The sequence below is a fragment of the Anthonomus grandis genome, chromosome 5 (genome assembly GCF_022605725.1).
Source record: "Anthonomus grandis grandis chromosome 5, icAntGran1.3, whole genome shotgun sequence".
NCBI classification, from domain to species: Eukaryota; Metazoa; Arthropoda; class Insecta; order Coleoptera; family Curculionidae; genus Anthonomus; species Anthonomus grandis.
In genome coordinates, this window is record NC_065550.1 from 7,266,849 (window position 1) to 7,380,465 (window position 113,617).

At 33.3% G+C, this 113,617-nt stretch overlaps 2 protein-coding genes across 5 annotated transcripts; one reads left to right on the forward strand and one right to left on the reverse strand.

Annotated features, from left to right (window-relative positions):
- Positions 1–1,843: 1,843 nt before the first annotated feature.
- Positions 1,844–111,040, reverse strand: LOC126736529 (uncharacterized). Of its 3 annotated transcripts, none has more exons than XM_050440920.1 (12): positions 110,784–111,040; positions 91,665–91,811; positions 17,526–17,691; positions 10,167–10,322; positions 9,901–10,100; positions 9,769–9,846; positions 9,445–9,717; positions 9,210–9,379; positions 3,046–3,304; positions 2,818–2,980; positions 2,557–2,742; positions 1,844–2,035 (listed from the first exon to the last, which is right to left on the reverse strand). In XM_050440920.1, exons 2-12 carry the CDS (start codon positions 91,806–91,808, stop codon positions 1,938–1,940), a joined length of 1,893 nt encoding a protein of 630 aa, XP_050296877.1. In that variant the 5' UTR covers positions 91,809–91,811; positions 110,784–111,040; the 3' UTR covers positions 1,844–1,937. The 3 variants fall into 3 exon arrangements, with proteins under 3 accessions (XP_050296877.1, XP_050296878.1, XP_050296876.1); XM_050440921.1 differs by lacking the exon at positions 110,784–111,040 and adding an exon at positions 110,317–110,567 and having other exon boundaries at positions 9,210–9,376; XM_050440919.1 differs by lacking the exon at positions 110,784–111,040 and adding an exon at positions 110,317–110,567.
- Positions 51,249–70,157, forward strand: LOC126736527 (uncharacterized). 2 transcript variants are annotated; one of them, XM_050440916.1, is made up of 9 exons: positions 51,267–51,655; positions 66,479–66,550; positions 66,626–66,709; positions 66,771–66,857; positions 66,910–67,008; positions 67,065–67,309; positions 67,364–67,695; positions 67,778–68,842; positions 68,903–70,157. In XM_050440916.1, exons 1-9 carry the CDS (start codon positions 51,291–51,293, stop codon positions 69,002–69,004), a joined length of 2,451 nt encoding a protein of 816 aa, XP_050296873.1. In that variant the 5' UTR covers positions 51,267–51,290; the 3' UTR covers positions 69,005–70,157. The 2 variants fall into 2 exon arrangements, with proteins under 2 accessions (XP_050296874.1, XP_050296873.1); XM_050440917.1 differs by lacking the exons at positions 67,778–68,842; positions 68,903–70,157 and having other exon boundaries at positions 51,249–51,655; positions 67,065–67,506.
- Positions 111,041–113,617: the final 2,577 nt, after the last annotated feature.

A 113,617-nucleotide genomic window follows, 5' to 3' on the forward strand; every position in this document is an offset into this window, starting at 1 on the left:
CGGATTAGACGTCGGAAAAGCGGCAAATGAGCAGGACTACGCCGCCTTAGGACCCAAGTTTATATGAACTTTTCGACTTAAAATCGGTCCAGGAATGTCCATTTTAAATTATGACATACCTTTAAGTAACACCCTGTATATTATATATTCTAATTTTTTTGCAAAAAACAATGAATTCCATGAACTGATGAAGTCAAATAGAAGATAAGAAGCGTAAAAGTTTGAGCAAAATTCTTTATTTTATGTTAGGCAACATGACTTTAGTCATCAACAGTTAACGGATTCAGCGGTCAGGAACTTTGTGTAACAGGATTCTGGAGAATTTTGAGTATAGTATACTTCTTCAGAAGCTCGTCTACTGTAGATTTGACAAATCAAGTATTAACTTACTTCAGTCCTATTTTACTATATTTAACAAGGAATCAATATGTTCATTTTGAGAGGTCAAATTATGTTCATTTTTGGCAGGTCACAGATTTTGCTGAGTGTGCCGCAGAGCTCTGTTCTTGGACCCATTCTGTTTTTGGTCAATGATCTTCTCAGCTGTGATCCTAACTCTGTATTTTATCTTTATACTGATGACACAATCTCCTTGATTGCCGATAGCAGCATATCCAGCTTGGATATTACAGCTTATCAGTCAAGCAGTGACCTGAGAGAGTGGGCGCTATTAAATCGATTAGTTCTAAATGAAAATCACAACCAAAAAGATAATTTTTAGAGATTATAGTCATGGTCAGCAGACTCTGGATGAAGTTGCAACTTTCCTTGGTGTCATTTTGAATTCGAGCTTGACCTGGCGGTTCCACGGAAATTTCGTATAAGTTATCAAGATGTATTCTGGTATCTGGTTCGGCTGCATATTTTGGAGACTTTCACTCCGTATGACTATACTGAAATGTGTAAATCTTTTTAAACTTTTAATGTGTGACTTATTTATAATTATATTTTGTAACATATTTTTGAACTATATAAATAATGTTGGTGACTCCTTTTTTAAGATAATTTTAATATTTGTATTAACTTTTTGTTTTTTCAATATTAATTTAATGTTTAATCAAGCATTAAAAAATAAAATAATTTTAAGCCACAATTTATAGGATTAAAAAAGTATGTATTAATTAACATAAGAATCAATTAATCTTTGCTGTTTTGACACTATTAATTTTTTTAATTAGAGTCAATCTACCCATATATTCAAAATATTTGCCATTCAACTATAGAGAGTAGACTATAGAGAGATCTATAGACAGCATACTATAGAGAGTGTTGCAGTCAAAAAACTGAGTATTCTTATCCCCTGCCTTGTGACATATTCTTCTATATGTCTCGTATTTGTTAGAAAGAATCTTGAAAAATTCATGCTGATATTGACTCACACTATAGCAGAAACAATGGCTTCTTGGTACCACGGTAACAGAGACTTTACAGATCCCGTAATGGCACATCTTCTCAATATGTGTCTCTGTTAAGAATCTGCCCCTTACTGCATTTAAGGCCGAGATTATGAAGTGCCTAGTTAAAAATGCCTTTTACTCCTTTGAGGAATACCCCCGGACCAGCTTTATTAACCTCCTGTAACCTAATTGTTGTATGACTTATGTTGTGTGTAGTTGCAGTGGTAGTTCCATTTAGTTTTGAGTAATTTTAGTGTGTTTGCATTTTTTGATTTGTGTAAGAGTGCTTATTGACACTAATAGATGAATAATAGGTAATAATAATGGATAACCGTCTGCATATCATAAGTTCGTTATCAAATTATGCTGATTTTTAGACCAATCGCACAACTTTTGACTATAATATATATTAACAGTTTGGATAATTAAAGGAAACTTTAAATACATAGGATAATAAACCAATTTATTAATTATATTAATAATACAATATTTGAAAAATAATACTTACAGATTTATTAAATATAAAAGCAATTATCTATACTATCTCAGTCTCTTGTATATGTAGTTACCTAACCACAGACACCCAGTGAAAAATTTAAGAACTGCCATTAGCCGAAATACTGTCTTTATTGGTACATCTAAAAAAATGTTCTATATGAGTATATCCTCTTAATATGAACCAAATCTTTAAAATCTCGCTTTCTATATTACTCACATATGGCGATAACTTCTCACAACACTTTATGGTTATTGAAACAATTTTTTTAAATAATTTTAAGCAAAAAAAGTATTAATTTCATTTAAATGTTATTATTAAGCACGTTAAAATAGATTTCTTATTAAATGTTTTAACCGTTTAGTTTTCTAATGTTGATCAACAAAATGGCTATTCAGTGTTGTAAAACTGAAATCGAAAGTACGCATAGTACGGCATATAAGAAGCACGAACTTAACTTAATTAATTTACTCGACCTAAATAAAGAATGCAAGCTATAATTTTATTAGACTTAATAAATAACATATTTTCAAATGTAGGCATTATGGAGATTTTTAGCTAACATCTTGCTTTATGGGAAAAGTTTTTAATATTTTTACCTAAAGATTTTTCATATAAATTTAGTGAAGTACGGATATATTTTCATATTTATTATTAACTTACGGATACAAGAAAAAAGTCCAAATGACAGCCCAGTCAAAATACAGATCAGCGTGTATTCAGTGGTTGCTTCGCCTTTCACTGTTAATCCTAACAGTGGAGTAGCAATATGCTGTAGGGCAGCTATACTAAGCACTATCTGAACTGCTCCAAATATCAGCAGTCCTTCAGTGAAATAATCGGATATCACTGCAAAAAGGCAGGTAATATTTAAATCAGTAATGATCTAAATTACCAAAACGTATAACTTAAAAAATAACTTACTAAAGTATCCTAGAGCACCTATCCAGCTCAAGAACCAGATAACTTTAGGCCTCCATCTTTTCTCAATATTTATCCAAAATGATGCCCCAGTAAATATTAACGTGGCTAAAGATATGGTTCCAACTAAATTGCACAAGTGGCGTAGCCGAACTTCTTCTACTTCCTGTGAATATTTTCAAAATATTACATACAAGATGAATACATAGGTGTAGTGGAATATTGATTTACCTCAAATAAGAAGGTTGGATATAAAGCAAAAAACACAAAGAGCGACCATTTGGTAGTAATTACTGTAAAAAGAGACTTGTAAAACGTGGGGGTCTGTAACAGTTCCAGGGAAGTCCGGGAAAACGCAGAAACATGATTTGAAGAGACTGTTGTTGGCATAAATACTGATGATCGTGGTTCCTCGTTTGTATCTAGCATATCATAAGAATAGGTAGTGTTGTTGTTTACTGGCATATCGGAAAAAAGTGGAATTGGGAACCTAGAAAAAAGATGAAAAAAAGTAAAGAACTTTTTCTCATTTGTTTAAATTAAAAACTACGTATCTAAGTAGTATTATCTATCCCAGTATTATACGAAAAGTGCTCAACATGTATTTAGGATGCAGTGGTCGTTAAGGTAAAAGTTAAAAATTCAATATACCACTGAGTACCCAAACTACAGGTGTCTTCTGGTATCCTTGCGTACCAATATTCCGCTATCAGAACCTTAAAACAGATTTTTATAGAACAGCAATTTAGGAAACAATTCTTAAACTCGTCCGGCTGTAGCGGGAACTAAAATTCCAGAAGCAAACGCATAATATACATACAGGGTGTTCATTTGAAAACTTCCCACCACGGATTTATCGAAAACCACTGTTTAAAAAAAACGCCGAAATACGTCAAAAGGTTTGTCAAGGGGGACAACTTTCTAACCTAAAATTACTTCACCCCCTTTCACCCTCTGCCCCCCAGGGTCAACCCCTTAAAAATTTTAAATGGCAAGGGGTATCGAGTAATAGCTTGTTTAAAAGGTCTTTTGAAGTCTTTTATTTTGACGTTTGATTTTTTGAAATAGGTCGATTCGTTTTCGAGAAAATTAGAAAAATATTTGTTTATCTTCATTTGTTCAGATAGAAAACAAAAACATGAAAATATCAGTTTTTATTTCAATAAGTGTTCAAAATGTTGCCCGTTAGGGTTTGCCAAATCTACAATTCGTTTATAATTTAAAACGGAAACTATCAACATAAACAGCAATTCCGAAGATTAGACGTGGAAAAAACGAAATAACAACCTGAATATTTTTCCGCATTCTTTTCATCAACACAGATATCCTGGGATCCTGGGCGAACTGTACCTATTTATTGTTATAACTGCTTAGTTATTTATAGTTGCTAAGGAAAATAAAAAAAATATTTTACCGTCAGTCTGTCTCAAAAAGGAAGACAGCCTTGGAATAGTGAAAATTTATTTGTTGAATTGAAGATTTTACTTCCAAAATGGTTTACACGCTAGCCGAAAGAGTGGAAATTATTCTAATTTAAGGTGCCCAAAATCAATGTGCTCGGCAAACTGCCGTCACATTTAACGCCAGACATCCGGAGAAGATAACTTCGCATAGGTATGTTTTGAACCTTGTTACTAAATTTACTGAAACTAGATCTGTTGCAAATAAAGAACGTGATCATCGACGAATTTTGGATGAAGCCGCTCAAGTTGAAATTTTGGGTCATTTTGGAATAAATCCTAATACTTCATTATGCAAAATTATTGCTGCCACTGGTATTTCATTAGGGTCTATTCACACAGTTACCAAACTTCATAAATTCCATTTATTCAAAATGAAAATATTGCAAGAGTTCTAATTTACATAAAAAAGAAGAAAACTTAAAATAAAACATTAAATAAATTAACAATAATTATTAAGGAAATGCCACTACATATATAAAATTAGAAACATTGCTCAAATTGTAACCCATTTTCTCTAATACACAACCGGCATAGCTTTTAGATTCTTTCCAAGGCTTTCAGAATAATCATAGAGCGACTTCTCAATTCTCTATAGGCATCTTCTATAGCGCCACGCATATTTTGAATTGAATCATATCGCCTTTTGTAAATCTTATTTTGAAGATAGCCCATAAAAAAAAATCCAAAATCGAAAGGTCAGGGGACCTTGGTAGCCACCGAACAGGTTCATTTGTCCTGATCCAATGATTGGGGAAATGTTCATCCAGCCAGTTTGTCACAGCTCGCGGATTATGCGCCGGAGCTCCATCTTGCTGGAAATATATATTTTGAACTTAAGCTAGACGAACATCATCCAAGAGTTCGAATAGGTTGGCGTGAAGAATTTCCAAGAAGCGATTAGCTGTTAAGCTACCTTTTTTTACCATTTTTTTTTTCTAAAAGTAAAACATATAAGACACTTATCTCAAATCTGCCCTGACGTTCTCTTGGAAAAATGTTATGCAGATTTTCTTGCGCCCAGTTTCGTAAATTATGTCTATTTAAAATTTCACTACTTGAGAAAAATGCTTCGTACGACCATATAACTTTCTCTAATTCTAACTCTCAAAATTTCTGATACGGCACCGGTCTACGAACCAATGACAAAATATAAGGCATCTTTGCACATCGCCAGGGCGTAACTTGTGAACGAGCTTAAACTTATATGGTTTAAATTTATTTGTTTTGAGTATTCTTTGCAATCTCGATTTCGAAATTCCTACATCACGCTCTATTTTTCTACAAGAGTTTTCCGGATCTACAGCAACACTTGCTAGCACGTTAATAGTGTCTTCTTCAATTTGTAGGTTATAATTTTTTGGTCTTGGTTTTTTAAATGAATCATATTGTATTAAATTGATTTTAATTTGGTTAAATAATCTTATATTAGGCTGAGGCCTTATATATATCTATATTAGCTAAATATCTATATTATAAAAAATAATAGAATTAGAATTACTTCACAAAATTCTAAATTAAAAAATAAAACTTACTTCTGGAAGTTAAGTTCAGCTGCTTCATCTGCGTTGTCATTACATTGGATATAGCAAGAAATCATAAATCATACTTATGACGATTTTCAAATCTATTTTGCATAGCCATTATTTTATTGCTTAAAAAATGATAAACACAAATTTAAATTTTTTTAATAATTTTGAGTCTTGCGGCAGAAAGTTTAAATTATTGATTGAAGTGTCAATCATCTCCATGGTTACCGGTATTTTGTTTAGCCCTTCGCAACAGCTAACTAGAAAAATCTTTTTTCGGATCTATTTTCGATCTTCTGAGTTAAACATTTACAAATATTTATTGCAATGTCTTTGGACTCGAATTTATTAACAATAGGTTTAATGGTTGAAATGGACCAGATAGGCTTGATGGGAAAATAAATTAAAAATATTTCAGATACTGCTATTGGTTTAATTAAATTCTAAGTATGATAAAATTATTTTTTAAATAATCGATAATAATAATTGTTATTGGTTTAACTTTATCGTTATATTAAATAAAAGTTTAGATAAAAAAGTAATGTTAACGTGCCTTACTTTGAATGTATGGTTGTGAGATTGATAAAACGAATAAAAAACATTTCTTGTATTTGGCTGTACGTCAGATTTGACAAAGCCTTATAACAAATTGTTTGCTGGTGTCTGGTGTTTCACCTGAACCCAAAATTTAATAATTTTGCAATTACATTTAATTGAATAATTCAAGATTCGCTTACTTTTAGTTTTTTACTTTTTACTTTACTTTTTAGTTTTTTTTTGTAACTTTGCACGAGGGTTTGCCAGATTGGTCTCTTCAAAAAGTTATCTTACATTTTTTCTGTAAAATGTACAGGGAAGCCAATAATTGACCCCCTTAAAATTTTCTCTCTCCACGCATAAGCGAGATACCTCATAAAACGCATGAAAATGGGAAACCCTGTACATCGCTCGATGCATGTACTGTATGGCTAATTTGGAAACCAGGATTTACGATATTTCAGATTATGAGTGTAATTTTTTTTTTCCAAAGTTTTTTGGTAAAAAAACTGATATTCTATCGTAAAATTCTTCTAATAAAATTAAACATAATTCCTTGCCTTATTGCGCATGTTACCCTAGAAGAGTACGTTCAAATTGGTAGAAATTGATTACATGTATTTCCTATGGTGCTTTAATTTCCATACCGGTATAATTTTAAGTAGAGGATAAGAATTGTCATTTATCTATTCTTTATCTGTTGCTTATATGTCTGCAACAAAAATTAAAACGCACTGCGGTCTGTAATTAATAAAGCTATTGGATAAGTCACAATTTGCTTATTATTTAATCAGGACGTTGTGTATTAATTTCTATGGATCAATTATATTTATTAAAATTTAAATTTTTTTAGGAAAATAATATGTTTTCAAATTGTATTTTATAGACACATTCGACTGTTCGATAGATAATGTTGCTCATTTAATTTTCATAATATATTTAATTAAGACCATTTACGTGTGGATTGTGGCACAAAAGGACACTGGGTGGCAAAGACATGCTGAGAAATCGAACAACTACAGCAAAAACACGACCTACTAAAAAGATCAAAGAGATGACAGTGATCGCAAAAAAAACAGCGGAATACTGAGACACTCTAATAACTTAATACTCATAGGACTTAACGAAAAATTGCAGTGCTGGAACGAATATGTTACAAAAGTATCTAATGATGAACGACCAAAACAACCTCTCCAAGTAAGTGAGGTCAATGACCTTAACCCCAACATCACTAAAGAGGTAAATGCCATCCGAATACAGAAAGATGGAAAAGCTGTGGGACCCGATAAGGTACACGCTGAAACCTTAAAAGTATTAACACCACCATACTATGGAGCCATAAAAATTCTGATTATATTAAGACTGGTATCCTTGAAGACCTTCAGATTTTATCAGGGTGGTGTGCTTCCAACAGGCTCGTGTTTAATGTAAGAAAGACGTCTATTATGGGGTTTAAGTGCGATGTTCAGGGTCTGATGTTTGACGAAAATTCCCTCTTGCAGAATAAAGAGTGCTGCAAGTTCCTAGGAATTACCATTGATGGTCGCCTTCGGTTTGAAGATCATATTTTACATTTAGCTGGGAAATTATCTTCTGGATGTTTTGCAATAAGAATGGCAAAACAAGAGCTGGGAGGGGTGGTTGCACGTTCAGTGTACTTTTCACTTATTGAATCTCATATTCGGTATAGCTTGCCTTTTTGGGGTTTAACCAATAAGGGGCTACTTAACATTGTCTTTGTTATTCAAAAAAAAGCAGTTAGATACCTGTGTTCTGCTAAGTTAAGAGATTCTTGCAAACTCCTCTTCATTTCTGAAAAAATCCTAACTCTTTTTTCACTCTTTATCTTAGAAACAGCTGCTCTTATTCACAAAATTCCCAAACTACCCTCTGATACTGGCCATTTGACTCGTCATGTAAATGATGTTCCCCTACCTATTCCTACGTCTTCCCTTACCAAAAACTCATTAATTTACATAAGTAAAAAAATTTACAATGTTGGAAAGTTTTTTTTTTCCTTTTTCCTTCTCTAGTTTTGTCAAAAAGTTTACCTTTATTTAGTAATTGATTGTTTTATTTAGTTATCTTTAATTCAAGTATGTTCAAAAAGTTTTGTCTTCTTGTGTTTAAATTTGTTCATTGTTTTGTCAATTTTTGAAATTGTATTTTTGTTTTGTTTTTTTAGCTTATAGGACGCTTGTACACAAGATTATTCTTACGTAATATAGCACATTTTCTTTCTTTCTTTCTTTCTTTCTTTCTTAATAGATGAAAACGGTCTAGGGTTAAGCCGTTTCTACGAAGTGGAGATCAACGTATCGGAGGAGAAAGCTACAAGAAAAGGAGTAGGACAAGGATGCATATTATCCCCGCTACTCTTTAATTACTATTCGGAACACATTTTTGGAGAATCTCATAAAAACACTAGCGCTGAAATCAAAATCGATGACAAAATAATTAACAAATGCAATGATACAGTCGTTAATACGAGCAAACTACCTGAACTCCAGCAACTTGTAGACTTATTAAGTACAATGAGCGTTACGGCCTACGTATAAACATCCTTTAAACGAAACTTACGATTTTCTCGAAAGTGCAAGCACAAGCTGCCTTCCCAATACACAACAAAATCGTTGAACAAGTATCATTCTTCAAATATTTAGGAGCACTAATGAGTATTAGTTGCGATTCGACTAGAGAAGAAATAATTCTTTACCTGGCGTGACCCAGATCTAAGTCTTAGAGCTACTAGTCACCATAAATTTACAGTTATTATTTTGAATTAAGAATTCAAAAACCGATTTAAAATTATGCCTAATAAGAACTCCCTGATTTGTTGTGAGTTAAAAAAATAATTTCTGCTACTTACCCATTTATAGTTCTAGTAGAGGGTCTTTCGTGATTAATACTACTGGTGGGCTCATTTATATTTCCAAAAGACATTTCCAAGTGAAGATTCTTATGATTTCGTGGTTCTTGTGGGTTTTCTGGATCGTCTTCAAATTTCTCCCAGTTCTTTTTTGGATCCGTTACAGTCTGCTAATAAGTTAAGATTTTATATAAAATAAGTGAATTGTTTGTTAATTTGAAATTTTTATATTTACAGGTACACTTCGGATGTCTCCGTTTGATGATTCATGTCCATTTACTCTTTCATATTTTGTGGTTTCTCCCTCCTCGTCTTCCTCAAAAGAGACCCATTTTTTGGTTACCTCTTTTGCAACCTTTTCCCCAGTTATAGTTTCAGTTGGACTATCAACATTTCCATCCTCATTTTGCGGTACCTCGTGCCTTTCAAGTTCGTTTCCATTTTCGGTTTTGATCTGTAATTCCCTGGAACTCTTTGAAAATATATCCTCTTCATCATCAGGCGTCGTCTGGAATTAAAATTATATTTACAAATGGCAAAAAGGAATCTATTTACTTACGGTAACGTAGTTGTACCTGCTGACACTTTTAGACTTTAAGTACATGGGCTTTCTAAGCAATAAATTTAAAATTAGGCCCTAAAAATTTAATTTATTTAAAAAAAATTCCAGTAATTGTAATTAATTATATACCTGTAAAATAATAGCCTGGTACCACAGAAGCACTTGGGTTTCGCTTTGAGCTAAGATATGATGGGCCAAAACTACTGGTGCCAATATAAAGCCGAGGGCAGATACTGCATGAGATAAATGAGTCAATATTGCCAATTTTAGTTTAAAATATTGAGCCAATAGTATTTCACATTGGGCCATTTGAATAGAGCTGCCAATACCTGCAAAATTATATGGTCCTAAATGTAGTAAAAATAATTTGAATCCAGTTTAAGATTAAATTTTACCTGAAACTGTGCCAGATAAAATATAAATCCAGGATGGATGATAACCAGTTCTTCCCATCCAAAAGAAAAGCAGCCCCGCGCATGTAAGACAAGTTCCTGCAGTGGCAAATAGTTTAGGCCAGATGCTTTGGGAGATGAATTTTCTACTTGCAGGGTCTAGCAAATAAGCGAAAACAAGAGTCATATAAACACATAAATAAATATACAAGAAAAACTTTACAGTGGTTCCTGAACGTGTTGTTTTTCCTACTAGCTAATACCATATGTGTCCTCCCCCCCCCTCAACTCTTTTTCACGGATGACTTTCCCTCCCTTCCCTCCCCTTCCACATCGCTGCACACATCTAGTATATAAGCCGATAGAATAGTAGTTTGCTGTCAGTTTACACTTGATAACGGTTGGAGATACTTACCAACCGAAACGTCGTGTTATATTAAATAAATAAGACAATGCAAGTCCGACAAGATGTTTTCATCTATAAGACGCTTGAAATAAAGAAAACGATGTTTGGCCAAAGTAGTCTCTAGCCATCAAAGAGACTGGGATTGCTTTCTTCATTTGTTCCTGCTGGCTTATCGATCGGCCTTTCATGAAAGCACAGGAGAGTCTCTGGCTCGAATAGAAATAGGAAGAGAACTCCGTATCCAATGCGATCTGAAGTTTGGTTGCCTGCCAGGAATCTTGCCGGGGAGGACTACCTCAGTGAGCTGCATCGCGTATGATGTCAATGCCAATTAATGATCAGACGTACAACAGTGACATGATGTGACTTTATCACCTTAAGAGACAAATTTCGGGGAAAGAAATTTCGGGGAAGGACGCTCTTCCCGAAATCTAGTTTCAACAATGTCCTGTACAGGATACAAAAGCTGCCGCGAGATAAATTTATTTACTTTAACCGCCTGGCTCTCTATTATAGAACCTACGAAGACACCGAATTTCACATCTGATAAATTGATGGCCCATCATTTTAACGGCCGAAGGAGTCGACCGAGCATGACCTGTAAAGAGCAACAAGACCGTTACTGCTTCAGCTAGCAAAGTAGGCTCTTGTATATGTGTGGCTAAAAATTACAAATGTTCGGAGGAATAGCTCCGGTTTTCTGCAGCTAGGAAAAAGTCAAGTTCTGCTTCCATCTAACCGCAGAGTTGAGCAAGCGCTCGAGATCACCAATGAAGAAACTGGTAGAAAGATTTTTTCGTATCAAAGGGGCATCACATCTGAGAAGCCAACCGTTTGGGATGCTTTATATTCTTTAAAGGTGGAGTTGCTTGCCGACGACCTGAGAATACTGGCAATTCTCAAGCTGACATGCAGGTTCGATAACCTAGACTAGAGGAGGGTAAGTTTTGGCGTGCTGTTATGCCCGTCAATATCGTTCTCTGGACAAACCTAAGGTTTATTATTTTTGCAAGTATTGCATTCTTCCCATATCGCCATCTACTATCTTTGAAATCATTTCGAGACGAAATGAGCTTAGAGAAGTGGCAGTGTAATGATATTAACCTGATGATATGGTGCGAGCGACGGAAACACCGCGTAACATCTAGAGGCGTACGTAGAAAGTTATTAAGCGAACTTGGTCGGGAATAATGGTACACCTAGTATCATAAAAAGCCCCCGAGGCAGGCTACAATCGGAATGTGGGCGCGATTTTTAAATCGAAATAAATAGATAAAGGTTTCTAGAAGAGTGTACGGGTGTAATAAATTAGTCGATTATTTTTGTGCATCGAGTATTTTAATTTACATCTAAGCGAACGGTAAAAAAGGCAACAATAATACCTTTTTTATATATATCCTAAATAATTTCTGATGAAATAGATTGGGCGCACACAATATTTTTTCGCGCTTCTGTAAATTTATTGGCTACTACTACCAGACTCGTCGCTTTATATATTCTCCTTAAGACAACTCCACAACAAGAAGTCGTTTAAAGATAAATCAGGGGATCTAGCAGGTCCCCTAATATCTCCAGACCCTCTAATTTTAAAACTGAAATCTTTTATACTAATGGCATGCGGAAGAATTTGAATAGTAGGACGAATTAAATTTTAAAGTTACTTAAGATATTTTTGGATATTCAAAGTACCATCAGTGAAAAACAAGCTTATAATACGGTCAGCTAAAATACTAGCTATGTTATTCAATTTTTATTTTAAAACTTTTTTTTATAAAACTAATTACGGACAATTGACATGTTACATTTACCATGTCATAAAAAAAAGATATTTATCAATAAAGAAAACGAAAAAAGAACTAAGTATATAAGTAAGGATCTATCACAAATTCAGACCCGTCATTTGCGTAGTCGTGTTATAACATGAAATGAATTGAATGCAATTAAACAACCCTTTCTTAAAGTGCAAATATAACCCCTCTTTTCGACGACTATGCTCCAGGAGTTTGAACTACTTACATTTTACTCCGAAAAGTGGGACCAAAACGCGATGAAATAGAGTAGCAGTCGGTAAATCCTGTATAGCTCTTCCTAGCCTAACCAAATGCCATAAAGATCATTTGTCCTATCTCCGAATTAATCAAGTTAAATTTTAAAACCCCAGTTTAAGGTAGACGCTGCCCCTAACTCCTTAGGAGTACACTTGAAACCAACAAGAATAGGATCTAATCCAGCTTTAAAAGACCCCACAGAAAGGTAAATTGAGAACCGTATTCAAGTTCAACGGTGCCCTCACTTTCCTCTTTTTAAATATGGTGAAGCAGCTACTGCCCGTCCGTCCAATGTAGGAGTATCACAGGGATCTCTCTTATTCCTCTCTCCTGTTCAACTTCTTATGAGTGATTTTCCAATCGATGCAACCACTTTCACACTTCCAGTATCTCCTTCTGCTCCTCCACTAGACCAGTGCTTCTCTAGTTTTTTAGTCTTTTTTGACATTTTTCGGTATCATGGGCTAATAAATTATTTTACAAACGTGCTTCGAATCATTGCAAAGCAACACAGAGACATAACTAAATATTTTCTAATAATGTGGAGGTACAGTTTGGATGTATTATCATTTTCCAAGGTATAATTGTAGATTCAATCCTATTTTGGACATTATATATATATCACAGTTATCAATTTTTACAATTCAATTCTAATTCTTAGACCTTCATATTCCACGGATAAAAATTTCCGATATTTCCATTTCCTTGTCTTCACCTAGGTTAAGATATTGGTGCAAATATTTTTTATGTACATTAGTAATTGCCCAGACAGTCACAGAAGTCATAGATTTTTTAAATTCCCATTGAATCTATCCTTCTCAACACTTTTCTGGTTCCAATTTTAACAACCCTGATAATTCTATGCAACTTACATGGGATACTGTAATAGGTCGCCACATAAGATTGAAATGCAATGTGAGCATAATCACTCAAAGGCCCCTAATAAAGAAAAGTCCTATATGCAACCTAGTCCCAAAGTGTCTCAAGATGTAATCAATGATGCTGCTTAAATTGAGAGAGAACATCTTTATTCAGTTAATGAAGAAGTTCATTTTAAAAACAAAAATTCTCAAAAAGCTAGTACGCCAATATCCTCCAACTCTGATTTCTCCTATTTGAAAACTAAAACCGGTCATAGTGACAAATACTCTGTTCTTCTTAAGAATAAAAGAAGCTTAATCTGTTTTATTTTGTTTCATGTTCCATTCTCACTGAAGACAACCCCACTGGTATGTGACATCTTTAACCTATTGTGACTAACCAAGGGTGGTTTTTGTAGGAATTTGGTAATAATGCAAACTTTTAATGCTGCATTTAGAAATAATGATTTTATTTACTTTTTTGTCAAAATTAATATTTTGCTTTTATTGATTAATGTTTCAAAGAAAATTAAAAAAAAAAACATGGTCTATATAGCATTGTGTATACTGTTATATTATGTCTATGATTAAGTTAAGTTTTTTAATAAAATTTATATTTTGTTTTTATTTGCTTACGTTAAAAAAATTGAAAACAAAAAAATTGCATATGAATTTGTACATAGGTATGTATTTGTGTTATATCCAGTCATTAATAATTAATTTATTTACTATGAGAAGATAGATTTATTTTAAGAAATTGGTACATTTCTGTTTTTGTTATTATTTTTGTTTTCATAGTTTGTGGATATATACGCATTATTTTGTTATGATTGTATAGATAGTTTAAAAATTTATTTCTATTTTTTTTTATTTGGGTGTGTTTGTTACATGTTTCTTATAATATTTTAACGCTTATGGAAACGAAAAAATAACAGGTAATTTTTCCTGAAAAATAACAAATAATTGAAATTATAAAAATTTATAAAAGAAAAATATGCTTTTTACCTGCAGCAATTCCATATTCATACATAAAAGTTCTGATTAACCCTGGAATGCTATTTGGGGTACAGTTGTACCCCAGTGAAGTTTCAAAGTACGACCTATTAAAAATAGATATCGCTGATCTATTTCGTCTCGAGAGAGATAGAAACTTAAACCTGATCTATTTCGCGATATTTGAAGTCATTCGCAGAATTACAGAAGTTGATGCGTTAACTGAAGAGGGATGAGAAATATATTTAAATAGAATTTTATTTTACTTTAAAATTAACAGTCAGTTTAAAAATACCCCCATTTTGTTAATTTAAACTATAAGCATGGTTTTAACCCTGGAGTGCTACACTTATTTTTACAGCGTAATATGCAGCGTACAGTTGTACCCCAAGCGACGTTTCGATCGTCGCTTCCTAAACAAAATGCACATCGACCTACAGTAGGCTCTGGTTTTGTTGGTGCTTCCACTACATCTTTTTTTTTTAGTACATTGCAAATAGTTTGCCCGAGTTCGCGCCTCAAAGTTGGAGTTTCCAAACGACGTTCCATTTGAGATTTTATTAGATCAAGTGCTAGTTTTTTCAAGAAAGCTCTTCTCTTGGTTACAATTTCTTTTTCAGGAGCACTAGAACCTCTTAAAAGGATCATCGAGTTATACCCCACAATATTTAACAAATTATAAAATAGACATAAGGGCCAATGACGAGTATTTCTGTTAGTTGAATATGTGTGACACAATCTACTCCCCTTTTGGTTGAATTATAAAATTTAATTATTTCCGGAATATCAGTTGAAAGTTGCTCATCTCCTTTTTCGTGCATTGTGGATAGCATTAAAACAATTTTTTTTAATTCTTCGGTGGACAAAAAGATAAAAGTGTTAATTCGTCACTATAGCAAAACATTGCTGTACTTATTTCCCTACCTTTAAGGTCCAAAAATAATCCTGGAATTTCTTTTTTGTTTTTCCTTAATGTACCAACAATAGTAAGCTTTTTATCTAAAAGCATTTTTGCTGTATCTATAGAGGTGAACCAATTGTCCATAGTCAAATTTCTATTCATTCCTTGAAAGGAAGAGGTAAGTTTGTCGCAATAATACTGGGCAACAGGAACATCCCGTGGTGTGGAGGCCTTACCTACATAAACTTCAGCATCAAGTACAAAAGCTGTTTTAGCATCACAGCACATCACAAGCTTAATACAATATTTGTCTGGTTTCTAAGGAATGTACATTTTGAATGGACATCGTCCTCGAAATCCAACCAATTGTTCGTCGATTGTGGTATATTCGGATGGTACATATAAATTCTTCATTTTGTTTATAGATCTTTCAAAGACCTCCCGAAATGCTGCAAGTTTGTCAGTTTCTCTTCTTTGAGCTCGAGTATCTTTATCGTCAAACCGCAGGCAATTTACCAAGAATCTAAAACGTGCTTCTGGCATTGTGGCTCGAAATATGGGTATACCACTATCTTTATCAAAAAGTTCGTTGGTATTTACACTATTCATTTTCATAATTCCTGCATAATAAAATAAACCAAACATGGCTTGAATTTCAATATTGTCGGTGTTTTTGGTAAATGAAGCAGCCGTCGAGACAGCCGTGTTAGGATCTTCGGCCTAATTATTGGGTTTCTTTTTTCCATAATTTAATCTTTCAAGTTCTATTTCTTTGTTAGTATATTCTGTAATTTGAATTAAATTTTCCATGGTAAAACATAACTTCCAAGCTTCTAGCCCTGACTTTAGATTCCTTGACGTGCGTTTTAACTGAGCCAACGGTATATCGTCATCGGATTCATCTTCAAAATCGCAGCAAACTGAAGTGGATGGAATGGCCTCGACATTTTCGGAGGTCTCGTTTTCCTCTAAAGTCAGGAATAATTAGGTCTTTTTTTTTCCTCGTCGCTATCACTCGGAGAGTCGTCTAACTCAGAATCATAGTGGATACGATGTATTTCGTCGATATCATTCGGATTTGTCAAACCGAAACACTTTTGTTGAGAAGCCATTTTGTGTCTTCTAAAAAGAAAATAAATATAACTAATTAAAATATATATTTTACAATTTTATTTTATAAATTTCAGTAACTTATCAAAAGTATATACTTACATGCAAACGCAAAAAACTATAATAATGTGCTACACTGGGGTACACCTGTACCCCTGCTACTAAATATCTCAAGAATAAGAAAAGCTCTGCGCGACACTAATACCACACATGAACTGACTGCTCTTAAATTTAACCACCCGCCACACGCCACCCAAGATAATTGTCCCTCCGTCCTTTTCATCAACATCAATAATAGAGCTGTCAATGGAATTTCTGTCTGATCATTAATGTCTGATCATCACAACACGCATTTCTCTATATGTGTACTCTGTGATTGACGGTGACTGCCAAAAAGACACAGGTCATGTTTTTCGCGTGTGTTTCTTTCGCAGTTTCACCAGCACATTTAAATTAATTGAATCAATAAGACATATTCGAATTTACGTCTAAAAATATCGTCAAAAAATCTGTATTTTGATAGCCTAAATGTCGTAAAGGCAACTATTTTTCTTTTAATTAAGAATTTCATGGCTTCACCAAAACATAATTTAACTATATTCGTGTTTTACTAACAATATCAGCATCTTTGGGAGAATTTCGTAAGTAAATTTCTTTGTCATAAATTACTTTTAAAATTTATGACAAAGAAACTTACTCAAAAAGATACTCCGCTAGCAGCTATTGTGATCTTTTCTCCTTACCATATTTCGCATGGGCTACATATGGCCTTAGAACCTATTATTAGTAACCAGTATTATTATCATTATTCCCAATGAAAGACACAGTCTCGCTCCATGCACAAAGTGAGGGAAATTTGTAAATAAAGGAAGACTGTCTGCATGTGATCAATATAATTTTTAGTTTTCATAATCAAACTTAAATTACTAAATAATAAATTATTTAACCAAACTTAAATAATTTAATTCTTAGGTTAAAATAAAACTATGGTAAGCGCAACTACTATCCACTTCTTTATAACGAAATTTAATTAAGGTTACTTACCAAATAAAGTCCAACTGGCAACAAAAAATAACGGCACGTGCAATACATTATCATCCCATAATTCTGGAACCAAAGATTGACGAGATGATAGGTTCTGAATTGAGGCCGCATACCGGGAAAAGGCAACAAAAATTCCGAAGCTTACTAGGAGACTGGGGATTAGTAGCTGAAAAAAAAATAGTCTATTAATATAATAATGGTCTATTAACCTCTGCGTTTGAGTTTCCCAAAGAAACAAATCAAAATAACTATGTGATAGAAAATTCAGCATAAATTAAAAATAGTAAATTACATACCGAGAAGCGGAAACGCTGAGGAATATGTTTTAATGATGCTATTATTTTAACATGAGATACGTTCTGTGACATTTCTGCTTGGAATTGTCATAAAAAGAACGAATTTCAATTAAACATTAATATTTTTTTATCAGATGATGATGGGATCGACTTCAGCATCCTCTACGAACTTTAAGTTTAAGAAACAGGAAATCTGGTAAATAAAATGCTGGTTCAACTTCAATTCAAAAGTTTTTATTCGCCCAAAAAACAAAAAATACATTAAATAATGAGAAAGATAATACAAAATATACTTAGATAAATAAGAAACATTTCACGATTATCGATAACTGACACACCAAATTACCACAAAGATAAATCAGTGCGAAATGACCCTACAGCCTAAAAAATCTAAAATGAAGTACAAAAGAAGGGCTGTATTGACTTTACTATTAAAAAAATAATACTGTAAATTGAGTACAGGTCTAAGGCGATAAGGAAAGACGCAGAAAAAATATGCTGCAGATGGCGCATGTTTCTCAGAAATGCAAAAATTTAGATCGTTGTGTGGAAAATCAGTCAAATAACTGGAATCGATTAAATTTAACTTTTATAATTAGCTAATATTAAAAAGGGGTATGAAACTAAGTTAATTAAGTAAAAGGACTTAACAGCAAATATACTACAGGGTGCCCCCGATTAAGTTTGCACAATTGGTATCTTTGTTAATATTTAAGATACAGGGTCAGATAAATTAGAAAACTATTTATAGTAGGATTTTTTCTGCTGATTAAAATGGTGAAAGCAGAAAAAAAATTGCGTTTTCGAGCAAATATGGAAAATTACTTTTGTTAAATGGAACCCCCTGTATATTTTATTAAATTAATTATATAGTAATTTATTTAATTATATTTTTATGTAATCTTACCAAATTTAGGCAATTTTGCTTTGAAATATAAAAATAACATTATAGATAAACCTATCGCCATTTTGTTCAATAAATTTCTGAACACACGCGACTTGTTGCTTTTAGGATTGATCTTTCATGTATTAATCCAATTATTTGCCTAATATGTTTTTGAAACTCATCAACGGTTCTGTATTTTGTTTTAACACTATACATTGTGTATGTAACCTCAAAAACAAACGTGGAGCGGGGTTAGGTCTGCCGATCTAGGTGGCCAACGAATCAGTGTTACAATCCATTTATCGTTAAACAGTGTATTAAGTAATATTCTTACATTATTTGGTTGAAGTGCTCCATCCTGTTATTGAAAATTAGCGCTCCAGATATTATGAGGCCAACATATCTCTTTTCGGTCAAAGTGCCATTATAAAACACAGATTCTATTATTTAGTTTCCTACTAAGCTACATCAAACGTTTATACAAAACTGATTTTGAGGGTTTCTGAGATCAGTAAGGAAAAGATTTTCTTGGGACCAATAGTGTACACTTACGGTAAAACATACCTTTATTTGAAAAATTAGCTTCGTTTCAAATTATACAGTTTAAAATATTATAATTTGCTTCATATACAAAAAGCAAGTCTTCTTTCTTTATCGCCAGGCAACAATTTTGTACAAGTAGATACTTGCTAAATCTGTAGTTGAGTTTTCATATGAGGTTCAAAATATGCCAAAATACAAAATTTCAACACCCTCGCTTAATATAAAATAACTAAAAAATAAAATACGTTTTCGTTGCTTCAAAATTTTAGTTTTCCAAGTTACTAGTCTGGAATCTCTGGAGGTACACTTCTAGAGCTTTGTCATTGTTTTTTTAGCATACAAGGTAAACATTCTAATATATCAAACTTTTCAATATGCGTAAAAGGCATTTCACTAATTCAGGTTTTTCAAAAATCACAAACTTTGCTAACGTGCAACTGCCAGTATTTATTTATGTTATTAAATCTATATGACTACTATCATTTTAATATTCAAAAATGTAAATTTATGTAAAAATATACAGGGACTTCCATTTAACAAAATTACATTTTTTCGAAAATGCTATGTTTTAACCTATAAATAAATTGCTAATTTACCTGACCTAGTATGTTAGATATTAACAAAGATACCAATAGTGCCGACTTAATCACAGGCACCCTGTGATAATATACTCGCTGACGCTCCTATAAAATTGAGTTATTTATTTTAACACCTCATAGAACTCGTCAAAAGAAGTTAATATAATAAAAATCACGTATATAAAGTTGTATAATAAGAGAGTTACTTCACATTATTGAGACAGTTAAATGGTTACGATTTTTCCAAACATTGTAAAAATTATCCCCATTTGTTCCATTAACGCACAAGCTTCGAAAATAAAATCCTGGTATCCAGGAATTAAATCAAAAGAATTTTTTATGCGTTCTTGAAGTTTTTAGGAGTATTTACTGCTACATCATGATAAACTTTTTCAAACAGCTTCACAGAAAAAGTCGTCAAGTTTGGGGAGCGAAGAGGTCAAGAAATGGGTCCATTGCGCCCTATCTATCTATTCGGAAACTCAATATTTAGATGTTCATGAACTTCTCGTCTAAAATGTGATGGAGCCTCATCATATAGGAACCACATATACTGTCTCACATTTAGTGAAACATCTTCTAATAATTGTGGCAAATTGTGTCGAAGAAAATATAAATACATTTTACCGGTCAGTCAAGGTAGAAAAAACTAGGATCTAATAAGCATGCCATTTACCAGTGGCGGCTCGCCCTGTAATCTAAGGTAGGCGACATATTATTATAACAGTGCGCACACCGAGTAGCCCGAGCTCCCCCTCCCCCCGCTTTTTCGGGATTTAAAAAAAAATTGTGGTGCCACGGCCACTTTTCATTAATAATTTACTAAAATTAAGAAAAAAATAATGTTTTCGAAATCTTTAAAAAAAAATAACCTAAAAATAATATTTTTTTTAAATTTAGATTTCAATCAACAAAAAAAAATGCGGAAACAAAAAAAACAAAATGAAACACACCTTTACAAAGTTGTATGAATTTAAATTATGATCGTAATTTTTGTGTTATATCCATATTTCATTTAATTTCACTAAATCCTTAGATATATACACTACCTACTGTTATTGACAGATACCTACTATAAGATGCAAAGATGCAGTAAATATTCTTCTGTATTATAAACAAATACAAATAAATTCATTTTTATTAACATAGATCTTTTTTACTTACTTACCAAAAATGCATGGTTATTTAATTATGCACCTTTGAGCTTATGTAGTTTTCTTCTTTTTAATACTATTTCTAAAAAAGATTAAAGTTGAATACTATATAACTAAAAGATATCATAATATTCTTCTACTTAACATAGATTTTGTTTTTAATTTTTGATTTTTTAATTTTTTTTTTAGTTTTTTATTTTAGTTGTAGAACAACTAATTTTTATAAATAAGGTTTATTCTTCTGTCCTTTAAAAGTGCAAACCTACTTATTATTAAATCTGTAAAATTATCAGATCCCTGTAAAGAGCAAAAGAGTTCCTTTTCGATGGAAATTAAAGCAAGTGATGATAAGCGCTCATTACCTATTTTATTTCGGGAATATGTTTTTATGCGTTTAAGGCATGAAAAATGTCTTTCAACTGATGTACTTGTGATTGGTATTGTAGCAATAAGCGTAAAAAGTGTAAAAGCTTGGGGAAATATTTCTTTAAGACCATTATCTATAAAATGTTTTAAAATCGACTCTACATTTAATGTTGTTAGTTCTTCATCGTGAAAAATTACACTTAACTCATTAATTAGTTGCTGTTTGTCAAAAATATTTTTATAAAGGTTGGTGACACTTGTAACTAAAGAAGTTGGAAAATTTTTCTTATACTCTTGGAACTTAGAAGAATCAACCAATGCAAAATAAGTTAACTGCGATAGATCTGCAAACCGAACATCTATTTGCGTCGAAATATTATCAATAATCTCATAAAATAAAATTCGTAAAGAAGACTTTTCATCTCCTTTGATAGTGTTTGATAATTTTATTCTTTTTGATGGTGTAGGATTATCCACGCTATCTATCATATCGCCTGAAATTCTAATTTTTGCTTCTTCAAAAAATTGTTCGAAGGTTAATTCATTCCGCAAGGACTGTAGACGCTCTTTTGTTAAAAATACCTGTTTTTGACAATAAGCTATATCTAAAGACTTTTTTGCAAAATACTAAATAGTGGATCCGTAATATCAAATACATTTTTGTAAGCCGCGGTTAAAAAAGAAAATTCTAAACCTTTCATAAATCTAAGATATCTCTTTGCCCCGTTAATTGACTCGGATGATGAAGATTGATCGTCAATAATTGTTTGAAAAACTTTTTTTAAGTCATTCCATTTTGAATCTAAAAGATGAACGATTTTTGAACGTGAAGCCCATCTGGTATCTACAGCAGTCGGTATCCTTTTTCCAACTATAGAGTCCAAAATAAATGTTCGCTTTGCAGATTGATGGAAGATGCCGGGAATTGAAGTTACGCTCGCAAAAAAAAATCGGCAATTTTTAATAGTTTTTGCTCCATTCTGTAGAACTAAGTTTAATCGGTGCGCACTGCAATGTGTAAATAAAGCTAATGGAGCATCGTCTTTAATTTTTTTTTGCAAACCATTTAACGAACCAGCCATTACGCTAGCGCCATCATAACATTGACCAACTAAATTTTTCTTATAATCGAAAGGACTTAAAACAGAAACAATTAATTCGTACATCGCGTCTGCCGTTCTATCTTGACTTACATCAAAAAATCCCAAAAATCTCTCTTTAATGTCACCAGATTGGTTTACATATCTGACCGAAATAGCGCATTGTGATTTTTCTAAAATGTCAGTAGTGTCATCAGCTTGTACAGAAAAAAATAATGCTTCTTTTATTTCTTTATGTATTGTTTCCAAAAGGTGTTCAGAGATACAACCTATTATATCGTTTTGGATAGTCTTAGACAAACCAGAAAAATTATTGCCTATTTTTTTTAAATGGTTTTGCATTTCGATGTCACGTTTAATTAACAAGTTAAATGTTTCACGAAAATTGCCAGTGTTAAAAGAATCGGATTTTTCATTGTGGCCTCTAAAAGATAATTCTTGTTTTGCAAGATGACAAGTGACATCAATCAAATAGCTCAATAAATTTCTATTTTTTCTTACATCCTCGTTATAGGATTTTAAAAACAAAGAAGACTGTATTTTTAATGCATCCTGTATAGTGCTACTATTTTTTTGCAAGCGCTTTAGACTAAGGTATCTACTCATATGCTCCTTTGACGATTCATGTTTTTTTATGCTAGCTGACAGATTTTTTAAATCGCAAAAACCCTGAGACACCCAAACATTATTTCTATTACCTCCTAAAAGTATACAAGGCCTACAAAACAAACTTTGTTTAAAATAACTACCACATAACCATTGATGGGTTTCGAACCACTGGGTCTTAAAGGATCGCGAGAATGCTTGGCCTTGCTTTTTGTCAGGTTTTAAAATTGAAATGGGGGGTGTAGGGCGACCAATAGAAATTATTTCCCTACGATCATTTTCATTTAGGCGGGAAAATGGGTGTTGTGTGAAAATGTTTCTTGTAAAGAACAAATTACATCATGCACAGTAAAAGGTAAAAGGATCAAACAACTAGGTTAGGTATGCACCTCTACTTCTACAAAAATTACCTACTTTCTACTCTATATTATAATATTCTCAAAAATATACAACCCCTTAATAGGTACCTCTACTATCTTTACAAACTTTAATAGCACAATTATTATTCTAATATACTTATACTTATCTAATATAAACCAAATTCAAAATTTAATGGAGAAGCAACCATACGACGTAAGACAGCAGAAAAATCGTTCAAAGCTGAAAGAAACCGAAGAAACCAGCCACAAACCGTTAATGAATAAAAACAAAACCCCGCCAAGAAAAATCTGGAATTATTTTCCTCCTATCATATTATTAGTATTAATGGTACTAATAAACAAATACTAATAAAATACACCATCTTTATTGCTCCTATGTAGTTTTAAATAAGTGCAACAAAGACGCCACACAGCACAAAATCCCGCCCCAGTCCCCACCATTGATTTTCCATTGAACGAGGGCTCATCTCATCCGTGCTTTAATTATCATACTGAAACTCACCCAATTGTACTAAAAATTAAATACGTTATAAAAATCGTAGTCATTGCTTGAAAATTTACAACAAAAAACCTAGACTGCCATGAAAAATGTACATTTTTAATATTTTTTACGTTTAAGTAAGAAAACAGAATTTGTATTGCGTGCTAAATTTTTTTCCACTTGTGCTAGATTTAGTACAATCGTACTCTAAAATCACCAGCCCTTTCCCCTTTATCGATCGACGAACGAGCGCTTCGAGCGAATTGACGAAGACGGTCGAAGGCGGCCGAATTGTCCGCCTAACAGTGCACTTTTTGTCGCATAGAATAATTTTGTTTCACGTCGGCCGCTGTAAGTTTTGTATGGGAGATTGCCGCCGTAGAGACCATTAAATACAGGCGGTTGGAAATATCGCCTTCCCATATATAATATCGTATTCATTTGATTTTATGAGGCGAGTCGATTTAGACTAGCTCAGGTTTCACGTAAAGTGGCGATAGATGCATGCGTATTAACATTAGACTAGGAGGTTCATCAGATATTTTAATATTACATTAAAAAGAATGATTATATTATATAAATTATAATGGTAATTTTTTTTCAAATTTACAAGTGAATTTTATAAGGTAGGCGCCGCCTACCCTGACGAGCCGCCGCTGCCATTTACCACGTCAGGACAAACATTTAATGAAAATCTATATTGATTATGTTGAATAAATGAAATGTATTGATGAAAATTAGATTTTTTACACCATGCACATTTTTTATTATCCAAATATGATTGTTGTGATAATTTTGCACTCCATCTCACGTAAATGTAGCAAGTCTGTACACAAAATTAGTTTCTAGGTTGATCTTCAGGTGGAAACGATTGTACCCGTTCATAATGATAAGGCTACTCAAACTTAACCTCGTTAACAGAATTTTCTTCAGAAACTAACTATAAAAAAAATAAGCAAATAGACAGCGTTTTGTATAAGAGTTATATAATCTATTAAACTCAAAAGTTGCTAAAATAGAAAAGAGAAAAACAAATCGAAAAATACAAATAAGAAATAACGTACCCCGGGCAGATATAGAAAAAAAAGAAGAATTAGTGATGGGTCAGATTATAATGTTCTATTTGTTTATCGAATATAAATTCTTTTACATATTTAAAGTTATTAGTAGGATGCACTTTTATATTATCACGCAAAGAGTTGTACAACTTTATAAAATTATAATATATTAACCCCTTTTTAAAAAAAAGCTGTCTTATATTTATGAATAATAAGTTTGGCTTTATGTCTGGTATCTCTAGAATGTATTGGTACTACATTTAACCAACGAATTTCTATTATTTTATGAGAAATTCTATCAAATTGTCAAAGCTTAAATATTAGGCGATAGCACATATTTTGAATTCTAGAGCTCTCAGATTGCGTAAGACAAGAACCGTAAACGACATCTGCATAATTAAAGTAAGATAAGACTTAGTCATCGAAGTAAACCCAATATCTGAGTTATGTGGTCGCGCCTGTTTATACCAAAAACAAGTCTACAATATGCATTTTGCATTACTTGAACCTTATTTCGTGCAAGGAAAGTAAGGCAGGGATAATATATATAGTCAGATTAGTTGAATCTTGAAAGAACCAAAGACTCAGACAATACCTTTCTTAAGTTCAAATTAAGGTAATGACGATTACAATACAACAACATTAAACTATAAAATGCTTTCTTCCTAACTTCAGCAACGTGACGATGAAATTTTAGTTGTGAATCCAACAAATCCAACGCAAATTGCGAGCCACGTCTACATACTCAAACGGAATATGATCAATACAAATCTTAATATTATCCTTCAAAAAGTCCAACCAGAGCGGATAAATCAAAGCCATAAAATTTTAGAAATGAGTAACTGATGGTCAATCGTGTCGAATAGTTGCGATTAGTCGAGCAAAATAAGCAGCGTAGCAATTTGTCGTAGGTTCAAAAATATCAGTCGTTACCTTCGCCAACGCAGTTGTTGTACTGAAGCCCTTACGAAACCCACACTGATTTTCTGATATTATTTTATTTATATCATAATATTTAAGCAGCTGATTGCAGAGTATTTTTTCAAATATCTTTGACAACACTAGTAGAATGCTTATTATTCTCAAATCCTAAAAATTTGTGGGTATCTTACATTTAGGTAAGGAAATACCTTTGGCACTTTTCCAAATTAGGGGAAAATATTTAAGTTATATTTACAATAAATATAACGATATTGGGACTACAGTGCTGAAGCATTTTCAAAGAAATCTAATCAGATCCGACACAGTTCCCTTAAAGTTCCGTCCGTTAAAGTTGAGAATAAAGAGGATGAAGTAAAAAAATGCAAAATTTTAAAAATTATAAAGGATTTTCTGCTTACGTATAATTCACAATTACACCCGGCTTAACTATACTCTATTTGCGACTAGCCATCACGTTGACCATTATATATGCTATTAATTTAAATTTAAAGCCCTAAGTAACCAAATTCGGGTCTTGTCGACTCTAAGTATCTCCGATTTTGCAATATTTTAAAATTTGAGCATAAAGAGTACTTTTAAAAGAATAGATTAAGAGAAAAAAATTTGCGGATTTTTCACATAGGACGCTAAAAAATAATATTAAATTAGGTCAAAAAAGAGGTCTACTCTACTCTATTTGATGATCGAAACTCGTTGCTATTGATAATTACATTGTCAAACTTTTGACATATGATCTCGCAGTTGCCAAATTGTGTATATATGTAATAAGAAACAAGCGCATCTAAAAAGCATATCTTATATAAGAGAAAACATGAAAGAAAAAACATCTAAATCTATCTGCCAAAATGATAGCAGTATTTTTACACTATAATAGTGAATGGGTTTCACTTTTACACACATTTGTACACAAGCAAAAACTTCATTCCCTTATGCAAAGGTTCGTAGCCTCCATATTTTCTAACATTTTGAGATTCTATTCATATGAAAAAATATAGAGAGGGCTCGTAAATGTCGCTCAACATCCTAACTTAAAACAATCCAACCCAACCCATCCCATCTCATCCCATCCCATCCCATCCCATCCCATCCCATCCCATCCCATCCCATCCCATCCCATCCCATCCCAACCCAACACACAGGCACACGTGTGCTAACGCAACCCAAAATCAACCCAATGCAATTCAACCGAGCCCAAAACACTAAAAACATTCATATAGAAGAAATAAAAAATTCTTTAATCAAAGAACATGTATGGAAACGCTGTCACCTCGGGTGTTATGTCAAACGTCAATAAAAAAGAATAATGAAAGAAGGTGGAAGGGAATTTTGTTTTTGTTATTTATATGAAAAATAAATATTCTTTAGGCTTAATTTTAAATAGAATACGCCTATATTTCATATTATTTTTAATTAGGATCGAAATCTAAAAAGTACCAAAACAATAAATAATACATTATGGGTGTCTTCGGTATGTTTTTTTACACGAAAATAAAGGGACTTAATTACAAGAAAAGGTAAAATCATTTTTTTATGTTATATAAACAATTTCATCTTTTTGGTCATGTTTTATGTATAATTTTATTTAAATTAAATAATTTTTCCAAAACTAGAAAATTCTTAGTCGCAAAAAAATAAAAAAAGACTGGCACAGTTGAAATCTGAAGCCAGGCCGACCGGCTCATAGTTCACTCTCATTGCTATTAACCATGAAGCGCTTGCAGTGAATGTTCGAAAACGAGTTTATATCGTACATAGGTACACATTGTCATGATTTTTTTTTGTTTTTATTATTTTATTAAAGAAAATGTTATTCATCCTCCAATTTTTTTTGCTTAAAATAGTCCAAAGAAGATTAGCTTACTATTTCAAATTTAAAAATGTTAAAATTCGGAGATACCTAAAGTCGACTAGAACCACCAAATTCTGTAACTTAGAAGGATTTACATCACTTCTGTAAATTTGTCATATACACAAATTTCCAGACGCAGATCAGACTGTCAAAGGTCACTTACGTGAACAACTATTATTTTATTATTTATTGGGAGTGGCTACTGTACGAGTACGATTATCGTAATTTTCTGTCGTGTCTCATTATAGGTAAGTATTTGTTTATTTATACAGGGTGTTTCATAACTATGGGATCAAACTTCAAACTTCTAGGGGTTGTTCAGTGCAACAGTAGAATCCATTTGAGTATAGGAACCCATGTCCGGAAATGTGTCACTACGCCACTACGGCCCTAAGATGCGTTTAAATTTAGAAAAAATATTAATTACCTAAATAGGATCTGATGCATTTATTTTTACCTTTTGTATATGATACCATCACAACAATTGTTCAAAATGTCTTCCTCCAACCTCAATACACCGATTTAAACGCCGCACATGATTTCGGCGGACTACACTAAAAATTTGATCCTTGTTTTGAATGGTTTCAAATGCTGCTGTCATTCGTCCAATTAAGTCTAGCTCTGATTCTACTGGAGTTTCGTAGACTAAAGACTTTATATGTCCCCATAAGAAAAAATCGAGCGACGTTAAATTGGGTGACGTAGGAGGCCAAGAAACTGCTCCACCTCTGGCAATCCAACGGTGCCCAAACCGCTGAGCCAAATACTCGCGTACTTGTACAGCAAAGTGAGCCGGCGCTCCATCATGATGAAACCACATTTGCTGTCTAACGTTTAGTGGAACATTTTCAAGGAGTTCTGGGAGAACTTCCTCCAAGAAACGTAGATAAATAGGTCCTGTTAACCGTTCCGGTAGAAGGTAAGGCATAGTTACATAATCATCAACAATGCCTGCCCATACGTTGACAGACCGACGATTCTGATGTTTTCTTGTAAAAATTGCATAAGGATTTTCTTCGTCCCAAATATGGCTATTCCTACGATTAAAAATATCGTCTCTTGTGAAAGAGGCTTCATCGGTCCACAAAACATATCGTAAAAAATTTGGTTGTGCAATGATGTGATCCAGAAGCCATCGACAAAATTGAACTCTAGGATGATAATCGGCTGCAGTCATACCTTAAACTTTCTGGAAGTGGTAAGGATGGAGTTGTTGTTCGTGTAGTACCCGCCAAACAGAAGCGTTACTCGTATTTAAATTCTTAGCGACGTCACCTGTGCTATTTGATGGTTCATCGGCAACTCGCTGAAGCACCTCTTCTTCAAATTCGACCGTTTTTACGGTTCGAGCAACACCAGTATCATGCATCTTGGTCTTAAACATGCCTGTCTCAGCGAGCTGCCGATGAACCGCAATAAACTTTTTGTATCCAGGATGCTGTCGTTCGGGATAACGTTCATGATACAACCGCAATGCTGCTCGTGCATTGCAGTTTGTTGCCCGTATGCCAAATGCATATCCGCCAATTCTTGATGGGTAAAGTTTTCCATTAGCAATAAATGTTTAAAATTGGTAAGCTATAAAATTTTTAAACATGACATTGAGAATTGACATTGATAAGCGTTGATTTTAAACAATTGTTGTTATGGTATCGTGTACAAAAGGTAAAAATAAACCCAGCAGATCCATTAATGTTTTTTATAAATTTTAACGCGTCTTAGAGCCGTAGTGGCGTAGTGACGCATTTCCGGACATGGGTTCCTATACTCAAATGGATTCTTCTGTTGCACTGAACAACCCCCAGAAGTTTGATCCCATAGTTCTGAAACACCCTGTATAGTAAAAAGCATGCAGTTTTATTGCCTTAAAAAGAACAAGTTTGTTGATATACCAACCCTTAAAAATTTTCAATTTACGTTAAATGGTTTCTTGCAACTAAAAAAAATTCTATTAAATGTCTTTAACTTTTCACTGCTTCTTTCAATCAGGATCCACTGGAAATTTTTTTTAGTTACATTTGCAGCCATGGTGTTAGAAACAATAATTCAAATGTAAGTCACTTCACAACATTTTTCAAGACATTATTAGTTAATAATTTTTTGGCTGCACACTCTCCTGCATCTAACTGTATTAAAGATTCTTGTGAAGAATCTTTAGACGACTTAAGATGTTTTTTAACAAATGAGGTGGAACCTGATATAATGCCTTTGGAAAATATTGATTCCATTGAAATTAAATACATTTAAACAGACAAACTAAGATAACTTCGAATATAATAGTTTATATTAGCGGCTATATTGCAAGTTCTTTCAAGGGAAAACCTAATTTTTGTCTTACTTGCAAAAACAAGTTATTATATCGCGATGGAACGCGTATGGATGATGAGGTACTAGAGTGGAGACAATATGAAGGGGCACATTTAGTCAAACCTGGTAATTTTTTTAATTATCTAATATCCAAATCTCTTGGAATATTATCCTATTTGATTCCAAGGAATTGTTTTAAACAGCATGTTTCAAAAATTCTTTTTAAATATTTTAGACAAACTCTTAGTTTTGGAATACTTAATTGTCCATCTCATAATTTAGGTGATCATGTTTGTGAGCTGATTATTAAATGTGCTTTATTCTGGTGGTGTCGAAATGTAAATAAAATTTTAAAGGGGGATTCTAAATTTAGCAACTATTTATCTCTAAACTCAAACAAATTCAATATCGACCCTATCAAAGTTCTAGCTCATCAAAAATACTTATCTCGACAAAAGCAAAGAAGTCAAAAACCATATTAACAAATTTTGAACAGTAGCCGTAGGGTACTCTACTTATCCTATGTATAGCCGTAGGCTACTCTACTTTGCCTCATATTATAGTGTTTTATTTAATTATTTAATTTTCATTGCATTTATATACTGTGCATTTATATTTGTGTATTTATAACTTAATAAAAACGGTTTATTATTATTATTATTATAAATGAAAAAGATCTATTTTCATATATTTATGTTCTGCATTTATGCGTACTCAACTTTCTTATTTTAATTTGACCAAACTGTATATTATTATTATACTAGTTTTTAATTCTACAGCGCATTTTTTTTATCTCGGGTCATAGGGTTTTTCGTGTAATATTTCCAACCCCATATCAGAACCTGTTCTATTTATTTGATAGGATTGAAACTTGGAACAAGTAAAGTTTAAGTTAACAGACTTTAAAAAAACCCTATTATTTTGCAAAAAAATTTGCGAGAAACCTATTTAAAATACGTTTTTCTGATGAAAAAGTTTGCTTTTTCTGCACCTCGTAACCTTCATTACCTTTACACTTCAAAGCAGGTAGACAAATATCTGACAGTGAAACAAAATAATTTCCTCAAAATCTCAAAAATATATTTTCAAAAATCAACAATAAACAAATAAAACCTTTCAAATACAATCAAAGTGACCTCCAAATTGAGCCAAACAAAAGCCCAGACAGTTGTAGAAATGTCTTTTAACATTTAGGAGCTGCCGGGGAGTAATGGTACGCGAAGCCTCGATAATTCTATTACGAAGTTCTTCGATTTTGTTGAGTCTGCCTCTAACAATATCAAATACTTTCGATGATAGAGAGCCCCAATAAAAGTTATCTAAAGGCGAAAGATCGGGGCTTCGCGCCGGCCATTTAGATGGCCCAAAACGTCCAATCCAGCGTCCTGGGAACGTGGCATTCAAAAACTCGGTAACAGTCGCTACACTATAAGCGGGGGCTCCATCATATTGAAAAATTATCCTGCCATTTTGAACAGCATTTCCTAATGCGGGAATCACCTGCACCTGAAGTAATTCTAAATATTTTGCAGTATTCAGGCTACCCTCTATGAAAAATGGTCCAATTATTCGATCTCCAAGAATTCCTGCCCACACGTTAAGTTTCTGTCTTATTTGGGTATGCGTTTCCTGGATGTCGTGAGGATTTTCTCGCGCCCATATTCGAGTATTTTGTTTGTTGACTGTACCATTTGTACAGAAAGTACTTTCGTCTGAAAATAATATTTTGTTTGTAATTGTGGGGTCGTTGTTAATTCGTTCCATCCACTGTTCACAAAACTGCATTCTAAGAAAATAATCATTAGGCAAGAGTTTTTGAACATTTCTAACTTTAAAAGATTTGTATTTTTCTTTTCTGATTGCCTTATAGCAACTACTCCTACTTTTTCCGGTAACTTCAGCAAACTGAGTAAGACTATTTGTTGGATTTTCTTCAACGGCCAAGCATACCTCCATTTAAAATTCTTCGTCTACTACAGTTTCGGTTCTTTTTCGTTCTAAGTGAGAACTGGCGATGCATCCAATCGTAATAAATTTTTCATGAAACCGTTGTACAGTTGATCTAGACGGGACGGTTAGGATAAGACACGGCAAAATTATCCACCACTTCTTGCGCCGACATTCCTCTAATATAGTTTGAAACCATCTCAATACGTTCCTCCGTAGTGTAAATCGACATTTTAAAGAGTTTTTGAACAATTTCAATGGAGCAATTTAAAAATTATTTTGTGTCACCGTCAGATATTGGTCTACCTGCTTTGAAGTGTAAAGGTAATGAAGGTTACGAGGTGCAGAAAAAGCAAACTTTTTCATCAGAAAAACGTATTTTAAATAGGTTTCTCGCAAATTTTTTTGCAAAATAATGGGATTTTTTAAAGTCTGTTAACTTAAACTTCACTTGTTCCAAGTTTCAATCCTATCGATTAAATAGAACAGGTTCTAACATGGGGTTGAAAATATTACACGTAAACCCCTATGACCCGAGATAAAAAAAATGCACTGTATATAATTATCAGCCTAGATAACATGATGTATATTATTATATCTACCTTCACCAATAATAAATTATTATTCGTGAAATCACAGAAACGTGCATGTATCAGAGAACTGTTTTTTTCTGCATGTATGTTATTTGGTAGTATGTTATGTATTTGGCATAAACATAATGCAAAATAGACAATACTTACAAAAGGTCGCCAAGAAATGATGAGTCGAAAATTCACCTCCATATTTATAACTTTAAAATATAATACCGTGTAAATGCATATTATTATTATTTTTTTTTTTTTTTTTTTTTTAATAGTAAACACAAGCACAAGAGGAAAGTCCTATGTCACTCTTGGAGTGGTGCTTGCGCGAAGATATTTGAATTGCTGTAGGTTGTAGGGAAATATGTGAGATGGAAGCCCGTTCCACAAAGAAGATGTTCTCCAGATGAATGAGTCCCCATACAGCGACGTCCTTGGGGTAGGCAGGTGGACTCGATGTTGATGAGCCGCAACTGCTAGACGCGTCCTTCTTGCCGGAACAGCCCTGGGTGGAATCAGGCCTGCCAGCTCAGAGGAGCACTTGCCGTGATAATAACGGTAGAATAAACAGAGATCAGCCACCTTTCTCCTGTGCTCCAGACTCTTTGTCAGTTCTGGTTTGTCGATAAGACGAATAGCTCTCTTCTGTATAGAATCCAGCAGGTTTAAGCTATGCTTGGGTGCAGAGCTCCAGACATGCGAGCAATACTCGAGGGAAGGGCTTATTTGAGCCTTATAAAGAGTCAGCAGCTGTTCTGGTGTATACAGTTTTTTCGTTTTGAAAAGCACTCCGAGTTTTTTGGAAGCCGCCCTGGCGACCTCGGCAACGTGATCATGCCAGGACAGACTGTTGGTGACCTCGACTCCTAAAAGATGTAAAGATGATTTCATTGGCAATGTTTTCCCTGCCATAACCAGCTCTGGGCCACCAAGGTTAGTCTTCATCGTAAATACTGCAGCCTGCGTTTTTTTAGCGTTAAAATTGACCAGATTGTTACCGCCCCACTCCAAGATTGCTCTAATATCGTTGTTGGGTGAAGCTACTTGTTGCTGCCTAAGATTCTGAGAACTTGCGGCTGTCGTTGGTTTGGCGGACTTAAATGTGGAAATAAGTGTGCTATCGTCCGCAAAGCTGTAGATTGGATTGACAGTGGTTCCTAGCAAATCGTTGACATATATCAAGAAAAGGGTGGGGGATAGAATGCACCCACCAAATGTTGAGGGACTCCAGCGTTAATGTTAAATTTGTCGGAGAGGACAAGAAAACTTTTGATCCAATTCAATAATGAGTTTTGTATGCCGATTGAGAAGAGCTTGGTTAGTAGTTCCTCATACCACACTCTGTCAAATGCCTTGGAAATGTCAAGAGCGACTGAGCGGGACTCGCCGTGCTTCTCCATGGCCTCCGTCTACAAGTGTGTGACGTAAGCCAGAAGATCGCCGGTGGATCTAAGCTTTCGGAAGCCGTATTGATGATCGCTGATTAGTCCAGATGATTCCAGATATTTTAACAGTTGTTGGTTGACTGCTTTCTCCATAATCTTCGATATTACTGAAACTAGTGCAATCGGGCGGTAATTGGAGGGTATCGTCTTCTTACCCTTTTTGGGTACAGCTTGCACTCGAGCAGTTTTCCAGCTTGTTGGAAATTGGCCCTGCTTATACGATACCGTGAACAGTCTACATAAGGGAGGAGTCAATTCGTCTGCACAACGTTTTAGTATTAGGGCTGGAATTCCATCAGGTCCAGAAGCTTTGTTGGTGTCTACGCTTTTAAGAATTTTATTTATAATTCGTTGGGGAAACGAAATTTCTCCCATCGATGAATTCACCCTTGGCAAATATGGCGGTGTTTTGCCTTGCGAGTGCAGAGTAGAATTGGACGCGAAGAGTTTACCCAGTAAGTTGGCTTTTTCCCTTGCTGTTACCGCGATAGAACCCTCATCTGCTGTTAGGGGTGGCAAAGCCGATTTAGCAAATCCTTGACTAACGGCTTTCGATACCGACCAGAAAGATCTTGTTCCATTTGGGCAGTTTAGCAGTTTGTTTTTGATCCTGTTGTTGTGACTCTCTTTGCATTCATCAATAATTCGCTTGCAGCTATTTCTGGAGGCTAAAAAGTTCTTCCGATTTTCGATGGAAGGATGTTAACGCCATTTGCGATATGATGCGTTTTTAGTACTTACTGCCTTTTTGCAATTCAGGTTGAACCATTGCTTGTTGTTTGATCCACATTTGGTAGAAAAAGGGATATAAGCTTTCATTCCTGCCAAGATCGTCTCTGTAATTTGGTTTGCACATTCTGAGATGTTATTGGTTCTAAAGCAGACTTCTTTCCAAGGGAATGAGCGATAAAATTCCCGAAGATGGTTCCACTCTGCTGATTTATAGTGCCATACCTTCCGCGGCATCGGAGGATCCTGCGTTTTAACTGGCAAGAGACTGTTATCAATTTGTGGTCCGATGTTCCTAGGGGCATGTACTGATACTGTGTACGATTCAGGGTCTGAAGCCAAGACCAGATCTAGGAGACTCGCGAACTCGCCGTCTCGATCGGGGATTCTGGTAGGTTCCTCCACAAGCTGCGTAAGCCCGCATATAGTGGCAAATAGCTCAGCTTCTCGTCCTTCATCGTCGTTCTTGTTGCAGAAGAGCAGCCAGTTGATATTGTGAACGTTAAAATCACCCATGACGATGATTTCTGCGCTTGGGTAGTCAATTTGCAGATGGTTAATGCAATCAACCAGGTTCAAAAAGAGCCGACTATATTGGGTGTCGCTTGGTGGTCTGTAGATACAGCAGATAAATTTCGTGGCACCACTGGCTATTATTTTGAACCACATGACGTCGAAGTCCGCAGGTTCAAGCGTTTCCTCCCGCTGGCAACTATTATGTAGTACTTATTGATTTTAAGATTTTTACTTATTTTAATAAATATTTTGTTAGTTCTATATTTGAATTTAATTTATGTTCTTGATAATGTCTTTTTCAGATCGTTGATTGAAATAATAATAGGCAACAAAAATTAATTTTTCTATAATATTTCAATTAATGTTCGGAGGTAAACTGAATTCTAAAAGAAATGTAATAATATTTCTTCAGGTTACCTGAATATTGATTGATATTATAGGGAAATTACTTAATATTGTCTATTATTATTTCAACAGATTTTGTTGATGTTCATTTCTCCATATTTGGTGAAGGGGCCGGTATACATTTTTACAGGTATATTTGCTAGTTCGGATCGCATCCACCGTTTTTGTGGCGTTTTGTTCCGCAGAACTTTATTCAGAGGTTTGTCTTCTATCCTTAGTCCATAGAGAAATGAATATTAAATTATATATACATACTTTTAATCACATGTATGAAGCTTGTATGGTGAAAATCGGAATCGTATGTCAGCCATCTTGCTTGGCAAAAATGACAGGAAACTGACAGACAGTTGTTGACATTGACTGATAGAACATCATTTGTCATTGTCATACCATTTGGCATTTGAGTTTGTTTTTCATTTCAATGAATGCAGTGGAAGCAGTGGAAGCGTGGGTTGAGTTTGTTATTTGTTTTAAGGATTTTATTTTAAATTCATGACTTTTTTTCTAAAAAGTTCTCTTTCAATATTGGGATTAATGTTTTAATTGATTGCAGCAAGCAATTCCAGACTTCTGGTAAGAAAATCTGATTTTATTTATTACTATTATGTTTTTGTATTGTCAATCTTTAGTCATCAAATTCAATTGATTGCAATGAAGAAGTTTCACTTTTTAAGTATTTGATTTTTAACTTGATTATTATAAATATATATTACAAAATGTCTGGCCTCTCATTTTCTATTCAACAATTAAAAATTGATATAAAATTTTCCTGGAAATTTCCTTGATGTAAGTATATTTTAAATGGTTTTGAGAAAGAGTATATGTAATTTTATTAAATGATTTTTTTAATTTCCTTCAGTTTCCATTACAAGAAAAACATGTAGAGCGATATGCAATGTAAATGTTATTAAGACTTTGATCTATAGAATTTCTTCTGATCAGTTCTCTCCACAAACTTTAATAATGCTGATACTGCTGGCTTTACACTAAAATACATATTTATTTAAACATTTATTTTGTCTTTTTTTTCACATGAATCATTTAGTAAATTGATTTATAAGGTTTGCACTGCCTATTTTTTAATTTTATTTCATGCTCGTATCATACCACTTCCTGTGTTCACTGAGACGAGACCTAGGTATAGAGACTAAGAGTTCTGAGCACCTGGAATGGATCAGAATTAATGTTTTTCTTACAACTTGTGTTTTTTAAGAGTTTCTTTTTATTTCATGTGAACATCTGTCCTTGAATTAAGTTTTTATTAATATTATAGTTCCAAGATATGTTGTTAGTGTTATAAGAGACCAACAAATATATACTATGTAAGTGACATATGTTTATACTAAAAAGTTCAAATAATAAGAATGCCTTTCATCTGATGAGAAAATAGCACAAAAATGTTGACAACCTTTTCTAATCTGTTTGAAATTAGGGTAGTTCAGTGCTAACAAAATACTTTTAAACATTTTTAGATTAATTCTAATTTATATAATGTCTGTTATAATAAATTATTGTATATTATGTATATCATTTTAAGTAATTTTTTTTTCAGGAAAATTTAATAATATATGTATTAAAGAAAAACATTGTTTTATTTCCATTTGTCCAATTGGTAATATGTCGTACACTGTCGTAGATTATTGCAGTAAATTAACTCATTTAGATGTGTAAAATAAAGCTGAAAAGTTTTATTTTTGTTCAGGTCAATATCTGATGCTAACACCTAATCAAAAAGGCCCTTTTGTCCATGAGTAACCTTTTTGAGTAGGCGTTTGCTTTAGATATTACGATTAAATGATAAGATTGTCAGATTAAAAGAAATTTGATTTCCCGCTTTAATTTGGCCACGCCTTTCACTATTTTGATTGGTGCAATTAGGCACGTCAAACTGTCAAGTTAGTTACAAGATTTTCCGTTGCCAAGCGAGAGGACGCTAGCTGATTTGTCAGAAGAATTTCGATCAGTTTGTATGCAACCACCACTTCTCTATATATTTGTGTTCTGTGCTTTTAATTACTCTATCTCTATGCCTTAGTCTGTTTTCTAATGGCAGGCATACTTATCGGTTTCCCAGCAAAAATAATGGTAAGAAAATCTGCGTACTGCGAACAGATGACGTCAGTGTTATTTCATTATTAAAATTATCTCGCTTTTGTTAGCGGGAGTGGGGCGATCCGGCAAGTTGGATGCGAATGGGAAATCGATTTTACATAGAAAATTGGAATACATTTATTTACAGTCGGATTCACGTATTTTGTGGATTAACTGATGTATACGTATAGTCTAATGTAAACGTATGTGAATAGAAATAAATATATTTTTAAATTGCATTACAGGAAAAAGCAATTAGAAAAACACTTAAATACGTACGATCTATTTTTACTGTTCACGAAGATCTAAGCCAAAGTTTACTGAATAAAATACGTATTTTATTCAGTAAACTTTGTCTAAGCCTAAGCGTTCGCCATAGAACAATATTATAAGGGGCACAAAACACAAATATATAGGTAAGGGGTAATAGGTAATAGGGTAATATATAGGGTGGCGTTCGCTTTCAGTTGAGTATTGGACTATTGGCTGCACAGAACACAAATATATAGAGAAGTGGTGGTTGCATACAAACTGAAAGAAATTCTTCTGACAAATCAGCTAGCGACCTCTCGCTTGGCAGCGGAAACTGTTGTAACTAACTTGACAGTTTGACGTGTCTAATTGGACCAATCGAAATGGTAGAAAGGCGTGGCCAAATTAAGGCGGGAAACCACATTTTATTTAATCTGACAATCTTATCATTTAATCGTAATATCTAAAGCAAACGCCTAATCAAAAAGGTTAGTCATAGAGAAAAGAGCCTTTTTGTTTAGGTGTTAGCATCAGATATTGATCTGAACAAAAATAAAACTTTTCAGCTTTATTTTACATATCTTAAATAGGTTAATTTACTGCAATAATCTACGAAAGTGTACTAACAATAGTGTACGACATATCACCAATTGGACAAATGGAAATAAAACAATGTTTTTTTTGCTTAAATAAATTTATTAGGTATTTAATTTTCCTGGAAAAAAAAATTACTTAAAATGAAAGAAAGAAAGAAAGAAAGAAAGAAAGAAAGAAAGAAAGAAAGAAAGAAAGAAAGAAAGAAAGAAAGAAAGAAAGAAAGAAAGAAAGAAAGAAAATGTGCTATATTACGTAAGACAACAAAATCTTGTGTACAAGCATCCTAAAAACAAACTAAAAAATTCCAAATTCACTTTAAATTTCAAATTTCAAACAAACATAACATCTAAAATACTTTACCATAAAATTTACACACATTACCAAAATTAATCATAACAAAACAGATTGAGAAAAAAAAAGCATCTTTTTGATAAATTTCATTAAAAAATAAGTAAAGCTGTCAATAAAACAGAATTTAGAAGAAGTAAATTAAATTATTTAACAGGAAACAAAACTAAAACACTAAAATGATGTCAGAGCACAGGTCAAAAGGTATCATTAAAAAAATCGTCAAGGCTATAATATGCCCTGGATAATAAAAGTGATTTTAATTCCTTTTTGAATGATATACATACTATTCAATAATTCATTATAACAGACATTATATAAATTATAATTTATCTAAAAATGTTTAAAATTATTTTGTTAGCACTGAACTACCCTCATTTTATACAGATTAGAAAAGGTTGTCAACATTTTTGTGCTATTTTCTCATAATACATCTAAAGGCATTCCCAGGTTAATAATATTCTCATTTTATTAACACATAGAGTCAATAGAGGATGAATTATTCTTATTTAATATGTACTTGTATCTGTTTCCTAAAGAAAAATTAAACAGATTTTAAAATAATTTAAATTATAATCTATATTATCGAAAGAAACAATATATCCATCGACAAAACAAAATAAACTCTTTGAAAATAAAAACAACTTTTTAGTATAAACATATATCACTTACGAGTACATAGTATATATTTGTTGGTCTTTTATAATACTAACAACATATCTTGGAACTATAATATTACTAAAAACTTAATTCAAGGATAGATGTTTACATAAAATAAAAAGAAACTATTAAAAAAACAAGTTGTAAGAAAAACATTAATTCTGATCCATTCCGGGTGCTCAGGTCTCTTAGCCGCTATACCTATGTCTTGTCTCAGTGAACACAGGAAGTGGCATGATACGAGCAGGAAATAAAATAAAAAAATAGACAGTGCAAACCTTATAAATCAATTTACTAAATGATTCATGTAAAAAAAAAGACAAAATAAATGTTTAAATAAATATGTATTGTAGTGTAAAGCCAGGGGTATCAGCATTATTAAAATTTGTGGAGAACCGATCAGAAGAAATTCTATAGCTCAAAGTGTTAATAATATTTCCATTGCATATCCCTCTCCATGTTTTTCTTGTAATATGAACTGAAGGAAATTAAAAAAATCTTTTATTACTGTTTCTCAGAAACCTTGAAAATATACATACTCTTACATCAAGGTCAGGAAAATTTCAATCAATTTTTAATTGTTGAATAGAAAAGAGAGGCCAGACATTTTGTAATATGTATTTATAATAATCAAGTTAAAAATTAAATACTTGAAAAGTGAAACTTCTTCATAGAAATCAACTGAATTTGATTTTATTAAAGAATAAAGATTGACAATACAAAAACATAATAGTAATAAATAAAATCAGATTTTCTTACCAGAAACTCGGAATTGCTTGCCGCAAATTAATTAAAACACTACTCCCAATATTGAAAGAGAACTTTTGAGAAAAAAAGTCATAAATTTAAAATAACATCCTTAAAACAAATAGCAAACTCAACACACGCTGGCATCACGAACTTAAAAATATACCTGGACTGCTAATGCATATGGCCGCGATACCCAAAAATGACCACTGCATGGTGGCCGCCATTTTTATAGTGGTTGTGTCCTTTTGATGTTGGTTACTCTGAAAATGTTTTGTGTTGCCAACAAAAAATATATTAAATAACGGTAATGAAGTTGACATTTGACGTGTGAGTATAGCGGATTGCCTAGTTTTTGACGATTTATAAACGACGCTTGGGTATATCGTCTGGAATAGGCGATGTATCTTTCTCCTTATTTAATACGTGAATAATGTATCACCATCTTTATTTAAAGGTATTCGGTTCAGTTTCTCAAAACCGAATTATTGTGAATGTCTGTGTTGTTTATAATAGAATAATATATTGAGTTTGTTGACAGAATAATATATTTTTTCTATTTTTCTATTTTCTACCCTCATAAAATCATCTATATTTTGATTCTTATATATGGTTGTACTAATGTGGATGTGGAAACACTGTACAGGGTGTCCCATTTTGGGTACTTTTGCGGGGTATCTCCGTTATTTTTAACGTTAGCGTGATGCGGTTTTCGCGACAGTGTGCTACTTTTCCGTGAAAATAACGATGCCGTTAACAAAATTCCAAAGCCCTCTTAGTTTTTAAGATATAGGCCATTTTTGAAAATTCGACATTTTGGGACCCCCCTTGTATTTCGGTTATTCTTTAACTTATCGAATATGTAAAGAAACAGTTTTATAGATTTTTTTCCGTAAAATGCAGTGGCGTAGATTATTTTTTTTTAGTATTTACTGTTTTTGAGTTATAAGCCAAACTTATGTTTTTTTAATGGAACACCCTGTATATATATGCACTAATAAATTTGTCTTTTTTTTACCTTTTCAAAAATATATAATGGTATGCACTTTTTTTTAAGAAACATACAAATAAATGACAATTTTCTAAAATTAAGGACATAAATTTATTAGTAGGCCATAAATAACAATAACAAAGATAAAACTTAGACAAATCACTAACAAAGAATTGGATTCATTGCAAATACATTGGATGCAATCAAAATATACCTATTGAGACAAAAGCATATTATTAAAAAAATACACTACAACAGTATAGCCCCAATTTTTACAACATAAGCTTATTTTGTAGCATAAAGCAACAAAACATACAAAACAAAAAACTCAACTGTATTCTCTCGAATGCAAAATTGGCACATTTTTGTGATTCTTTCAATGGAATTAAATAGAACCATTGGTCTCCTTCGCAGATTTTGAAAGGCTAAGTTAATTGCCTCTCGAAGTTCGGCAATTCCATCATAACGTGTTTTATACACTTCATTTTGTAGATACCCCCATAAAAAAAATCCAAAATTGAAAGATCTGGAGATCGTGGGGCCATCTTATAGGTCCATTGGTACCTATCCATCTTTGCGGAAAATTATTCTCAAGAAATTCCCTTACTAGCCTTGAATTATGACTAGGAGCACCATCTTGTTGTAAGTAAATTGCATTATATTGTGCTAGCGGAATATTTTCTAGCAGTTCAGGAATAACTTCCTCAAGGATCTCTAGGTATCTACGTGCTGTAAGACCTCCTTCAAAAATCCGATAAACTATTTTTCTTAAAATCCAAAATTGAAAGATCTGGAGATCGTGGGGCCATCTTATAGGTCCATTGGTACCTATCCATCTTTGCGGAAAATTATTCTCAAGAAATTCCCTTACTAGCCTTGAATTATGACTAGGAGCACCATCTTGTTGTAAGTAAATTGCATTATATTGTGCTAGCGGAATATTTTCTAGCAGTTCAGGAATAACTTCCTCAAGGATCTCTAGGTATCTACGTGCTGTAAGACCTCCTTCAAAAATCCGATAAACTATTTTTCTGCCCAAAATAAAACAAGACACTCCAACTCCAAAACGTCCCTGTTGTGCCCTTTCGAACAATAAATACTGATTTTCTGTTTTCTAATTCCTGGTATTGTGACGATTCAAAATACCCGCACTTGAAAAAAACATTCATCTACCTAAATAACAAGTCTGCCGAACAAATCATTAGCTTCGATTTGTTGTAGATTCCACCGGCAAAACAGTGCTCGGCGCTCAGCAACGCCAGGATGCAACTGTTGCACAATACTAAATTTATACGGATGATACTTGTATTTTTTTAGGATCCTTTGAGCATTAGTTTTTGACACACCAATATCTTTCTCATTTTTTCTGCATGAGGACGAAGGTGTTGCTTCAATATATCCCAAAACATCTATTTCTTTTCTTTCCCTATTCTCCTTGTTATAGGTTTTCGGATGCGGGCGAACAAAGGTTCCGTGTTCAACTAAATTTGCTTTTAAGCGAGCAAATATCTCAATAAAGGGTTGTCGCCTCTCTGGATATCTAAAAAACACAAACTTTCAACCTTCAAACCGCAATTTAAATTTTAGTACCCACTATCGCTTACTTACCTTTGAAAATATAACGCCGAAGCTTCTTCAGAATTTTCGTTACTTTGTATAAAATATACCAACATATCATATTTTTCGTAATTTTCATACGCTGCCATTTTTCAAAGAATTTATTAAATAAAGAAAAAAAAACAAATACTTACAATACAAATATTTGATTTAAGAAACCGTAAAATATAAATATTTGACATTTAGTTGACTTTTGTTTTGTTATCAACAAGAGTCATGCCCTACTAATAGATTTATGTCCTTAATTTTAGAAAATTGTCATTTATTTCTATGTTTCTTAAAAAAAAGTGCATACCATTATATATTTTTGAAAAGGTAAAAAGAAGACAAATTTATTAGTGCATATATATACAGGGTGTTCTATTAAAAGAAACACAAGTTTGGCTTATAACTCAAAAACAGTAAATATTAAAAAAAAAAAAAATCTACGCCACTGCATTCTACGGAAAAAAATCTATAAAACTATTTTTTTACATATTCGATATCTTAAAGAATAACTGAAATACAAGAGGAGTCCCAAAATGTCGAATTTTCAAAAATGGCCTATATCTTAAAAACTAAGAGGGCTTTGGAATTTTTGTTAACGGCATCGTTATTTTCATGGAAAAGTAGCACACTGTCGCGAAAACCGCATCACGCTAACGTTAAAAATAACGGAGATACCCCGCAAAAGTACCCAAAATGGGACACCCTGTACACGAAAGGAAAGTAAGACTTGTAATAGTAAAAATAGAAAGAAAATAAGTATTTTTAACTGAATTTGTTAAGTGAATACAAGCAAAAATTTAAATGAATATCATGATTTTCATGGTATTAGGATTTAAAAGATTCAAGAAAACCAGAATGATAAAACAAATATTTTAAAGTGCACGCATCTATTCCAAGTTGATTGAAACTTTGTCTCATTTTAGGTGAGGGTTACTTTCTTTCATAAATTTTAACGAAATTCTTAAAGAAGTACCTACCAGAAAAATCACAGATCTAACGCAACTATCTTAAATTCTTACCTATATGTAACTTTCTATTTTGTATTTTTGTAAACATAACCTCTCAAAAACTTTAATTGTTTTGTTTCCCTACAGTTGATACAATTAAAATTTGTCAGAGTAGTCATTTACTTTTTACCCCCTAGTAGTGGTCATTTACTTTTCATTGAATTGGCAGTCCAGGTATATTTTTAAGTTCGTGGCTGGCATTCATTGAAATGAAAAACAAACTCAAATGGTATGACAATGACAAATGATGTTCTATCAGTCAATGTCAACAACTGTCTGTCAGCTCCCTGTCAATTTTGCCAAGCAAGATGGCCGATATACGATTCCGATTTTCACAAGTTTCATCCATGTGATTGGTTGTTGCTGGTGAATACTCACAAACGTAGGAAACTCTTATGGAAATGACAGTTCTTTTTGTAGCAGTTGACACACAGGTCGCAGTGCGGCGCCACGAGCGTTATTTCGACACGAGGAAGGCCGAGATGTCGCGAAGCATATGTGTGTGGCGCCGCTGCCTAGCAGCGCCACCCTACCAAGTCGTCGCCAACGCAAGCAAGTGCTTGTTGCTTGTTCCGCGACCCGAGTTCTAGTCGTCTCTTCTCCTTGGCGATGTCACGTTAGGGATGTCCGAAAAACAAAATAAATCGATATTTTGAATCGATTCAAGATCGTACATATCAAGATCGATCTAGAAATAAATCGGCAACAAAAGATCGATCTCATTAAAAATCGATATTTGATTCTGATAATTGTTTTAAATAAAAAATTTTTTAAAATAAAAATACATGTATAAGTATATTAACCAAAACAAACAAAAAAAAAGAAAATACAAAAAAAACATATAATATACATATAGTCATAACAAAAATAAACGTTATATTCCTAAAAACTATGATAATAATAGGTTATATGATGAACACAGTAATAAAATATGCAAAAAAAAATCACAAACAAAGTCAATCATTAATCTAATTTAGAGTCTTACCAGTAAGAACTATCTAAGGAATGAAGAAAGAGCAGTTGAGATAAATGTGTTCCACTTAACCTATTCCTAGTCTGAGTTAGAATATTTCCTGCTTGGGAAAAAACCCTTTCTGATGGTACCGAAGACCCAACAATGGATATATATTTTTTTCCAAGACTTAGCTAGTCTTCACTCGAATTGGTTTGGTTAAATCATAATTCGAGTCTTCACTCGAATTATGATTTAACCAAAAGCTAATTGGATTATTTTCCAATGGTATTGTTGGAAGGTTTAAATATGCTTTAAGTTCAACTGACATTTCATTTTGATTAGTTACTAAACAACTTTATTCGGAAGTGACCAATTTTTTGTGATAAGACTATATACTATTAGAGTTTTCATTATTGGCAGGGACAGTAACCTGCTTTTGAGAATCCACCCCTTGTTGAGAGCTATTTTGGGTATTATATTTTAATAATTTATCTACTAAACTTATTGCTCTTGCACAAGCATTTGGATTACCAAAGTGGATTTTCTTAAACCTTGGATCTAAAAGGGTGGATAGACTTAAAATGCTGTTTTCTTCAATAGCACCAAAACGTTTCGAAAGCTCTGCTAGCACAGTTTGTTTTAACTTTTTAGTCTCTGGAGTTAGGAGGTCTAAATTTAAAATATTATTTTTTTAACAGTTTACAATTGAGATAATTTTGCTGCATGTTAAATATTTTTCTCCGCTAATTTCTTTGGATACCTGTTCAATAGGCTTTAAAATAAAAAGAAGTTCTCTACATACTTGTATTTCTGCAGCTGAACATATAGATGGAGATTTTGGATTTTTTTTTTGAAGTTTTGTGCTGCTCTTAGTTGATCTGCAGCAGATACACTTTGTTTAAAATAAGTAACTATAGACTTTATTTTGTCAATAATTTGTTTTATAGCAGGATGTTCTGTAATTTTTGTTGCAACTAAATTTACTGTATGTGCAAAGCAGGGTAATTTTTTTTTTTACCACCAGTTTATTTTTACCAAAAGTATCAGTAACATATTTGGTAATATTCGCCCCATTATCAGTGATAATAGCACTTACTTTTGACAAGTCAATTTTCCACTCTAGACAAACAGATTGCAAACATTCGCTTAAATATGGTGCAGTATGATTAGAACTAAGTTCTTTTACACCAATACCAATAGACTTACTATTTTCTTTATCTAAATAATGAACAGTGACTCCCAAGAAGCTAGTTGTTGACATAGTCTCGGTCCAAACATCGCATGTCATACATAGAAATTCCACGTTTTTAAGTTCATTTTTAATGATATTGGACAAAGCAGTATACTTGTCTTCAAGCAGATTTGCAATTTTGTGTCTCCCAGGCAAAAATTCCCCGCTTCCAATTCCTTTAAAATTGAAAGCGCCATAACATAGTAAGATAAAAACTAAATTATGCACGATTAGTTGGAGCTTCCTTTATTTTTCCTATGACTGTGTTTCTGTTATTTTTACTAATAAACTTGTAAGATAATTTAGGAATCGATCTTCGATTTTTTGAGAGAATTGAAAGACTAGATCGATTCTCGAAAAGATCGCCTGGAAAGAAATCGATCGATTTTTTGGGGGAATAGATCGATCTTTGAATAAAATCGATTTGGATCGTACATCCCTATGTCACGTTGATTGTTGGATTTCTGACTTTCGACCACCGAACAATAACAAGACTAGAAGTCCCACTCTCGGTCGGGTGTTTGAAGTAGCGCCACAGCTTAACTACAAAACAGCTGCACAACTTTCTTATGAGAAAAGGTTTGCGTCGATCTAGTCGCGCAGCGTTTATGCCCCGCCTCTTGGGGTAAAAGACTTCTTTGGCGTCCGATCGGGTTGTCGGTTTTACCATTATTCGTTCAGTAGCAGTAGCGTGCGCTGATATTCTTATGTATTTTTGTTCGTTTTCTTTGATTTGATGATTTGCAGACGCTTTGTTACTTGCCAAATGAGTGATAGAAAATCGGGACACGTGTGTGCAGTGCCAAACTGTTCTATTAAAGGGTAATGATAGGGTGTTTTTAATTTAACACTAAATACTGTTTGTTTCATTGTTTTAAGTTGAACAATAATAATTGGTTTTTGTTTACTTGTTAAACTTTCTCTTCACATTTTAATAAATAAATATGATATAAAACGGTATCATTTTGTTACTTCTTCTGGTGCATGTAAAAAAATCATTTAATTATTTACAAATTTAAGTATAATATATTTTTTCAGCTAATCAAACAATTACAGTTGACACCGAGTTCAAAGCCGATGTTTCAATTGGTAGCAATCTTCCAAATGTTATTAGTTCTTCTCTGATGTCTCCAACATCTACGCAAACATCGATCAGTTTGAGTTCAGATACTCCGAGGAAGGTAAAATATAGGCATACTATTAAGTCATTAACGGCAGAAAACAAATATTTACGACAAAGGGTTCAGGTACTTGAAAATCAATTGGAAAATAACTTAGATAATATATCTCTGGACCAATATATGTCTCTGACATTTAAATTTTGCAAGTCGGAAGACACTGCTAAGTGTATTAATGTGCAAGTAGCACAAGGGAATAAGAAAGCAAAGGGTAGACGTTATAGTAAAGATTTTAAACTTGAATGCTTGCTTATATATTTTTCTGGGCCCCAAGTTTACAAAAAATATTTAATGAAGAAATATTGTCTTCCCTCACCAAACACGTTGCTACAGGAAATGAGAGCAGTTAAAATAGAACCAGGATTAGATAACCCTCAATTTTATAAATTATTGAAAGCAAAGATGGACAGTTTTCAAAAACAAAAGAAATATAGCATATTATGTTTCGACGAAATGTCCATTAAAGCTAATTTATTTTATGAACGCAATCAAGACTATATAATTGGGTTAGCCATAGGTGACAAAGGGGAAAAGATTTTTAAACCTACCTTGACTGCCTGCGTTCTCATGTTAAGAGGACTTTACTGTAAATGGAAGCAGCCTCTTGTATATTTTCTTTGCCATACTTCGTGTTCAGTGGAATTATTAAAGATCATTTTAACTGATGCTTTCCAAAAATTGGAAACTGTTGGGCTAACGGTTTGTGCAGTTACTTCCGATATGGGATCCAATAACATTAAACTTTCAAATATTTTAAACGTCTCTTCAGAACATACTGGATTTTATTTAAACAATCAGTACATCTTTTATATTTTTGATGTTCCACATATTATCAAAGCGATTAGAAACATGCTAATGAAATACAACTTTTATGTCGATGGTAAAGAAATTTCGTGGCAATATATAAAAGACTTTTATGAAATTGATAAAACATTTCCTGTGAAAGCAGCATTCAAATTAACAAATTCCCATAAATATCCATCTAATTTTCAAAAGATGAAAGTCAAATTAGCCACCCAAGTATTTAGCTATTCAGTTCATGTGGGTATGAGTTTTTACATAAGATTTGGATACCTTCCTGCAAAAGCTACTGAAACCGCGCAATTTGTAAACACAATGGATCGTCTTTTCGATATTTTAAATTCATCCCAAACTTTTGCGTCGAAAAAATATAATGCTGCATTTAAAACAGCCGTTCAATTGGAGTTCTTGCGGGAATGTTTGTCTTTGATCGAAAAACTTGAGGTTCGAGACAGAAATAATATTAACATCGCGAATAAAATTAGATTCATTAAATGTATTAAAATTTCTATAAATAGCGTCATCAATTTATATAATTTTCTTAGTGACACTGCTGGATTCGAATATTCACTTACCAAAAGATTAAACCAAGATTGTCTTGAAAATCATTTTGGTAAAATAAGAAGTGAGAACGGAAATTGCATCAACCCGACCGCCATACAGTTTCAGAGGACTTTTAAGAAATTGCAGTGCGTTAACCTGCTTAATTCAGGTGCAGAAAATTGTGAGGCAGATGCTAATCAAACGCTTTTAAAGCTTCCTGACTTAGACGATTTTGTACCCGAGGATGAGGAGGTTGAAAAGGGAAATAATTCAAACATTGTAATAAATAGCATGGTTTACTCAAAAGATGAGCTATTGCAAAAGAATTTTATTAGGTACATATGCGGATACCTTTTAAAACAAACTTTGCGGATCCACTCTTGTGATACTTGCATTTTATACAGTAAAGAACACACTGAATTGGATGACTCTTCATTTTATTTTTTTTTAAAAGCATACGAAAATGCCAACAAAGATACATTTGGAAATCTGCAAATGCCAAATGATAAATTTGTCGAGCTAATTTGCAGAATTGAAATGATATTTCAAGAGAATTTTGAAAAATTAGCTACAACAACAAATATTTCTAGTACACTTTTAATTTTAAGCGATATGTTACCTTTTTCCCATCTTTGTAAATATTTCCCAAAAGAATTTGTACTAAGATTGTACTTAAGAGTAAGAATTTATTACACATTAAAAACAATAAATGGCAATTTTAAAAAAATAAACAAAAATAAGCTAATAATATGGAGAAACCTTTAAAATACATACAATTAAATGGAAAACCCCACTATCATATCAGTGTAAATAGCAATTAGGTTTAGGTAGTAAAATTTTTATTTATGAGCAAAACCCACTCTTATATTATTGTAAATATTAAATAAATAGTGATTAGGTTTAAATTTTAAATATTTCTATATTAGTTAAGCTTATTGTTTTCTTAAAAAAGATAGAGACATCTGTAAAGATCTTTAGGCATGATTTAAAATAGGCAATAAAATATATTAAAACTCTAAACTACGTAATTTTATTATGTACCTAACCTTATTCACACCTTTTCTTTATTAAATTCATTTGCGATATTGATTTAATCGAACATCGATATTACTGTTCTATTATTATGATAATTAATCATTCGGAAATAAAAGCAATCAAATATCTCGTTTATCCAGGTAAAACATTTATTTCCTATCTATTGGATAGCTAATTTCATTGTAATATCTGTATTAGATAGTCTAGTATTAAAATAAAGCTCAAAAATTACCTACTACGGTACTGTCGGGCCGAAACGAAACATTTTGCTCAATAATAAAAAACCTTTTAATCAGGCCCTGACTCTTACCCCAAGCGAGAGAAAGACAATACCATTCCATCTCGCTTGCTTGCCGACCGCCAAATCAGAGAGACCGCTCGAAGTTGTGGAGCTGTTCCGTAGTTAAGCTGTGGTAGCGCTCTCAAATACGAGCCGCCGATCGCAAAAAAACCACGCAAGTGTTCAGCTGTGTCGGCTCGTACGAGGGTAATGCAGACGTTGGCTATCAAAATAAAATAAAGGTTCACTTACCGGGGTGTTTCAAAACAATCAAACTATATATTTAATATTATTGTGACCCATTCTGTTTTAGTTGTAGGTATTTAAATAAAAAAGAAAATATTTTAAACTGTTTAATTGATTGAAGATCATAATTATAACATATCCTAAATTATTATATTATACATTACATGCATACAATCATATAACTAAAAAATAAGAAAAACGACATTAACAGTAATCTTAATCTGTTTCATTGCTGAATAATACTTGTTCTACACTTGTTTGTGTTGCTTTTGGTTCTTTTAATCTTCTAGCCTCACCTGAAATATTAGTTTTCTTATTTTATCTTAACAATAATGTTTTATAACAAATTGTTACAATTCATCAAATAAATCAAGGTAAATTTATCTGTATAAAAAATTACCACACTTACTAGTTTCTCCGCTATTTTGCCATACATTTTTTGACGGGACAGCGTTATACAGCAGATTTGTTCTTACGGTATTACGTATTAAGGTTTTTTGAGGAAAATGTAATTCGCAGACTTTTAATTTATTACTACATTCTTCTGGAGTCATATTGGTATACCTATGATTATTAACAAATCCCCAAGAATAAAGACATCTAGAAATATTATTTACAATTTCTTTTATACTGATGAATATGAAAAAAAAAATATTATTATTATTATTGTCTCTCATTTTAATAATATTATTACCCTCTATTATGCATAAAATAAAAATATTTAAAAAATTATCATTCAAAACTATACGATTATATACGATTATACTAAAACAATTCTATAAATTCTTACCTATGTTCATCCCTGGGCCACCGAAACAATGATATTTCTGTCCCTTCTCTAGTCAAACATCCATTAACACAACATATTCGTGGCATTTTATCAGAATCCTTAATAAAATCAGAATCCTTAATAAAATCCCTAATAAAACCAAATCGCAAAACAATCACTATAACGTTCTAGCACAGTATAGTAAGTAATTCTACCTACAAATAGCTACTCTGTGAGACAACTGTTATACTACTTTAAATATGCTATATCAGACAGCCGGTATATGCATTTCGCCCGGGAGCGACTTCGAGAGACTTAAAAAGAGTAGCGTCCGATATTCGAGTGAGATAGGCATAAGAAGAGGCGGAGCGTTAAGTGAACCTTCTAGTCCTGTTATTGTTCGGTGCTTTCGACTTTCTCAATTTTTATTGTTCTTTCCAAGAGCCATAAAAAATTTTTGCGTCTTTGCAAGATTTTGTGTGATTTTTTTTCTAGGTTATATTTTGTTTGCGTGTTTTTTTTTTATTTTTATTTATAAAACCACTGTTATGGGGAAAATGGGAAGAAGTTGGAGCCGTAGAAGCCGCCGCAGCGCTAGCCGAAAGGCTTATTGGCGAAAGAAACAGTAAGTATAAAAGGTCTATACTTTATATATAGGTGTTTACTTTATATACAAAGTTGGTTATTTATGATTTTTTATAAAATTGTCAAAGGGTTTAATAAATAAAAGAGACTCTTAAATGTCATGGGTCTATGTGTCATGGGACTATGTGGTTGGCGCACGTGTGGAGTTGGTATTGCAAAAAGGGATTGAAACCTTGGGTTGGCGCTAAATAGTGGGTTAGGTAGTCGTTTGAGCCCTATTTAGGGACTGGGATAATAGTTAGGAAAAGAGGAATTATCGGCACAAACACGGGGCGGTAGCCCTGTTTGTATGTGGTAATAGGACGTGATAATAGTTGATAGCAAAATGATTAACGTTCTGTCATAGGTATATAATTTTTGGAGTTTCTGCTTCTCTAAAATTATTCCTGGTTACATTTTCCCAAATTAATTGATCATAATAATGTATGTATGTACATATACAAATGTTATTTTAGAAATGCTTTTCAACAATGTATAACATGTTTATTTTCGGTCAAAATAAATAATAAAAAAAAATAACAAAATGAAAATTTCATAGTAGTAGGTTTTGATATTTCTATTAATTCTGCTAAAATAATACCTATTTTAAAAGCTGGGGACTCTGATCAAATCGTGAACTACAGGCCAATCTCATTACTCTGTAACTTCTCAAAAATTTTCGAAACTATCCTGAATCGGTCGCTATTTAGTCACCCAAAAGAACTCATCTCTGTAGACCAGCATGGATTTTTTAGCGGGCGATCTTGTGTTACTAACTTATCCTCCTGTCTGTCTAGCCACATCTGTGAATCACTTGATGTTAATACTCAAGTCGATGTTATTTATACCGACTTCCAAAAAGCCTTTGATCGGATAGATCACTATATTTAATTATAAATTAACTTAGTATGGTTTTTCAGGGAGATTATTTAATTTATTTCATTCCTACTTGATTGGTAGATCTCAATATGTTGAATATGAGAGCTTTAAATCGAAACTTTTTAACGTAACGTCGGGTGTGCCACAGGGCTCGAACCTGGGTCCGCTCCTGTTTAGTTTTTTTATAAATGACTTGATTGAGTCACTCACTTGTCATAGGCTGGCTTTTGCCGATGATTTGAAGCTATATTTAAATGTATATGGTTTGAAGGATTGTGTTTTTCTTCAGAACTGTCTAATACATTGGAGGTATGATGCGCTGTTAACAGGTTAGGCTTGAATGTGGCTAAGTGTAGTGTGGTCAGTTACTCTAGATCAAAAACACCCTTAAATTTTAATTACTTTATTAATGATACTATTTTGAGTAGATTAGAGCAAATTACTGATCTTGGTATAACCTTTGACTCTGAATTTACATTCGTTCCACACTTCAATAACATAGTCAAGTCAGCCCTGAGAATGCTTGGGTTCATAATTAGAAGTTCTCAGAGTTTTACTTTGGAATCTACATTAAAACTGCTTTTCTGTTGCTTTGTGAGCTCAAAACTGGAATTTGGCTGCATTATATGGAACCCGCTCTATCAGAATCATGTTGGTCTCCTTGAATCTGTTCAGCGTTTTTGGCCTTCAGGCAGGATGGCATATATCCGGTAAGAGGGTTTGATCATCAGCAACTATTGGAACGCTTCAATCTACATCCATTACATCTCAGAAGAATGATCTTCTCTGTAAAATTCCTGCATGGGTTACTGAATGGATTCATTGATAGTCCTGTACTTCTTTCTGGTGTACGTTTCATGGTGCCTAGGCTTAATGCTAGACATCCCCTAACATTCTTTCTGCCAAGGCCTCATACTAACATCCTGTTGAAATTGCCACTATATACAATATGCGCTATATTTAATCGGATCTGTCACATGTGCGATATAAATTTCTCTCCGGTTCATGTGATTATCGATATCTTGGTGGATCATTACTCTTGGGATTAGGGCCCATGTGTTTAACTTATAGTTAGTAGGTATATTGCAGTTAGTGATTATCTTGTTAAACTTTTATAATTGGGTTTTTATATCATATTAATAGTTATTTGTTCTAATTTTTTGGATAACTTTTGAGAATGTGACTTTACTTTACTCTTTTTCTTTTCTTTTCATTCTTTTAGGTTTGTTTGTGTGTGTTTTTTTAACTATATTTTTCATTGTTTTGCAACTGTTTCCTGTTATTGGGCAAGTTGCCTGTTGGAAATAAAGGCTTATTATTATTATCATTATTATTAATTATTACTTTGAATTATAATTGACCATACAACAAACACTGCAAATGAACATTTTGCGATTAAAGTATATGTTTAAATAAGCCACCATTTCCTCCCACGCACAACATACATCATCTCATTACTGCCTTACAGGTTTTTTTTTGAATATTTCTATAGTAAATCTGTTAACAGCTTCTGTAACAGCAGTTTCGTATAGCCTACAGTAAACCACAATTTTGAGAAACAGGGTCTCGCAAACCAACTTACTGGTACCAGGTGGCCTATCCACTTGTTGGGAAATGAATGAAAACTTTAGAAGATAATATTATTGTATATTATAAAAAATTGTACTTTCATAAAAAATAAATTATTAGTTCTCACACCATCTAATTCTAAATATATCAGTTTTTGGCCACCCATTTTGCCCAGCTTTGAAGTCGTAAATGGATAAAATAGGAAAATGTACATGGGGTATTTTATTAAAGGTGTATATCTTTTATCAGAATGTAACAAATAAGGAAAAAGTTGCGCAATCAAGTGCCTTTAAATATCTAATATCTACTACTTTGAACTTGGAATAGCAAGTGTACAGGGAAAAAAAAAAAAAAAAAAACTTTTTATAAAATACTTTAGTTAAATCTTGTTTATTATAAAATCTACAATGATGAAATTTTCTGAGTGCGGGTAAAAAAAAATTTATAATAGAGTAAAAAATAATGTGGGACCACTATGTTGAATGCGGCCGAAGTCAACTTTTCATTTTTCTTATGAGTGCCATGTTGAATTTGCACATTTTCAAATTTTTCTTTAAAAATGCTCTTCAACCATGTATAACATATTTATATTCCTCCATATTTATATATGGTCCTAATAAAAAATTAAGATTTTATGGTAGAGACTTTGATATTTCTCTTCAATTTCCCCATAGTAATGTTTTAATTACCCAAGTAACTGTCAAAGTAGAATTTCTTGTCAGTGGCAAGTGTGTGTAATTAATTGTGACTTAAAAAATAAGTTTTAAATTATAAGCTAAAGCAGAAGAATTCTTTGACATGATCACATAAGCGAAATGCCAAGACATCAATGTTTTTTTCATCAAAGTTTATACATCAATGAACACCTTAACCGGTCATACCATATAAACTAGCTAATAAAAAAGTTAAATTCTATTTGTTATGGTATTAGAGTAGTTGGAAAATACATGAATGAAAATATACATAATTAAGAAATCTGTGCTTCACTAACTTTGAATGTATTGTTAAATATAGCATAATTTTTTACAAAAAGGATTGCATGTTACAAAATGTTTTTATTGTTCAAAAAAGGTTGATAAGAATTATAAAAAAAAAAAGGGTTTTCTTCAAAGTTGTAAAAAATCTAGGTATATTGTATATAAATGAATATATATAGTATAGATATATATAGTATAGATAGGTATTATTATGACATACATATATATGTCATTTTTATATATGAGTGAGGACGCGCAAGATGGAACCAATTAATTTAAAATTCAGGGGTATATTCGAAAAAAAAACGCTCTGACACGAGTTATGTATTTTATATTGAAAATACACTTTTTAAAAAAACTAATTTTATTAAATATGAGAACCAAAAAATAACTACGTTCAAGACGAGAATTAATTATGGAGTGTTTTTCTATATCTAATATCGATTAGTCGTAAGCTAATTAGTATAACAAAATAATATTCTCATTTTTATTGTCTGGTTTTTGATTTTTGTTATGTAGTTTTGGGTAAACTTATTTAAAATGTTAAATATTGTGAACTAATTTATATAACTGCTAGTCTGCTAAGGGTAACAACATTGATATATTAGAATTTTTGAATTGTTTCTACCATAGCACATACAGATACTCCGGTATCTAGGTGCTTTATATTCTTAGAATTGTAATATTTTATATTGAAGTTGAATATATTGAACTTGAACTTGAATATAAACTAAGCATAACAATAATATAAAATAAGCACTTTCATCAGAACCTTGAGGTCAATGTCCGGGTTGTACTGGAACTGGGTCACATAACTCCTCCCTCCTCAAGTTCGGGAAACATGGGTAACTCTGTTTTGCGAAGAGGAATCTGGGCATCGGGGTGTTCTTTCTTAGGCTGCTTCTTCCTCTGCATATATTTCCATGAGCCATAAGCCATTGCACATAGGATGAGAATGGCTAGCATCGCTGTAGGGGTTATCCAGTGGTAATTTGTGGTGGAGGTTTCGATGAGATGAAGGTTGACTGAAGACAACGTTTTTTGAGCTGCAGCCAATTCTTCCAAGTTCACCTCTTCTAGTTGAAGGTTTGACATAGGAATTTTTGGGCCTATGTCTGAGAATTTCGGTAGCTGCATCACATACTGAAATTCTGTTTTCTTCTCCTTCGCGTAGATTTTGTTCTCTATCTCGATAGGGCAGTCCGCGGTATGGTTATAATGCTGGCCTCTTTGATTTTGTGTAGTCCTTGTTGACATTGGCTTCATATAATGGTTCCTCCAGATGGTATCGCAAGGATTTCTTCTCCGTTGAGACGGTGGATGCTTGTTTTCTTGTAGTAGACGTTTATTACCGGGCATTTGTTTATGGTTGTAGTTAATAGTTGATATAGGCATGGATCGTCTTTGGATAGTGCATTTTGTTTACAAAAATGTCTCCTATTTGGGGGCACTCTTCTTTTGAAGTCCAGTAGTCGTTTTTCGCAAGCATAATATAAGGGTTGGATAGAGAGATTGTTTGGATTAGGATAGGGAAGGGGTATATTTTGTATAGTGTGAATTCTTTTGGAGAGGTAATTGGTGTGTGAATAGAAAATAAAACTATTTTATTTTTTATGATTACTTGAACTGATAAGAATTTGTAATAATTAATAGGTTCATCGAATTTTGGGACGTGATTTTCGCCATATAAATTTGTAATATTATTTATCATTTCGGTGACACAGCTTGGGTTTATTATTGAGTTATGCATTATGTTTGCATGAGCAAAGGATATTGTGTTTTTTATGTTATTTATAATTTGGTTTATGGTATTTAATTGAAACATTATGTTATCCAATATAAGGGATGCATATAAGATTGTTAGCTCTACTTCTAAACTTTCTAATACTTTTAATTGATTTGAAATCGTTTTTTGATTATTCGTAAGTTCTTTAATGCTTTTCGTATAGGTTTCCATAACGCTGGTCAAGATGATATTTTTATTATTTACTTCTTGTTTTAAGTTTTCTGTTTTTGGTTAAGAGTGTCAAAGTATTGGTCGAATATTTTTTTGTTGTCTGAGTCTAGAGAGCCAAATAACCATTTATTAATTTTACCAACAGCGTTGAATAGTCCTCGTTGCGGTCTTAGGGGTAGTGTGTGAAACAACTTGGTATTTGATAGAATGGATTCTAAAAATTGATATGTTTGTGAAAATTTTTGTCTTGTTAGGGTTGCAAAATGTTCTGCTTTATTTGGGTTCGTTAGGGTTTTATTTGAGGCATCTAGGATGTGTTTTATATTAAATAAACAGTTTTCTATCTGTGTTAAATTAATATGGTAAAGAGCAGTATGCTGGGAAATCGTAATAAAGGTTATGCCTAGAGATGTTGGAGGGAGAGGATGGACTTTTTTTATTTCTAAGGTTGTAACGATGCGTAGTACGAGAAGGACCAGGTAGTGCTTCATCTGAAACGATTTTGCGTTGAGGTTTTATTACGTTTTTGTAAATGTTTTTCTTTGTATTTTTATTTTGAGAAATAATGACATTTTCTTTAGTTGTTATAGGAGGCTCAACTTTTTTATATTTGTTAGTTTCTTTTACTTTTGATTTTTAGGGAAAAGTTTTAGTAAATAGGGGTTGGTCAGGATCTACGCTAATTTCTTTATTCATGGCTTTTTTATTTTCCGAGTGTTCTTGAATGTATTGTGTCAATTTTTGTTCTTCTGAAAGTTCGAGGGGATTTTTATAGTCTAGTTTTCCGCGAGCAATTTGGAAAGGGGTGTATTTTAATGAACTATGGGTCGAATTATTATACGATTGAATAGCATAGTTCATAAGATTGATGATATTTTCTTTGGGCCTTTTACTTTTGAGGGTTAAGATTATTTCACTCAATGTGGAGTGTAGGCGTTCTATGGGGCTGTTTGAGTTTGGGTTTCGAAGGGTACAATAGTGAAGTTCAATTTGATGTAGGCTGCAAAGGTTTTGAATGACCTCGTTTTTAAATGTCGAAGCAATGTCTGTTGTATTATATATGTATAATATGACAAATATACTATACATATATATGTATAGTATATTTCTGGGTAGGCTATAGTGGTTGAAATAAATAATTAATTTATTGGCAATTTCTATAGTTGTTGGGGTTAGTAAGGGTACGCTTGACCTAATTTTGAGAAACTGTCGATGATGGTTAGGAATGAAGTATTATGTGTTTTATATACATTAATGTATAAGGGATCGAATGGTTCATAACCAATAGGGGTGGGTTTGAAGACTAATTTATTTGGGTGTCTTTCGTATTTTGTTTTTTGGCATACTTCGCACAAGTTTACGTATGTTTTTACGTCATTTTCAAGGTTTGGCCAGTAAAAATGTTTCTTTAGTTTTTTAGCTACTATATTTTCTTGAATTCCACGGTGAGATGTCTTTGTTTCATGGTAATATTGTATTTTAAGTTGTTGTTCCCCGGGGTCTATTATGTCTTCAAGTAGAGTGTTAGAAATGTATAAAGTAAAAGAGTTAGGGGCAAAATATTTTTGAAAGATTTTTAGGATGAGTGGTTCAAGACTTATTATTATTTGTTATTTTTAAAATGAAGGCAATATGTGTGCTTTGGGGTGAAGTGTCCTTTAATAATTTTACAGATTGTTTCTTCAATAGGGTCATTATTTAAAAATATAAAGGTTTTTGTACGAAAGCTCCTATTGTTGAGTTTTCTAAACTAGAATGTTGCGTTTGTGAGTCACTCTGGGATTTTGAAATATTGTTATTAGTCTTAGCAGGTCTTATAACAATGTCGGATATGATGTTAATTTTTGGGTTTTGAAGAGGTGGATTTTCTTCTGAGAGGGAGTTAAGAATATCGTCAAGATTATCGTAGGGTAATTTTGGTATTTCGTTTGGGTCTATATTAGGGATTATCGAAAGTTGGTCATCATCTAAAATGGGGTCATTTTCTAACGGATTAATTTGAATACGAGAGAGGAAGTCTGCATTAGTGTTTTGTTTGCCCTTTTTGTATATAATTTGGTAGTCGTATTCTTGTAATTTAAGACGCCATCTGACTAGTTTTGAGTTGGGCTCTTTAATAGAAAAAAGCCATTGTAGGCGTTTATGATCTGTAATGATTTTGAATTTTGTGCTGAAAAGACAGGGCCGAAAATATTTGGCTGCCCAAACGATAGCTAATAGTTCCTTTTCAATGGTACTATAATTGATCTCAGCTGGATTTAAGGTTCAAGATGCATAAGGTATAGGTAAATCTGAGCCTATGGGGCCTTGGGATAATATAGCGCCTATTGCGAAGTTAGAGGCGTCGGTTGTTAGGTTGAAAGGTTGTGAAAAATCCGGGTGTTGGAGGATAGGGTCATTCATTAGTATGGACTTGCAAGTTTCACGATTGTGTGAATTATTTTCTGATTTTTCTTTAGGCAATTTGTCATGGGTTTTGTTAGGTGGGCAAAATTTTGAATAAAGTTTCTGTAGTACCCAACTAGGCCTAAGAAAGATTTAATTTCTTTAGTTGTTTTTGGTATAGGGATTTTTTGGATTGTTTCTAGCTTTTTAGGGTTGGGTTTGATGCCTTCGGGTGTTATTAGATGACCAAGAAATTCGACAGATTTTTGGAGGAATTCACATTTATCGATTTGAATTTTTAGATTATGATTTCTTTTAAATACAGTTTTTTGATTGGAGAGGTGTTCCTGAAGGGATGTGGAATAGATGATTATATCATCCATGTAAACAAGGCAAATTTTTCCTTGAAGGTCTTTTAGAACGTTATCCATGATTCTCTGAAAAGTGGCAGGTGCATTCTTGAGACCGAATGGCATGCGAACATATTCATAGTGCCCTTTTTCGACACTAAAAGCTGTTTTGGGAATAGATTTTTTGTCCATCTCGATTTGGTGAAATCCTGAAGCCAAATCTAGAGTAGTAAAGTATTGGCTTCTACCGAGTTTGTCAAGAATGTCTGAAATATTGGGAATTGGGTATCGATCATCTATAGTTTTCTCATTTATTTTTCTATAATCTATGACGATTCGGCATTTTTGGGTTCCTGAAGCGTCAGGTTTTTTTGGAACAATCCAAACTGGGGAGGACCAAGGGCTGGAAGATGGTCGAATGATATTGTCATTTAACATTTGAGAAATTTGTTTTTGGATTTCTGTTTTGTGGATGTAAGGGTAACGATAGGACTTTGTATGAACTGGGATCTCGTCTCTTGTTTTTATTTCATGTTTAACCTCGTGGCTAAAAGATAATTTTTGATTGGGTTTGTGAAGAATATCTGAAAATTCTAGAATTAACTTTTTTAATTCGGTTTTTTCTTCTTGATTTAGATGTTGAGATCGGATAAGAATAATAAAATCGCATTTTTCTCCTGTTTTTTGAGGAGTTTGATACTGAGATTCAATTTGTTCTATATTAAAAATTTCGAAACTCTGACTTTGAATTGGTTGAGCTATTTTTTCAATGTCACTTGGTCTAAAATGGGGCGTTTTACTTTCGTTTGTAATGTTGCGCAATTTTATAAGGACAGTGCCATTTTTTACTACCAAAAGGGATGAAGGGATTTCTAAACCATCCTTGCATTGATAGGGTATCAATATTTCGGTGTTATCAGGGATATTATTTTGAATGTTTTTTATAATAATAGACAAGGGTGGAATTTCTAGTTTTTGAATGTTAAAGTCGTCACGATAAGCAATTGGCATTTCTGTGTCGTCATTAAATAATTTTTTATTTACAATATCTATATTAAGGTTTAATTTACGAAGGTCTCTAATACCTATAATACCATCGAAGTAGTCGTGGAAGTTATATAAAATCAAGTCAAGTTTAGTAACAAGGTTAAATTCTGTCAATAGGGGTATATTGGCTTTAAATTGGGTTTTTGCGTCTCCAGTGCATGTGGTAAGGGTATGTTTTGAGGTGTAGATATGATCGGGAAAGTATTTTTCGGCGAGAATGGGCCTTATCAGGGATGTGTGACTGCCTGTGTCAACTAATAATTTTGCTGGTGGATTTTTGATTTGAATATATGGTAAAGACTTAATTTAAAAGGTATTAAGATTTAGGGAGGATTGTTTAGTATGCTGTTTTCTTGAAAATTTTCCTCCTGATTGATGAGATCGTGTGATTGTTCATCTTGATAGAATTCAATTGGATATATCTTTCAGTATACTCTGTACTTTCTTGATGATATACATCATCTTCCTGGGTATCGAAATAATAGTTTTGGTAATATTCGGGGGTTTCACTATTTATATTGGATAGGTCCATTGGAGAAGGTGCTCTGTTTTGAAACTGTTGGGGTGTTTTGAATTGTTGAGATCTATAATTTCTTTATTGGAGCGAGGGCATTCGGCTCGTAGTGGACATGGGTATTGGAGGTCCAGTTGGCATATTCGAATTTTCTTTTGAAAACACATTTTTTTGTTTTCCGAAAACCTGTTTTTTTGTGGGGAATTGATGCTGAGCTGGCCGACTTTGAATATTTACTGGGCGGCTAGGAAAAGGTCTATTTGCATTATCGTTTCTTTGAGATTAAATTGGGGTTGGTTGATTGTATTTTTGGGGAGTTACAGCAAGGTTATTCGGGTATGTCATAGGTTGGTGGTAGTTAAAAATGTATTGGTAATCTGTTTGTAATTGTGGGGGAAAATTATTAGAGGTTAGAGTTGGTTGCCTTTGTTGGGGCATTGATTTTTGTGGTTTCGGCGGTTGAAAAATGGGTTTAGTCTGGGTGGGCATGAATGAACGAGCTTTGATTTGTTGTTTAGGTATAGAGTGGTTTGAAACGATTGAATTTGCATCTTCAAGGTTTTGTGGATTTCTAAACATTAAAATAGTTCTTAGGTCCATGGGCGAGTTAGACATTAAAACACTTACGGATGTGATTTCTGTTTGTTCGATAAGAGCATTCTTAGTTTCTTGACCAATTGTTTGGTCACTTGTTATCTTGAGGCAAACACGGGTTTTTAAATTTTTAAGTCTTTCTATAAAATCTAGAATATTTTCGTTTCTGTTGCGTACTAGAAAATTGAGTTGTTGTGAAAGTACTTGTCTGTTTAGTCGATCTCCAAATTTTTGTCTTAGGGCAATTTTAATTTGAGGCCAGGTTGTTATATCCGGTCTACAAAGCAAAAAGTCGCCCGCTTCGTCAATAATTTTTGAACATATGGACGCAAAGACAAATTCTTTTAGGGATTCGTCAGCCGTATTGTTGAAATATCTATTATAGAACTTATCTACGCTAGCAATAAAGAACTCTAAATGTTCACTTTTTCCTGAAAAACATTTAATTGTACGTGCAATATCTTTAGCTGCTGTAATAGTTGCCATATTATCTAATTCAGGCGTTCGAGATAATGAGATATTTGCAATAGTATGAGCTAAATTATCGATATCGACGGTGAAATCAAAATAACAATTAATATTAATTGTGAAATAATTCGGAAATATTAAAATAAAATGCTTAAATAGTAAGATTAAAATTAAAAAGGGGTCCTACACAATTTTACGAAAATGTAAGTAGGTAAATGGTAAAAATAAAGAATGAGATTCTTAAAGTAAACGAAAATACTTTGTTATTTCGCACAATTAAGAAAAATAAAAATTTTCACAATAATTATTAAAATAAGGAAGGAATGAAGGATCACTTACGATTATGCTGCTTCAAGTCGCAACGGTGACTTCTTCTAGGTTCTTTACTTAGTAAATAGTAAAAACTAACGATTTTTGGATTTTGTGGTTTCAGGAATCTCGCACACGGTTTCCAAACACACAGGTGTCCAAAAGATCTTCTGAGTTACGACCGACTGCGCCAGTTATGTATTTTATATTGAAAATACACTTTTTAAATAAACTAATTTTATTAAATATGACAACCAAAAAATAACTACGTTCAAGACGAGAATTAATTATGGAGTGTTTTTCTATATCTAATATCGATTAGTCGTAAGCTAATTAGTATAACAAAATAATATAAACTAAGCACTTTCACAGAACCTTGAGGTCGATGTCCGGGTTGTACTGGAACTGGCTGACATAACTCACGTTAATTTTTATTTCTTGTCGCGATTTTTTTGATGATGAATTCATGTATACAGGGTGGACCAAAAATGAGCTACTTAGTAAAAGTCGGTAAATATCACCGTTTTTGTGGAAATTGGCTAAAACCAAACTAAGATACAGCACCTGAATTAATTATTTTAATAATAATAATAATGCTAATTCATTGCCACTGTCAGTATTTTTTAAATTTGTCACTGTCAGTATTTTTTACATGATATTAATTCCCTTTTTATTACGGTTAAGTAATGCAAGATTACACTTTTACTGAATACGCCGATATGCTTTTAATTTATGGGGAAGTTCGATGTAATGGTAGAGCTGCTTCTCGACTATATGAAGAGCGGCTTCCCGAAAGGCGAATCCCAGCTCACACACTTTTTGAAAGGGTCAATCAACGGCTCAGGGAGACTGGCTCCGTTAAAATAAAACGCCAAGATAATGGCGCGCAAAGGAACATCCGAATCCCGGATTTGGAGGAAGAAGTGCTTCAGCGATTTGAAGATAACCCATCAGTAAGTACTCGAGCAGTAGCGGATGCGATGCATGTAAATCATGTTAGGGTATGAACGTTGTTAATGAACAGCTTCTTCGACCCTACAACCTGCAAAAGGTGTGATCATTAGTACCCAATGATTTTATGCCCTGCGTGAATTTTTGCCAGTGGTTTCTTAACCGGTGTACAGAAGAAACTCAATTTCCAAAATATGTCCTTTTTACTGACGAGGCTTTATTTACAAAAGAAGGCATTTTTAATTCTAAGAATAATCATGTGTGGGGTGAGGAAAACCCTTATGGTATTCATTTTAGGAGCTATCAACATAAGTTTTCGGTCAATATGTGGGCCGGCATTGTTGGAGAACGCTTAATTGGTCCAATTATGTTGCCTCCTCGTTTAACGGGAAATATTTATTCAAATTTTTTAAGAAATGTACTGTCAGAACTATTAGATGATCTGCCCCTAAATATACGACAGAACTTATGGCTACAACACGATGGAGCGCCAGCTTATTTTTCACTTATTGTCCGCGAGTTTATAAATAAAAATTTTGGAAGGCGCTGGATTGGCCGCGGAGGCCCTGTCACCCGGCCAGCGCGCTCACCAGATTTGACACCCTTAGATTTTTTTCTTTGGGGGCATATGAAAAGTCTCGTATATGAAACTCCAGTCGAGTCAGAAGAAGACCTGGTGGCCAGAATTTCCTCAGCTGCTGAAGTAATCCAAACCACGCCTGATATTTTTAACCACGTCAACCTTAATATGGTGCGTAGATACAATAAATGTATCGATCGTGGCGGCCGGCATTTTGAGCAATTAATATTTTAAGTTTATTTTTGTAATACCAATCTTTAATAAAATTTGTTTATGTTTCTAAAATTGTTAATTTGTTGGTTTTTTATTACACTTAAAATCATTTAAACATTTTATGCCTCAAGGTAATTAAAGTGACAGTTAATTAATTTGAGTATCAATTTAATAAAGTGGCTACCTTAACTTTTTTTAAACATTTATTTTTTATTTACGCCAGATTTTTTTTTAAATTGTTTATTAATAATAATAGGTAATTCATTTTTGTATCTCATAACTTGCTTTTCGTCAATTTTCACAAAACCGGTGATATTTACCATTTACCGACTTTTACTAAGAGCAACTTTTTTATGTAAAAAGCATAGGAACATCATAATCTAATGCCCAAACGGGCAGAAATTAAATTCTTAAAGAAATGGGCCTAAATTTACCAAATACCCCCTGATTCTGAAGCCCCTGGTAAATATTTTATTTAGTAGGTTCAAAAGAATAAACGTACTAACAATAATTTACCTCCCAAAATTGGTTGCGGTAGCTAAAGTAGTTCCGGAGCTATTAAAAAAAAACTAGTTTTTAAAGGTTATTTTCAAAGAGCTCTAGCTCCCTGAGGAAGCTTTTCCGGACCCATGTTTATATGAACTTTTGTTTTTCTTTTGACGTTTTCTATCTGCCCTAGAAGTTTGTAACATGATCAACGGAACACCCTGTATAACGCAAGTTGTTATCCAAAGGGACAGGTCTGCAATAGCAGTCTGGTTTCTTAACGAAAAAACATCACAAACAAAAAAATTCTAACTGACATAATTTATGACCTTAAGACATGCCGATTCTAAAAAAAAAAAAAAATTTCCCAGGAAGACCCCAAAAGCAAATACAATTCTTTAATAAAAAATAAAACGAATAATTTCAATGAATATCAAAGAAATGCATTATTCAATGGTACCTACCCACGTTTAGAAGTGATACTTTCCAAAAACGTTTATAGGACTTTTTTAGAGAAAAACTGGTGATCAAAAACTTGTAACATATTTTATGTGTTTAAAAGGCGATGGTCTCAAATTACAATATGAAATTTTGTTTGCCAAGTTGGAATAATAAAATTACATAAAATTTATCTTCGAACATTCAATTAAGTAAAATCTCTATTGTTGTGAGGAATTCATAATGAGTTACTTATTTTATTGGGTATTACGTCACTTATAACAAAAATCTATTTAGAAAATATTATCTCACACGCTCAAAAATTGAAAAGAAGAAGAAAATAGAATTATTCACGTATTTAAAAGAAATATGAACTCAAACCTTTAATGATATCTTTCGATATACTTAATTTAATAAGTATTTAAAGTATTGTCAAGTTAGGAAGGAGTTTTGAAGGAAATATTAACGAGAAATTTAAAAGATAAGTATATTTTGTTCATATTTTTAATTTAATTTAATTTTAATTTATTTACCTTGATAACGGTAATAGATATATTATCTACGAGACGTTGGTTCAAATTAGGTATTTTTATTAAGAAAGTAGGTCTTCTTGTTGTTATTATCGTTTTTAATTTTAATATTCCTAACAAAGTTAAGTAGGATATTGAAATCAATAAATAAGCTCAGAGATTAATAGCTCAGCTCCTAGGTATAAAAAAAAATCTATTATACCTCAAGTAAATTATTGTATTTAAAACTGAACTTAAGTATATCGAAAGGTATCATTAAAGATTTGAATTCATATTTCTTTTAAATACGTGAATAAGTCTAATTTCTTCTTCCTTTCAATTGATTTTTTGAGCTTGTGAGATAGTATTTTCTAAATTGATTTTTGCTATGGATGACGTACTACGATATATGATAAGTGACGTAATACCCAATAAAATAAGTAACATTCAATTAGACTCGACAATAAGATCGGCTTCATATAGAGGATATGAACTCGGGTAGAATAGTTCTACATAGGTATATGATGTGCGATTAAAATAAGTTGATACATGCATAAATATCTTATCTACTAATAAGAAAATTTTTAATTTTTTGTAGTTGTGTTGCCACAGATCACAGCTATGCAAAACGCGATACCTCAGTCACTATTGGTGAAAATATGATGTCGAGGTAACTATATAAAATTATTAAATATCAGATGATTTTTTTGTTTATTTTATTTCACATTTGGATATTTTTTTTTAGAAATACTAATAAGGAATCCACTACAATATCAAATGTAACGGTGCCATTGTCAATTTGTCAAGATGATGATGAAAGCGTTGTTATGTATGTAACCAGAACTTAAGAAAGACATATTACCTATATAACTGAATTTTTTTTTCTTTAGCGAGTCTATGGTTTATGATGTACCTGAGCTTCCAGTTACGATTTATGATAATTCCAATCCTACTAAGGTTTCTGAAAAAATTGATGAGTATGTGGGAAAAATTAATGGTATATTTTAATTCAAATAATATTATTTGCAGTATTTTAATGGTCAACAATGACAAATTTTGTAATAATTCTTCCCAAGATGATGTTACATTGAATGATTTCTCTTTCATAAGCCAAGAAGAATATGATGAGTAAGACCAACAGCATCTTACACATATATAATATATTTCTGCATATTTTATTACAGAATTAACTCACACGAAATTGAAATTGAACGAATAACCCGTCCAGAATCCACAATTATTATTGGCAATAGAATTGTTGAGGTGGAACGTTTTGCAGAACTTTGTATGGAGTTGCAATTTAAGCATAGCCAGATTTGTACTCTAGGCCTTCTTAAAGTTCATAACGAAAAACGCAAGGGACTTGTCAGTACTGTTGTGTTTCGTTGCAATATGTGCTCTTATCAAGCAGAATGCTCTACTCAGAGAGGCATTAAATATTAAATACAATTATTATTTTCTAGTAACATGTTTTTTACCTAAGGTGATAAAGACGTCCGCCTGCAACTAAATTATGCTTGTGTTTGGGCAGCATTATCTGGAGGTACTTCCTACAAGACAATGACAGAGTTTTTAAGCACAATGAATATACCTCCTCTGTCGTTTCAAATGTTTCACTCTCTGGAAGAACAGCTTGCTGAGGATTGGAAAAAGGTTCTTTGGAAAAACTTTGAAGAAGCTGGAGTCGAAGAGAAGATGAATGCTGTAGCCAACCATAATATTGATAATGATGGAATTCCGTGGATAACTGTCTATGTTGATGGTGGATGGAGCCACAGATCTTATGGACATCACTATAATGCCGCATCTGGAGTAGTAAGTATGATATCATTATAATAAGGCGCTTCATGTACTTTTATGTTTGGTGTCGTCATAATAAGCAAAATTTTGTTTTTAGGGTGTGATAATAGGTAAATACAGTGGAAAAATATTATTTCTTGGTGTAAGAAATAAATACTGTTGCGTCTGTGCAAGAGCAGAAAATAAAGGTGAGAAACCGCATGAGCATCTCTGTTTTAAAAATTGGAATGGGTCATCTGGTGCTATGGAGGCAGATATTATAAGTGAGGGGTTTCGAGAAAGTATTCGCATGCATGGTTTAAAATATTTGCATTTTATTGGTGATGGGGATAGTAACGTGTATGCTAAAATTCAGCAGACTGTACCTTATGGAAATGCAGTGAGGAAAATTTTATGCAAAAACCATGTAATTAAAAATTATGGATGTGCGCTATACAAAATCAGAAACAATTCGAGTATTGCTCCAAGTGGCAGAAAGTTTTTGACAGCAAACTCTATTAAAGAGCTTAAAAATATAGCAGCAAAAGTCATATATATTAATGCATATGGGGATGTTGAAAAGCTAAAGACAGATCTGGAAAATGGCCCTTATCATGTTTTTGGAGACCACCATAATTGTGAGCCTTCCTATTGTGAAAATATTGGGGAAATTAGCAATAGGGTTGCAGAAATGCAAAATTCTGGTATTTTCAATCACGTGACAAAAGCACTACAGAAAGTTGTGGTAAGACAGGGCCACAAACTGATTAAAAATGAAACCAATAATAGATCTGAGATGTTCATGTCATTGCTCTGCAAGTTTAATGCTGGCAAGCAATTGAACACCATCCAAAAAGGTTCTCTGCAAGCAAGAGCCTATTTGTCTGCTCTTCGTTATAACAAAGGTGCTGACTGGCAAAGTTCAACCTGGATGGACACAAGAAAAACGTTACCAGGCGCTACATTCCAAAAGTACATTAAAGCAAATAAAAACCGACATGAATATGACAGTATACGTAAGGCAGAGATGAGAGTAATGGCAACCAAAAAAAAACCAGTCGCATTTAAAAAATACAAACAAGATTCAGGATATGGTCCAACTGCCGCAAAAGGTTCCCTCACACAAGAAGAGTTAATATCTGAACGAAAAAGGCGCCTAAAACGACGTCTTAAAGAACGTAAGGTATGATTGCTTATATCTAAATACTTTGCTTTGTAATTGAAAATACGATTTTCTTGTCAGGTAGCAATTGCAGACATTCATGACATTGAGCAAAAAATAACTGGAGATATTGGGGCAGAGGGGAAGGCCAGTGGGGAAATAAATCATGAACTATTAGACTAATTTTAAACTTAGACGAGAAAATGTTAATGTTTAGTGTGAAAGCGTGAAAATTACGTCACCCGAAATCATGGCTCTAGCTATAAGTGATTTAAACAAACTTACTAAAAAAAAATTAATTCAGATAATTATGCATAAAAATATACCAGATGGTTGTGGTGCATACAGTGATGGAGTTTGTAAATTTTTGGAGGGAAATACTAATAAAGATACTGATAAAGTTTTCTGTGAAGGATTCAGCAATCAACATTTGTGTTTCAAATTAGCTTTTCAATCAAGACGTTTTACCTTTCAAATATTTAATTTGATCATTATAAATATATGTTACAAAATTTTTGACTCCCTAATTTTTTTCACGACCAAAAAAGAGATTGTAAATATTCATCCTGTGAGAGTATGTACATTTTAAACTGTTCTGATAAAGGGAAATAGTAGACTTCTTTAATTTACTTCAGACCTCATTACAAGAAAAACATGGATTGAGATATGCAATGTAAATTCGTTCTGATAACTTCTCTTCAACAAGTTTTAATAAAAACTGCTGGCTTTACACTATAATACACATTTATTTAAAAATTTATTCGCAGTGCCTATTTTTATCGAATTTATTTGCAGTGCCTATTTTTTACTTTTATTTCATGCTTGTATTATACCACTTCCTGTGTTCTCTAAGACGAGACAAAGGTTTAGATTCTAAGAGACCTGAGACCTGAGCACAAAACAAGTTCATTTTTAATTTACTGAATTGTCTGTCTTTCAGTTAAGTTTTTTTTTTAATATTATAGTTCTAACTTATGTTCAGCAAATATATACTAAGTAAGTAATATATGCTATGCGGTTTTCATTTTTAAAGAGTTCATTTTGTACTGCGGATAGATACATTTTTAGATAATACTCTGTTATAGAAGTTTTAATTGCTCTTTAAAATCTATTTAATTTTCCTTTAGGAAACAGAAAGAACTATATATTAAACAAAGTTAATTCATTCAGCTGTGATATTCAGATTTTTTTTTACAAAGAATATTATACATTTTTATAGAATATTTAATTTAGGTGTAGTGATATTTTATGTATATATTAAGAGATAAATTCGTTTATTTTCAATTTTTGTTAAATAAAAATATCCATTTAGATAATCTAAGAGAGACTTTGTATGTTATTTTTATCTTTTTTTTGCCCTTTGTATCTGGGTCTATCATGTTTTGTTTTTACATTATTTTTAGTAATATAGATCATGTATTCTTTTAAATTTTTTTTTTTTATTTTTATGATAAACACAAGCACAAGAGGAAAGTCCTATGTCACTCTTGGAGTGGTGCTTGCGCGAAGATATTTGTGGGCATTTATCTTGAATCGCTGCAGGTTGTATGCGTCGGGAAATATGTGAGGTGGAAGCCCGTTCCACAAGGAAGATGTTCTCCAGATGAATGAGTCCCGATACAGCGACGTCCTTGGGGTAGGCAGGTGGACTCGATGTTGATGAGCCGCAACTGCTAGACGCGTCCTTCTTGCCGGAACAGCCCTGGGTGGAATCAGGCCTGCCAGCTCAGAGGAGCACTTACCGTGATAATAACGGTAGAATAAACAGAGATCAGCCACCTTTCTCCTGTGCTCCAGACTATCCAACTATTTGTCAGTTCTGGTTTGTCGATAAGACGAATAGCTCTCTTCTGTATAGAATCTAGCAGCTTTAAGCTATGCTTGGGTGCAGAGCTCCCAGACATGCGAGCAATACTCGAGGGAAGGGCGTATTTGAGTCTTATAAAGAGTCAGCAGCTGTTCTGGTGTATATAGTTTTTTCGTTTTGAAAAGCACTCCGAGTTTTTTGGATCTCAGCAACGTGGTCTTGCCAGGACACACTGTTGGTGACTTCGACTCCTAGAAGATGTAAAGATGATTTCATTGGCAATGTTTTCCCTGCCATAACCAGCTCCGAGCCACCAAGGTTAGTCTTCATCGTAAATATTGCAGCCTGCGTTTTTTTAGCGTTAAAATTGACCAGATTGTTATCGCCCCACTCCAAGATTGCTCTAATATCGTTGTTGGTTAAAGCTACTTGTTGCTGCCTAAGATTCTGAGAAGTTGCGGCTGTCGTTGGTTTGGCGGACTTAAATGTGGAAATAAGTGTGCTATCGTCCGCAAAGCTGATTGTAGATCCGCAAAGCTGAAGTAGATTCGATTGACAGTGGTTCTTGGCAAATCGTTGATAAATATCAAGAAAAGGGTGGGGGATAGAATGCATCCTTGAGAGACTCCAGCGTTAATGCTAAATTTGTCGGAGAGGTGTCCATCGACGGCTACTTGGATTGTTCGTTGTTCAAGAAAACTTTTGATCCAATTCAATAATGAGTTTCTTATGCCGATTGAGGAGAGCTTGGTTAGTAGACCCTCATGCCACACTCTGTCAAATGCCTTGGAAATGTCAAGAGCGACTGAGCGGGACTCGCCGTGCCTCTCCATGGCCTCCGTCCACAAGTGTGTGACGTAAGCAAGAAGATCGCCGGTGGATCTAAGCTTTCGGAAGCCGTATTGATGATCGCTGATTAGTCCAGATGATTCCAGATATCTTAACAGTTGTTGGTTGACTGCTTTCTCCATAATCTTCGATATTACTGGAACTAGTGCAATCGGGCGGTAATTGGACGGCATCGTCTTCTTACCCTTTTTGGGTACAGCTTGCACTTAAGCAGTTTTCCAGCTTGTTGGAAATGAGCCCTGCTTATACGATGCCGTGAACAGTCTACATAAGGGAGGAGTCAATTCGTCATGCACAACGTTTTAGTACTAGGGCTGGAATTCCATCGGGTCCAGAAGCTTTGTTGGTGTCTACGCTTTTAAGAATTTTATTTATAATTCGTTGGGGAAACGAAATTTCTCCCATCGATGAATTCACTCTTGGCAAATATGGCGGTGTTTTTCCTTGCGAGTGCAGAGTAGAATTGCACGCGAAAAGTTTACCCAGTAAGTTGGCTTTTTCCCTTGCTGTTACCGCGATAGAACCATCATCTGCTGTTAGGGGTGGCAAGGCCGACTTAGCAAATCCTTGACTAACGGCTTTCGATACCGACCAGAAAGATCTTGTTCCATTTGGGCAGTTTAGCAGTTTGTTTTTGATCCTGTTGTTGTGACTCTTTTTGCATTCATCAATAATTCGCTTGCAGCTATTATTTCTGGAGGTTAAAAAGTTCCTCCAATTTTCGGTGGAAGGATGTTGACGCCATTTGCGATATGCTGCGTTTTTGGTGTTTATTGCCTTTTTGCAATTTAGGTTGAACCATTGGTTGTTGAGAGACTGTTATCAATTTGTGGTCCGATGTTCCTAGGGGGGCCTGTACTGATACAGTGTACGAGTCAGGGTCTGAAGCCAAGACCAGATCTAGGAGACTCGCGAACTCGCCGTCTCGGTCGGGGATTCTGGTAGGTTCCTCCACAAGCTGCGTAAGCCCGCATATGATGGCAATTAGCTCAGCTTCTCGTCCTTCATCGTCGTTCTTGTTGCAGAAGCGCAGCCAGTTGATATTGTGAACGTTAAAATCACCCATGAAGATGATTTCTGCGCTTGGGTAGTCAATTTGCAGTTGGTTAATGCAATCAACCAGGTTCAAAAAGAGCCGCCTATATTGGGTGTCGCTTGGTGGTCTGTAGATATAGCAGATAAATTTCGCGGCTCCACTGGCTATTATTTTGAACCACATAACGTCAAAGTCCCCAGGTTCAAGCGTTTCCTCCCGCTGGCAATCAAATCGCTCTTGACAAATACTGCCAATCCAAAGTTTAGTCGAAATCGGGTGTGTAGCTCGTATCCAGGATAAATGAGGTGAACATTTATTGTTGAAGGTTTCACCTTTGTTTCTGCCAATGCCAGAATGTGAGGCTTATTTGATTGCAGGTGTTGGTGTACTGCATTAATATTGGTGTTTAGGCCTCTGATGTTGCAGAAATTGATTTTTAGGCTTTTAAATCCGCCTGATGAACCCCCCCGACCAGCCTCCGCCCGGAGATCCGAATGGGAGGCTAGTTTACCTCCGGAAAGTTTTGGTCGTGAGGGCGCCATCATGCAATAATTTTACTACTCCATTTCCCCTTTGGAAACCGAACACATCGACATGGCGGCGAAACGTGAGTTCCATAGAACCACTTTACGCCGTCTAAGTCCTATGTGGTGGTATTGAACCGGGCGATGCAAGTAGACAACATCTACCACCAAAGAGGTTGCTCTTTTAGTCGCCTTTTACGACAGGCAGGGTATGCTCTGCCTGTCGTAAAAGGAGGGCTATTCTACCCCGGCCCTCCCCGGGGAAAAACTTTTGTAGGTTTAGCACATGGATGTAAGTATTTGTGTCGTTAGTTTTAAGGATTATTCGAAAACATTACCTCAATTGTCTGCTAGTTAAACTATATACTTTATAAAAAGTTCCGTTTCTTCCGGTCAAAATGTTGAATATTAGAATCTGCAGTTCAGAAATGTGAATTTGGCTGGCTTTTATTTGCATATACACTAGTGGAAAAATGTAGAGCAACATTTAATAAGTTGCTAAAATAAAATATTAGATGATGACTTTTAGCATAAAATTGCTGTAGATAAAAACATAAATGGTACTTATAAATGGTTTGCCAATAAAAACTGTTAATTCTTATCTCGTTTTACCAAGGGACACAAAAAAGAATACTTTAGAGTGGAAAAAAGTAAAGCAACATTTTTGAAATATTTCTCAAATCATGCAAAATATTTTACTTAGTGTTAGTTTAAACCACAGCATAAAGAAACCAGCAGTCGCACTCCGCTCGAAAATGTAAGCGAACTAATAGCGTTGATTGAATATTTGGTATATTCAATATATTCAATTCCCAAATATTCAATCAACGCTAATAGCATCCTTAGCCATGCCGCAGCCATGTTCTCCGGATGTCGAACTCACTGTTTATCGAACTGTGTTTATAGGTGTATCGCCTAGTTCAGCGCCGTACTTAGTGACTATTTTGATAGCGTTTTTACAAAGCGTAGCGTTTTTTATAAAAACTTTTGTTTTAAAAGAGGGGTATGTCAAAAATTATTAATGAAGCAAAATAATTGACTTTGCCAAAGTTTTTAATAGCTGCAAATTTGGCTGTATGGCTTAAATAACATAATTAAGCATCAATTAAAGTTGCAGCAATGTAATTTTTTTTTTTTTGGATTTTTAAGGACATTATTTATATTTCTGCCATTTTAACAGTGTTGCCATATTTAAAAGAGTTGCAAAATTGTACACTTTTACTTTAGTTGGTACTTAATAATAGCACAAAAATTCGCAGATGTTAGAATTGTTTTGAATTGTTGCCAACTATTTGTCTTTATTTATTGGCCTAAGAGTTTCTATTTGTTTTGAAATATTACTTTATTTGTATAATTAGTTATCCTTAAACTACTTTGTAGTCAGATGTTAATCTAAAAGCGTTACTATACAGGGTATTAATTAAGTATGTACCATAAATAATTTAACAGGCGATTGTTTGAGTAATTTTAAGACAAAAAGTTCATATGAACATAGGTCCGCAAGTTCTCTGGCGGTGTTATTTATAACATTAAGGAGCTAATTTACCCCTAACATGATTAAATTTATTAGGTTCAGTGTAATCTCGAACGGGATCTGAAGAAATATTTGTGGCAAAAAAATTGGGGCACCTGAATTTTGTGCCATTTTTAATATCTTATTTGATTTACTCAAATACAAATACAACTTTTTCGTATCTCGCTTATTTTTCGAGAAAAAAAAAGTCCACTTAATTGCATATCCCTGGATCACACAAGGAATTTGGGGAAAAGTTTCTTTTGGAATTTATTATTAACAAAGCAAGATACGAAAAAAATTCAAGAGACAAAAAAGTTTTATTTGTATAATCCACAGAACATACTAAAAATTGCACAAAAGTCAGTGGCGTATATTTTAGTTGTTAAATTTTAACACCCTGTATATTGAGAACGAAGAATTTCTGGACATATGTTTATATGAACTTTTTGTTTTAAAATTACTCAAAGAATGGTCTCTTAAATTTATGGTATATACCTAATTAACTTCCTGCACGTATTCTTCTATATCGTCGTTGTTAGATGTAGAAATGCGATGTTTATTTGTGTTTAAATATTTTGTTAATGTATGAACTTTATTAATATTAAAAAATCAATATTTGTACTATGTAGATATTTTTATTTTACAAGATAATATCTAAAAAAATGTTTAAGTCCGGCTCTAGCCAAGGCAAAAGCCGCGTGAACCGTAGCACAGTATAAAGAACAAGACAGTAGGTTCACTCTCTTGCGGCCGTTTGAAGTAGGGACTTCTAAACAGTGCCGACTTTTTTTACGCGGTCGTAAATCATTATTTAGTTTCGGCGGCAATCCTTTACGATACGGGGGGTGTTTGAAACATTTTTAATAAGGAATATTTTCGTACATCGCGGCGGGCAGCGTGTAATATATGGAATTTTTTGAAATTAAAGGCACTTTGTATTATTGTTAAAACTAAATTGAAAGAATTATATATAATATTAAGTATCTCTTTTGAACAAATAACTGTAAGAAAAACACTTGGTAGGTAGCTTTAAAATTAAGTTTATTAGAATGTACACAATTAAATCTTAGCTTTATGTTCCTTTCATGCTCTTTTCTCAACTGACCAAGAAACTACCTACCTAATATTACATACACTTAATTAATAATAACTTCATTAATATAGCCATTTTTTAAATATTTAATAAAATTTACATAATAATGTGATAACAACACTTAGCATATGGAACTCGGTAACAGTGAAATATAAAAAGGCAGTTAAATAAAAAAACCTTATTAAATGCCTAATTATTTGCTTTTAAAATAGGGGATGAAAGAACAAACCACTAAAATTAAAATAAAACGAAAATAGGTGTTTTACAACCTAGAATTCATATAAATATGCAAAATAAATATAGTTTTACATTGGGGATTATAGTACACATCAATATTTTGAAACTTAAACCCTTAAAAACCACCCTTAATGACGAAAAAAATGCAGTTTTAAGTATGGTTAGACGGTATAAGTGGCTAAAATTTATATAATTCAAATGATTGCAATGCAACTAATAATAAATCGGATAGCTTTCACTATTAAATACCAAAAATTTTGCATTTTTTTAGATTAAAATCACGATTTAAAAAAATATGTACTCTAAATCGCTAATACTTTTTGAACATATTATTGGTACCTATATATAGTCCATTGTAGAAGGCTACGCTTTAATTTTTGAAATAAATATATAATTTTTTATGATAAATTTTTTTAAAACTGCAATTATTTTTATTTTATTCCTAACTTTTTTAATTTTTATGCTAATGACTTACAATCAAGTTTATTTTTAAAGTTTTTGATAGTACATACTTGAAAAAATGTGCTAGTTATTTGTCTAAAAAACGTTTTTTTTTTAAATTATTTCGCGTTATTATTTTACGTCATTATATTTTGTTATCTAAAAAAAGGGGTTATGTTCACACAGTTGTATCTTAGCGCCTATAGCACCTAGATAAATCAAACAAAAGCCAATCTTTTGTTTTTAAACCAACTTTTGTTTATTAGATTTTTTTGGAGGATCTCAATTTTCCGAGATATTTAAGAAATACTGAAGAAAAGCGTGTATTTTTTTCTGTGAACTAATCCATTTTTATTTTTAAAAAAATTTATATCCCCTTTTACTCCTGCAGCTATCTACGCAACATATTGCCGGCATTTTTACAGTACAAAATTTCCGCACAACGCTATTATAGTTCTAATATTGAAGACGCCCCTGTATAACGCAGTCGCCACCGGGCAGCAAAAAAGAGTAGCATCAGAAAGCGAGTGAGAAAGGCAACATTTTGGGCGGCGCTTAGAGTGATCCTTCTATTCTAGTTTATGTTCGGTGACCGTAGCGAGTGTCCGCGGCATCCCTACTACAAGCAAATATGCCGCGCCTGCGTTAGTACACATGCACCGAACTCGCTTATTCAAGCCAATGTATTTTTATTAGGTTTGTTCTCACTGGAAATTTCTTACAAGTTTGAAACTGTTTCCAAACCATTCTTGATGAGCATGCGTAAAATATTACAACTTCTGATCGATTTGAAACCGTCTGTGCGAACATCAAATACGGGTTGACTGGAGAAGAAAAATAACCTCACTTTTTTATGCCAGTGGGAAATGGGAAAGTTAATCAAACATAAACAAAAAAAAATACTACAACCTTGAAATAGCTGTATATTATTAATAGAGTTTAAGATTGCGTGATTATTTGCTACTTCAAAACTTACTCTAAAATAGTCGAGAAATTCTTTTCTATTAAATTGGGACACAGTATCATCAAAATAGTTTTGATTATTGGGCCTTATCCGTTCTTCAATTAAATCTTTAAAAGTCTGTGTCGGAATCAACAAAATTCTGATCAGATTCTTCCAACGATTCAAAATCCCTTATTTCCTTAATGTTTATTTTTAGCCTAATCCAACAATTTAAAATACAATTTTCAAAACGAATATCAAGGAGTATACAAAACGACAACATACAAACAACAATTTAGAGGTTATGTTCATATTCCGAAGATCGTCGTTGACTGGCTACACGAATTTTCTGACACTTTGCTTGAAATAAATCCGAAAACAAGTCTGACTATCAGATGACGATCAGAAATTTGTGTAAGAACATCAAACTTTTGATTTGAAATCGATCAGAAGTTCCTGTGCGAACGCATTTTACTCTATTGCGCATGTTTATTTGTCGGAAACTTGTTTCTGACTGCTGTGAGAACAAACCTATTAAGTGCGACTGCTGGTTTCTTTATGCTGTGGTTTAAACTGATAAGTTGACGGTATTTGGCTGCTTAAGATGCCTCGCGGTAAACATTTATCTGTCGATATTAAAAATAGAATTGTTGATTTATACAAAAGTGGTCAAAAGCAGATTGCTATTGCAAAGACATTTAGGTTACATAGATCTATCGTGTCTCGTATAATTAAGCAGTTTCATATAAATAGCGATTTATCTGTTAAGAAAAAGTCAGGGAGACGTAGAAAAACCACTCCATATACCGATAAAACAATTATCAAAATTGCTAAAAATGAGCCTTTTCTGGGATCCAATAAGATAAAGCACCGCATATCCGAAGAGCTTGGAGTAAACGAGGACGGTGAGAAATAGACTATTAGAGGCCAAGTTATTTGCCAGAAGACCTGCCAAAAAACCGCTGCTGTCAAAAAAAAATAGACGTTCCCGTATTGCCAAAACGCATCTACATTATACAGAGCATGATTGGAAAAAGGTAATCTGGAGCGATGAATCCAAGTTTTGTTTGTTCAAAAGTGATGGAATTGTGTATGTTAGACGCCCTGTCAATGAAAGACTCAACACCAAGTATACCTGTCCAACAGTGAAACATGGTGGTGGAGCAGTAATGGTTTGGGGATGCTTTTCGGGCTCTGGTATGGGCCCCCTGTATAAAATAGAACGTATTTTAAAATAAGGACATATTAGAGAGCCAAATGATTCCATATGCTGATGATACTATGCCTTTAAGACATTTATTTCAATAGGACAACGATCCCAATCATTCTTCTCGGTTCGTAAAAGCTTGGTTCAGAAAGGAAAACATTAATTTAATGGAATGGCCTTCACAATCCCCTGATCTCAATCCAATTGAGAATCTGTGGGACATTTTAGATTCCAAAATCGGAGGCAAATCTTATAAAAATCAGCAAGAATTGTTTGAAGCATTGAAGGAAGCATGGGTGAATATGGATCCAGGGATTATTTCTAAACTAATAAGATCTATGCCAAAACGTTGTGAAGATGTAATTAAGAATAACGGGTACTTTACAAAATATTAACTTTTTTTTTTATTTATTAGAAATGAAATAAAAACGAATATTAAAAAATGTTGCTTTACTTTTTTCCAGCTAAAAAATAATTTTTTAATACAAAAATACTAAGGACAAGGAAACATTTTTTTTTTCTTAATATTAAATTGCTCGTGTAATAATAAATTACTGGAATTAATTTTACTTCTGGTTTACATTCACTGGTTTACTGCTTGAAAAAATAACGTATTTTCAAATGTTGCTCTACTTTTTTCCACTACTGTAAAGATTTTACTTATAAATATTTTATATATTGTATTTTTGCAAATAAAATACATTTATTATTTATATATTATTATCCTCTATTGAATCTATGTTTGTGTTAGTAAAATAGAGATATTATTAACCAAAGGTAATCTGTTTAGATGTATGATAGGAAAATAGCACAAAAATCTTCACAATCTTTTCTAATCTGTTTGGGTTGTCGTAGCTCAGTGCTAACAAAATAAACTCCTGGACAAAATTATCGCACCACTGATTATTTTGTCAAGAAAATGTAAATAAAAATCAGTTAAAACAGTTATATATCTTTTCTCATACAAAAAGCAGAACTGGACAAGAACTATGTTTATGCTCTATTTTGGTATTCAAGGTCAAATTTATCTGAACATTTAAATTCCTTATTTTGCATTTTTCGTTACATATGTACCTAAAGCGAACAGTTTCAGTAGTACTTCGTACGTTTTAAGGTGATAATTTAAAACAACTGTTGTGAAACATAAACCGTCCTTTTTATTGAGTATGGAGAGAGCGGCACGTCATCTAACTGAAAATAAAGCGGTCCAAGCAGTAACTTTAGTTGGAGAAGGTCGAAGTTACCGTTATGTGGCTGGCATTTTAGGCGTGCATCACACAACAGTTATACGAGCTGTGCAGCGGTTTCGGGAGACTGGAACCGTAGCCGAGCGATAGTTCTAGCCTGGACACTTATCCCCGCTTCCATCGATACCTCAGAACAGAAGCCGAAATCAATCGAGGCGACGACCGCATCGCGATGGCAAAAATTCCGCGCTAGGGCACATATTTTGCGTTGATTCGAAATAATATTTTACTGCAGTTATTATTGTAGTTTATAGTAAGATTACTCATTTAAAATTTTAAACTACCAAACTATTTTGATACTCGCTTTGAGTTTTAAAAAGAATAAAAATTCGGTATTTAAATTAGGTGGGTAAATTAACAATTTTATTTTTAACTTACATTTTAAAATCTTAATTTTATTTAGAATAATGCCTACCTCTTGCTGCATTCCTGTTTAAGCTCAGAAAAAATTAAAATAGATTAAAATTTTTTTTTGTTTTTTTTGATTATCTTCGGAATCATTCAAATTTTCGATTTTTTAAATAAGCAACAAAAAAATTGGCGTAGGTACCTACCTAATTTTGTTTTCGGCGTTAACATTTTTACAAAAGAGTAATACAGCAATGCAAAAACTTTCCCATAGCAACCAAGATAATAATTGAAAATTTGTTTTTTTTTTCAATAATCTTCAAAACCACATAAAATATAATATATATTTTTTTATATGGCATATTCTTTTACAAGTAAATAATGTGCAACTTTGGGGTAAATTATCCATTTTCGTATTTTGAGGGTAGACAAATTTGAAACACCGTTTATGTATATTTTTCCAATAAAATAAATAATAAAAAATATTTAAAACATTTATCATATACCTAAAAATACATAATAATAAAAAAAATATATTATCTTGTAAAATGTAAAATATTAGGTCCCGCGGTATCTCCACTTAGTCGTTCCACTGTACGGCGTGCGCCACCAAATCTCGGCTTCAATTTTGACGCCACGAAACCAGTGTCACGGCTAGAACTCTCGATCGGCTACGCTGGAACCCACACAAGAAGACTAGGACAAGGACGACATAGAGTTACTTCTCAAAGAGATGACAATTTTTTGCGCCTCAATGTTCTAAGAAACAGAACATCTACCAGCCGTAACTTAAATGATTTGATTAGGGAAGTACGCCATGTCAATATTTCAGATCGTACAGTTAGAAGACGCCCCCATAAAGCGAATTTAAATAACAGAAGACCCGCAACTGCACCACTCCTCACCAGACAACACCGTGTTAGTCGTTTAAGATTTGCAAGACAATACTCGGGATGGAATATAAATGACTGGAGGCGCGTTTTGTTTACAGACGAGACGAGAATTGCATTGCGATCACCAGACGGCCGTTCTAGAGTCTGGGGAAGAGAGGGTGAACGATTTGCCCAAGCATGCATATCTCCAAGGGAGCCATTTGGTGGAGGAAGTTTTATGTTCTGGGGAGGCATCGCCTACGATGCCTGTACGGAATTAGTGCCCATACCTAGACCAGCTCTTAATGCACCTATGTATGCGTTGGAGGTCCTTGAAGAACATGTAGTTCCATTTACGACATTCATAGGAGCGGATTTCTTACTTATGCATGATAATGCTCGCCCTCACGTGGCTGTAGATGTTATTGAATACATTAATGATGTGGGAATTACCACTTTAGACTGGCCGCCCCGTAGCCCCGACTTGAATCCTATAGAACATGCCTGGGACATGTTAAAACGGCGCATTTGGCAAAGAAATCCTCCTCCCTGAGCATTAGCTGAATTGGAACATGCTGCTCGTGAGGAGTGGGAAAACATTCCGCAGGAAAGTTTTCAAAATTTGATACGAGGAATGCCGCGAAGACTTCAAGAGGTCATTGCAGCTAGAGGTGGCAATACGCGATATTGAGAATTCATTATTGTTTTTCTTGGGTCTATTTTTTTATTTTTGTATCAAAATTGAAGTTAGTGAAAATCGATGTTTTTTCCTTGTATTGAATTTAGTTACTTAAATCTCGTTTTGTTAAATAGAATATAATTTTTTTTTGGTAATAAATAATGCATAGTTAAGAATGTTTATTTATTAATTTTTTTTTATCTTTCTTAAAAAAAAAAAATCTCTGAAAATCAAGTGGTGCGATAATTTTGTCCAGGAGTGTAGTTTTAAATATTTTTAGATTGATTCTAATTTATATAATGGGTGATTCCTAATCTATACGCTTAAAGTTGGGAAATGATTGCTAATGACTAATAATAAAAAAAGTTATGAAAATATTTTTATTTACAGAAGCAATAAACTATTTGAAATAAAAACAAAAAAACGTAAATTCTATGAAATTAAATGTACATTTAATTATCATAGTAACTGTTCGTACTTCCTTTTATGATTTTCAATACATAATTGAGCTCGTCTAATCCACGAGTTGCGACACGCATGGTCTAAACCAGCACTGGGATTCTAAAATTACGATTCGACACGATTACTCGATATGACTGATTCTAAATAAAATTTTCAATCGTGAGTATCTTGCAGATATCTTGCGATTTGTCGACGACACGCTTGAATATATCTTATGCACCAGACGATGTAGATTCTTCCTTATTTAATACGTGCATAATATGCCAGCATCCTTTTTTAAACATATTTGTTGCATTGATTGTTTACCAGTACTACCAATAGCCATTCAAGGGTTTTTATTAGTATATTATCAAGAAGCCTTTAAAAACAACTAATAGATCTAATTCGACCCTATTTTCCACAACCTTCTGTTAATAATAGAGGCCGAGGAAGTAGAGTTACCATTGAATGGGCAGTTTTAGTATGTCAAGATTTTATGCCACAGATTGTTACCAAAGAAGCATTCGACAAGATTTAAAATTTGGAATTAGCGATACTACTGCAAGTCGTTGGATCCATCAAATTATTGACAATCACTTTGCTGATCGATGCCTTTATTTTCCAAATATAATAGATGAGAGACAAATTAATAAATTAACATTTATGGAGATATCCGATTTCCCTGGTGTTATAGGTCCTATTGATTGCACCCATGTTGCCATATTAAAACGAAAAGTGGATGAACACAACAAGTTTTTGTGACTTTCCATGAATTCAATTGTTATTTCCGAATGGGTAGTGGTGATTTTAAATGACATTTTTTTGTTTTAAAGAAATAATATAGGCATATGTAAATAAAAAAAACACACAAAAATTAACAAAATAAATAAAAATTCTTAGTGTTTATCAATAGAAAAGACAATTGACGCTTCCATCTGTCAGATATTAGGGAAAATAACAAATATACAGGGTCCTGCAACATTGCGTCGGTCTTCCATAAAGTCTAAAAAAATTAGGTTAAAATTTTCTAACCTCTTAAAAAATTTTTGGGACCTGATAGCGCATATCTGGAAAATAATTTGAAGTATACAGGGTAGTTCAGAAAAGTAGGGCGATATAGGCAGCATTTTTCTAAATGGAATGCCATTCCTTTTATTTTTAAGACTGCCTTAGGCTACCTAGTATACGCTCTTAATATGGCTGCTTTGTTATGCGCAGTTTGACTGCAATAATTTTTTTTATAAAAAAATCTAAAAATCATTACATCATTTAATTTCATCTTGATACTAGAAATGTTAATTCAATGCCAATATTGGACTTAATTGGGATTCTAGAAGAACGGAGAATTACTTTGACTTAAATTGTTTCCTTCTGTCATATACAGGGTGCTCGTAGTTAGCAATCATATTTTACGAATTTCAAAGCTCAATTTCTCGCTTTTTTTAAATAGCACCCTGTATATTTTTTAATGAAGATTTAATACATGAACATTTTTTATTATGTAAACATATTAGCTATCTTTAGTCGTTTTTAAAATATTCACGATAATTATCCGAAGATAATAAATTGTTTAAATAAGAACCAGGAAATCTGCATTCTTAACAAAATAGGTATTTTAATACCTTTTTTGTTGCCAAGCACAATATTTCACCTGTTTCTCTAAATAAATTTTTGACATTTTGGTGAGAATATCATTTTTGTATGTGTAATATTAGCTTAAGTATTCAGTTATTTCAATTATCAATAGTTAATTATCGTAACTTTGTTTGTAAAAGAATTTGACATTTTTTTTTAGAAATCTAATCTGAACGAAAATTGCATACTTATAAAATGCATTTTAGCAAAGACGAACTTGTTGACATGATATTTGTGTTGGGGGAATCTGAAAAGAATTGCCTCTTAGCCTCTCGAATGTATGGGGAGCGCGCTATCCTGATAGAAGATGTCCAGAAGAAAAATCTTTTAGTAGGTTACTAGCAAGATTTGTGGAGACAGGGAGTGTTTGTTACCCCAAACAAGATAGAATGAGGCCTGTTACTAATCAGGAGCAAGAGTTAATAAGTGTTATTAACGGTAACGGAAGATCACCTAAGTCAGTCAAATATCGAAGCAGCAGTTGGAATAAGTGAAAGATCAGTGCAACGAATTTTAAAAAGAAATCATTTTCATCCATACCACATCCATGAACATCAAGCACTTTTTGATAGGGATATACAAAACCGACTTGAATTTTGTACTTGGAGCAGAAATAAATTACAAAACGACCCTACGTTTTTTAATAATGTCCTATTTACGGATGAGGCAACATTTCATAAAAACTGATCAGTTAATAGACATAACGTTCATTATTATTCATCCGAAAACCCCCATTTTATGCGGCAGATCGACTACCAGCATAGGTGGTCATTAAATAAGTGCGGTGGAATTATAGGAAGCACCATTATCGGTCCCTATTTTTTTAGGTGGTCATCTCAATGGTCATCTCAATGGAGAAATGTACCTTCAATTTTTACAAAATGAACTGCGTAGATTACTTGCAAATGTTCCATTAATTACTAGAAACCGAATGTGGTTTCAACAGGACGGAGCTTCTCCACATTTTTCTCGAAATGTCATTGAATATTTAAATGTAACCTTTGAAGAAAAATGTATTGGAAGGAATGGACCTATTAATTGGCCAGCCAGATCACCTGACCTAACAAGATTAGATTTTTTTTATGGGGTTTTGTAAAACAAATTGTTTATAGACATCCACCTACAACGGCAGTAGATATGGAGCAGAGAATACGGGATGCGTTTGCTCAAGTAACTCCACAAATGCTACATGAAGTAGAAAGAAGTTTTCAGGAACGTATTAATTTATGTTTTGAACAAAACGGAGGACATATTGAACACTTAATGTAATAATATTAAAATGATAAATATTTTTAATATGCTTGTTTAATTATTATCGTGAATATTTTAAAAACGACTAAAGATAGCTAATATGTTTACATGATAAAAAATGTTCATGTATTAAATCTTCATTAAATGGATAAAAAATATACAGGGTATTCCATTTAAAAAAAGCGAGAAATGGAGCTTTGAAATTCGTAAAATATGATTGCTAACTACGAACACCCTGTAAATGACAAAAGGAAACAATTTAAGTCAAAGTAATTCTCCGTTCTTCTAGAATCCCAATTAAGTCCAATATTGGCATTGAATTAACATTTCTAGTATCAAGATGAAATTAAATGATGTAATGATTTTTAGATTTTTTTATAAAAAAATTATTGCAGTCAAACTACGCATAACAAAGCAGCCATATTAAGCGCGTATACTAGGTAGCCTAAGGCGGTCTTAAAAATAAAATAAAAAGAATGGCATTCCATTTTAAAAAAATGCTGCTTATGTCGCCCTACTTTTTTGAAGCACCCTGTCTACTTCAAAATATTTTCCAGATATGCGCTATCAGGTCCCAACATTTTTTTAAGAGGTTAGACATTTTTAACCTTATTTTTTAGGCTTTATGAAAGACCGACGCACTGTTGCAGGACCCTTGTATACCAAGTATTGTATTTTGTATACCAAGAATGCAAAGCAAAATAATAGATGAAGGGTCCTGTTTACTTCACAATCTTTATTTCAAGAATCCCGACCCATTTCGGTTGTTAAACCATTGTTAAGGGAAAAATGATATTATCACAAAATGTCCATAAAAAGGTTAAAAAACGGCACACACAGACCATTACAATACATCAATCTAAAAACATAACATCACACCGTATTTACAAACAATAACCCTATTGTGTTCGCGAATTGTGGTGGAGCATTATGGTGAAGAAACCACAAATGTTGTCTAGCGTTAAAAGGAACTTCTTCAAGGAGTATCGGTAAACTATGTCGCAAGAAGGTAAATAAAGAGCAATAGTTAAGACCATTATCCAAAATGAAAGGGCCAAAAAATATTCCATTCAAAATTCCAGCCTACTCAATCACTGAAAATCGTTGTTCAAAGTGTATTCGCCGAATAATATGCGGATTTTCTACTGCCCAGTATTGTGAAAAGCGTGATGTGAGAATTGTGAATATCATTGCGTGTGAAAATTGCTTTTCCGTAACTAAAACGTTCATGGTAAAGTTTGGGTTTAACTGCTGCTGATGTAAGAACAACTCGTAAAAGTTTATTCGAAGCGCATACTCCCTTGGAAGTTAAGCGTACCTGTTGCACGTGAGATAATTACAGTAATTCATGCTTTAAAATTCGCTAAACTGTTTCTTGTGATATTCCAAATTTAACTTCCATTTGCAATTGTTTCTAGTGCTTATGTCATGCTGCTCTTTGATGACATTGAAAAATCACTTCCATTAGATTCAAAATGTGCCTAGAGCTATAATGGTTCCGTCATATTGCTCTAGTCATCCATGCTGCTGTACCATACGTAAAAAGGCTTCACGCCTCGGGTGATATTTACGGGGACACCTGGGCATAACATTTAGCTGCAGTCACTGCGTTTGGTTGCGATTCCCCGTATGCCAGTAACGTGTCATAAGTAGCCGGTTAAGAAGGGCGGGAAGACTTTTCTCCACAAATGAAAATGCCAATCTTTTGTCAAGAGTTATGCGGTTTGATGAGTTCACTCATCATCAGAGTCTAACATCACATAGCTGTGATGTTTTACAATGTACATTTTTTTATTTGTGCGGAGCTATTTACATCTGTGGTAAAGTTCTTAGCAGCGCGACCCAGATATTTTTAGGCGACAGAGAGTCGCCGGTCGTTTGTTGAGCCATACATACAGCCATTAAAATCACACGATCGAACTACAACCTAAAATCTATAAATCTAACAAAATTGTGGAATTGAGGAGTGCTATTGTGGCTGTTGGCAGCAAGTAAGGAGGTACCTCCAGAAGTGACGGGAAGGAAATCAAGGTAGGCCTTATATTTTCATATCTCTGGGTATTCTCGCTTTTTTTATTATCATCATCTCAGGTGTTGTGAAATAAAACGGTCCACTACGAAAAAATTAACTTTAAATTAATATTTTTAATCTATTTTCACAAGTATCTTTACTCAATGAAGTACGTTAAAAACACACATAGAGAGTTCATAAATGGTAATATTGTTTATAATTTAAAGGATAATCTATTAAAAATAAATATCATGTAAATATTCTTTGACGACGTCACTGGTAAAGATTACTTGTGTTGGTGGAATCAACAATGCGATCGAGCGGCGTTGCGATGTTGTTGCCTTTTTCTCTAATATACGTTATCTACATTCATGATTCATAATTTTTAATGTTGACTTATTTATAGAGTATCTTATCATATTTTATGAAAAAAAATGCTTTATATTTTAATAAAGAGAAATAGTATTGTTTTGCGCCTGTCAAAATAAGTAACAGTTTTTTATGATATTATAAAGTGTTTTTTTTGCCATTTTTACATCAGCATTGCATTAGAGATTTTAGAAGCAAACAAACTGCCCATACTTTCACGGCAATGCTAATTCTAGCCCTTCAATGTTTTAAGCTAATACCTCCTACCTAGGTGAAAAAACGCAGGCCATATAAGTGACATACTTCCTAAGATACAGCCAAGAGTATTCTTAGTGGAATACTCGGCTTTTACTTTTTTCGATTATCTATTTATTTCTTTCTTTAAGAAAAAGTGAAATCGAATTCAAGGCGGTGGATAACCAGTTCTTACGATCTTATTCTATGACCTGGCTAATGGGCTAATAATCTCAGAGTCCCAGAAAGTATACAGGCAGACCGTGTGAAATATGCAGCACTGTGCAACAACCAAATTTATGCGTGTGCAAGAACCAAAGTATAGAGGTAGTCTAGATCACAGAATAAACGATCTGAGATCGTTTATTCTGTGTCTAGATTAAGCATTAGGCAAATAGCCCGGGATTTGCATGTTTGTCATGTAACTATCTGGGCAGTTTTGCAACAAAATAGGTTAAATTCATGTCTTCGGATTACTTTTTGAGGATTTTCTGCAAAACTTTCTGCACAGTTCTCAAGGTGGATACTTGAAAAATGTGAATGAAAACGTATTTTTTTTCATAATAGTGCTCCACCGTATTTTAGCTATATCCGCTAATAGTGCGGAGTTATTTAAAATTCCCAAATCGGTGGATTGGCAGAGCATGTCCAATTACTTTGCATGCCCACTGACCTTGATGACCCCACTGAGTTCGTGCGCTTAGACGTATTAATCCTTAGACGCTTTAATCCTATAGTAAATTCTTTTCAGCAATTTGTTGTAAAAAGTTGATAATTCATTTTCTGAGCTTAATCGTAAATTTAGAGAAGACAGCAGCTCTCGGGAGGTGACGATGGGATTAATGCCTGGATTCTCTGAGGATGACTCGGTGTTTCAGTCCTTTACCTATTCCTAGAATCGCGATATATTTTTCATAGTACTTTAACTTGTTATCACCAATAGCCGTTTGCACCGACTTTTTCTTATGTGACCATTAATAAACAGACCCTTAAAATTTAAGGGTCTCTTAATTCAAAATCATTTGCACCGATTGTATCGAATATGTTTACTATGGGTCTTTCATCGCATTTTATTTAGATATTTTGGTGTTGTTTAGTTATATTTATTATTTATGTCATGTAATAAATCTTATTTTTCGTATTGTTTCTTTCATTTTGTAATTTCATTATTAATAATTAAGTAGTTTATAATTTATAACTTTGGTTTGGTTTACTATGACGAAAATAAGAAGACAAGGTCCATATATTAAACTATGAGAGAATAGAATCTACTGCTTTCCACTGCATTAAAATATAAATATGTATTCGAAAACAAAAGGAGAATGCAAATGCAAATTGTAAAAAGAATGAAACCTGATTACAAATTGCTAAATAATTTAATGCAATTAGCATGGATTTTAATAATAGAATCCACGAACAACTCAAAAAATGCTACAAAAATAGAAGACAAAGTTTAAGGAAACAAAAGGCTGAAGTACGCCAGGAATGCCTTAAAACTGGAGATGGCTCCATAGAAAAACGACAATCTAAATGACTTGTTAATTTTAGCAAAAATGGACCCTTTAACAGTTGAGGCTCATATCTATAAATAACGATTATTAAAAATTTTGGCAAAACAATGGCATTCAGGGGTTAAAAATATCAATGTGTAGAATTGCTGCTTAAAAATCAGAAATGTTTTTGGTTTTCTCTATATGTAACATCAGTTAAAAGGGTTAAGAGAGGGTCCAGTAAAATGATCACCCACATGTTATGATGAAGCATTATGGGCTTCATTAACCTAAACCTTCTAAAAAACTAAGGTCATCCATGTCATGAAAATAATTAGGTCGCGAGTTGAGCCTGCGAGCAAACCCAAAATCAATAAAGTCAAGGACTTCAATGTCTTCCTCAAATATATCCTTCAGTAATTGGGCCTACAATATTACCATTGTAACAGTTGTAATACTAATTGTCAATAAATAATATAACTATAATTTTTCATATTATACGTGCCCATCTCAGTATGGTTTTGCCTGTCTTATATTAGGTGCTTCCGTCCATTTCTGAACGGAGGGTCTACTTGTCCAGCAGGCTTTTCATCGATACAACAGCTACAAATTTGGCTATACCGATTGTACATTCGGAGCCTGCCGACCCCGCGGATCCCAGTCTGGCGAGGGAGTCCGCTTCCTCGTTTTCTATGTAGCCTGAGTGAACAAGCACCCAGACAAGCTGAACTCTGCAGCCCAACTTTATCAGTGCCTTCAGAACCTTTATGCACTCCAGTAGGAGTTCGAGTTCATCGTTTCAGCTAATCTTAATGGTAGCTCTGCTATATCATCAGATTGATGCAAATGCGATATCCACAATTCAGGATATTATGTCCGCATTTTACAGCATAGACTTCAGCTTGGAAAACAGTAGCATGCTTCTCCAGCGAGTATACTCTTCTAGTAGACGGGGCCTTACCATAGAACCTTGCACCAACTTAGTTGTTTATTCTGAAGCCATCTTTATACCAGATGGTTCATCTGTTTAGCAATGAAGGACCCTTCAAGTCCTGCCACTGTTCTCTGCCTACGACATGGGTCACAAAACCCTTACTATTCACGGTCTCAAGTGCCATGGAGTGATGTTATTAGATTTTTCAACTCAGGGATTCCTATTCAAAAACTGATACCGCTCTCTAGACTATTGCACATATCTAGCACAAATTTCAAAACCTGTGCCAAGATATTTTGCAAGGAAATAAGTTAGAGATCCTACAGCGCGAACAATTGATCTAAGAGGAAAACCGTACTATTGTTTTGCGTTTTCGTATCTTATGAATGGGCAGATTGGATTGATGCCCTTCTTAAGCTTTCCTTAGAAGAATAGAATCCTTTTGAAGTTCTTGGTAGGATCCTTTTGAAAGTATATCTTGAATTTTTCTCACATACCCTGTCGTGTTTATCACCACTGTTACGTTGATCTGAATAGTTTTGAAATTAATTTAAAATAAATGCTTATGACATCTATATATATAAAAGAGTTTGTCCTGACTGACTGACTCATCATCGCAGAGCCCAAACTACAATAGCTAGAAACGTGAAATTTTGCCAACGGGTTCCTTTTATAATGTAGGCACCGGATAAGAACGGATTTTTCGAAATTCCACCGATAAGGGGTGTTAGCGATATGATAAATATCGCATAGCGGCATAAAACTGATTAATAAGTACGATTGAAAAAGTGCCTCTGTATTATTTATATTTTGGTAGACATAACAACAAGGCGGGTTCATGCGAGACTGATACCCGAGACACAGTCTAACAGTTGAAATCTATATACTTTGCCTGAGAGGTGACTCGACTCAGTCTTACCGCTCGCTCTGCATCTAACGAATCATTTTTAAGATTATTTGTGTCTTGGTTTTATAATAATTATATTATATTAATCGCGCCCCTTGACCTCAAGAAAAACGGCGTGGCAATTGTGGGTTGCATGTACTATCAATGAGGCGAGGCTTCGGATTTTATTTTTGTGTATTGTGGGTTGCATGTACAATCATTGAGCCGTGCCTTCGGATTTTATTTTTGTGTATTGTGGGTTGCATTTACTATTATTGGAGACCTTCTTCGACTTTTCTTTTATTTTCACGCGAGCAACGCCGCGGGCATTCAGCTAGTTTAAAATATTTTAATTCTAATTTTTCGTTCGAGTTTCGTTTTTGAGAAGCTCTACAGAGGGTAAAAGAGAGATTACCCCTTTCTTACCCCCTCTTAAGAAGCCTTACTATTCTAATTTTTTTAAACTATTAATAATAATTTTATTCAGCTACATTATTAATCTGAAAAATACAAAATTTGAATTTGTCGAAAATTTGTTTGAAAACTTTAAATTCGGGATTTGATGAAAATTTGTTGTGCACGTTTTCGAAAATTATTAAAAATTATAATATTCATGGAATAATTTCGGAGTTAAATCCTTTAGTTTTTGTCCTATGGTGTATAAATGCCCTGTATCAAAATGGTACTCTATCATCGCTATGGAAATAAGCTATTTTTTAAAGCCAGGATGGTATTAATTTTAAACAGCACGACTAGTAAGTATATTAAAGTAAATTTAAAAAATTATGCTTACATGGAAAAACAACGTGCACACAAAAACAATCCATCCATATCCTCCATCTGGAATACTGGGACCCAATTCTGGCTGTGATGTCAGAACATTATCGATAACCAGATCCCCATTTGGGTTGCTTCTTCTGTCTATTCTGCCACTCATTTTCTGAAAATAAAGTTTTTTTATTGATTACAACATTTCTATAATTAAAAAAAATTACAAAACATTTTATTAAATAAAGCCAAGGTTTTAAAACATCAAAATCTGTTTGCTTGTCTAAAATGTGGCTTTATAGTAAAATGTCGAATATTCACACACCCACATATTATTATGTCTTTGAATATGACAAAGAGAATAGAAAAAGAGAGATAAAGAATATTAGCTTAAATAGCAGTATCAATATAAAACATTATTATTCAATTACAATTTTTCACTAATAAAGAGGGCGTTAGTTTTATTAACTTTTTTTCCTCATAAACAGAATCATCTCTTATAATAACCGACTTATAACCATTACAAGTTACCTGCTACATCCTACTTATATTTTGTAGCAAAAATAACGTAACAACGCAAAGTTGAGTAGATTTCAGACTTCTAAAGTTGGCCACGTGAACTTCTCAATTTACTGACAGAATAAAAATCCTTGATTAAGCACTAATCAAATAGATTGGGAATTTAGACATCTTCCATTTGAAGTAAGGGATACACATAGATATGGACAGACGCTAGGTCGAGAAAGTTGTGTCCTTGTCTAGTTGGTTTCAGATGATCTCGATGACAGATTCCTTTATAGGCACTTTGGTGTACTAGTAAATCGTTCATTAGGACTGACGACGATGAGCCGAAATAGATCTACAAAGTGGGCAGTGCACCGACTTCGAATACCGGCAAATTCCTGAAGCTTATGGCTGTAAGTCGTAAAGGCATCTATTCCTAATGAATCTTTGAAAGCCCGTCGAGATATTGTGGCTTGCTGCCTCACTACAGCTATATGTTAGTTTGATCAAGTTTAAAGGCCAACTTCACAACTAGAAATCCAAACCCATTCGTAATGTCAAGTTATCTTCTACGCCTCAAAAAAGAATAATCAATATTTACAAAAAGGTACACAATATTGAAAATAAAGAGACCCCTTAGTAATGCCGAAGTTTTTTCCGATATAAGCGACTCAACTTCACCATATCATCGAAACTGTAAAACTGTTTTAACATCATAAAGATTACTATAGTTATTTTAATGTTAAGCCAAGTCAAAAGTAATATCTATGGAAGATGATTCATTCTTTAAAAAAAGATAAGCAGCAAAAGAAATGAAAAATATGGTTGTTTGATCCAATAAAATTAAAATTAGCAATGTGGTCTGCTTTGAAAAAAAAAAGATCCGCTAAGATACTATCAGATCTATGCCATCAGATATATTCGGTTTTATTATTATTAGTGTTTAACTGAATTTCTCCTTACTTCGAAATAATTTATCTTTGATAAATTATTTCGGTAAGAAAGTAAATGACTTAAGAGCAACAACTAAAAATTTAATACTATCTAGATGGTATCAGAGGTTTAACATGAACGAGAAATTCTATTTGTCATAAACACTGATAAGAAGGTCAGGTTATTAGCGTTCCGCGTTGCTGCTATTTACAAAGAAAAATTTGGGTGTATATTAACATTATAAGTCAATATTTAAGTGAAATGGAAATTAGGTACAATTAAAAACAATAATGAAATAATGTGAAAAATTTCAATTAGAACTACCGTGTATGTTATTCGCAATTGCCGGAGTCGGCTACTACCCGAAATATTTACTCACAACGCGTTCTGGGTATACAAATTTATCCACGACGTCACGGGAGATAATTTTTTGAGCAGTGAGTGAACCTAATTGACCAGGACGTGTTGTGGGGAAATTTAAGTTACCCACAAAACGAATAGTCTTGGTCTACTGTTGTTTCGTTTTGTGGATCATCTATTTTACCCACATCGCGTGTTTTAATAAAACAATGAAATAAAAGAAAATTATTTAAAGGTTGATTATTAAAGCTACCTATAACATAATTACATTATAGCATTTAGAATTACATAATAAATTTAATTTTACACACGCACATGACTTATTTCTACATTCCTTAAAAACGAGTTACGTTTAATAAATCCTTGCTTAGCCAGAAGATAACATAGCTTCCTGTCGTATATTAATAGTGGATTCTTCAGCAATTTCAGATAGCGATAAAAATATAGGTGATAACTGAAATTCATTCCTAGTGCACAATTGTTTTAATCTCCCATTTTGGTTCCCAAAATGTACAAACCTTGATTAGCTTTTCCCACAACTACGGCTAAAACATTTTAGGAGTTCAACGCCTGCGATCTACCTTTGTTTTTATATTTTAATGTTTTATTAAACTACCAAACTGGTATGTTTAATAAAACATTAAGAAATTATATAGATTGGATGAGACCGTGACTTTGTGTCCTTACCTTTGTTTTTATTGTGACCTACATTAACTGGTGGAAATTTGCTTTGTGGTTAATTATTTTACCAGCTTGTTGTTTAAGTCCTCTTTTGCAACCTTTTCTCTCGCTATTAGTTGACCTTTTATTACCCCAAAGCAAGCACATGGCAAATCTAAGTTAATTGCACAATCCATATGAATTGATTCGTGGCCTTCACTATCTCTGTTACGTGGGAGGTACATACAATCACAAATATACAACAATTGGTCATAATATTTTCAATTTCCAGTCTTCCATCATTTTGATTAGTTTCTGTTTCGAATTTGATTCGGTTTCCATATCAAACTGGTCTTCGTTTTCTATTCCCTGTTCTTTTTTTTTTGTTTTTTAACATCAGATTCAGGTACAGGATTAGCTTCTAGGGACTCTTTTGCGATATTTAAATGTTTCTCAAGTCGTTCTTCGATCGTAATTTAATTTACTACACCAGTGTCCAAACACGAATCTAAGAGTCTATTTTTCTGTCGAGGTCGAAATATAGTTTAGCAATTGTTCGTTTTATACCTGTGTGGAAACTGCGGTTTTTGGTACTTTGAATAATTTTAAGACCCTTTGTCCAATTTGTATGAATTATTGTCTAAAATCCAGGTTACCACATTTATCCAGGTTATCACATTTGCTTTCTCAACAGAGCTCTAATTCTGGCAATGTCGGGGCTTACTAGTTTAATAGATACCTGTCGCAGACTGATACCGACCACTTACCTCTCAAAGGATCCTGGGTAACGCTTAATAGCCACAAAGCGATGTGGCCAAAGTAAATTATTCACAACGCGTTTTGGCAATTTAGGTTTACGCAGTGCTCAAAAAAAAGTGTCTCATCCTATGGTGAGTAAATGTTCAAACTCACAACGCGTTGTGGGTAAAAATTTCGGGCAGTGGCCGATTTCGGCAATTACGAATAACATATACACTAATAACTAATTCAAATGAGATTCTAAATTGTTCTATGGACCTAATTGGGAATATCTTGTTGGCCAATTTACAACTGGAATATTGTATTATACTGTAGTATTGTAAGTATATATCGGAATGTTGTCATACTTGAAAAAATTCCATAAGGTTTAGGTAAAACTTGGTTGATTTGAACAAAGTCAATGTTAAATTCTGATTTTCACTTGAAATTTCTTGTGTTATTCAATGTTTATAGTAATAGTAATAAAACTAAAAATTCAAATAATTACTGTATTCTGCACTAACTGTGCTATTTTAATAATTTTTTTTAAAATTAAAAATGCCAACAATCTCACCTTTGATATACATATAAAATTTAAGTGGAATATCTCCAATCAAAACCCACCCCAATACCAATCCAATTCACCCATCACCAACCTTGATTTTGTCTATGATGTCTATGGCCTTTGTGCGATGTTTAATTTATTTGTGTTTCTTATTCGATTACTGAGTCTTATGCCAAGCAATGACCGTTTCATAGCGCTCTGTGTTGTTTTGAGCTTGATTGTTTTTTTTTTGAGCTAGTGCCATCCTTGTGTCAGCCTGGTATTCTGTATGTCAGTACCGGCAGAATATAAGCTTCCCATACTCTTCTCTTTAAACTAATTATAATGTTATAATTATAGTGTTCCTAAATTTATGAGTATAAACATTTAACAATTTGTTAGCTGTCCATCCAAGCCCATTAACCCATCTTGTTTTTCGTTTTTTTGAAATTTTATTTGGCTGCTTGACATAATTTTTGTTTTTTCATAGTTTATCTGTAGTCCCACAGCCTTTGAGGCTTGTGCAAGATTAGTTAGCATTTGTTCGAGTTCAATTTCGCTTCCACTTATTAATTTATATAAGACTATCTCTGCAAAGCGCTGATGGTTGAGGTATATGTCATCTATGTTTATTCCCTTTTCTTCTCAATTCAATGTTTTAAACGCGTTTTCTAGTGTCAAGTTGATAATTTGTTAAATAATTTTGTCAACTAGTAGATTCCCTACAATATAAACAACTCTATTGCATAAAACTTATTTCAGAAAACCATCGAGAATGAAATGGACCTGAAATAAACCGGACGGCAAAACAAAAAATGAAATTGATTTTATTCCATCAAACGATAAAATGATATTTACAGACGTCTCAGTCCTAAATATAATATATTCGGTAATGATCACAGACTGTTAAGAGCTACAATATCAATCAATGAATGTAAAATTCGAACGACGTAAACTTATTAAAAAGAAACTCAATCAGAACAAAAATAGAGATGTACCAACAGGTACTAGAGGATAAAATCACATCATTCAGCCCTTGGACAATCTAAGTATAGACGGCATAGCCCGAAAGATCACAAACATAAATTATATACAAACTGTAGTGAAAAAAAGTTGCTATTCAAATAAAACCAAAAGAAACGAAAATAACCAAACAAACAAAACAGCTAATAGACTCGAGACGAAACTTAAACAGGAACTCTGATGACTATGGAGACGTTAATAAAACCACAAAACGAAAAATCAGAAAAGATAACATAAACTACAATACAAAAATAATAAATAATATATTTGAAAAAAAATAAAAAATATGATAGTACTAAGAAGAACACTGAAGGGAACACTCAAGGGAAAAGCCACGTATGCATCGAACAAAAGGTAATTATGGAAAACTGATCATAGACATCTCAAAAGTCATCGAAGATTTTCATACTGAGCTGTACGAACGTCAAAAATGTCAAACCCAAAACTAAATACACCCAAAATAGCAATACAAAATGTCAACTCTGAAGAAATACCTAAAATCACTATTCGTGAAATACATATCGCTCTACAACATATTAATAACCTTTGTGTTCTGGTCGATTTAGTCTTACAACAATTTTGTTTTCAATTTAACTATAAATACTACAAACAAAACGCAGAAGTTGCAATGGGTGCTAGCCTGTCCCCTCGTTTTGCTGAATTGTTTAAAAATAATCCCCTTTTACAGCACATTTTCTTTATCAAACGATATAAGAATATACTACGATATTATACTACTATATACAAAGATATTTTTGCCATTTTTAAGGGTAATCCTCTGACGTTCAAAATTTTATTATGTTGTTAAACTCGAATATAATAACGAGTTTAAATGTTTAATTAACATGCATAAACAATAAGATCAAATTTTCAATATACCGTAAATCCACATCCACGGACAGTAACATCCCTTATAACTCCAATCACCCTAATAGTCAGAAATTCGCAGCTTTCCATTCTTACTTTTCTAGACTTTTCTTGATTCTCCTGGATAAATTTGACTTCAGCAGAGAGTTAAAATATAGGGTACGATTTCATACCAAAACAGAAACATATTTAATTGATACAATATCAATACGAGCTTTAAAACTAAACACACATTGAGATCATTTGTTATTAACTGTAAGGACAAAGTCCCTCCAGAACAAAACTCAGGAATTTTTAGGACCCGAAATATTTGCCCAAATATAACTTTTACAGAATTGCTTGCACTAACCACCACAGTTTTAATTGAGCTACTGACTCAAAATTTTTAAATTTTCGCCACAAAAGCAATAAACTTGATCTGATGGAAATGCTAGAAATCAATAAAGTTACACAAAACAACAACCATTACTGGTGTTAATGATCAAACACATCATTCTTATACTACATTCTTATTACCTTATTATCGGTCTAATGATGCTCTAGTCGGGCGAAACATGTAACCTTCTGTGATGTAGATTTTGTGTTTTGTGTTTTTGCCTTTTATAAAAGCGAATCATTATGTTCTCCGCGAATCTTCTACTTTCCTCTTGCTTTCACCAAAAATGTTTGTAATACACCATTAGGCATCCTGGTGCTTTTAGGACTTCTTTCGATAGATGCCACTTAGGCTTGATAGTTCAATCATACTATTCAGTCCACAGAATACTTACTAAAGGACTAACTAAAATTACTCTCCTTCGTTTTCTGTGATTCAGTTTAATAATTGACTTCTCAATTCATCTTTGTCAACAATACAGTTAAAAAAAATAAATAAATAAAAGATTTTTCTAGGGATTATGTGAAGTCCGACGATCTTAAGTAAACACTCACGACTCTGTTTTTATATTTATTTTAATGTAAGCGAAACCTATAAGTATAAACCTATTATTATTTTTATAACATGACACCGCGATAAGCTTGTGTTGCCAGGTAATTAACTCTTACGCGCCAGTTACTTTAAAATGCGCCACCTTTTGAGGTACCGTAAAGCTATTAATAAAGTAATGAGGAGGGCATACATCCAAAGCACATGTATGAAGCTTGTATGGTGAAAATCGGAATCGTATGTCGGCCATCTTCCTTGACAAAATGGACAGGAGCTGATAGAAATGACGTTGACATTGACTGATAGAACATCATTTGTCATATCATTTGAGTTTGTTCTTGATTTCAATGTATGCTGAAAGTCTGGAATGGGATTGTTTTAAGGATGTTTTATGCTATTTTAAATCAATAACTTTTTTCCCTAAAAAGTTATTATCAATTAATATTTTAATTGATTTGCAGCTATTCCAGGTGTCCGGTAAGAAAATGTGATTTTATTTATTAGCCTTAATTTTTTGTATTGTCAATTTTTAGTCTGTTATAAAATCAAATTCAGTTGTTTTCAATCAAGATGTTTCACCTTTTAAATATTTAATTTTTAAATTGATTATTATAAATAGGTACAAAATATCTTGCCTCTCATTTCCTTTCGACAATAAAAAAAGTGATTAAAATTTTCATGTAAGTATCCTTCATGTAAGAATGGTTCAGATACATAGTAATAGTAATTAACAGAGTAATAAAAGATTTTTTAATTTCCTTTAGTCCCCATTACAAGAAAAACATGGAGAGATATGCAAAGTAAAATTCATTAAGACTGAGCTATAGAATTTGTTCTGATCAGTTCTCTCCGCCAAATTCTAATAACGGTGATATTGCTGGATTTACACTACAATATATATTTATTTCAAAATTTCTTTTGTCATAATTTTTCACAGGAATCACTCAGAGAATTTATTTACAAGGTTTGCACTGCCTATTTTTTCATTTTATGTCATGCTCATATCATACCATTTTCTATGTTCAGTGAGACAAAACATAGGTATAGAGCCTAACAGAGCTAAGCACCCAGAATGAATGGATCAGGGTAAATGTTTTTGTCATAACTTGTTTTTTTTTTTAATTTTCTATAGGCATTTGTCTTTGAATTAAGTTTTTTCTTTAATATTATAGTTGCAAGTTATGTTGTTAGTATTATCGGAGACCAACAAATACAACAATATACTATGTATGTGATATATGCCATAGTATAAGTTGTTTTCATTTTCAAATAGTTTATTTGCTATTGCAGATAGGTATATTGTTATTTAGATAATACTCGCATATTAGTTTTTAGAATATGTTCAATTTTTCAAATATATATCAAACAAAGATAATTCATTCAGCAATGAAATATTTTTTTTCTACAAAAAAGATTATTATAAATTTTTATAAAATATTTAATTTAGGTGTACTTAGTTATATTTTATGTATGTATTTTTTGCTCTTTATGTCTGGGTCTGGCATGTTGTTTTAAATCATTTTTAGTAATATAGATTATGTATTATATTCTAGTATATCTACTCGTAATCTCTTAGAACATTGAAAGGCTAGAAGTAGCATGCCGTGAAACTATGGGCAGGTTTGTTTGCTTGCAACATCTCTGATGCAATGATGCCAAATGCTTATATAGAAATGGCAAAAATCACATTATAATATCAAACAAATTTTCAGTTGTTTCCGAAGGCACAAAACAATACAACTGCTCCCCTTTAATAAAATATCAAGCATTTTTTTACATAAAATATGATAAGATACTCTATATCGAAGTCAATATACAACGTTAAATAAATATAAATAAAGTATATTAGAGAAAACGGTAATGGCATCGCAACGCCGCTCAATTGCATTGTTTATGCCATCATTACAAGCACTCTCTAGTACTTGCGAAAACTAAACCTGGGCTCTACCCAGCCGATGCATGGCGAGGTGAGAAACGGGGGGTGGGGCAATCGATTTCAGGGCCGCTCGAGTGGTCTGACTTGTTGTAATCTATAGACGGTGCAACAACCACTTCTCTATATAATATATTTGTGTTCTGTGCATCAAAGAATCGGCACCTCGGTAAGGCCGAGTTCGGCCAGTTCCGTCCGTTGTTTTATTATAATAATACTTGTTTTATTTTGTGAAAAATATTTAATTTAAAAGAATAGTTAACGATATATGTTTAAAATAGAGATAAACACAACCGTAAGAGAACCCGCACAAATAACCAGATATAGAAATAAATTAGCCCACCGAAATCATACAAATCAATTTCTAAAATTTCTTTTATGTAACCATGAGAATGTAAACAACAAAGGGAATTGACCGTACCTCGGTTCGGATTCCTCGGTTTATGCCTTTTTAAAGTAATGGGAGTTTTGAACACATACATCACTTTTTACCATATATTATAATCTTTTTACCCATAGTTTTGTTGTAATAATTATAGACATAGACATTTGCTATTTTAGAATCTTATCAGTTATTGATCATATATAAAAAAACATGCTTAAATACAAATATTGAATTAAAAAATAACAAAAACAAAATTCTTTACTAGATTTAAAAAGTACCCGTTCAAATTAAAAATGCCATCTTTAGGCGCCCGGCGCATGTCCCAATATTTTAAGCGCCATTTCAAATTTAAATGCGCCACACCCACGAACTTAATAATTACACTAATGCATATGGCCACGATACCCAAAAATGGCCACTGCCTGGTGGCCACCATATTTATAGTGGTTGTGTCCTTTTGATGTTGGTCACTCGGAACATTTTTAGTGTTGCCAACAAAAAATATATTGAATAACGGTAATACGAATACGAATAAGTTGACGACGCTGACGTGTGTGTATAGGCGGATTGCCTAGTATTTGACGATTTGTAAACGACGCTTGGGTATATCGTCTGGAATAGGCGATGTATCTTCCTCCTTATTTAATACGTGAATAATTTATCAGCATCTTTATTTAAAGGTATTTGGTTCACTGTTTCTCAAAACCGAATTATTGTGAATTATCTGTCTGTGTTGTTTATGATAGAATAATATATTTTTACTATATAAACCCTTGCTAATTACAAACCCTCATAAAATCATCTATATTTTGATTTTTATAGATGGTTGTACCTATTAATGTGGAAACATGCTGTACATGGAAGGAAGTAAAACTCGTAATAGTAGTAAAAATAGAAAGATAATAAAAGTGTTTTTAACTGAATTTGTTAAGCAAATATTATATAAATATCAAGCAAAAATTTAAATGAAGATCATCATTTTCCTGGTATTAGGATTTATAAGGTTTAAGTTTCGATTTATAAGATTCAAGATTATCAGAATAATAAAATACATATTTTAAATTGCATGCATCTATTCGAAGTTGATTGAAACTTTGTCTCATTTTAGGTGAGGATTACTTTCTTTCATAAATTTTTGTATTTTTGTAAACATAACCTCTCAAAAACTTTAATTGTTTTGTTTCCCTACAATTGGCACAATTAAAATTTGTCAGAGTGACGAACATCGAAAGGACACAATCACGCAAAATGGCGGCTTCATAGTAGTGGTCATTTACTTTTCATTGAATTGGGAGTCCAGGTATATTTATTAATTATATTTATTTACATATATATAAGTTCGTGGCTACACCTGGCAAAAATGTATACAAGCAGGAAAACCAAACGAATAATAACGAAACTCCAATATTCACGAGATGCTACTTGTTTGCCAAAATTAATTTTAAAAAGTTGGTATAATTCAAAGCATTGGCCCAAATATTCAATCAACGCTAATAATTAGCATCTTATGAAACTGACATAACTGACAGACATTACAAAATTCCTAATTACCGCCATTACTTGATATATGCCTTCTAAAAATCACGAGAGGGTAATTAATGAAAAATGTCTATTGGGATGATTCAATATTATGAGTCAATGCTTTGAATTATACTAACTTTTTAAAATTAATTTTGGCAAACAAGTAGCATCTCGTGAATATTGGAGTTTTGCAGGGCTCAGTTTTGGGCCATGTAATATTTCAACTATTCATCTGTGATTTGCCATCAGATGGTAGAGAGACTGTTTTACCATTTGTTAGATATTATCTTCTCCATTTGGGCTAGCTGCATATGAGGGATTATTCTTAAGGATAAATTCTGTACAATCTGATGCTAAGGCATGGTTAATTTCAATCAAAATGAAATCTAACAAATGCTCTTCTCACTATGTAATTTAAATAAATGTGAGCACAAGCACAAACTCTGTTTAATTCTTGGGGTCAATGTTGACCTACATCCCATATTGAATTATCAATTGTCAGAATAGATAGTCGAACAGATTTATCGTCTAAAAATAAATCGGCTTTATTTCCTTGGCTGGGATTCTAAAATCACGATTCGACACGATTACTCGATATGACTGATTCTAAATAAAATTTTCAGTCGTGAGTGTCTTGCGGATTGCCTAGTTTTTAACGATTTGTCGACGACACGCTTGGGTATATCGTATACAACAGACGATATAGCTTCTTCCTTTTTTAATACGTGCATAATATGTCAGCATCTTTTTTTAAACGTATTTGTTTCATTTATTGTTTACCAATAGTCATACCAGCTGGTTTTCATTAGTTTATCAAGAAGCTTTCTTAAACACAAAAACTAATAGATTTAATTCGACCCTATTTTCCACAACCTTCTGTTAATAATACAGGCAGAGGAAGTAGAGTTATCATTGAATGGGCAGTTTTAGTATGTCAAGATTTAATGCCACGGATTATTACCAAAGAAGCATTGAACAAGATTTTAAATTTGGAATTAGCGAAACTACTGCAAGTCGTTAAATCCATAAAATTACTGAAATTATTGACAATCACCTTGCTGACCGATTAATTTTTCAAATATAAGAGATGAGAGAAATTAATAAATTAACATTTATAGAGAGATCCAATTTCCCTGGTGTTATAGGTCCTATTGATTGCACCAATGTTGCCATATTAAAACCAAAAGTGGATGAACACAAGTTTTTGTGATTTTCCATGAGTTGAATTATTATTTTCCAATGGATAGTGGTGGTTTTAAACGAAATTTTTTTTATTTTATAGAAATAATATAGACATATATTTAAATAAAAAAACACGAAGGCGAAAAAAATTAACAAAATAAATGAAAATTCTTAGTGTTTACTGTTGTATTAATTGACGTTTCCATCTGTCAAATATTAGGGAAAATAACAAAAATGTACCAAGAAACCTAAATCAAATCGAATAAAACGAGTTTAGCCGACGATTGAAATTTAGAATCACCCTTGTCGTCACGACTGAGTGGCGATCGAATTCGAAGTCGTGATCGTATCGAGATCGAGTCGTGATTTTAGAATCCCAGCCCTTATCCCTTAGACCACCTCAATGTGTGTAGGTGTCTAAAATGCACTGAGTCGCCGCGCAATGAATTAGCTTATCAGTAATAAAAATAACTTAGTTCGCTCTTTTCATTTAGTTATTTTCTATTATATGCGATACAATATGCTCTGATATGAGAAAGCACAATGCGGGCGTCTCGTATGCAGGTTACATATACGAAGAATGGGCGATTATGAAGGGAAAAACTATAGACAATCTTTTATAACCTGATATTGTCACTGACCTCTCAGAATATGTTTAACTTCTTCTTTTACATAAAGAAATCAAGGGCAAATTTATATTGGTGTTTATCATAAGCAAATTAATTCAATGTGGAATTGAACTAGAAGAAAGGATTCAAGTTTAATTCCAACAAGATTCTCTTTTATAAAAACGTTAATTTATAAAATCACTTTAATGCAGCCAAAAAATTTAAAGATAAGGACATACTTATAAATATACTTGTAAATAGATAAGGTGCCTATAAATAAATATTAAATGTGTGCCTAGCTTAATTCAGGATGCTAAAATACTACTTGTTTTAACGAGAATACATCTACATTAGATAATTTAAAACTGAAATAATGTGTTTCTCTGCAACACTGGGTGCAAGAATTTAAAGAAGCTCTATACAGCTCGTACTCGTCTGTCTACTCACTTATGTACAGTACGTTCTATACACTTTAAGTATATGGAGAAATTTTTAAAATCTGATTCATTCGCAAAAACTCATTATCCAGCCAATCTATTTATAGCAAAGTTCTCTTTCTACATTTGTGTCTTCATGTATTTTAGAAGACACAAATGCCCTTTTCTGCCCTCAACACGCCCTTTTCTGAATCAGATTTTACTAGTTAAAGCTAATACTCAAACAAGTAGAGTACACTCAAAATATCACGAATAAGAGTAAGACAGCAGGTCGTGTGCCTGTCAAATCGCTCAATTTTTTTTTCAGAATCTGTATGCATCGAACCGGGGATACCCGAGGGTTCCTTTCTTCGAACTATGCTATTCTTACTCTATCTTAATACCCTTCGAGGCGGGTTTGGAACTGGTCTTATAAGTTATGATGACACATCCTGTTTACTGACAGAGTATAAAATCTTATAATCTTATTGATGTCAAGTTTCTTGGTGATCATCGATTCAATTTTGCGTTGAGATCAAAATATTCAATGTCATTGCTTGTGCTCTCTTATGAAAATTAGAGAGGTTTTGACAGTATTCACAAGCTCCCTATAAACCCCATTTTAAAGCCTTGGGAATTTTAATTGTCTCCTTTCTATATTTTCTGTAAGGTGCGACTGGTATATTTACCCATGATATGTAGTTATACTTCAATATGACAATAACTACAATAGGAAAGAGTTTTAGCCCGCTCATAACTCGTTGTATTGGATCTTTTTTTCGTTCGTTAGGTGTAAATTAGAACAATAGAAAATAGTTATCTAATTTATTTAGACACTTTACTGCGAAAACATGATCACTCACAACAACTAAAAAATTTAATTTTTGCAACTATTTAAATATTCCGAACTTTATTTCACTGAACAACTGCCAATTAACGGCGATGCGGCTCCTTATATACTCGGCAGAACGCTGTTCCCGAAGATTCCCGTTTGACCTTCGAGATATCGCGCGGTGTACCATTTGTTTCATTACGGAATGAGGGAGAATCAGCTGGTTTCTTAATGTTTACAATATTGTTTCAGTATTTTATAAGAGGACCTTACTGTATAGCAATTAAAGCCTCCAATTTACTATCTGCTATTTGTAATTCATCCAAATACTACTTTATAATTTTTATGTGATAAATTTTATTATTACGATTTCTAGTTTTGATGTTAGAGGATCAGGAGGAAATTGTTTATCCGCCTCCCCGCCCCGTTTTTTGGGAAAATAAATAAATTTGATTTTTTTGCGGCTAAACCGAAATTCGTATAAAAACAAGTTGCGCGTCAAAGTAATGGTACCAATAATTTGGTTCAAACATTTTTTTGTTATCTCATTTCTTCAATTTTATTTAAATAGATTTGACAATAAAATTTTATTTATTGTTAATTCCAGTGTCCTCTAGGTTTGGTAAATATTATTAATTCCGATTATAAACTAGTCAAAACGAAATAAGTACCACTATTAAAAACACTCGTAGTTGTAATTTTTGAATCACCTTTGTAAATTTTTGCTATTATTTATAAAACAGACACACAAATATTTCGTATGTAAACATTCTTTTTTTTTAATTCATTTAGCAGATAAATTCTTTTGTTTGAAAAAACTCAATCTTTAATATCTTCAAATTACTATCACAGCATAAAGAAACTTTTGCTGAAAACTTTTGTTTTTTGTGAAACTTTTGTTTCTTTATGCTGTGTTACTATTGAATACATTTGCCTCGAGCGAAACAGTTTCTTTGTTTATTTGCAACTTTTATTATTTAAAATGAATGTTGATGTATTGGGAAGACTTATTGGTCAAAGAAGACATTTAAATCAAATAGAAGTAATGCAGGCACTTTTTTATATTAAGAAGGTTTTTCCATTAGAAGTATTGCTCGAAGACTTCAAGTAAGTCATTCGGTAATATTAAGATTAATCAGGAGATCTCAAGAGCTTGGCCCGGTGACAAGAAGACCTTATCCGCAAAGAGAGAAGGTCTGAAATCTGCTACACAAAATACAACAAGGACATCGCGGAACTTCGTTGATATTCATTTTAAAGCTACAGGGCGGCGCATATCAACGCATAGAAACTGTAAGAAATAGGCTTCATAAAAGTGGTATGCGGTCAAGAGTTAGACTGTTAGGCCAAAATTGACCAGAGCGCACCAAAGAGCCCGCCTGAATTTTTGCCGCAATCATTTAAATTGGAACATGGAACAATGGAGCTACGTTCTGCTTACGGGTGAGTCCAGATTTAGACTAAGCCACAATGATGCGTGTGAGAGCTTGGAGACGAAGAGGTGAACGATAACGGGGTCAAAATGTAAGGAAAATCGTTCATTTTGGATTTGGCTCTATTTTCTGGGGTGGTATTTCTTTAACCGGATGAACCAATTTACATGTGTTTCCTGGGGTCACGTAAACGCTCACCAATATTTAAAAGGCATTATACAACCTTACATATTGCCTTCTACCCACAAGGAAGGTCCAGATTTCATTTTACAGCAAGACAATCCAAGACCCCACATTGCCAGGCTAATAACCAAATTATTTCAAGAGCAAAATATTGAGGTTTTATAGTGGCCAGCAAATTCTCCCGATCTTAACCCTACTGAACATCTTTGGGATCACCTTAAAAGAAGGATAAGTACTCGCCAGCCCCCCCAAAATTTGGACCAATTTGAAAACATAGTTCAGGAAGAGTGGCATAGTATCAGATTCTCCCTTCTGAAAATTTGATTAAAACTATGCCCCGTCGATGTGCAGAGGTCGTACGTACGAGCGCGAGGAGACTATTCACGTTATTAGTAGTATTTTTTAGAGTAATTTAATTTTTTTTAGTGTTTTAATTATTATCAAGAAATAGATTTTTGTTGTTTTTCTTAGTAGATTATTTTCAGGTTTTTTAAAAATTGATAATTGTAATTTTTTGTTAAGGTTATTGTTTTGTTATGTTATAGTTTTAACAGTTTTTAGAAATTAAAATAATTAATTACAAAAGTGGCCCTTATTTCGTTTTGAGTAGTTTATATAATGTTAAAAATATACTTTGTGAAATTTATTTAATTAATATTTCACGCAAAGTGTGTGTAATGCAAGGGCATATTTTGGGAATAAATGCACTATATCTGGAAAGCCACTAACGAGTCCAACTACTGATATAAAAGCAGGATGCCTGCATGGATTTTTTTTTAAATTCCAGATTGACTGTATATACTAGTACGTAAGCTACCAGTATACTTAGGCAATGCTTTGGAAAATAGCTTGCGATGAGAGCCAGTTTAATAGAAGAATGTTATGAGACTTATATTGATGAAGCACAAAGTAGCATTTTATTTATAATCCTAAAACCTTTTGGAAATTTGTTCGTAACCATGGATCTGTTTCTTCAGCTTTGTGTCTGGGCACAAAAAATGCGTCAAATGGCATTGATATAGCCAAATTATTTGCTGAATTTTTCTCATCAGTATTTAATCCAAGTAATTTACGTTTACAAGAGTAAAGCACTAATATTAATTACAAATCCTTTTCCATTTCAATTTGGTAAGTGCTATTCATATTAAGAACACCTTAAATGACACAAAAGATGCGGGTTCAAAAAAGGATCCTAACAAGTTGCTTAAATGCTGTTCATGTTCATTATATCTGCTATTATACCATATTGTTAAAAATCTCACCGAACTCTGGCATCTTTCCCTAGGTCTGGAAATTGTCATATGTGTGTCCAGTTTTTAAATCCGGCGCAAAGAATGATATAACAAACCACAGACCAATTAGTATCTTATGGACCTAAACTGTTTAACCACTGTATTGAAAAAATATTGGTCGAAGTTTTTAATAAAATAATTATTACCTTACGACCTGGATTTATTTCTAGTCGATCTATACACTAATTTATTTCTATTTGTCAATTTTATTAATCAATGTTTTATAAATGGCACGGAAGTACATGCAATTTACATAGACTTCAGAGATACTATTCAGTAGTAAAAACTTTCCCACTATGGCATATCTGTCTCATACCTTTGCTTTCTTGAGTGTCTTATTCATCCAACAGAAAGCAGCAGGTGAAGTTAAATGTTTTTATCTAAAGTCTTTAGCGTAACTTACTTTCTGGTATCACTCAGGAATCACATCTGGGACTTCTTTTGTTTTGTCTATATATAAATGACCTAACAGATTCAATATCCTCCTTTATTCTGCTGTTTGCTGACGATATCAAACTTTATCGTTAAATAAATTCTTAATAAGATAATATGTTCAACTGGCATCTTAAAAATAATATGTCTCTGAATATAACCAAATGCTGCTTTAGACGCTTTAGCAGACTAATTAAACCAGTACCTGCTCAATATCACATTAATAATACTGCTCTTTTAGAAGTATCTGTAATCAAAGATTTTGGCGTTTACTTAGATACTAAGCTTACATACGTATTCAGAACACTATGACTTTATTATGGGTAGAGCAAATAGAATGCTGGGATTCATTAAAGTATTATTATTAGTATTGGTAGTAGTAAGGGAGGCTCCCCGCACTAAGGCCTAAACGTCTCTTTTTGCCAATCTCAGAATCACTCACCCCTACACCTCCAATCCAATGAACGGTCTTCACTGAGTGGTTACTCTTAATAAATGCTTGCCCGCTGTCCCAGTTCACACCTTTAAGATCTTCCCATTGGAGTGTTGTTGCTCGAAAAATTTTCCTTCTCGGGCAACTCTATCTATCACAAATTCTTAATATTTGGTATGAAGTTTCCTTTCCTGAAGGAATATCAAGAAGTTTATGCCTGTTTAGGCATAAACTTCTTGGAGGTTTATGCCTGTTTTATGCCCTCTTAGGCAGATATGCCCAGTTAGGATTCCGACCAAGCCTTTGATCTCTTGTCGACTCTTTGGAAGGAGTCGCCTTACTTAAGAGCCGATACTATCTGGTATCATCTTCTTGGCCTATCTACATCCTTCCATCCTTCTCCAATTCTTCCTTGTTGCTTCCTTAGGCTTCCTAGGCTCAATTATTAAAAGAGGTAGTAACGGTTTTAAAAATATACTTGCCGTAAAAATTTTGTACCTATCTCTGATCAGATCTATATTAGAGTTCTCAAACAAAATTTGATTATACAATAATATATTGATTATACGAGTATTATCAGGCACATGCAACCGTCACAAGTTTAATAATAAATTGTCATGCCAAGATATTTCATTTAATGTTGAGCAAACTATGTCATATCTTAATATACCTGAGCAGCTCAACTTAGTAAAAGAAGATAATATTATGATGTCTGTTTTGCTTTTGATGTAGTCAATGGGTTTATTAAACGCACTGAAAGTTTGTCTTTATTTGGCCTTCATGTACCAGTCCGACAGACTCGCAATCATCCTCTTCTTCATATACCTAACTGTCGGACTTGGTATTTGCTTTTAGCCCAGTTTCCAGAATATAAACATTGTGAGTGAGTGTGTGTGAAGTACTTTGTGTAATCTTTAAAATATTACAAATGTTGAAATAAAAATAAATAAATGATAATATAACATCTTGAAATCTGACTCATGAGGTGTACGTCTTGATTTGTAGTATTTTCCTATACGTAAATGAACCACATTGGCCATAACTAACGCAATTATATGACTAAACAATCAAAGGTCACTTAACCAAGTGCTTACAAAAAGATTTTATTATACGAAACGCACACATTTTATGATGCAGACTCTGAGATGCCGGGACAACTAATCTAAAATAAAATAAGAAAAGTTGCTGTAGCCTAGATCCTATTTTCTAAAAGCAAATCCTTTAGAACCCCTTAGCAACTGCTTATTTTAAAAAATAAGAAAATCGTAAAGCCTTTTACTTCACAGAAGCAAGACCTTTCCTTCACGTTTTTATGAATATCTCTTAAATGAATGACTAATATAAATACCGCCTATTGAATGTGGAAAGGAATTTTAAAAAGAAGAGCTCAATATTGCCTATGATGGCTAAGGAAGAATGCGGATTGTCTTAATTAAAAATTAACGCATCATTACTTTTTGAAAATTTCCATACCTAAAAATATCCTTGGTAAATCCTAATTAACTTGCACTGGCAGGTCGATACACTTGTTAATTCGTATTCACTTTTATTGTTATAATAGCAGTTTGACGAGCCTTTTAAACAGAAAAGAAACGCGATTACATTATTACGTCGTAAAATATGCAGTTATTTAAAACAAATAATATAGAAAACGAATCAAACACCAATCTTAAATTGGGTTTTCACGCCCACCAAGACTTTGTCGTTTGTTCATGAAACAGAAAATTTTGACACAGATAAAAATAATAATAGCGTATCTTATCAACGGTTTTATCTCTCGCTCATGATGAGCCAACCTGAACTTATCTTGTTTGTTTATGAACTTTAGGGTTTATTAGTTGTTAATTGACTTTTAGTGAGAGGAAATATATGGTGGAATCTTGATATATAATAAATAGTATCGGAAAATTAAATATTTGGGTATATTTTCCAAAATGTACCTTATATGGCGAGGTGTATATCCTTATTATAAATCCTTCTGTTAACAACCTTTTGTTTACATTTTACACACTCACATTTAATCACAAGCGAAACAAATTCAGTTTACTGACACGCGTAGATTCTCGACTACTGATTTTTATATAATATGCATTTAAATCACATTAATATTCAATACTTGATGCTTTAAAAGCCGCGACACCATTATATTCATTATTATTCGTTTGATAATTAGCATCTTTGTTGGATGACGTTTTGTCGTTATATTCACGCCTCGATGGTAATTTAGCACTAAAGCCATACCAGTTTTTAAACAAGATACAAAATTAAACCTTGTTTTTTTATGGTATGATAACGAGGTTATACCTAGAGGATGCAATACATTAAAAAAAAAAAGAAATAAATACATTGACACCAAATAGATGAATTCACAAACTCTCAAAGAGTACATTTTGGTAGTTGAGATTTTTATAATTTTTTTTATTTAACACATTTTTTTAATTTAAGAAGATTTTTGGAAAAAATTTTGGTTTAGTAGAAAAGGTCTATGATAAAAATGGTCTATTGAACATTTGAACGCGTGTGAAAATGCCAAAGGTGGTAGATTTAAAAGTTGACGACCTAAAAAGGGAACTGATTTTGTACTGAATTTTGGAAATAAAAAAGGATTAGGAGAAGAAATTCTGGAAAAATATTCTTCACTGGAGAAGCCCATTCTTTCACTGGAGGACGACAGGGTCTTGGATGTTCAAAACAAAATGGCAGTAATGGATATCGACACTATCGATGTGCTGCCCTGTAGATCTTGAGCAGTGCACAATAACAACGAAGCATTTAACAAGCGATCTGTTGGGCCGATACGCCTTAAACCGCTTCAACTTAATGGTATCATCCTGCAATATTTATCAGTATCAGTTTGAGGCGGCTGCAAAAGCAAATGGTTGGTCATCCAGGGAGAAGGCCACTGCCACCTGTATTGGCCTTGAGAGGAGATGATGCTGCCATCCTACAAAGAGTATCCCCTGAAGAACAAGATGTGTACAGCCATCTAGTGAGGCATTTGGAAATGCGTTTTGGTCAATCACACCTGGAACATGTCTACCACACGCAGTTGAAAAACAGGTGCTAAAAGTCAACAGAGTCTTTGCAAAAATTTGAAGCTCACATTGCACGTTAGCACATTGGTTCAACTGGCATAACCAGATTTCCCGGAAGGAATCATGGAACGTTTCGCAGACCAAGCATTCCTGGATGAACTCCGCGATGATGATATGAGGCAGTATTTACTACTAGCACCTCCAACTAAGCTAGTAGATGCGCACTAAGGTGGATCCTTTAATTCGAAGACAAGAACAGGAACAAGGGCCAGGCTCGTGTCTGACAAGTGATTCCTTAAAAGGACGACTGTAAGGAATCGGTCAAGCGAATAATTAGGGAGGCGATTGGAAGACGTAGCGAAACCGCGACAAAGCAGGTCACGTAATAAGATATCCTGCAAAAGGCGCTTCCACTCGCGTCAAATTAAAGAAAGTCGATGCGAAAAGACCATCGACCTGTCATTGAAAATATTGTCAGCGAGCAGAGGAGAATGATTATCAGTTGTTATTATAGTAGTTGTTATGCGTTGTATGTCCAGCAAGTAATGGGCCGCAAAAAAAGCAGAAGATTTGATGCGTCAGTACAACATGAGAAGTCTACTCTACCAAACCAAGAACATTTAGACCAAGGACAAAATTTTAAATCTAGCTTATTCCAGAACATCTGTATGATCCAAAATCAAGAAATGAAAACTACTGCATTACACCCGCAGTCAGATGTCATGGTGGAACAAATGAATAAGACCAATAATCGGTATTTGGCCAAAGTAGTCTCTAGCCACCAAAAAAACTGGAATAGGTTTCTTCATTTGTTCTTTCTGTCTTATCGAGCGGCCTTTTATAAAAGTATATACAGGCAAGTCTCCGGCTCAAATAGTGATGCGAAGAGAACTCCAGCTCAAATGCGAAATTTGGTTGCCCGCCAGGAACCGATGTTGCCGGGGAGGACTATGTCAGTGAGTTGCGTAGGAGAATGGATCTCATTCATAATCACGTACGCTTTTCTATTCAAGATTCCAGCAATTGAATGAAGAACTTAAATGATGTCAATGCCAAAGACCAGAAGTACAATAACGGTGACTTGGTTTGGCTTCATGACTCTAAGAGGCGGAACGGCTTGTCACCGAAACATCTCGGGATGAATCATACAAAGTGCTAGAAGCAATTAACGATTTTTTTGCAGAATACAAAAGCTTAGACAAAAAGCTCAAGTCATTCACTTCAACCGACTGGATTCTTATCATGGAAACAACCAAGATGCAGCAAATCCAATCAGAATCAGATTTGACAACTGATGAATTCATGGCTCATCATTCTAATGACCGAAAGAGTCGGTACGGAATGACCTATGAAGTGCAGCAAGACCTGTTTACTGCTCCAGATAGGTATGCTCTGGCACATTGTGTGGCTAAAGATTTTCAAATATCTGGAGAAATAGCTTGAGGTTTTTCCGTAAAAAGTTTGGAAAAATTCAAGAGCTGCATCTAACCCCAGAATCGAGCAAGTACTCAAGATAATCTAAGAAGAGACTGGACGCTTTGTGTTGCCTAAAGGACGTGTTTGCCAAGGATTTGAGAGACCTAGCAATTCCCAAACTCGTATGCCAACTAGAAACTTTTGCCGACATCGACTTTTAATAATATAAAGACTTAAAATAAGAATTAGGTTGTGACAATTTTTTTATCCATTTTCTCGAAAATTTTCAGCTTTATGTTGTGATTTGCGTATATAGTGTCTAC

Coding starts and splice junctions, on each gene's coding strand:
- LOC126736527 (XM_050440916.1), top strand. CDS start 51,291: ATGCTATATCAGACAGCCGGTATATGCATTTCGCCCGGGAGCGACTTC. Junction 66,551..66,625: donor GGTGAAAATATGATGTCGAG/GTAACTATATAA, acceptor ATTTTTTTTTAG/AAATACTAATAAGGAATCCA. Junction 67,310..67,363: donor AGAATGCTCTACTCAGAGAG/GCATTAAATATT, acceptor TTTTTACCTAAG/GTGATAAAGACGTCCGCCTG.
- LOC126736529 (XM_050440920.1), bottom strand. CDS start 91,808: ATGAGTGGCAGAATAGACAGAAGAAGCAACCCAAATGGGGATCTGGTT. Junction 17,692..91,664: donor TGTGCACGTTGTTTTTCCAT/GTAAGCATAATT, acceptor TTTTTTTTTCAG/CTACTAATCCCCAGTCTCCT. Junction 2,036..2,556: donor TGGACTTTTTTCTTGTATCC/GTAAGTTAATAA, acceptor ACATTTTTTTAG/ATGTACCAATAAAGACAGTA.